At 48.0% G+C, this 142,955-nt stretch overlaps 3 protein-coding genes across 3 annotated transcripts; all 3 read right to left on the reverse strand.

Annotated features, from left to right (window-relative positions):
- Positions 1 to 4,291: 4,291 nt before the first annotated feature.
- ESPN (espin) lies at positions 4,292 to 104,894 on the reverse strand. The gene is made up of 14 exons (XM_048519181.1): positions 104,322 to 104,894; positions 98,509 to 98,702; positions 65,527 to 65,713; positions 63,748 to 63,930; positions 63,345 to 63,476; positions 58,863 to 59,070; positions 57,392 to 57,663; positions 36,767 to 36,931; positions 34,867 to 35,059; positions 24,052 to 24,197; positions 22,467 to 22,739; positions 9,154 to 9,233; positions 7,745 to 7,756; positions 4,292 to 5,205 (listed from the first exon to the last, which is right to left on the reverse strand). Exons 1-14 carry the CDS (start codon positions 104,622 to 104,624, stop codon positions 5,058 to 5,060), a joined length of 2,496 nt encoding a protein of 831 aa, XP_048375138.1. The 5' UTR covers positions 104,625 to 104,894; the 3' UTR covers positions 4,292 to 5,057.
- Positions 104,895 to 105,978: 1,084 nt separating this feature from the next.
- LOC125445471 (claudin-16-like) lies at positions 105,979 to 116,287 on the reverse strand. The gene is made up of 5 exons (XM_048518508.1): positions 115,978 to 116,287; positions 113,672 to 113,798; positions 110,012 to 110,173; positions 109,293 to 109,357; positions 105,979 to 106,499 (listed from the first exon to the last, which is right to left on the reverse strand). Exons 1-5 carry the CDS (start codon positions 116,065 to 116,067, stop codon positions 106,305 to 106,307), a joined length of 639 nt encoding a protein of 212 aa, XP_048374465.1. The 5' UTR covers positions 116,068 to 116,287; the 3' UTR covers positions 105,979 to 106,304.
- Positions 116,288 to 135,223: 18,936 nt separating this feature from the next.
- On the reverse strand, positions 135,224 to 140,430 carry HES2 (hes family bHLH transcription factor 2). The gene is made up of 4 exons (XM_048519229.1): positions 140,301 to 140,430; positions 140,078 to 140,173; positions 138,469 to 138,562; positions 135,224 to 136,125 (listed from the first exon to the last, which is right to left on the reverse strand). Exons 1-4 carry the CDS (start codon positions 140,394 to 140,396, stop codon positions 135,842 to 135,844), a joined length of 570 nt encoding a protein of 189 aa, XP_048375186.1. The 5' UTR covers positions 140,397 to 140,430; the 3' UTR covers positions 135,224 to 135,841.
- Positions 140,431 to 142,955: the final 2,525 nt, after the last annotated feature.

Raw genomic sequence — 142,955 nt, forward strand, 5'->3', positions numbered from 1 at the left:
CTCTGATAGGCCTCTGCAAGGCCCAAGAAGACGATTCCTCTTTTCTTTCTCAGATCCCTCACCCCATCGTTTGCTCCTGCAAGGCAGAAAGATGTACTCCATCATTGACACAGTGCCTGTCCGCCGTTGGAAAGAATTAATGCGGGGCTTGGGGCTGCGTGACGGCGAGATCGAGGCAGTGGAGGTGGAACACACGCAGCTCCGGGAGCAGCAGTACGAGATGCTGAAACGCTGGTGGCAGCAGCAGGGCGCCACCATGGACGCCATCTTTGCCGTGCTGGAAGACATGCACCTGGGAGGATGTGCCCAGGAACTGAGGGAGCAGCTGCAACCAAGCAATATGCTGCCCGGCCTCTGAGGTGGGATGCTAAGAAATACCAGCCTCAAGGTGATGCTTGGTGTTCTCCTGGAATTATAACTGATTTCCAGTCTGCAGAGATTCCTTCGGATGACATGCAACTTTGGAGTGCAGTCTCTATGGTATACCACGGAGTCCAGGAGGAATGGAAGTCCTAGCATGACATTATATTCCTGCTGGGCTCCCAGACTCTACTCTTTCCAGGCACCATGCCAATCTCCAGGAATGTTCCAAGCCAGACCTTACAAGAACTATCAGCCTGGCCTTGTCTCTATCCCTGTGCCTGCCTGGCCTGATGATGGACCAAGGCCATGGTCTAACTCCATGGAAGCAGAAGACTTAGTTGACTCTGCAATAAGGACCTGGCTTGGTTGCCTGGTCAGCCACGGTGAACTTAAAAAGGGACCAGAAAGATGCATCCAGTCTTACCTGTGAGAATCATCTCAGTCCGGTGCACATCTCCAAACTCTTGCCATAGCCACACATTACCATTTTGAGATGTGCACTTAATCCACTCTTCCCTCCAATTATTTATTGATTTGTTCAATGGACAAACCCAGTCTTGAGTTCAAATCCTTTCTATTTTGAAATACTAGGGGACGTTAGCCCTTCTAGACTAACTTGAAGCACAAGAACTGCCCCAAAACTGGACACTGGGGATGCTGCTCTGTAAGGTACTTGCCAGCTCACTCTGGATGTCACCCGCTTGCTTGGCCTCAGTTCTCATCTGTAAAATTGAATTGCAACCGGCCTACCTTGCAGGATTGGCATTGGGATGAGTGAATCCTATTTGCATCCTGGAAGTTGGCTTAGCAATGACACACAATGCATTTGGGTCAGGGGACCCTGTATCAGTTAAATACTGAGATCTTGTAGACATTTTATGTCAATTTAAAATATGTATTTAGGTTTTATCCTGCCCTCCAGTGTCAGCGACCAGATCCGGGTATTCTGGGACTGCGTGGGTGTTTTTCTTGGTTTAGATGTAGAGTGGTGTCGCTCAACAGACTGAATTGTGAGCAGGACAGGTTTAGTGTGATGAGTCATATGGTAGCCTTAGAGTGACCATCTGTCCGCAGTGAGAGGATAATAGAACTAGCTCACTTTACAAAGCAAACATAGAGGTTACAAATATAATCCCTTGAATCATCCATCGTACTACATAAATACTAAGTATTGTTGGTGGCTTAACTGGGCATTTTGCACATGTTGAAGATACAGAACACTGCTTTAGAGATTTGTTGCTTGAATCACCCTACCATGTCCACACGTCTGGTTGCCGAAGACCTTCCCCTATTATTACTTCTGTAGCTTCCACCAGCTAAAATTTCCATGCAGCTCCCAGAAAGATCGTCAACATTCTAAGATCGTCAACATTCTAAGACTGAGCCCTTCTCTTCAGCATCCAGCCTGTTCCAAAACATGCTATGATATCACAGTTGCTCGCCCAATGGTTTACCAGGATGCTAGGTAATGTTTTATTTTTATACATAGACCTCAGTGGGCATACATCTCTTAAAGCTACAGAGCCAGCTTCAATTATTTTGGGGGGTTTATAATCTGCCAGTCTGTTTTCAAAAAAGATTGCAGATTTTTGTGCACACCCGGAGCTTTCCTCAGGCTTACAGCAAAACTCCCCAATTTGACCTTGGTGCTGTTGTGTGGCTTTAAAAAAAAACCTACACTCTATGACCCTGTTCAGAATTAGACATAATGATTGTAGAAGATGGTGCCGTGCTGGTCTTCTAAACCTGATTTATCAGACTCAGGTTTCTGTGTAAGGCTGTACTTTTGACTATGAATGTAGCAAGTATGCATCATTATGCATTCCCATCTGCCAGCTGAATTTTTTCCCCTTGACCAAATGGGTCTCCCTGAATCTGTACTTTGTTAGCGGAAACCTTAAAGGGCCTTGGCATGAGAAAATATTACTATGTGATATTCAGTTCCCCTCCCACCTAAACTTTCAGTCCACTTTCACAACTGTTTGCAAGTGGATTTTGCTATTCTGCACAGTAAAATCCAGCTGCCAAGTGAATCAAAAGTGGGTTGAAAGTGCATTATTCTGCATGTGCGGAAGGGGCCTGAGAGATGGGGTTTTTCCATGAGCATGTAGACAAAGGTGGAACTGAGCATGTTTGGATAATGTTTCTGCCCCCAGAAGGCCAGCATGAAGAGGCACTAGGAAACAGGAAAGGTGGAAGAAAATCCATCTTGGGAAGTACAATTAGATTCCTTTTAAAGTTCTCAATGAGAAGCAACTGGAAGTTCTCCTGCCTGATGTCTCCAGGAATGACGTAACAAAACCGAACAGGAACAAAATAAATCCTGAAAAAACCAAAAGAAATGGGCTCTGCTCTCATGCTAAAAACAAACTGGGGCATCTCAATGAATGGGGCAGTTGAAGGGGTCCCTCATCTTGACCCATCAGAATTTTTTAATGATTTTTTAAAAATCCTTTTCTTTGCAATGCTCACTGTCAACCTCCCCCAATAAACACAGATATCTGGCAATTACCATTATTCTGGTAGGCTACATTATTAGGAAGGCGGCTGGGAGATGTGTTTAATGCAGGGGCATACCACCCAGGGGACATATAGGGTCAAATATCCCCAGGCTGCAGCCATTTAGTCACGTGTGGGGTGGAAAATTGCCCCCCCCCACACCCCTCCTCCTTCTCCCCGGGTTCTATAATGTAATGGTGACTTTGAGATGACCTGGTGCAAAAAAAGGTGTTTGGTCGTGGTGGGGGAGGGCAGCTGCCCATACCGGGGGGCAGAAAACTCAGATTTTGCACTGGGCTACATTTTTCCTAGATGTGCCTCTGGTTCAATGTACGTAAATAACATGCAGCATGCGCTTCAGCCATGCAACTGTTCTACCAACAGTTACTAAGCTCCTCTTGCAGGAAACAAATGAACTAACTGTGAAAAGTGGAAAGCCAGTGAACATACTGGAAGAAGCGCTGTTCTTTAGAGAGAGAAGGAAAGAGGCTGTGGCCCACCCTTGGCAGAAGTACCAATGCTTTGCAAAACCTGTTCCTTTGCCAGTTAAAACTCTTCAAATGTAATTTAAGAAAGACTGGAATTCTCCAGCTACACTGTCCAGTTTGAGTCTCAAGGCACACTGTTTTCTGGGGCATGCATAAATTATGCAAACTGAGAGCATCCCCCCCTCCCTTTCCTCTTTGCATAATTTATTTTGGCGTTTCTGCTGTTTTGCTTCTGCCAGTCACCAGCTCCGGCCCCCAGCCACTGCGCACGTTATTTGTGACCGGCTCCATCCCTGTTCCAGGAGAAACTGCTTATACCAGTGGTGGCGAACCTATGGCATGGGTGCCAGAGGTGGCACTCGGAGCCCTCTCTGTGGGCACGCGCACAGAGAGTTTGTCATGTGGGGGTGGAAAATCACCAACCAACCCCCCCCCCCCCCCACACACACACACATCTAGGCTGGCCTAGGCCACTGAGCATGACGTGCGCGCACCGCGGTGAGCAGGGAGGACTTGGCTGGCGGGCCTGGTGCCTGTGCTCTGAGTGGCTGCTGCCGGGGGGGGGGGGGGGCACAGAGGAGGCAGAGATGCTAGAGAGGCACAGAGTGGTGCGAGCGGAACTTCCTGGAGGCTAGAGCAGGCTGGCCCCTGCTCGAGCGGGTGGGGCGGAGGAGGAGGGAACCAACCTTTTTTTTCTAAACTAAAACCTCAGCATTCAGGTTAAATTGTCAGGTTGGCACTTTGCAATAAATAAGTGGAGTTTGAGTTGCAATTTGGGCACTCGGTCTCAAAAAGGTTCGCCATCACTGGCTTATACACTGTAAGCATTTTTTCCCCAAAGACTTAAACATTTAAAACGTTTTAAAAAAATAAAACAGAAACAAACGTCCGCAGAATCGGGGCGCCCTGGGAAAAGGCGAGCTAAGACAGCGGCAAAGATCAAACATGGAGAAATTATTTTATTGCATAGAGATGGACATTTGGACATTAAGCAGTTGAGACGGAGCCAGCCATGGGATTTTGAAATCAGTACGGCTGCAGTGGGGCTAGCTTTCTCTTACCATTCAGCCTCAGGGTGAAGACGGGCATGACGTTCCTTAATAGTGGATGACCTCACTCACAACCCAAACCCGGTTTCGTAGCCTGCTTTTGTCGGGTACCCATGTACACGCTCTGCTTTGAGTCATCCCCCTTGCAGTGATGGGCATACAGTCCTAACCCCCTCCACCCAATATTTTAAAGCATCCTGTATATGGCATGAACGTATTTAAAACATAATGCAAAACTGCTCTAGAGAGTGGGTGACGTCACAGACAGTAGCCATTCAGTGCCTACGCTACTGGACACTTCCAGAACTGCTTCGTTTCCCAGCTTTTCCAGAACAGAAAAATCCCTCATACGCAAACTTTCAAGGCGGTAAAGGTGACCTGCCAAATCTCCGCTGCCGCACTGAGAATGTAACGGCTGTCTTTAGCGCTGGTGGACGGGGGGAGATCGTAGTTATGTGCACGGATTTAACAAATAGGAATAATAGAAATGAGCGGTCGAGGACTGGTGGTGAAGGGGGTGTTCTAGGGGGCGAGTTCTTGCTGAAAGGACAGACGGGCCCAGAAACAAGGAAGGGGACAGAAGCAGCTGAGATCTAAAGGAAGGAGGGGCTCAATGCACAGGTGGAGACCAGCAGGCGGGAGGGCCAACACCCCAGCGCTAGTACTTTGATATGTCTCCTTTTTTGAGGATGATCTGCCGTTGCCAAGGGGCCAGCTTGGCCTCATCGTACCCAAGAGTCCTTAGCTTTTCCGACTGTTCTTTCTCCTTCTCTTCCTCTTCCCGTTTCAGCTTTTCTTCCTCTTTCCTGTTCAAAAAAAAGGAGGAGACGGGGACACCAGTTAGCAACCCACACGAAGCAAGGAAAGCAGAGAGAGGGTGTTGGGGATTGTGAAGAATTAAGCAGGGACGGGCCAGTAACAGATGCAGCGAGCAGACGCTGCCGGATTGCCATTCCAAAGCACGCGATCCCCTCCTGAATCGCACTGCTTCTTATTATAGGCAATGACTCAAGGAGCTGAAACGTTCTGTCGACGTAACTCCTGGGCCAATTACCATGGGGACTGATTGACGGCAGTTAAGAAGTGGTACATCTTTCAAGTTGACTGCTGCTGAAATTCCGATCTTCCCCTATCAGGTACACTGCTCCTGCTCAGAAAGAATGGCCCAAAAGAACCTGCTAGGTATCCAATTCCAATTCCAAAGCCTTTATTGGCATTATAAATTACAGAGTTAGTAAAAAGGGGCAGCTAGGTATCCTAAGTTCGGTTTCCTTCTCACAAGCAGTACTCAGTGACTCAGTATGCTTTACTGGGTCATCTGAAGGTCAAATTAGAAGCAGAAAGAATGCTCCCCTGCCTGGCCTGCTGCCCTCCCCAAGCCTCTGAACAAACTAGTATCTGGCATTTGAGCAACTATCCGAAAGGGATGCTTCTTTAAATCCGAAAGGGATGCTTCTTTACTATCCGAAAGGGATGCTTCTTTAAATGAAAAGATATGCAGTGACATCATTTAACGCTGGCTTAAGTCAACTGCAGCATAAGCTTTCGCAGCCTTGAGCCCACAAGAGCTTAAACTAAATAAGTGGGTTCATCGAAGGTGACCCAAGATCCTTCTTTCAACTTTTGCAGATTTCAGAAGCTGAGAAGGATTAGCCTTGGTTAGGACTTGGGTGGGAGACCGCCAAGGAAGTCCAGGGTTGCTTCACAAAGGAAGGCAATGGCAAACCACCTCTGTTCGTCATTTGCCTCGAAAACCCAATTGGGTTGCCAAAATTTGTGGCGACTTGGCGGCACTTTCTACCACCAATTGCCTAGTACAGTGTTTCCCAACCTTTTCAACGTCGTGGTACCCTTGACCTTGCTCTTCATCTCAAGGTACCCTTGAGGTTCATTTGATTTTTTTTTTTTGCATTTTTAAGGGTTTTTTTCCTTTTTTGGCCTGTAGGTGGGGGGAGTGGCAAGCAGGGGGAGGGGAGGGGAAGGAAAGCAGCATTGACAGCCGCGTTGTTTGTTTGCCTACATTCGGCATGGATTTGGGGGTATTTAAAGGGAAAGTTCCCTTTAAATCTACCCCCCTTCATCCACACCGCATTTAGGCAAATAAAACAATGCTGTTTTAAATGTTGTTTAAAGGAAGCCCATGAGGTTTCCAAACCCCCCTCTCCCCGCACCTTCAAAATCCATTTGATTCCGATGGAGGGGGGGAGGCGGTAGCATTGTCAGGGGACCCCTGGGACGTGCTCATGGTACCCCAGGGTACCACAGAACCCTGGTTGAGAATCACTGGTCTAGTACAAGAGTCCCCAGCCTTGCTGGACCTGTGGATGCTTTGGAACGTCGGAAGCCTATAGTGAAGGCCATCACAAAATGGCAGCCATCCAGGGCTGGGGTCAACCGCAAAAGACGGGGGAGCCAAGCCCGGTGTCTAGCGAAGGTTGCCATTTCTGAATAGGATGCTCCTTGGGGACTCTTCTGAGCCTCTTCTACTCCAACAAAGTGGAGGAAAGCCAGGGATGACTTTTTGCTTTGGGCAGGAGATGCTTTGGAGAACAAGGAAACGGGTACCCAGAGACACATCAGCAGACACCACCTGGGGGAATCCGTGATCTTTCGGGAGAAAGACATCCAGGTAACCCCATCTGCCTTGCCTCTCTTTTTAGAGCCAGTGCGGTATAGTGGTTAAGAGCAGGTAGATTCTAATCTGGAGAACAGGGTTTGATTCCTCACTCCACCTGAGTGGCAGAGGCTTATCTAGTGCACCAGATGTGTTTCTGCAATCCTACATTCCAGTTGGGTGACCTTGGGCTGGTCACAGTTCTCTCCAAACTCTCCCAGACCGACTTACCTCACAAGGTGTCTTTTGCAGGGAGAGGAAGGGAAAGAAGTTTGTAATAGTCTTGAGTCTCCTTACAGGAGAGAAAGGCAGGGAATAAATCCAAACTCCTCTTCTTCTTCGTTACTGCCCACTGACATTGAATGAGCTACTCAAAACACATGGAGCAGAATCTACATATTTGTACCTGTAGGATTTTTCTTGCTACATGCACAGAGAAACGGAGCTCAGAGGGAAAGCATGTGCTTTGCACGGGAAATCCCTTTGCTTCAATCCTAAAAAGCAGAACATGGGAAAGATCCCTGCCCGAGACCCTTGGCAACAATTTGCTGTCAGAGTAGACCATGTTGGTCTTGGTGGAGCAAGAATCAGACCACATACAAAGCAGCTTCATCTGTGCACATCAAAAGGACTCCACCAGAACCCGAAATGGTGCTTTTGGACAGTCTCTCCCCGACCAATTCCGACCAACATTGCAATTTATTAGAACGGTCACGAAAGCCCAGACTCACCGTTTGTGCTCTCTGTGGGGAAAAAAGGGGGTGGGGGAAGAGCCAGATAGTTTCAGATTATAATAAGTCACATTGCCCAAAAGTATAGAAAAAAGGGTTTCAGTAAAACACACAGAAATTAAAATTGAACATCAGTAAATTTACACAAGGAAAATCAAGTAAAAGATAACTAAAACCCAGCTGTTAAAAGTGGTCTGAAGTTACTCCTAGGCAGTCTGTGCTAGGGGATTTTTAGGCTGATTACTCACAAGATGTCTGGTGCACGATGGGGGTGAATATCCGTCATGGCAAGATTTCCTGTACAGACTTATTTTCTGGAGCCCTGCTTTCACTTTCTATTCTCTCTGCAGCAAGCGAGACTACTTCTAGCTTTGCTGCCAGTGAGTACAGTTTTGCCCCAGACAACTTCCCTCTGCCTATGGCCAGCCTTCCCAATCTCTTGGACTCCCTCGGAATTTCCCCCTCACCCCCCTTGCTCACACACTTCCATGTTCCTGGTTCTTTCCTGCTTCCCTAAATACTCTCCACCCCACCTCCTTCACTCTACTTTCACCCTCCGTGATGATTGGGAGGGCTTTTAAAAACTTTCTTTCCAACAAGCCTCTATTTTAGAACAAGCCTCTCTCTTCTCTTCTATTGCAGCAGTGGCAGCAATAGAAAGAGAGAGAGACAGAGAGTGTGTGTCTGGAGGGGAAGGGAGAAGGGGGAGAATATCAGCTCTAGTCTTGGGACTACTGAGTGTGATGAGATCTGTGCCTTTAAGTCTGTCGATGGGCAGAGCTGAGAACTGGGAGAAACAGAGGCCCAGCAGAGTTCAGCAGACAAGCTGCACTGCATGCTGTGGCATGCCTCCTTGCATGTAAACAAAGAAATGTGAAGAGACCCTACTGAAAGCCCACTGCGCATTGAAGAGCCCTGAGGTAAGTGTTCCATGAATAATGGGCCTTAGAGATGGAAACACTGCCTGAATAAAGCAGGTTGACCTGGAAATCATATTGAACAAGAGAAGCAATTTCATCAAGAAGAAGAAGAAGTTTGGACTTATACCCCACCTTTCTCTCCTGTAAGGAGACTCAAGGCGACTTACAAGCTCCTTTCCCTTCCTCTCCCCACAACAGACACCTTGTGAGGTAGATGGGGCTGAGAGAGTTCCGAAGAACTGTGACTGGCCCAAGGTTGCAAGCCACCTTGAGTCTGCTTACAGGACAGAAAAGTGGGGTATAAATCCAAATGGAAAATGCTGCATCAGATTTCAGCCCCTGCCAATATGAACTGCAGTCTTTGCCATCCAGTTCGCACCTGTGCTCAGGTCGCATGTGCACCTGGGGGAACTATTGCCTCACCTCTACACTAGAATTTTTGTTTTCAACCAAACAGCACAACCGTCGGCACCCCCTTTCCGTCCTCACCTTTCCTCTTCCATCTTCTTGCGAAAAATATCTCTCCGCCAGGCTGGCATGGTCGCCAAGCGAGCTTCCTCTTCTCTCTCCTGCAACACAACAAAGGGAAGTTGAGGCTTTTCTTCCACTAAAGCCCGACCAAGCAGAGAATTGGGAAAAGAGGTGTACGAGGAACAGCAGGGAGCTCCCATCCGGATGGCAAGTTTTGTGAGAAGAGTTAGCAGTTCATGAAAGGAAAGAGGGAGAAACGGATGTTCAGTTATGGACAGAGCGTGGAAAAGAGGAGGCCGAACCTGGGCAGTGTGAGCATCAGGGTTCTGTCTATGAAACTCTGTGGTTCCAGTCCAGGTGACTGTTTGGTCGCACCTGTTTTCTGATGCCTCTTAACCTTTTTGCAGGATAATACAGATGAGCCGGGAATTCTGGGTGGTCAGGTGATATCCGCATGGGCTCAGGGACTGGGGAAATTGACTACAACCTGAAAGTCAAACTGTCTACACCCAGGAGAGAAAATCTGTATACAATTTTCACTGATCAGCTGCTGGGGAGGTTTGCTCCTTGGGGACCTCTCCTGGTACCCTGAAATAGGTTCGAACATATCCTGCTCTCCAGGAATGATTCCATTTGGTTTTTATTGATCTGCCGACTAAAATCCTCAAAGCAATATAATCACTTTTCCTTGGGGCAAAGCAGATAAAGGTAAAGGTCATTACTGACCCATGGGGTGATGTCCCATTACAGTGTTTACTCGGTAGATTTTGTTTATGCCTTCCCCAGTCATCCACACTTTACCCCCAGCAAGTTGGGTACTCATTTTACCATCCTCAGAAGGATGGGAGGTTGAGACAACATTGAGCTGGCTACCTGAAACTGACTTCGGTCAGGATCGAACTCGTGTTGTGAGCAGGACTTGGACTGCAGTACTGCAGCTTACCTCTCTGTGCCAAGGGGTAAGACAGAGCATAGGATAAACTATGCACTTTGAAATCATCTCAAGCCAGAGAAAGAAACTCTATAGGTCAGGGGCAGCTCACAAGCACTCTTCTAGAGATGTTACTTAAGTTGGGAATTCTCAGGCCCCTTCCGCACATGCAGAATAATGCACATTCAATCCACTTTCACAATTGTTTGCAAGTGGATTTTGTATTTCGCACAGTCAAATCCAGCTGCAAAGTGCACTGAAAGTGGATTGAAAGTGCATTATTCTGCATGTGCGGAAGGGGCCTCAGTTCTGCATTAGAATAAACAGCTGACTTCTTGGAATACGCCAAGCTATGCTGTGGGTTTGGAAGGCTCCAGAAACACAGTGTGCAGTCTTGCACATGTCCAAGTGACCTGAGCATGGGTGCACAGTGCACCAATGCAGGATCTGCGGCTGTCACCACCATTCTCCAAACTCTGGTTTGTGGCTCGACCCAGAGCCCCTCAGAATCTGAAATGAACTGGAAAATCAAGGAATGTCTAAGTAGATCGCTGAAATGTGTCCACTTCTTTCAGCTTAGATCTACACAAGGTCCACTTTTACACCCCAAAGGCTAATTCACTTGTCCCAAGACAATGACGATTTTCAAATCTTTATAATGTAATGCACCTACAAAAATGCTTCTCTAATCAGTCACCAACATAAATCATTCAAACTTTCAAGTAACTACAACGTTTACAGTACAGAGAAATCTTAACGATTTACACTTTTGTCAGTTATCACCAACCATATTTTGGCTTGGGCAGTCTTTTTTATTATTATTATAATTTCAGCAATAAAACATAACAACATGCACATTGGTCAGCCATCAAACCATTAATCATATTTTAGCTTAGGTATATTTTGGCTTAGGCTAACCCAACTCAGGTAAGTTTGGTCTCGGAAATCCTTCGATTAGGCCCAATACTTGTAGCTCAATTTATAATGCTCTCAAAGAGGTTTGTACTAACAGTTTGTAACTTTTGCTCTTCCGAGACTACAGCTGACTGCTTTCTCTCATGTCTTCTGTACTGTCTTCAAGAGAATTGGCCTTTTGGGTGTAAAAGTGGATTGACTGTACCTATAAAGTGCACCCACCCAGTGGTGGGATCCAAAATTTTTAGTAACAGGTTCCCATGGTGGTGGGATTCAAACTGTGGCGTAGCGCCAATGGGGATGGGCGGGACACGATGGGGGCGTGGCCAGGCTTTCCTGGGCGGGGCATTCCTGGGCGGGGCATTCCTGGGCGGGGCTGTGGCAAGGATGCAGCCGCTGCACCAGTCCTTGGGCGGGAAACAAATGCACGCAGGCACAGGCTGCCACGCACGCCGGTGCACCTCCTGCTAGACTGCTTCAAGTTCTGCGCGCTACTGCTGAGAGGAGGGGCGTAACTAAGGCAAAAATCACTTGGCAAAATCACCAATTAGTAACCCCCTCTCGGCACACACAAATAATTAGTAACCTGCTCTCGGGAACCTGTGAGAACCTGCTGGATCCCACCTCTGCACCCACCCCATAATAGTATTTTGAATATGGTAGACCTAGACAATACCTACTTATCTCTGTACTCTTTTTGGCATGTTCTTCTTGCCCAAACATTGGGCTCAAAGCTTTTTAGAAAAGCTCTGGAGTTGAAGGAGATCCTAGAATTAAGGTTCCTATCAATCAAAATAGCACCTATAGTGGGCACTTCAGAGAGGCCCTTTTCAAGGGGGAACCCTACATTTATGGAACAACTTCCCCAGAGAGATGCATCTGGCCCCCGCTCTTTCAATCTTTAAGTTTTACTTAGGACTGCATTTGATTAAGTTTATTAGCAGTCCTGAATTGTGATGGACAATCTCGGATTTTAAGTTTGAATGTATTTTATATGTTTTATCAATGCTGTAAGCTGCCTTTCGCTTGGTAAGGCAGAAAGGTAGCTAATGAATATTTTAGATAAATTTAAATATAAACAAAAATAAATGTAAATGCCTTTAAATTCTGTGCGTCGTTGCCTGTGGATTGGATATAGATTTCTAGTTGTTATGCATCATGATTGTATGGACGTTCCAATATTCAAGGTTCTGCAAGGATAACCAAGAGATGATCCAGAATTTGGACCAGACTTGCAGCATTTTGCCCGCACCCTGTTTCAGCTGCTGTCTTGACAGAGATAAACAGGAAGCACTTGGGTTTTTTTCTCTGCCTGCTGCAAAGAAGTTACAGCCAGGTTAGAATCATAGAGTTGGAAGAGACCCCAAGGGCCACCTAGTCCAACCCCTTGCAATGCAGGAACACATAATCAAAGCACTCCTAACAGATAGCCATCCAGCCTCTGTTTAAAAACCTCCAAAGAAGGAGACTCCACCACACTCTGAGGTAGTGCATTCCACTGTCCAACAGCCCTTACTGTCAAGAAGTTTTTCCTGATATTTAGGTGGAATCTCCTTTCCTTCACCTTGAACCCATTACTCCTGGTCCTAGTCTCTGGAGCAGCAGAAAACAAGCTTGCTCCCTCACCAACATGACTTCCCTTCAGATATCTAAACATGGCTATCATGCCACCTCTTAACCTGCTCTTCATCAAACGAAACATCCCCAGCTCCCAAAGTCTCTCCTCGTAGGACAAGGATTCCAGATCTTTTACCATTTTGGTTGCCCTCCTCTGGACCCGTTCCAGCTTGTCAATGTCCTTCTTGAATTGCGGTGCCCAGAACTGCACGCAATGCAATCCCCAAGGCCAGCGTACTAGACAGCCCCCCTTGTGGCCTGTACACACAGATATATCCTCAGCTGACCCATCTCCTTGTCAAAGGAAGCGCGTGGGTTGGAGCGCCAGCCAAGAGCCTGGCAAACCCACCAGGGCAAGAAGCTTAGATGAAAAGACGAGTGAGCACGAGGTAAGCGGAGCTCAACTTTGGCGGAGTGTTGGGCTTTAAATTCTCAAGAGTATTAGCCCTGAGAGGATAATGAAAAGGCGGAATCTGAGGTCATGGGAGACTACCAGAGCAGGGGGGTGCTTCAGGCTAGAAGTGCTCTGGGATATGGATTTGGTCAGTCCCTGGTGGGATTTGAGTCACACAGGGGCAGTTTCCTGTTATATGCAGCTGGTTCAGAGAACGGCAGAAGATCAGCAAGAGGAAGTGTCAGAAGACTGCGATAGATGGGTTTCCTGTATCCACTGTGAAAATTACTGGGACAATCTGAAACTATCTAATCTATCTCACAGGATAAAATTAGGAATCATAGTCCCATGGTACAGTTAGGAATCATAGTCCCATGGTACAGCTTTATGTCCCAAGAGACCCTGATCCGATCCTCAGTATAAAGGATCTCAGAAGGCAGGTACTGGGAAACACCAGTCGTAGGCAAGCTGCTGGTGGTGGTCAGATCAGAAAATATTCAGCAAGATGGGCCAGAGGTGTGGCTCTGTCTCAAGCAGCGTGGTGTAGTGGTTAAGAACCAGTGGATTCTAATCTGGAGAAACGGGTTTGATTCCACATTCCTCCACCTGAGTGGCAGAGGCTTATCTGGTGAACCAGATGTGTTTCCGCACTCCTACGTTCCTGCTGGGTGGCCTTGGGCTAGTCACAGTTCTTCAGAACTCTCTCAGCCCCACCTGCCTCACAAGGTGTCTGTTGTGGGGAGAGGAAGGGAAAGGAGCTTGTAATCCACTTTGAGTCTCCTTACAGGAGAGAAAGGTGGAATATAAATCCAAACTCTTCTTCTTCTTTCTATAGCTGCTTGAGAAATATCTGACCCACCCAGTCCACTCTCTGCTACTTGTTTGGAAAGGAAAGAGACAGGCAAGCCACATCATTGGGACTGTAAGGAAAGAAAACACAGCAAATGGCATTGCCCAGCAAGGTCCCTTATATAAAGCCGTGGTGCGACCGCACTTGGAGTACTGTGTTCAGTTCTGGTCACCACATCTCAAAAAGGATATCGAAGAGATAGAAAAAGTGCAGAGAAGGGCAACAAGGATGATTGAGGGACTGGAGCACCTTCCTTATGAGGAGAGGCTGCAGCGTTTGGGACTCTTTAGTTTGGAGAGGAGACGTCTGAGGGGGGATATGATTGAAGTCTATAAAATGATGCATGGGGTAGAAAATGTTGACAGAGAGAAATTTTTCTCTCTTTCTCGCAATACTAGAACCAGGGGACATCCATTGAAAATGCTGGGGGGAAGAATTAGGACTAATAAAAGGAAACACTTCTTCACACAACGTGTGATTGGTGTTTGGAATATGCTGCCACAGGAGGTGGTGATGGCCACTAACCTGGATAGCTGTAAAAAGGGCTTGGACAGATTTATGGAGGAGAAGTCGATCTATGGCTACCAATCTTGATCCTCCTTGATCTCAGATTGCAAATGCCTTAGCAGACCAGGTGCTCAGGAGCAGCAGCAGCAGCAGCAGAAGGCCATTGCTTTCACATCCTGCACGTGAGCTCCCAAAGGCACCTGGTGGGCCACTGTGAGTAGCAGAATGCTGGACTAGATGGACTCTGGTCTGATCCAGCAGGCTAGTTCTTATGTTCTTATGTTCTCTCTGCATCAGGAAGAAAAGAAGGGCCAGCACCAGAAGACAGAGGTGTGGGAAAAGGGGAAGGCAACACCTCTCCTAACTCACACAGTTCGTGACAAATCAGGGAAAACTGAAATCTGTTTCACTTCCGCTGTTCACTTCCACCATCTTCATATATCTATGTCCAACTCTTGCAGGCATCACATTTGCAAGTCGGCAGAATTGCTTGAGCACCAAAAGGATGCTAGGAGTGGTACGGATTGGACAGTTATGTGGGTCTTAACCAGGAGGCTCACAAGCGCTGGACGTGGCAGGGATGAGCTCTGGAGGAGGAGGGTGAGAGAAGCTGAGCTCTGGAGGAGGAGGGTGGGAGCCAAAGCATGGATGAGACGAAGTTTGCGGCTTCCAGAAAAGAAAGGGAATGACTTATGGACAGATCTCTGGAAAGAAAACATGAGATCATAGAGTTGGAAGAGATCATAGAGTTGGAAGGGCCATCAAGTCCAACCCCCTGCCATGCAGGAACACACAACCAAAGCACATGTACCTTTGTTTTTATATATGATAGCACATATTTTATGTGCGGAGTTGGAAAATGCCAGCTATACCTACAACGGAAGAATGGTGGGCAAAAGTATCAGAGTTGGCAGAGACGGCCAAGCTGATTTTGTTACTCAGAGAAAAGAATTCAATAAAGCTTTTGGACGATCAGAAACCTTTGATAGAATATTGGGATGAAATAGCAAAAAAAAAAAGATGATTAGTGGTTTTGAAGATTAAAATGAGAACCAATGAAGACAAGTGAGACAAGTCTTATTAGTAACTCCAAAGATCCAATTTTACCCAGGTGGTTAATGACCAAGTGGTGAAAAATTACTTTTAGAATTAATATTTGGTGCAGAAGGAACTTGGAGTCCTTATGGAATATGTACCGTGCACTTTGGTGAATTTCTCTTTGCGTATTTTTGTTAATGTTAAGACTTTTAAGTATTAATTTATAAATTAATAGGAAAAGGGAACAGAAAAGAAAGGAAAAGGGCTTTTAAAGCACTGTTGCAAAGAAAGCCACAAAACTTACTAGTCCACATTGTTCTTTATTAACCCACCTCCCCTTGCTAAGATTTGCAGTATCGTCTTAAGTAGAGATACATCCTTCTAAGACCATCAGCATCCATGGACATAGAAGGATATAACTGTGTGTGTATTAAGGTCTAAGAGCCTGGGAATCAATTCTGAACACCTCCTATGTGCCTATTTCTCCTTCCCAACCCCACAACATAATATTCAGCATTTCATATTCAGTGCAAGAAACATACTGATGGACCCAAACCTCCCTCCTGCTAATAAAAAACACAGCCAAATCCTTCCACGCATCACACATCTTTATTTTACCATGGAAACAAGAGCCCCATGTGGACACACCCAACCCCCCCAACCCCATCTCTGCTTTTACAATCAGTTTGACGGTCTCCAGCTTTCAGTGACTCAAGTGAATAAAGGCAAACAAGAGGACTTGAAATGTGCAAGGAAGAAATAAACCACATCACAAAACAGACCAGCTCAAACAAGATCCCTCTGGCCACTCACTCAACTGGAAAAAGATCTATTGTCTAGATTGTCCAAATTTTCTGCACTGATCATTTGGATATCACAGTACACTCTGAGACAACAAATTGCAGCTCACATCCTGCGGGAGAAGCAGCATGCAATGACACAAGTTATAAACTCTTATGGGGCCCCAGAAGATGCTGCCTGTTGTGCCTCTGCATGATTTACTGTCCAGGTCTTACCTCTTTCCAAGCAGCATCCACTGGGGTGGGTAATTTTGCCTCTGATGTGATGCAAACATTCTCAATGCAGAGTTAGCTACTTATGAAGAGAGCTGCCTGTTGCATCTCTGAATGAGTGACTGATCTGAACTAGCCTTCCAACTATAGGACATACCCAACTACACAGAGGAGAGTGGGCTAGTCCGAAGCTAGTTGGTTCTTAGCCAAAAGGCTCTAAAAACTCACCCTTCAAACATGAAGAAGAAGAAGAGTTTGGATTTATATCCCCTCTTTCTCTCCTGCAGGAGACTCAAAGGGGCTTACAATCTCCTTGCCCTTCCCCCCTCACAACAAACACCCTGTGAGGTAGGTGGGGCTGAGAGAGCTCCGAGAAGCTGCGACTAGCCCAAGGTCACCCAGCTGGAGTGTGTGGGAGTGTACGGGCTAATCTGAATTCCCCAGATAAGCCTCCACAGTTCAGGCGGGAGAGCTGGGAATCAAACCCAGTTCCTTCAGATTAGATACACGAGCTCTTAACCTCCAATGCCACTGCTGAGAGAGAAGTATGTGTCTATTTTAATTCAGAAAAAAGTGTGCCTTAGCTGTCAAATATTTAAGAAACGTGGTTGTATATACACATAGCAAACAAACCAAATATGTACACTACCCAGAAGGCAGAATAACACATTCAAAGCAGCCCCCGCAAGTCACATAAGACAAACTCTTGTTTCATATAAATTTAGGTTACCTGGGGAGCTGGCACTACGTACATTGGCTGTCTGTCTTCTTTTTCCCACCTCAAAATACAACTGGAAAGACCATCTACACTCAGAGAATGTTCTCCACACTGACTTGTTTGCTGAAAAACTTCATGGACCATAGAGGATGGAATGGGGAGGGCACACACTACCAGATTGCTTTCAGTCTATGCAGGGATCTGGCCAAATTAGCGGGGTTTCACCACTGTCCTGCATGAACCAAGGCAGCAATCCTTAGAACATGCCCAACATTACGCGGTGGCTGCATGTTGCGGAGGAAGATTGCTGGTGGCAGGGAAACCATCTTTGGGGAAAGTTGTCTTCTAGGATTGACCTCCCCCTTGAAGATCTGCTGGGTTCTCTACTACTCAAGAGTAAAGCTGGAGGGGAGGAGCTTCCACTGCAACCATTCTACCCGTTTCCTCCACTCCAGATGCTCTGAGCTATTTTTAAACAAAGTTTTGGTGAAAACACAGGTCGTAATTATAACTGATGATAATTTCTCTCCCTTTCTCTTTTACCGTCTGCAAAGGCTGTATCTCGTTGGTTCCTGTTTTTAGCTTTACCCCAGAGCAAACGTTTGTTGCTTGGGTTTTGATCCGTGTACACAGACAGTTGGGAGATAATTCTCTTCCCATCTGATGACGCCTCCCCAACAGATCTTAAAATCAGTTTCGAATATTCTGGGGAAACTGTTCTCAAGTGTTTTTATAAAAGTGTTGCTGGTAATTGGAGAGAGTTTCACAAGCTAGGTTCAACCTCTGACATCAGCTAAAACAGGTCAAGGGTAGGAGGTGTTGGGAACCCCCCCCCCCCCTAAGCCCTTCGATAGCCACTGATAATGGATAGACCAAAAGTCTGACTCAGTATAAGAAGGTCAGAAGATGCCTCCCTGATCAGGCCATTGATCCATCCAACCCAGCAGTGAGCAGTTGGGCGGCTCCGTGATGATGACCAACCTCCCTCAAATACCTGGTTATAGCTATTTTGCTACTGTGGATGGACTGCACCTTCCTCCATGCATTTATCCAACATCTGAGACCAAGGCAGTTGCTATGCATGACGGCAGCATATCCCACAAGCTAAGACTACACCAGTGGAAAGGAGGGGTTTTCTTTAGTGTGCCTCGAATCTACCGCCAGCCAGTTCCACTGGGTGACCCTGAGTTTTAGAAGCGTTGGACATGCAAACAAGTGCAATTGCTTCCCCACCAGGGCTTAGCTCTGGCCTGCACAGAAGCACAGCCATCGTCTATTCACCTCCTTCCAAGAATGTAAGCAAAAGCTCTTGCTGAGGACAGTTGTGATGTCCACCCTGGTCTCACAACCAGCAACCAAGAACGCCTCCCAGGAAGGTGGGAGGGTTTGGGATTGGCCAACCCCAAGTTGGGAGGCTGAAACCGGGCCTGAGCTCAGCCTGCGTGAGACGGCAGCCCTCTCCACCCACCCGGGGAGCATCTTCAAATGTCAAACATCTCTGCCTCCTTCTCCTTCCAAAAGGAGAAGCTACGGTCTATGTATCTGCAAATGTCTTCGTTGCTGAATTCCTCAAGCTCCGAAACCAGCTGGACGGAGCTCTTCCTGCTTTTGGGGGTGGGAGTTGGGGCCAGTTCGTCTGCAGAAGGGCTGGGGTCTGGGATGCTGCTGATCAAGGTCTGAGATGACTCCTGGTGGCAGAGGACAGGCGGCGGACTCGGCTCTGCCGGCACCTCCACTTCCACGGCGACTGTGCTGTCGGGTAGCAAGTTGTCCCCAAAGAACTCCTGCTTGAGGTCCTCGAAGCCGTCAAGCCAGTCCCTCCTTCCAGCCTCGATCTCCTGCATCACGACTTTGTGGAACTGGCGGATAAGTTCCCAGCTGTGGCTCCCCAGCCGATCGAACATCTCGTAGCAGAGCAGGTGGCGGAACTTGCGCTCTTCCCGAGTCATGCTCATTTCCAGAAGCTGGAAGTAGCCCAGCATGAAGAGGTCCAGGGTGAGGCTGTCATACTCCACCGGCGTGCCGCTAACGTGAGGCAGGAAATGTTCGGGCCAGTAGAGCATGTTGCTGCGGCTGAGGCGTCGGATCTGCCTGGTGGGCACTTGGCTGATGATGGTCCTCCAGTGCGCGATCAGCTTCCCTACCACTTGCCGTTGCTTCATGAAATACAATAGCCGGTCATCGTCGCTGGGTTTCTTCCCCATCTCTGTTGACAGGGTGTCGTCCGTTCCGTTGTATGTCTTGTCCTCGTCGGCCTCGTCGGTGCTCAGCGTTGCGGCCATCTTCCTCTTGGGGGTCGCTTGCTTGTCCGATTCGGTGAAGGTCCACTTTTTCCAGTGCTCCAGGAAAAGGTAGACGATCCTCTCCTTCCTCATGTCAATGTACTCCTGGACGCAGCTCAGCTCCGTCTGCACCGGGAGACTCCTGGTATTATGGTCTGGACTGAACAGAGCTTCCCCAAAGGAATCTCCGTCGACACTTTCAGAGTTCCCCTGTGTGGATAAGAGAGGCCCCATTTCTCCATAGAGCAAAGGGGCGTGTGAGAGCTGAATGGGCAGCTCCAAGCCAATTGCAGCGATATCCTCACCCAGCCCACCAAATCCCTCGAGGGCGCTAATGTAGTCTTCTTCCAAGATGGGTTCTCGGCTATACGCCAACGGGGTGGTTCCCACGGGAAGAGATCTCTTCCGTTTGTACACCCGGCTGGACATGACATCGGGCAACTGGGACTGGATGTGGAGCTCATAGTTGGCCTTGAGGTTCTTCACCGACACTCCTGACTGCAGGATCTCCTTTTCCACTTCCTCTCGGGTGCAGCTGAAGGACTGGGAGCGGGCAATGTTGGCTGGGCCGTCTTTCGAGGGAGGCGCGGCCTGCTGAGAAGCCCCCGCAGCATTCTCCGCCTGCTCCAGCCCTTCCGGTGTCACCATGTCAGCCAGGCTGGTGGCCTTGCCCCCGAGCGTGGCCAGCAGGACGGCCATGCTCTTCAACAGAGTCGAGATCTTGCTGCACCAAGCCGGGAGGTCGTCGGCTCGGCCCTGCATCCGCCTGGGATTGATGGTGAAGTGTTCGTTGGCCAAGGCGGCGGAGACGGGCAGCAGCTGTTGCAGCTCCGTCTCCAGCTGCTCCAGCTCCGTCTCCACTTTCTGGACTTTGTGCATCACTTGCAGGTTCTCGATTTGCTTCTCGATGCGGAGGATGTCCTCCTCGGTCATGAGTTCCCCAAAGGGGCCGAGGATGGCATTGTGGGCATGGGAGTATCGCCAGCCTTCCTGAGGGTAGTAGCTACCGGAGTGAAGCTAAGGCAGGGCAAAAAAAGAACAGAGGGAAAACGTCTCCCTCAGGATCGGCCTGTACACAGTCCTTTGTTTTGCACACGCTAGGCTTTACATGTTCCTTCGTGGTGTAATGGTAACGGCCCAGGGTGGTTGAGAGCATTCGACTTTGGGGGGTAGGGGGATAACGTAGGCCAGGGGGGAGAGGGGGGATAGGTGGTGCGGGAGTAGGGGAGAGAGACACACTTACAGTTTTTCAGCTCACGTGGCGGGCATGCGAAAGAACCGCACAAGGAACATAATGGTGTTATTGATTCAACGGTAGACCCCGCCGGGAGGTGTTCACACATTACACCACTGAGTGAACATGTAAAGCATTTAATCCTGCAGTATTGTGATGGGGGATAATGGATTTTATTTGGGGGGGGGATGTCCTTTTTTTGCTAGCCAAATGGACTCAATTTAATCGCAGGAAAGATCAGAACTTGGAAGGCCTTGCCCTGAAGAGTTGACCCTTGGCGCATACTGCAGGTTAAATGCATTTTAGAGACAGTCACACCAAGGCACAGAGCTCAAAATCATGCGGAGGTCATAGGAGATGCATGCGGTTTCCTTCTAGCAGCCCAACCTCCCGGCACACAGAAAAATCTCACAAGATAAAAAACAAAAGAAGAATTAAGTTAGAAGGCCACTGTAAGTAGTTTGCAAAACTCTCTCTTGCCACTCAGCTAGCGACTGAGGTCCTGCGGCAACACACGGAATGTTCATGAGTGTTCCGAGATGGTGAAAGGGCAGCTGTGGAAAACCAGTGTAGGAAACAAGGCAAATAGGAGCTTAATTTGGCTGGCAGAGATATGTGTCTTTATGTGTGAGGGGAATCAAGCAGAAACTAAGAACAGGAAGATTTTTTTTTCAAAAGAAGGTATGATGTGATAGAGTGACCGGTCCATCATCTCTCTAACCTAAGTCTCTCCTAGTAGGGCATGGAATCCAGACCTTTTACCATTTTGGTCGCCCTCCTCTGTACCCGTTCCAGCTTGTCAATATCCTTGTTGAATTGTGGTGCCCAGAACCGGACACAGTATTCCAGGTGAGGTCTGACCAATGCAGATGGTGTATTTTGTGGAAACTGCCCCGAGCCCCCAATGGGAGGGGTGGTATAAAAATTTAATAAAATAAAATGAATAAAAACAGGTTTCGATCACTGCTCTCTAGAACGATTCATCAGACAGGAAGGCAAGGAATTAATGGAGTCATACAGTGTTTGAGAAAAGATCCATCATGTTCATAAGCAAAACATCTGAGGGAGTTCTTCAAAATTATCTAGTCATAGCAGCAGCTCAACTCTTAATAGAACCTTTGCTTTATTAATTGTTTTTTTTTCCGGGTTACATTCTGGAAAAAAGAAGAATAACATCTCCTTGTTTTAATGGACTGTTCTTGAGAAATATTATTCGTTCCAAAAGCACACTGAAGCTCCTCTGCCTTTTCTCACGGGCAAGCTCCAAACAAAATTGATCTGGTTTCTTATGGAGTGGGGAAGAGAGGAGATATAAGAAGAGAGTATGAAAAGAAGTATTATTTGATTAAAGCTACTTAGGGGAGGATGGGGAGCACAGAGTTAGATCGATATGGTCTGCAGTCGACTGAGCAGGAAATAAACAAGACACACACCCCCCCTCGCCAATTTCAGGTGTACCCACTCAATGGTTTCGCCAGAACCGAAGAGCCAGTTGGGTTTGGTTCTCAGGGACCCCTTCCGCACATGCAGAATAACACACTTTCAATCCACTTTGCAGATCTGCAGAATAGCAAAATCCACTTTTAAACAATTGTGAAAGTGGATTGAAAGTGCATTATTCTGCATGTGCGGAAAGGGGTCTCCCTGGACTCTTCTGGCCAACCAGGTGAAGATACTAGAACACCCGGTAGTCACCGCCCAGCTGCAAGAGAGTCCGATTTCCACTAGGCCTGCAGAAAGCGATTTCTTCACAGCAAACTCACTGCAACTTCCACCACGGCATGCTGGCTTCCTCTCACCCCTCCACCCCCCCCCCCCACCATTTCGCATACCTTGCGCCTCTGCTCCTCTTCTTCCTGAATTTTCATCTGCAGCTTGCGGACCATGACCTGGCGCTTCCATTCTGGGATGGGCCGCCCCTGTTCGTCGTGGGTGGGGATGAGGGCTTCAATATCTGCCTGGCTGGGTGGAGCTGGTGAGGCCAGCAACAGCAGAGAGCCATTGAGCACTGGCTCGGGCGAACCACTGGGCCTGGGAGCTCCATCTGGAGTAGACGGGGGAGTTGGTGTCCTGGAGGGAGACGGGGAGGAGTTGGGCATCTCAACCTGGACGGAGAAGGAAACAGAATGAGAGAATTTGGAGAGCGGGGGGGGGGGGGTCTCTCTGATGCCTGTCTGAAAACTGTTTGGCTCTTGTCTGAGTTTCTTTTGCGCTACTGCAGTCATCCGCAACTGGATTTTCCTGCTTGCAGAAACCGATTGCAAATGATTTTGATATGTACTAGTAGTGCAACATCTCAAAACAGGGATACTGCACAGGAGGAACACAGTTGGAACACAAATGATTTCGATGTGGACTACTAGTGCAATATCCCAAACCAGGAGGGCGCAGCCTTGGATTATTTTTTTCTGCTAAGTCACCACTAGTTTTTATCATGTTCACCTGCTATTTTACGTCTCTATGGGTATGGAGATGGACAGAGTTGGGACTGGAATTCCATCAAAAACTTGATTTTGCTCCTCCTGTGGTCAAGATCAATTCCAGCCACATGGGGGCATGCATTCACAACACAGAAAGAACACGATTGGAATTCATCAGTGTAAAGTGGTTAACTAATTTATACTTTGTTGCTTCTTGCAGTTATTACACTAACACGATTATTTGAAACGGGGATGACTCCTCTGCATAGAAAAACCCAGCTGAAGAAGAAGAAGATTTTGGATTTATGCCCCACCTTTCTCTCCTGTAAGGAAACTCAAGGTGGCTGACAAGCTCCTTTCCTTTCCTCTCCCCACAACAGACACCTGGTGAGGTAGGTGGGGCTGAGAGAGTTCTGAAGAACTGTGACTAGCCCAAGGTCACCCAGCAGGAAGGTAGGAGTGTGGAAACACATCTGGTTCACCAGATAAGCCTCAGCCACTCAGGTGGAGGAGTGGGGAATCAAACCCAGTTCTCCAGATTAGAATCCACCTGCTCTTAACCACTACAGCACGCAGAAGAGGAGGAGTTTGGATTTCTACCTCGCCTTTCTCTCCTGCAAGGAGTCTCAAAGTGGCTTACAAACTCCTTGCCTTCCTCTCCCCACAATAAACGCCTCCACTTAAAAAGGATCTCAGAGCTAGCAGGTGATACCCAAGACTTTAGACCCTGAGCGCAGCTGCCCGTCAAAGTAGACAGCACTGACCTTTGATGGGCCAAGGGCCTAACTCAGTACAAAGCAGCTTCCTGAGCTCATCAGTGTTTCCCTTTTCCTGTCCAGCAGAACCGATCCTGTTCAGTGATGCTTTGGGCACCCGGTTCTCCCTTGCCATTAAAGCAACCCCACACTGTTAATCCCATTCCCACGTTGCCTCTTCCCTCCCCTTTACAAGCAGGCTGAAGAGTTGGCCAAGCAACCAGCTTAGCCTGTCAACCTACATTGGAGCCCGCCTGGCCGCAGCCCGAGAAGACCGTGGTGAACCCCTTGCTCTGGGGGGTCGGCTTGAGGCTCTTCCCAGCTTTGATTTCTGCCAGCAACTCAGCGTTGTCACCCGTCGGGGACATCATGTTGAAAGACTTGGTGCCTGCAAGAGAAAGGGGGCGGGGCAGAAGGAAACAACCAATGAATTCTCCAGATTAGCACCCGCCCTGTAGAACCCTTGATTTGTGGAGACCTCAAGGCTTTCAGGGAGTTGACCAAGTCCTTGTAAGTCTGAGGTGGGGAGTAAGCTGATCCGTCTTCCCTTTCCTTCCATTTCCCCCCTTACTTCCTAGCTGCTGGTCTGTGCATGTGTATGTGTGCACCCCGTAGGGTTTTCAAGGAAAGAGACATTGAGAGGTGGTTTGCCACTGAGGTGGTTTACCTGCCTACACATGGGATGTGAGAGTTCTGAGGCAGCTGTAATCAGCAACAGGTCACCCAGCCAACTTCTTGTGGAAAAGTGGGAAATCGAACCCAGTTCTCCAGATTACAAGTATGGGGGAGAGAGGGCTCACCACGTAAGTAGAAAAACAGGACCGGCAAATTAACCGAAATAGCCTAAGAATGCACAAGGAGGTAAAAAATGTTGCAGAGAGCCCAGAACAACAACCAAAGGGAAGAAATGGGACAGAGAAATTGATCTGCCCAACTCCAGACTATTCATAGAGTCCTGAAAAAAGAAACTAGTAACAGGACTGGAATTTCCCAATGGTTTATTGCCCAACTCCTTTCCCCCCTCAAACTGTAATAATAATCTCTATAGCTAATAATCTCATTCCCATTAGTCCCCCACCCCACCCCAAGTAGATCAACAAATTCCCAGAAAGGATTATCCACAGCTACAGTACAGATTTCAGCAAACTGGGGCAAAACCCATGTTTGCTGCAAAACATGAGAACATGAGAAACTGGAATTTGCTAGAACAACTTCCAAAACAGAAGAAGAAGAAGAAGAAGAAGAAGAAGAAGAAGAAGAAGAAGAAGAAGAAGAAGAAGAAGAAGAAGAAGAAGAAGAAGAAGAAGAAGAAGAAGAAGAAGAAGAAGAAGAAGAAGAAAGGGAGGAGGAAGAGGAGGACAAGTTTGGATTCATATCCCACCTTTCTCTCCTGTACGAAGACTCAAGGTGGCCTACAAGCTCCTTTCCTTCCTCTCTTCACAAAAGACACCTTGTGAGGTAGGTGGAGCTGAGAGAGTACTGAATAAATTGTGACTAGCCCAAGGTCACCCAGCAGGAGTGCAAAAACACATCTGGTTCACCAGTTAAGCCTCTGCCACTCAGGTGGAGGAGTGGAGAATCAAACCCGGTTCTCCAGATTAGAATCCACCTGCTCTTAACTGCTACATCATGCTGGAACAGCGGTATTACTGGGAGGGGAATACACACAACATAGAACATCATGCAAGAACAGGAATGGGTGAGTTGTGGGTGGGAAAGGCAAGTGAGAAAGTGGGAAGGGGTGGTAGAAAGACCAGATGGGTGGATGAATGTGGGGAGGAGCAAGAACGTGATAGGAGAGGAAGAGAGAAAGGAGCCAGTGGGGAGGGAGAAATGAGATCAGGATGCTGACAATTTAACATTTTTGCAGTGACAGATCTCTCTCGCTGACTATTTTGGAGTCCATTTTTACACCCCGCACTGCACAGGTTTCAACAACAATCACCAATGGAATTAGTAAGACATTAAGGCGCCACAGAACTCTTTGCCTGTGCTTCTGCAACAGATTCACGTGACTGTTCTCCTGGAAAAAGACAAAGAGCTAATCCACATGGGCAGAAGAATGACAAGGAACAGCCCTCCTGGGACTGTGCCATGTTCGAAAGGAAGTAGGGGGGAAATGCTTCACTGCAACCGGAAAACTAGGATGTCAGGGAGTTGCATAGCCTAGTTTTCAGTTCCTGACATCCCAGCTTTCTACGTGGGGAGATTTCTCTTTAAATAGGAGGAAGTATTCAAGCATGTGATCCCCCACCTTCAGTCCGAAGTGGTACAGACCAGCAAGAGCAGCACCACATGCTTTTCCTGATCACATGATCCTCTTGGTCACGTATTTCAGGTCTATATCTCTGGCCATTCCGATAACACATAACGGTGAATCAGTTTGCTTTCTTAAAAAAACACAAAACAAAACAAAAAAGTCATTGGTATGGATTAATTCAGAATTATTATTTTTTGCATTTATCGGGCACTAGTTTCCTACTATGACCACCAGAAAACTGGAATTTAGGAGGGGGCTGCATCTTTAGACATTAACCAAGCAATATTTTCATAGCTAAATGTTTTAGATTTTGTGGCTAATGTGAGTGCTTCAAAGTCAAGCAAGGGCCGTGGGCAAATGCGCTCTCTCAGGCCCGCGCATGCAGAATAATGCACTTTCAATCCACTTTCAATGCACTTTGCAGCTGGATTTGACTGTGAGGAATAGCAAAATCCACTTGCAAACAATTGTGAAAGTGGATTGAAAGTGCATTATTCTGCGTGTGCGGAAGGGGCCTCGGCCACAACACCTCCTTTCCCAAAATCTGCACTGTGGAGATAATCACACACAGGACTACATTCCAGAGCCCCAGTAAGGAGTCCTTAGGTCTAACTACGTGTGGGAGATCCATGACTATCTCCCTCAACGTTTTCATTTAGCATTACAATGCAGCTCCTGGGCAGAGGTAGCACGGTGAAGTGATTAGAGTGCCAGACTAAGAACGTGGAGATCCGGGTTCAAATCCGCACTCAGCCATGAAGTTCACAGGGAGACCTCGGGCCAATAACTGTCCCTTGGCTTAACCTACTTGACAGGGGTGTTATGAAGAAACAGTGTATGTGTGTATTGTCGAAGGCTTTCACGGCTAGTATCACTGGGGTGTTGTGGGGTTTCCGGGTTGTATGGCCGGGCTCCAGTAGCATTTTCTCCTGATGAAGGTGAAATGTCAGGAGAAAATGCTACTGGATCACAGCCATACAGCCCAGAAACCTCACAACACCCCAGTGTATGTTTAAAGGCCCCTTTCGCACCTACAGAATAATGCGCTTTCAATTCACTTTCAGTTGTTTGCAAGTGGATTTTGCTATTCCGCACAGTCAAATCCAGCTGCAAAGTGCATTGAAAGTGGATTGAAAGTGCATTATTCCGCATGTGCAGAAAGGGCCTTTGTGTTGAGGTGATGGTGGCAAAGAACCACGTACACTGCCCTAAGCTGTTTGGGAGAAGGGCAGGATAAAAAATGAGAAATGAATGCAAAGACGTGGTGGTGGTTTTATTAGTCCCAGAAGAGGGAAGCAAAAACATGGACATTTATTATTTTCCCTCATTTTTTAAATCGTATTATTATCCTATTTAACAGCAGCACAGGGCAAAGGGGGATGTCTCTCAATGGGATTGAGAAAAGGGTCAGCCTCCAGCACCAAGTCTTTGACCCAAACTCTCTCCCCCTCCCCACACTTTTCAATATTAAAAAACCCTGAAAAACTGGTCCTGGCTGTCTCACATAAGCAAGCAGTCTGGCCCTTTACTAGTGTATGAACAGAACCTTGTGCACCATGCAAGCACCAAAGTGATGCTAACTAATAAAAACAAGAACCGTGTCTAAAGATTCGTGATTTCCCTCTGCAGTAATTCTCTCCTACCTTATCAGGTACAGAAGGAGAGTTCCTGGGATTCCTTCTGAAGCCCATTTCTCTCTACCCTTGTGGGAGATTGACACTCTACCTGAATTTACCTGAGCACTTAAGTACTAGGAAAAACTCGGCATCACCCCTGAAAGACTGCGCAAGAGGACGGCTACGGCCTCAGGTCAGCCGGCTAATGGGGTTAGATCAATTAAGGAGCTCGGAGATTCAGAGCTGGTGCCAGTATTTTGGTATAGAGTGGGGTTAAAGGGCAGACTGCTTGCTTATGCGAGAGAGCCTACTGACTTTCCTAAGCCCCAGAGCAAGGGAGAGCACACCCTGTGATCGTCAACAAAGGGCCAAAAGTCTCTAGAATTTACCTATCCATAAATACCACTGCTTTTTGCAAGGTGCATTTCCACTCCCCCATGCACGTAAGAAACCTTAGGCTAGATTGTCCGAGGGACCCGCGACCACTTAGAGCTGGTTACCGAGGGAACCAAACACACTGCCTTGCAAAGGACTCAAAGAAGCTAGGAAAAAGGCAGTTTTATCCGTATCGGCCTCTGCATCCCGCACCGTAATTCCGTCTCGGAAGAAGGCCGAGGGCACGAAGCCACAAGCAAGGGCGACCTAATCACTACACCAGAAAGGAGGAAGGCATGATTGAAGGCGGGTCTCTTCTCCCCAACCTCCGTTGGATCCCAGCAGCGGGATCACTCGGGTCTAGATTCTCCCGAGGGATTCGAAACATGCCGGGAGCGATCATCCGGAGGGACAAAATCAAAAGCGGTTTCACTCACATGGAAAGAGAAGTGGGGGGAAAGTCGCATTCGGGGTGGAGGTTTAAGCCTGGCCTTCCTTGCGGACATTTGGACAGTTCCACCACCTCCGACCCATGTAAAATCTCAGGACAGTGCCTGCCGTCTCCTTTTTCTAAGGCAGAATGTCCGGCACTCAGTTGTAAGACAGGTTTCAGGTTAAGAAGGGATAAAGCAGGCCGAGGGAAGGTCAGGAGTGGGTTGCTCTATCCTCCCCCCACCCCCCTTCCAGGGGGACCTGGAATAGAGCTGATCCAATATAACGAAAATCCTGATTCAAGGAGGCATTCAGACCCGGGCACAAGACCAGCGCTCTGCCTTCTCTTCTGCCTGCCCCACACCAGAAATGTAAGCCGAAGTAGCTCTCTGGCTTCTGCAGACGCTCCCACTGCCCTAGTTCAAGGGGTCTCCTGACTGTCGTAGACCAGCCCTCAAGAACCAACAGGCAGTCCAGACGCAGCGATGCAGTGGGTGCCGTCGTTTAAGGAATACACAAGGCTAGGAACAGAGACAGTGGCCTGCAAACTGAAACACAACGTTGCTGCCACAAGATAGCTCAGCCGCCACCTCTCTGTTATAGCCAGCCTCCCATTCCCTAGTGCAACAACCTCTTGCAGCTGGGTTTTTAGTTTGGCTCCAGTAAGGACTTCGCATCTAAGTCGGCTCGCCCCATGGCTGCTAACCTGCTACTGTGTCTCCTCCGCTGTAATCTAGCACGCAGTCTCCTCCTGCGTTGCTCCTGGGGCTCTGGGGGGGTGGGGGTGACGGGGCTGGCAGGGTCCCTTCTGGCTCATTGTGAAGAGGCTGAAGAGTCTCCGAGCTAAGCTCTTGCTGGGGAATCTCAGAGCTTGGACCTGGCTGTGGATCCCACCCTGAATGCTCTGCCTGAGCCCCCGGACTTGGTCCTGCAGGAACTGCTGACTCTTCGGGCTGTGCGTTTACAGGCAGTGCCTGGGGATCTGGAACCTCATCTCCATTTGAGTCTTCCTCCCAGGGATCCCCATCTAGACCAGGCTGAGCCATAACACTGACCCCCCCCCCCCCCCCCAGGAAGCAGGACACTGAACGGCAAACAGTGCATCAAATTACAGCTAGCATATTTCCAGAGGGGAGATACTTGCCCTGCTTGGCCTCTTGCAGCGTCGTCGCATGGAAGGCGCAATCCCAGCGTTCCTGGGCTGTGGGGCAGCAGCCGGCCTCTTCCTGACAGCATCCGTCCTGAGCCATGCAGGTCGGAGTGGCCAATTCCCTAGCGAGCCATTATGTCACCAGGGGGTGGGAAGCTTTCTCCCGCTGCCTGCTGCGTCTCAAAGAAGCCTTTTCCCTCGGGGGGCCCAAGGACAAAGGGTTGTTGGCATGAATGGCCCACTTTAGGGAAAGGACATGCTGTTAAGCACCGGCTGGAGACCCCAAATCTGCCGAGATTCGGGGCTAATAAGTGCAACGCATTGAACGCCTGCCAAATTGGAAACACTAATAAGCCACCGGAGGACCGAAGCTTGATGGACGTTCACGTGTCCGGCTAATGCTGAGCATATGAGTTTGGACAAAAGGAATATTGTGTGAGTGGGGGGGTGGCAGGGGGGGGGAGAAACATGCAGGGATGTGGTGAGGGCAGGTGGTGGGAATCATCAGGCTTCCAGGATGAACGAAGCTCCGATCTAGAGCAAGCTTCTGCTAAGTTCTCTGATGGAAGTGAAGAGGCAGGCATGTTCAGTGGGCAGAGCTGATTAATCACGTTTGTTTCTCCATAAAGAAGGTTGTTGCTGTTGTTTTGATACAGAAACCAAGGAATGAATCAAAGTTGAATTTCTGGACCATGTCAGAAAAGGAAAAGAAAACTCAGTCCAGGCAGCAGCAGAAACAGTATTTCGCACAAGCAGAAGAAAAACAGACTCCTGCCTTATTTCTACGGATCTCAAAAGACACTAAATGTTTAGGGGCCTAAAATTCAGCACCGTGAGATGATCGGCTTTCGTTTACCACACGCAAACAAGTTTCTAGTCCTTAATAAAGCTCGGAGGGAGACATGAAATGCCTGAACAAACTTTGGAAGCCAACAACTGTAGCTAAGATTTGAGCAAAATTCCCAGCAGTCAGAAGCACACGGCTTTGGTGGGCTGCCTCTTTGACTGACACTTGGAAGAAGCAGATGGTATTACCTACAAATTGCCCTTCAAAAATTCAAATATATACAAATATGCTTAAATTAGGCACAGAGGGTTAGATCAACTAGCTTTTCCTCTAGGAAATTAAGGTGGAGGAGGGTTCCTTTGGCCACCCAAAAAGACTATAGTGGAGATCACAGAATCTCCATGGACGGAATCTATGTGACAAGGTTCTGTCATAAGGAGAACTGGGCAAGGTTTGAGTGAAAAAGTTGGCTGGATCTAATCCAACATGAGGCAATGTGTAGAATACAATCCAGTTCCACAACAGCATGCCAGGGGCTTGAAAAATGCCCCCTTTCCCAGTTGTATTAGTCCAAAGCAGGCAGTAAAAAACACCAAAACCAAAATGGAATGGGATCGAGCCCGCAGCGCTCTGCGATTGCTTTGATGGGTCAACAGACCTGGCATAATTGATGTGGGTTGCAACTCTTTCTCAGGAATGTGTTCCAGAATCTAAACTGTCTTTCAATGCCAACAACACACCAGTGTTTCACCAGTAGGGACATGGAAAGATAGGGCAGTGAATGAATGAATGAATGAATGAATGAATGAATGAATGAATGAATGAATGAATGAATGAATGAATGAATGAATGAATGAATGAATGAATGAATGAATGAGAAAGACCTGTGCTAATTTAAAAGCAGAGTTTCTGGCTTGGGAAAAAACCGTTTCCCGTCCCTGCTGATGTTTATCCTTTGGACTGTTTGATTAAAAAAAATAAAAGTAGACATGCACATATTTTCTGTTCTGGCTGGAACAGTTACCCGGAAGTCCTAGTGCCACGGCGTAAACCCATCCACAAAAGGGTGTATTCTACTATCGTACCACTCACTGAACAAACTTTGAAGCCCGTCCCCAGCCTAAGGAGCTTTACTCAGGTGTCAAACTCATGGCCCTCCAGATGTTACGGACTACAGTTCTCATCATCCCCTGCCAGCATAATGCTGGCAGGGGATGATAGGAGCTGTAGTCCATAATATCTGGAGGGCCTGAAAGGGAAGAGCCACTTATATTGGAGGAAGATCCTTTAGGCTAGGAAAAGGCAACCTGGATGAAGGCTGGCTCCACCCCACTGCTGCTCTACCCAGCCCCACCTTGTCCTCTCCAGTCGAAACTAGCTCTAATTATGTGCAACTGAATCTGCCAGATCCATCCATCCTCAGGTTGTCTTCCTCTCTCCCTGCCTGTATACATGTAGATCACAAATTCTGTAGAGGAGGGGTCCCGTCTTTCGCCTCTCTGCTCAAAAAAAACAGCGGCTGGCCTGAATCAACCCACTTGGGTCAGACCTTGGGAGGCATTTTTGGACCTGCACAGTTTCCGGGCAGGGTAACGCACAGATCTGAAGCCCAGCAGAGAGAGACCATCCGTGAAAACCGAGGCTTTCCCTCCCTTCTCGCAAAGCCTAGCGGCAAAGTTTCAAGAGAGTCAATCCCTCGCACTAAATAATGCAGGCTCTGCCCAGAAGTGGTGAAAGACAGCTACAAAAGGCGGCGTATTAAACTGCCATCAATATTTCAGGAGCTGAAGTGTACAAATTCAAAGGGCAGGGGTGGGTGGTGCCAGGGACGCTTGCGAAATACAATAGCTGAGTCCCCCGCGCCCACATTACAAACATTACAGAGCCAGTGTGGTACAGTTTTTAGACTGACTAACCCAGGGGTCTGCAACCTGCGGCTCTCCAGATGTTCATGGACTACAATTCCCATCAGCATGCTGGCAGGGGCTGATGGGAATTGTAGTCCATGAACATCCGGAGAGCCGCAGGTTGCAGACCCCTGGACTAACCAAAAGCTGAGAGACCTGGGTTCAAATCCTCTCTTCTGCCACGAAGCCTGCTGGGTAACTTTGAGCCAATCACTCTCACACATCCTATCCTGCCCCACAGGGCTGATGTTGTTAGGTTAGCATGGAAGGAATGAGGGAATGAGGTCCGTGGTCCTAAACTCCTTGGATGGAAAGGGAGATAAATAATGTACTAAGAATAAACAGTGATAGGGTGCTGCCTGTTTAACTGACACAGCATCCCTCAAAAACTGCGGTTTTGTGAGAATGATGAAAAGTCCCTAAAACTCTCTTCCCCTGATCTTCCATTTCCTTAGGAGCAGAGAAGTGAACTTCCACGGGGAAAAAGATTAAAAACACTTCTGAATGTCTTTTGTCTTAGAAACCCTACGGCAGTGTTGGCAAACCTATGGCACGGGTGCCAGAGGTGGCACTTGGAGCCCTCTCTGTGGGCACGCGCACACAGAGTTCGTCATATGGGGGGCGGAAAATCACCTCCCCCCCCACACACACACAGCTAGGCTGGCCTGGGTCACTGAGCACGACGTGCGCACATCGCAGTGAGCAGGGAGGACTCGGCTGGTGGGCCTGGTGCCTGTGCTCCTGGTGGCTAAAGCTGGGGGGGGGGGGGGGGCGCAGAGGAGGCAGAGATGCTAGAGAGGCACAGAGCGGTGCGCGCAGGACTTGCTGGAGGCTAGAGCAGGCTGGCTCCTGCTCGAGTGGGTGGGAGAGAGGAAGAGGGAGCCAACTGTTTTTTTTCTAAACTAAAACCTCAGCATTCAGGTTAAATTGCCGGGTTGGCACTTTGCAATAAATAAGTGGGGTTTGGGTTGCAATTTGGGGACTCAGTCTCAAAAAGGTTCACCATCACTGCCCTACGGGGTCACCATTAGTCAGATGTGTGACTTGACGGCACATACACACACACAGGCACATTTTATTTTTGAAGTTTGCATGATACCTAGGACGTTTAGTTCTATTTTAGGTGTACAAGTAATAATAACCATTAATTAATAATTAATAATTAATAACTATTAGTAATAATAATAATAATAACAACAAAAATAAGTGCAGTAATATTAGTAGCAACCATAGTAAATTGTACCAACGATAGCGCTTTGCTTTTCTGTTACCCAGGAACATAATCTAAAACCTCTTCTCCCACTGACACATTCTAAATTTTGGTATGGGGAGAGGAAAGGAACGCCTTATCTGAGCAGATTTTATGAAATAAGGTATTAAACCCGTGCCACACCTGCATATCTCTCATCTCCCCTTTTCTCCTACATTTTCAGCCATTCTCAGTTCTCAAGTCCCCCCTCTCAACCTGCATGCATTCCCAGCCCCTGAATCCCACCGCTGAGGTTTTCTTCTGCTTATCCCACGGTAGAAACAACATCTAACAGTCTGTGAGTGACCTTTCCCCTTTCACAGTCAGAAACAACATAAACATTCCGTGACATCACATCTGTTCAGCCAATCAGAACTTCTTGAGGAGGTTTTCTTTAAAGCAGCTCAAGCATCCCTGCATCCTCCCATAGGCAGGGACATGTACTTCAGTCCCCAAGTTCTGAGTTGGGTACCCCGAGCCACAAATAAAAACATCAGAGACAGGTTCTTCAAGGTGCAGGATTTGGGCCCCTTCCGCACATACAGAATAATGCACTTTCAATGCACTTTCAGTGCACTTTGCATAGCAAACAATTGTGAAAGTGGATTGAAAGTGCATTATTCTGCCTGTGTGAAAGGGGCTTATGTAAAGATTTTGGAACCTGAAGCAGCAATTGTACTTTTGTTATGGTGAAAGCAGACACAGCTCAGATTCTGGATGAAAATGAACACCTGCTCTTTGTGTAACCCCAAACACAATCAGTTCTGCGATAAAAACAGGGCGGTGCTGGCCATTCTTGCAGGAACATCTCTGCTGAAGACACTCTGCCCTTCTGCTTTTTCCTCGTAACCATGACAAAGAAAAAGGTTATGCATACAGTGAAAGTCCAAGACTCGTGGAGAGTAACACTAAAGGTATATCCGCACCACCAACTTAATTTACAACAAGTTAACTGTCAAGGACTTCCCGTAAAGACTCCAGGATGGGAATGCTGAGAATGATCTTTTTGCTATCTGCAACTACAGCGGCTCAGAGTTCTATAGGGAAAGGAAACCAATAATCAAACCAGTTTAAGCACTTTCATATGCACTGAATAATGCACTTTCAGTGCATTCGTGACTGAATTTTACCTTGCGAACCAGCAAAATCCACTTGCAAACGATCACAAACGTGCATTGGAAGTGAACTGAAAGTGCATTATTCCGCATGTGTGTGAGAAGTGCCTTTAGGCTAGCAGCACGGATCTGTTCTTAAACTAAAGAACCACATATTCCAACCTACTTCCAGTGGAGGAGGATGACCGTCGCTGGCTGGTAGAGGGTGGCTGACTCTCCATTGGCAGCGGAGGGGGTGGCGGTGGGGAGCAGACACTCTCAGGGAGTGGTGGGGGTGGAGGAGGAGGAGGAACTTCTCCCGAGGTCTTGTTCTCAGCTGTACCTCCATTCTGCACGCTCTCATTGGACAGAAGGGAAGCCTAGGGAGAGATGAATGAAAACAGAAAGCTGGGGAGGCAGTGTGAGAGAAAGAACTATTGCACCTCCCAAACGCCAGTTGTGCCTCAGCACTGGCGGAGAAACCTCAAAACCTGGATTTCTATAGGATATCCTACAATTAGTGTAGCATTCTAATTAAGGGCAGGAGCAATTCACAGCTCATCTTCCACGATTGTCTTTGGGGAAGACGGGCTAAACTTTACAAGGTACAGAAGAGGTTTTGAACACTTCGTTCTTTGCCCTGAAAGTATGGGCACATTTTCCATCCAGGGTTGGAAAGGTGGGGCACAAAGCTATGGGCTTTGAGCAGCAAAAGGTATGCCTGTCTCCAGCCCAAGGCCAACTGCTTTCTTAGCACTTATGATGAAGATCATGCTTCTTGTTCATGCTGCCTCAATTTGCCTAGGGGACATGAAGGGACAGGAGAGATGTTTTCACCTCCACTCAGTTTTGCTTTGCCCCTGCTTTTTAAGTTAGCATTTTAAAGGAAGAAATCTGTCTTTTTATTCTTCAGCATTCTAATTGCAAAAGTGAGAGGAGGCTGAAGGGATAGATTCCCTCTCCCTTCGCTGCACAGCCCGAGGCAAACTGAGGCAGCATAAACCTGTCATTTGCCATATGATGGATGAAATGATGCTGTTTTTAACCCACAGACTCTGTTCCCCATTTGCAATCTGCGAGAATATCACCAGTTTGTTTGCTGTGGTTGACTGTACGGTCAGGCATCTGCACATAGGTGGCCATATATTTTATTTATTCGTTTTTTGTTTGGTTTGTATACCACCCCTCCCTACACAAGCTCAGGATGGTTTCCAAGCAAATTTCCATATAAGAACATAAGAACAAGCCAGCTGGATCAGACCAGAGTCCATCTAGTCCAGCTCTCTGCTACTCGCAGTGGCCCACCAGGTGCCTTTGGGAGCTCACAGGCAGGATGTGAAAGCAAGGGCCTTCTGCGGCTGTTGCTCCCGAGCACCTGGTCTGTTAAGGCATTTGCAATCTCAGATCAAAGAGGATCAAGATTGGTCGCCATAAATCGACTTCTCCTCCATAAATCTGTCCAAGCCCCTTTTAAAGCTATCCGGGTTAGTGGCCATCACCACCTCCTGTGGCAGCATATTCCAAACACCAATCACACGTTGCGTGAAGAAGTGTTTCCTTTTATTAGTCCTAATTCTTCCTCCCAGCATTTTCAATATAGCAGCTTAAAACTTACAATTTCAGCTTTACATTTAAGGCTCACAGCAATCACAAGTTGATTCAAACGCTGCATCTCCATAGATGACACTCAATTCTTTCACCCCACAGAGGGAAGGAGGAAGGGAAATGAAGAGGAAACGGAAAGGGAAGAAGGGGAGGCCTTGAGGGACAACTGTAAAGGACTCAACCATATGTCTGATGGAACAGTTCTGTATTACAGGCCTTGCCTCTACCATAACTGTAGCAGCCTCTACCATAACCCACAGAGCCCGGATCTCATTAGACAGAGTGTTCCACCAGGTTGGAGCCAGGGCTGAAAAAGTCCTGATTCTGGTTGAGGCTAGCTAGATATCTTTCGGGCCAAGGACCTCCAGTAGATTTCTACGGTCCTGAAGAACATCCATACCAGATGACCACAGAGAATGATCCCAATGGCTGGAGAGGAACAGCAGCCAATCAGCACGAAGCGCTGTTCCCCAAGGACTCACCTCCTCGCTGTGCGCCATCCTGCGGTTGTTGCCCGTTTGCTCTCCACTGCTACTGCTGCCCAGATGTTTATAGTAATCCCCGGTGCTGGGCTGCTTGTTGAAGTTCCTCGATTTCCTGGTAGAGTCGACCCGCCGCAGTTCTGGGCTGTTCTCAAGCGAGGTCAGCTACAAAGGCAAGTACGGTCTGATTACAGCAACACCAAGAAACCAGCGCACCACAGCGCACTGCCAAGAGAAGTCTCAGGCACCTCGACCTCTAGCTAGGCCAGGATTTGAAGAGGTAGAACTGCTGGGCCTAGGTAACAGACAGGCAAGCTGAGCTGCAGGGAAAACGGATGAGTTCCCAAACTGGTCCCCAAGTTTCCTGGAGGGAATCCACGAGCTTTGAAGACTTTTAAAGCCAGTTTCAATTCCAGATGCCAATGCAATCCCAATCACATCAGTCCTAGAAACATTTCCCCAACTGGGGCTGTCCTCCTGCTCCCTCTGTTTGCACATTGCTGACTTATCCTTACTTCCTCCATCGCAAAATATAAAACAGGCTCAAGTCCGTCCAACCATCATGGCTGTCACTCAAGGAGTTCTGCAAGTTGTGGGTGGACTCCGTGTGGGCCAAATATAATAATTGTAATTATTTATTAAATGTAATAGGCCACCCTACCCCCCAAAGGGCTCAGGGCGGTGTACAATAAAACCAACACAAACAATACAACATAAGGAACAATAAAAATCAAAACACGTTAAATCCATTAAAACCGTAGCAACATCATAACTCGCACAGGCCCCTTCTGCACATGCAAAATAATGCGTTTTCAAACCACTTTCACAACTGTTTGCAAGTGGATTTTGCCATTCCACACAGCTTCAAAGAGCACTGAAAGCAGTTTGAAAGTGCATTATTCCGCATGTGCGGAATGAGCCAAAGTCTCCGGGACATTATAAAAACCATTTTGGGGGCAACTTTGCACAAGTCCCGTTTCTGAAATGAGCGTAGTCCTTTTATTCCCCTCCAATTGGGATTTTCGAACATTGCTAAACCAGCAATCCTTTTGCACAATGTTGGTTTGGAGGCGCTTCCCACGCAAACACAACAAGCAGGAGATGCTGGATTTCCTTCCCTTCTACCTGTTCACTTCAGGTTCTGCGCTGTCCACTATGTCAAGGAGAATCCACCTGCCGTTCTGTGCAAGTCGCCCAGCACATTGTGGAAAGATTCTCTGAGTGCCAGACAGTGTACAAAGTCCCCCAAGCACATTTTCTCCCTATGGCAGTGAGTATGACTGCCATATAGGCCCCTTCCGCACATGCAGAATAATGCCCTTTCAATCCACTTTCACAATTGTTTGCAAGTGGATTTTGCTATTCCGCACACTAAAATCCAGCTGCAAAGTGGATTGAAAGTGCTAACCACCACACTGCCACCTTCCAAAACCCAGGATCATTTGATTCATTTGGATCAATGACTTCAGCGAATTGGAAGAATTAGACTCAGTACAGGGTATGGAGCTTAGGTTCAAATCCACACTCAGCCATCAGGCTCATGGGCCTTGGGCCAGTTATGCAGCCTCAGTCTCAGGTTAGTCTACCTCCTATGGTTGTTGTAAAGCTAACATAGGGAAGCAGGGTGTGGTGAAACGTTACAAAGGATGATATGGTTAAGAAAGAGTTAATGTTCAGAGGAGAGGCCATCTGCCTCCCAGTGGTGCACGGGAAGCAGCAGCTGTGTGGTGGGTGTTAAGATGGCGGCCGGAATTGTTGCCATTATGGTCTCTGGAATCAATCTGTATATATGTAAATAACACCTGTTGAGTCCTTCCAAAAAAGTTAGTCACCTGGATGATCTTCCTAAATTACCATTATAACAAGGAAGGGCACAAATGCGAAGGAGCAGCAGTGGCGTAGTGGCTAAGAGCAGGTGCACTCTGATCTGGAGGAACCGGGTTTGATTCCCAGCTCTGCCGGCTGAGCTGTGGAGGCTTATCTGGGGAATTCAGATTAGCCTGTACACTCCCACACACGCCAGCTGGGTGACCTTGGGCTAGTCACAGCTCTTCTGAGCTCTCTCAGCCCCACCACCTCACAGGGTGTTTGTTGTGAGGGGGGAAGGTCAAGGAGATTGTAAGCCCCTTTGAGTCTCCTATAGGAGAGAAAGGGGGGATATAAATCCAAACTCTTCTTCTTCTTCTCTTTGGAGAAGTATTGGGATAAAAATCAAACGCAAAAATATGGATCCTATGCTGATTTCTGATACCATCAAGGGCTGTAAACGCCAAGGCCAACATTGCAAGGGATGACCAGGGTCTGGAGAGCCAGCGTGATGTAGTGGTTAAGAGCAGGTGGATTCTAATCTGGAGAACCGGGGTTGATTCCCCACTGCTCTACATGAGTGGCAGAGGCTTCTCTGGTGAACCAGATGTGTTTCTGCACTCCTACATTCCTGCTGGGTGACCTTGGGCTAGCCACAGTTCTCTCAGGACTCTCTCAGCCCCACCTGCCTCACCAGGTGTTTGTTGTGGGGAGAGGAAGGGAAAGGAGCTTGTACGCCACCTTGAGTCTCCTTACAGGAGAGAAAGAAGGAGGTGTAAATCCAAACTCTTCTTCTTCTTCTGTTGGTTCCCAGCTCCTTATTTACACTTCCCAATTCCTTATTCTCCAATCCAATGACAAATACTAATGATACTGAAACAGGTCAGCACCCCAAAACAAACTTCTGCCCAATCCAAATCACGCATCTCCAGTTTTTGAAGTTGGAGTATGCTGTTTTCTGGTCCAAAGTCTCATTTTTAGCACTTAAATGTTTCAAAACAGGGTATTCCCAGTGGAATTCAAAAGATTAGGTAACTACCTAAGAGCAGAGTCTGGTTATATATGATTTGGGGTGGTCCAAACGCTACTGCCAGGTGCAAAGGTGCTTGAAAAGCATCAATATCTGTGGTTGGATTCAGGAACAAGGAACTAGGAACTGTAAATAAGGAAAAGACCGGCCCTGCGATTCCCTTCTGGCTGTGTGTGTGTTTAAAGTGCTGTCAAATTGCAGTTCACTTACAGCGACCCCAGCAAGGGGCTTTCCTATGGCAAAAGTGCTTGGAGCAGAGGTAATATACTTCTGTTTCAGGTCTCCCAATCAACAGAACCTCCTGTGTTTAAATTTCTATGATCTTCTTTCTACCACCTTCCCTCTCCCTTTCCAGTGACAAGGAGACAAAGTACAATTTGCAAATGACTGGTTTTTGTGGTCAAGAATTGCTTTTGTTTGTGTCCAGTGGACGCATTTGCTGCACAGATGAGCAGGTGAACTGGCTCCGACTCCTCTGTGAAAGGGAAATACTATCACTTCAGTCCTGCTCTGCCCCCAGTTGAAACCTGGCTTGGCACACCGGCCACTCAAACGGCAAGGATCCTGCAGAACGGCCCAGACACAGGAGAGACAACTTAGCCGTTCCGCTCTCTACCTTTAGAAAGTCAAAATGACCCCCATTCTTCCTCTCCCTCTCTCCTGGCTCAAAATACCCGCAAGAGAAGAGATTTACATTTGGAGACTGAGAAAAACGATCCAAGTTCCCGAGGATTAGCGGAGCCGGCTTATCCCTTTGTAAAAATCGACATCTTGGTTCACTTGCTTTCTAACAAAGAGCCCTTTGGTGATGGGGCCAGAAACAGCCAGGCTACGCTAGCAGGCGCCTTTTTTTAGATCCGGGGCCTAGATTCTGGGATGCAGAAAAGGACAGCTGATGTTGCCAATCCTTTCTACCGTTACTTCTGAGTCACACAAAAAAAATCCTCCTGGCTGACAGAAGGTTCTATAGAGCTCAAAAGCCAACCAACAGAAAAACACTTATACGGCACGTCGAGCACTCTAAAACACTTTGCGCACTTTACCTTAATGGTTCGTACTACAGCGCTGCAAGGGAAGCCAGTATTGTTGATCGGACCCACAAGTTAGCTCCCCTTCTGGTAATGGGGGTTCATGGTGCATTTTGAGTGTCCCTACCTCAGGCTAGTCCTCATTGTGAATCTTGTTCTTGCCCCTCTGCCTGTGAAGAACAGCAAACAATTTTTCCTAGTGGGTTTTTGGCCAATGCCGCTGGAAAAAATCCAACAGGTGCAGCTTCTCCAGGCACACGGAGTCAAAAGGAAATGCCTCATCTGATCAGCTTTGTTTTATATCAAAACCGAAGCATTTAAGAAAACTGTTTAAGGAGAGTCCTACAGAATCTACTTTAGGAGTGGCCAACCTATGGCGCTCCAGATGTTCATGGACTACAATTCCCATCAGCCCCTGCCAGCAGGGCCAACAGGTCGTGCTGGCAGGGGTTTATGTGAACTGTAGTCCATTAACATCTGGAGCACCATAGGTTGGCCATCCCTGATCTACTTAGATCAGCATCTGGTTACGAACAGTACCAGACAGTTGACCTTTGTAACATTCAAAGCCAGGGTGTAAAGCCAGCAGCTCTCCCGCTGTTGCTCATCCATAACATCGGATTTTCAGGGTAAACTGTCACTGGTCATGGAGGTTTCATTTAGCTGTTAACGGTCACTAGCAGCAGATGACTGCATTCCCCTCTCTCCCATTATATTTCCATTTTCGACAACCAGACAGAAGTGGGACAGGCTTAGTAAGTCTTCGTTTCCTCCTCCCTCGATTCCTTTGCACCCAAGACTAAATTCTACTTGTCATTACCTTGGAGCAAAGCTACAACTTTTCCATTACCTTTGGAGTTTGCCCCTTTGGAATAACACCTGGCTGACTTGCCAGAAGGCAATGCCCATATCTCCCTAAGGCAGATTCCGCATGGGCCAAATAAATTGGTTTCAGTTATCTTAATTTATTTATCCATTATTTATCCGTATTAATCTTTTATTCTTCTGAATCTTCTTTAAAATGTCAATATTTTGTGCTAAAGAATTTCCCTTGACTCTCTTTACAAGATTGCTATTCTTTACCAAAGAGTCCCCTTTGCCCCTACCTGCGGGAGTAGTCCCCTTCAAAATCATAGGCCCACCTGATCCCCTATCCCACCCCCACCCCATTGTCTGTCCTGTCCAATCTGAGCAGAATCTCTTCCCTTTGCTTCACAGCAAGCTATTCTGAAGCTCAAATGGGAGCGTGTTTATGAGAAAGGGGATTCTTTCTGAAGTTGTATTAAAAGCGAAGCAATAACTGAAAAGTCAGTGTCATGCTCCGTGTTTTATTTCCCTTCCAGTTCTTCAATCCCAACCCCACTGCACTGTGATGTTCTACTAGGTCTCTTTGCTGGGATCATATTTTGTCATGTGCTTGCTGAATAGCCTTGTTTTACTAGGAATGCCCACGGTTAGATTCAAGTATTGTTGCCATTCAATTGTTGCCAGATTTTGATCGATTGAATGGGTCTACCATACTTGTAATCTATCCTGAGTACCAGTGAAAAAGGTGGACTATAAATAAAAAATAAAAACAAAAAAATAAAAAAATAAAAACAAATAAATAAAAAATAAAAACAAATAAAAACAAACAAATAAAAAATAAAAACAAATAAATAAAAAATAAAAAAAAATAAATAAAAAAAAATAAAAAGTAGCAGCTAACAGCCCAAACTGGGAACTGGGAGGTACTGAGTTCAGATCTTCCCTGCACTTCACTTTTCACATCTGGCAAACCCCCCAATCCGTCAACCTCCATATCTGCAATATGCAAACAGTAGCACTGGCCCTGTGAGGTAGGGAAAGTGACTGTCCTGAGGTAACCCCAGTGGACTCCACAGCTGAGTGGTTTCAACGTGGATTTCCACGGCTCATGGCAAGAGTCTTGTTTGTTGAGGTGTTGTGTGGTTTCTGGGCTGTATGGCCGTATTCTAGTAGTATTTTCTCCTGACGTTTCACCTGCATCTGTGGCTGGCAACTTCAGAGGATCTCATCTTCAGAGATGCCAGCCACAGATGCAGGTGAAATGTCAGGAGAAAATGCTACTAGAACTCGGCCATAAAACCTGGAAACCACACAGCACCCCACCCCCACCCCGGCCCCAGTGATTCCGGCCGCGAAAGCCTTTGACAGTCTTGTTTGTTCATTGGGTGAATGTGGGTCTAGTGATGGTCATGAGCATTGATGGCTTTTAAAAATGCAAACTCATAGAAGAGAAGCCTATCAGTGGTTTACTAGCCATGGTGCCTAAAAGGAACTCCTGAATACCCATGCCAGGATGCAGGGGAAACCCCTGGCTGCTGTTTTGTTTCTGGTGGCCTTCCAAGGCAACTAGTTGCCCACTGTGCCAGGAAGAGAGCAAGACACGATGGACCACTGGCCTGATCCACCAGTGCTTTTAAAAATCCCATACCCCAATCCAAGACCCTAGCAACTACACTGGGTTTCTCCTTCCAGGATCATGCCTGAAATGCGTTCAAACCTCTAATCGCTAAAGCAAACAGTCCTAAGCGGTGCCCTTCAATCTACGACAGCCTCTCATTCAGTGGGGACGGTTAATATTTAACTGGGGACTGACTGCCAGAGACAGGGCATCTGCTCATTATCTGATCCATTTCAAGGGGGCCAAGAAAACACGCTGCTAGAAGAGATGGCGAGTGAGGTTTCCCAGGAAGGAGTGGAACCAGAGTCGACTGGGTGCCCCCTTCCTCCAGATTCCTTCTCCAATCGCACCTCTGTCAAGGAGTCTTTGGCTTAAGCCCTTGATCCTCATCTTAAAGGAGCCCTTGCCCTACTTCCAAACTTTGTTAAATAATTGGCAACTGGCTCGTATCCAGTCAACCCAGCTCCAAAGACTTAAGGCACTTCCGTTTTGGAAGAAGGGGGCAGCGATTCCGACCACTTTTTCTCTTCCCGTCGCAGACCTCTGAATCCACGCAACGCTGTACGTGAGGATCGGTTGACCTTCCCTTCCCACTTGAAAAATAATTTGGGTGAGGGGCCGACGGTGGGTGGTTCCAGGATTGGGAAGCAGGAACGTTCTGCTTCAAGAGATCTACGTTGCAAGCGGATTTCGGCGAACACAAGCTACGGTTTTAAATGCATTTGGAATTTTATTGTTCTCTGTCTGCTCCATCTTGAGCAGGGTGGTCCCCCCCCCCCGCCCCCCCGCTTTCCCAAAGTGAGAAAAGCAACCCATAACTGGCCTAAATAAATGAATGGGTTTATTCACTTCCCGGCGAACAGGCCGTTCGCTCAGCCCGCAGCTCCCGAGATGCTTTGCAATATTATCCTAAACGATAATGCAAGATAAGCATATAATAAATCCAGCAATAACATCAATAAGAGGCAGCCAAGGATTTAAAGTCCTTTGGGGAGGAAAAAACCCTTTAAAACCAGTAGGCTGGGGAGTCACTCTAAATTAGTATAAATTCATGTTAATTGGCCAGATGCAAAAAAAAAAAATTAAAAGGAGGTGGAAGTGGAGGAAAGAAAATGCAACGAAAATGCCATATTAGACGGCTATCAGTTTTGGCTCAGCAGGTGGGCGGAAGAGAGTGAATAATGTAAACTGCTTTAGGGAGAAAATCAGGATATAAATAACGAGACATAAAAAATAGAAGGAAAGAAGGGAAATACTGCTTTTCTGTAAGCTGCTTTTTTCCCATTGAAGAGAAAAGTGGGGAATAAATATTGTAATCATTGCCATCTCCATACTGGCTACCTGACTTTATGGAGCAGGGCCCCTGTTGGTCAATCTTAACCAGGGGTCTGCAACCCGCAGCTCCGGAGCAGCATGCGGCTCTTTCAGCCTTATACTGTGGCTCCGTGTGGCCTGGAAGTCAGAGGGTAGCATGGGCGTGTCCCTCCAGGAAAGGTGAATGGAGGGGCCAAACTGGAGGCAGCTCTGTGCAGAGTCGCCTCTCCGGCTCGGTAGATCTTCAGGGCCATGGAAAACGGGTCCAAATGGCTCTTTGGGTGGTAAAGGTTGCTGACCCCTGATCTTAACTGATAAGCAAGTTTGGATGGACAAATGGCAGCACGTAGCAGCAGCCAATTAGACTCGGTCAATTTGGACTGGAGTACCTCCGCTAAGACTGCGCTGTGGATACGTTTTCCCCTCTGCATCCTGGCCTGCTCCTTTGCACGTCTCCCTCAACCCCTCCATCATAACCGGGACTGCAAGCTGCCTTATTTTTATGCTCCATCGTAGATTGAGGCTGATATACGAGGGCGAAATCTGAACAGCACTTCTGGGAAGAACCGTACGGCACTGCCTGTTCACAGGTTCACCCCCAGCCTCGCCAGTTAAATGGATCAAGACCCGGGAGGGCTGCTACTGACTAACATAGTGAGGACAGACCTTACAGTCCAAGAGCCTGATTAATGATAAGCCATCTTCATGTATTCATTCAAAACTGTGCCACTACATATAAGAGGCAGTGCCTTCTTCCAACTACAATTCCCAAGAACCTTTAGAAGAAGAAGTGACTATCAAATAATTATACGTCCAAGGAATACTTTTATTTGGTACAGATATAGGCAAAACAGCAACTTTTTGTAAACATCCGTGGGCTCTGTTGGAGCTCCAACTAAGACAGGGATTCCTCTCTTGTCCCTCTTCTAAACCATTTTCTGGCCTAGGCTAGGACTCCTAGATGATAAGTACCCAATTGTCTTGAAGACGAGAGATGTGAGAAAGAAAAAAACTGGATGGGACCAAAGGCCCACCTAACCCAGGGACCTCTGGAGAAATCACATGCGGCAGAACGGATTGGCATAACAAGAAGGAAAATAATTTGTATTTATACTCTGCTTTTCTCCATCGTAAGGAATCTCAAAGTGGCTTATAAACCCTTTCCTTCCCCCGCAACAGACATCTTGTGAGGTAGGTGGGACTGAGAGAGTTCTGAGAGAACTGAGACTAGCCCAAGGCCGCCCAGCTTCATGTGTAGAAGTGGGGAATCGAACCCAGTTGTCCAGATTAGAGTCCACCATTCTTAACCACTTCACCAACGGGTCCTAAATATAGATCGGCTAGGTCTCCATCTTCCAATCCCCAGGCAGGATGGAAAACAGGAAGTCACGTGGATCCACTACAGCAGTGATGGCGAACCTATGGCACGGGTGCCAGAGGTGGCACTCAGAGCCCTCTTTGTGGGCACGTGCAAACAGAGTCCCCCCCCCACACACATCTAGGCTGGCCTGGGCTGCTGGGCTCGATTATTAGCATTAAACCTAAGACCTAGTTTTGGGGAAGTGGTGTAGGTAACCCTGTTAAGCGCTGTCAAACTAAAGCGCGATCCTTTACCTGGGAGTAAGCTCTGTTGCTGGCAATGGGGCTTGCTTCTGAGTAAACCCTCCTAGGGTCGTGATTCACCCGTTGGAAGAGTTGCACGGTTGCTTCAAAGCAAAGCCATCGACTACCACCAAGCTTACTCCTGAGTAATGCACGCCTCGGAGCCAACCGTTTTTTCCTAAACGAAAACCTCAGTATTCTAAACGAAAACCTCAGGTTAAATTACCGTATTGGCACTTGGCGATAAATAAGTGGGTTTTGGGTTGCAATTTGGGCACTTGGTCTCGAAAAGGTTCGCCATCGCTGCACTACAGGAACAAAACCTGACATATCGGGACTCTTTTGAATAAGACAGATGGCGTCTAGTCAAGTTTCTGAGTGTGAGATGACATCTCTCTAGTCCTCAAGCAAGGTTGCTGCCAAACACTCTCTGTAAAACCCTGCTCTACACATATCTACAATTGCTAAGTCCCTTTGAGCACAGGCACTGCGACGCTGGAGCCAGAGTCTGGCAGACAAGGGGAGGTACCCACAGGTCAGAGTGTGACAGCTGGTAAGATGGAGCAGAGACTTGTGGTTCAGCGGGGCAAAGTCTGGTACTGCTTGGAAGCCGAGGGTGGAGTCAGATGAACACGGGACGAAGGCAAGCTAGTTGCAAAAGCTCTGAAACTAAACAGAAAATGCCGCCCGCCCCCCCCACCCCCCCGCTAACACCATTGGTATGGCCTTCTCACTTTAAGACCTTAAGACTTCTGAAGGCAGTCTGGCCTTCAGGAGGCAGCAAAAATCCTGACCCTTCAAGATAGACCCTATGTTCCAAAAGCTATCTTTGCATATTTGCTAACTGTTTGTTCTCTCTCTGACATTTGACTCGGGTTCCCTGTTTGACAGGTGCCGTGCAATAAGATTCACGTTTGACAGACGGCTACTTCAATCCAGAGTGCCCCTGAGGAAGGGAAGGAACTCAGCAAGATATAATGTCAGAGCCCACCTTCCAAAGTGGTTGTTTTCTCAGGGAACTAAACTTTGTTGTCTGAAGATCAGATGCAATTCTTGCCCTCCCTGGAGACCAGCAATCCTATGTATCCCCAATCTACACTGGCTGTGTCTGTTCCATGAAGGGAACATCCATACAGATCTGTTTAGTGTTGGTTCATGTGAGAAAAAAGGATTGGGAAAACAGAAGCAGAAGCAATGACAAAAAAACCTCTTTCTTTCTGCTCTGCTTCCTTGTCCGGGGGCAGGTGGGTGAGGAATGAAGCCATAACAGTTTCCGCCGCCCAGAAGGGACACTAGACTTGCTCTTTCTGTAAAACTGCAGAATTGTTGACTTAGGTGAAGAAGTTTCTGCATTCGAGATCAGCCACCTAAGTGAACTGTCCAAGGAATCAGAAGTTTTCAGAGGAATGCAGATCAAGGAACCTGGAGAAACAGAGTATTCGGCCTCTCCAGAGAGAGATTCCAACCTTCCTGTCATAAAGATCTGAAGAAGGCCGTTTTCATAGCAAGCTGATTTTCTTTGGGTCACTCTCCCATTTCACTGCCATCCTGAAACAGTCTTGGTAAAACTGGGGCTCTGAAATCTTCCTTTGAGACATTCTGGGCCATTCCTGCTTGAAAACAAGCAATGCTATATCTTCCCACTTGAAAACAAGCAGGCAGATATAGAATTTAAAGAGACCGCACACAGCATATTTAGACTCGTGTTTAGACTCTAGGTGGGGCCTGGAGATTCCCTGGAATTACAGCTGATTTCCAGACAACAGAGATCAGTTCCTCCCTAAACTCTGCTCTCTCCAAAAGGGCCCCTTCCGCACATGCAGAATAATGCACATTCAATCCACTTTCACAATTGTTTGTAAAATCCAGCTTCAAAGTGCACTGAAAGTGGATTGAAAGTGCATCATTTTGCACGTGCGGAAGGGGCATAAGCTCCACCTTCAAACCTCCAAGAATTTCCCAGCCCAGAGCTGGTACCCATAACCCTCACCCATCTGTGGGGAATCATACTCTAGCATGCAAAATTTCCATTAGTAAAACTACTAACAGAGAGAGCAAACCTTATGATCTGCACAGCATATTATTGTTATTGTTGTTGTTGTTATACATTTGATTTAATAGACCGCTCTATCCCCAAACAGCTCAGTATCCCAAGCATTCGTGCCACTTCACACACAAAATGGGTGCAATCCTTACAACACCCCTGTAAAGTGGGCCAGTAATACCAGAAAAGGTTTTTTATTTCCATACGAAACAGGAAGTATTGTTATCCAGAAAGCCTGTCCCTTTGTACTCATTTGAGCTGTTCTACTTGAATGTTCTCATTGGATATTTCGTTGCTGTTCCAGTTGGATTACTAACTGTTTCCATTGTAAGTAGTTGTTTTTTATTGCTGTTCTGTAAACAGTTGCTGTACACAGTTGCTGTTTTCTAGTATTGTATCTCGTGCTTAGGGCCCCTGTTGGGTTGCACCTTCCTATTGTATTAAATTCTCACGTTGTGTCAGATTGTTGCTGCAGAATATATAGATATATATTGCGGCACACATATATTTTGCTTATTTTAATGTGATATTATCATCTCCACAATACAGATGGGAAAAACTGAGCCTGAAAGGGCAGCCACATGGTGGGAAACGCAGAATAAATGTTCGGTCAAAGTAAAACATCAATTTCCACGCTCACATTCATAGCCATGACAGTACGACAGCTGACAAATGCATTGATTCCATTCTCTGGTCTCCCAGAAGTTCCATACATCAGACCAATCCTACTACAGTGCATAGCCCCCCACAACCGACCTGAAGATACATGCACCTTCTCATCCCTTCCCTGTACTAGACAGCACTCATGCCTGTTTTGTAGGGAAGGGATCGAGACACTGTAGGAAAGAGCACGTAACGGAGCAGGTATGCCAAATGCCACTCTCTCAGCCATTCAGATGCAACGAAGAAATATATAGATATTATTTCCTCTTACCTGTGCGGAGAACCACAAAGCCCCCACTAAACCTGCCAGGCTGCTTGAGACATCAGCGTCACCCGACACCTACCCTCTGCACACCTGGGACACCAAAGCCGACCTCTCCAGTTACACGGGCCCGCTAATGAATTAGCTACACCTATCGGCTCACCCTCCAGTGACATCACTCCAGCAAAGCGGCCAATCGCAGGCCAGCGGGATCTCTCCCGGCAGAGCCATAAGTAAAGATCAGCCTGGATGTCCGGCTGGCTCCAGAGGTGCGTGGAGACAGGTGGCCAGTCTGAAGGATCTGGTCCTCCTAGTTACAGTTGCCAACTAATTTAAACTCATTTAAAACTGGGGGATGGGGGAGGGAGCTCGCAAAATGCTCCAGTCATTCCAAGTGTGAGGCTTGCTCAAGGCGTCTAGGGGACTTGGCACACAGATGGGTTCACATATTATCTCCGTCTCCCCCCTTCCTTGCCATCTGTGAGACAAAAGCTTGGGATATGGACAATGGCTGACTCCGTGGCCAGGAAGAGACTTCTGTCTTAGCAGGAGCTGGAGAAGTCTCAGAAGAGTAACCCTATTCCAAAATGGGGTGGGGGCACAGATGAGGGTGGGTCTTGGAATCAGACCTTATTGTCTGCCCCACTGGTAGGATTTGGTGCACGCGTACCACCAGTCCGAAGGCGCCCTTCGAAAGGACTTAGAACGGTGTCAGGGAACCAGACACCAGCCGCCTGTGTCCCAGGGCAGTAACCTCATCCACCGTGCAATCTCCTAATGAGAAATTAAGCAGGTGGGAATGTATACATGTTCGCACCTTTGCTTGGCCTTCCTCGCTACCAGTCGTGATCCTCTGCAATGTCCATGCAAATGCGCTTTGCATAAACACAGCCAGGCTAGGCGGAAAAGAGCGGACCGCAGCCCTGGGTTTAAATGGAACGGGGAATGGGTGGTTGATTTGGGGGCAGGGCTCAGTTCCCAAACCCGCTTGTCTGCTAGGAGCCAGAACTACCAACAAGGTTTTCCAGTCCAACAGGCCCTCTGAAGAGGTGCGAAGTGGGTTTTCTAACTACACTGAGCATGGGGCGTTAGAGCACAGGGCTAGGTTCCCCGCTCAGCCGTGAAAAAAGCATTGTCATAATCAGGCTTTTATGAAAAGATTACAATGTGCATTTTGAATTAATGTTTAAAGTGAAAGACACAAAATGCATTAATTTAGTAGACCAAATGCGAGAAATTAAGTAGGTAGGCTGGGCAGAGGGATTGTCCCACCTCGCAAGGCTGTTGTTGAGGGCTTTTTTCAGCTGGAACTCAAGCCCCCACGCCGCCACCCCTGCCACTGGTTCCCAGGGCCATGTAAAGCTGAGAAACACAGATCAGGAAAGAAGACCTTCAACAGAATACTACACTGGAGATCTTCAACTGAATGCTGCCGTCAGCTGAATACTGGACTCCCCTGACATTTCTCAGGTCCATGTGAATCTTGGAAACGGGGAGAATAATTTTAACAGGTAAATTTTGGGTTAGAGTTTTGAAAACCCAGAAAAAATTGGCAAAAAGTCGAATAAAGCCAATAACAAATTTCCAGTTTTACCGATGAAAAAAATTGTGCTCACCCCTAATTATATTTCCATAATGTGTGTGTGGAGGATGGGTGGTGGGTGGGGTAGCATTTATTATCAATCATTGTCAGTATAAACAGATTCCCATTTTGTTTACCTAGAAGAAGAGTTTGGATTTATATCCCCGCTTTTTCTCCTGTAAGGAGACTCAAAGGGGCATACAATCTCCTTTCCCTTCCCACCCACCCACCCCCACCACAACAAACACCCTGTGAGGTGGGTGGGGCTGAGAGAGTGCCAAAGAACTGTGACTAGCCCAAAGTCACCCAGCTGGCACGTGTCGGGGTGCACAAGCTAATCTGATTCACCAGATAAGCCTCTGCAGCTCAAGTGACAGAGTGGGGAATCAAACCCGGTTCTCCAGATTAGAGTGCACCTGCTCTTAACCACTACACCACGCTGGCTCCTAGTGCCCATTACTGCCATCTGCCAATCTTCACTGACAGTAAAAGAGTAAATTCATACAGACAACAGTTTATTACCAGATTTCCGAAAGGTTTCCTAATGTTGACAGGATATGGGAGACTGGGGTTGAAATCCCTCCTCTGCCATGAATGCTTATTGGGTGACCTTTGGACAGTCATTCCCTCTCAGCCTAACTAACTTACAGGGTTGTTGTGAGGATAAAGAGCAGTAGGAGAGACTGATGGTGTAAGATGATGTATGCCACTTTGCATCTCCCTTGGTGAAGAAAAGCAAGGTATAAATACCTAAATAAACAGATTCGTAATCTTTGTGTACACAACACGCCTTATGTAACTTCCCTGTTCTGATGTCAACAGTTTCAGTCCCGTCTCTGTTTCACGCCACTTCCTCTTAGAGGGGGTCCTTGTTAAGCCACCCTGAAAATGCTCTAGCACATCATGAACACCCCTCTTCTTCTATTATTTGGGTTAATACAAAAAAAGCCCCATAGAGTAATTATACAGGGAAATGGTTACCCTGCAACAGCCAAGAAAGCCAATGCAATTCTGGGATGCAACAATAAGAGAATAGTGTCTAGATCGAGGGAAGTAATTGTACCACTCTACTCTGCATTGGTCAGACCTCACCTAGAGTACTGTGTTCATTTCTGAGCACTGCAATTCAAGAAGGATGTTGACAAGCTGGAACGTGTCCAGAGGAGGGCAACCAAAATGGCAAAAGGTCTGGAATCCATGCCAAGAGAGACTTAGGAGCTGGGGATGTTTAGTCTGGAGAAGGCTGAGGGGGGACATGATAGCTATGTCTAAATATTTGAAGGGATGCTATGTCAAAGAGAGAGCAAGCTTGTTTTCTGCTGCCTCAGAGTCTAGGATGTGGAGTAATGGATTCAAGGTGCAGGAAAAGAGATTCCACCTAAACTTCAGGAAGAACTTTCTGACTATCAGGGCTGTTTGACAGTGGAATTCACTGCCTCGGAAAGTGGTAGAGTCTCCTTCTTTGGAGGCTTACAAACAGAGGCTGGATGGCCATCTGTCAGGAGTGCTTTGATTGTGTGCTCTTGCATGGCAGGGGGTTGGACTTGATGGCCCTTGGGGTCTCTTCCAAATCTATGATTCTATGATTCTATGAACATCTGTCTGGTGAGGCCACAATCAAAAGCAATTAAGTTCTGGATTCAAACATAATGATACTACAAGGAGGGGAGTTTCTTTTTCCAAAATTCACTTTTTTACATATAGCCATTGATTCCCCTTATTCTGCCTTTTTCTGTTTGAAAAGAGGGATGTTTATTTCTCTGTGCAGAGAAATTAATATACCCTTTTGTAATTTCAGCCCTTGCAGCTGTTTTATGTGTAAGAAACCACAGGATGGCACTCTAGCAGGAGGATAGGAATGTTTGGGAAGACTGTTCCCTCTGGCCCCTTCCGCACATGCAGAATAATGCACTTTCAATCCACTTTCACAATTGTTTGCAAGTGGATTTTGCTCTTCCGCACAGTAAAATCCAGCTGCAAAGTGCACTGAAAGTGGATTGAGAGTGCATTATTCTGCATGTGTGGAAGGGGCTTCTGAGCATACAGAGTGAAATTCTGAAATGTTACCGAACCTCCATTTCTCCCCCCGCCCCAATCTTTGAATTTCTCTTTAATAATAATTTTAAAAGATTACAGACTCGAAATTCTTTTTTAAAAAAGGGGAAAGAAACAAATTTTGGGATCGCAGGGAGAGAAGAGGAAGTAAAATTTTTATTGTTATTGTTTTGACCGCTGTTTACATGGTTTTAATGAATTTTAGTATATATGGTCACTATTGCGACCCTTGTTATATATTGTACATAGATTATGTTGTGCACCGCCCAGAGCCCCTTGGGGATTGGGCGGTCTATAAATTTAAATAATAAATTAATAAATAAATAATAAAAGAATTTCTCTTTAAAATGCTATTCAGATATCTGCCATGAGTATATTAAGTGACCTGGGGCAAATCTTTTCTTCTCAGCTTCAACTCAAGTCCCCCAAATCTGCAATGAACAAACAAACAAATGACATCAATTGAGTTTTCAAAATTAATCCACCTTTTTGATCATGAAACAACATGCATTTTCTCTTGTCTGTCCTCTGGGTTTGCATGAGGTCTTAAAGCACTGGAAGCCACAGACTAGAATTACTTTTTGCAAGAATTCAAAACCTGAGGAAAATGTGTCAATATTCAAATTCCAATTTTCGAATGTTGCTTTTTTCAAAATTCCACTTTGTAAAATGCTTTTTAAAAAAACGCACACATTTCAAGTTCCTTTGTTGCCTTATCAGAGGCGCAGTGAATTCGGAAAGGGAGAAACCATGGGCGTATCTGAGAATCCAACCCGAAGGGAATGAGCACTCAATGCAGAGGAGACCACAAGTGTATAAATGGTCAAAGTGTCTTGAGTCACAGAATTGACAAGGGTGCTAATGATAAATCACACCCACATCTTATTGCCGCTAGACAGCATGTAAACTTTCATTGGGTGACACTGTCTTCCATGGAAAAGTACTGTGTTTGGTGCAGGGCTAGATAAAGATTCTCTAATGTTGATATTTGCTTTGAAAGTAATGTATCCATATTATGAGAGCCGGCATGGTGTAGTGGAAAACCAGGTTCAAACCCCACTCTGCTATGGAAACTTGCTGGGTGACCTTGGGCCAGTCACACACTCATAAGAACATAAGAACAAGCCAGCTGGATCAGACCAGAGTCCATCTAGTCCAGCTCTCTGCTACTCGCAGTGGCCCACCAGGTGCCATTGGGAGCTCACATGCAGGATGTGAAAGCAATGGCCTTCTGCGGCTGTTGCTCCCGAGCACCTGGACTGTTAAGGCATTTGCAATCTCAGATCAAAGAGAATCAAGATTGGTAGCCATAAATCGACTTCTCCTCCATAAATCTGTCCAAGCCCCTTTTAAAGCTATCCAGGTTAGTGGCCATCGCCACCTCCTGTGGCATGCACTTTCAATCCACTTTCAGTGCACTTTGAAGCTGGATTTTACTATGTGGAATAGCAAAATCCACTTACAAACAATTGTGAAAGTGGATTGAAAGGGCATTATTCTGCATGTGCGGAAGGGGCCTCAGTCTTGACCCCGGCAAGCATTTAGATGGGACTCCTCCAAAGACTACCACGGGCATGATGCAGAGGCAGGCAATGGCAAACCACTCCTGAACCTCTCTTGCCTTGAAAACTCTATGGACTCATATACGTCAACTGTGACTTGGCAGCAACCCCTCCCCCCCCCCCAGACACATATTATAGGGGGCAAAAACATTCTTCACCAGAGTTCACATACTTTGGCATCCAGCTCCATTCTTTGCCCTCACTAGTCAACCTCATTTGCCCTCACTGCCACTTAATGTCATTGGCTGTGGCAACCTGCATCATCCATGACATCATCATGTTAGATGCACCACTGTGGCAGTGATACAAAAATTAATATCCCACGGCTTGTCACGGCCAATCAGATGAAAGCTTTAACCTGTGATCCTAAGGACTGCACACTGTTCTGGGACGCTGGGAATCCACAGTCACAAGCTGGTGATTTAGGAATTTCAGTCTAAGTGTGTTGCTGGTTTAAGGTTCTGGCACTGCTGGGGGGAGGGGGCAAAGTGAGAGGGAGGGGGTCACATTGCAAGGAAACTAGACACTTGTGTATTTGTTTTCCGGCAATGGTATCAATGCCACTCAATCCATGCGCCGACAATAGACCCTCCACAGTGGTAGCTGTTCCTCAAGCTTAATCCAACCTGTTATCCTGGAAGGCTTGGCCCCCCCCCCCCCCCCCACCTTCAAGGGTGCCAGTCGAAGACATGCTTCATTACAGGATCTTCAAGATCTCTAGCTAGGCCCCTTCCCCTGACCACCTTCACAGTGCCAACCTACGCAGAGAGAATCCCTTCAAAGTCCATTGAAGTCAAAGGATGTAGAAGGGGAACACGCCACTAAGCACTACACTATTAGTTACCATTTCCTACAGAGCGGACTCGGAACATATGCTTTTCAAGGCGTTGAAAATCTGTATGATAGATACAGGTAACCTTTAGTGGCATAAGTTACAACAATTTAAAATAAAATACAAAAATGAAAAGATAAAGTGCAAAGCAAAATTAAGATCGTTCGTTTATGTCCGTGCATAAAAACCTGGCCGTTTGCTGTAGAGCATCCCTGGATTCGTTGTTTAACAAATAAATTGTCTTCTGCTGGCCCATCCAGAACTCTAAGCCCATAAGGTTGAGAGAAACTTTGTTCTGGCCCCGTTATGAAGGAAGCAATAATACAGAACACGGTGTACAGTTTCTGCGGTTTTCAGTGTACAGCTGCAAAAACATTCACTATGAGGAGTTCTGGAGCCTCTTCCATCCCTCAAAGCAGAAGGAAGCACATTGCATCCGGCCAAAGTGATGGCACATCGATGCTCCGGGTCAGAAAGAGAGGGCAAATATCTGGCCACGCCTAGGCGGGAAAACCTGTATGGGAGCTGGGAGCTGAAGAATGAAAATTTTAAGAATCTGGGCTAAAAGTGGAAAATAAACAAACAAAATGATCATGCACACCCCCAGTGTGGTGTAGCGATCGGGGAGACCCAGGTTCGAATCCCCACCCTGCCATGGTAGCTCATTGGGTGACCTTGGAGGAGTCATGATCAGCTTAGCCTACCTCAGAAGGTTGTTGTGAGAATAAAATGGAGGAGAGGAGAATGACATTTGGGTCCCCAGTGGGGAAAGACATGGTATAAATGAAATAAAAATCAAATCAAATAAGCACTGTTGTGGAAGCCTTAAGTTGTCAGGGATTTTTATTGAAGTTTTCGACTGGGTCATTCCTTCACTAAGCTTTTCAAAATGCAGATCCCCACCCCCCCCACCCCCCGCCCCGGTCATTTCCAACATTACAATTTTGGGTGTAAACCTTCAAAACTAAGGTTGCCAATTGGCAGGGGGAGGGAGGAAGAGGTTTAATGTGGAGAAGCAGGCAGATGAAACTTTTCATGCCAAGAGGTAAATAACATCGCCTTATAATCGCCCCAGATCAAACTGATATTAAAACAACAACTAAAAGGACCCGTTTAAAAGTTGGCCACCCAGATCCAAGTTGGCCACCCAGATCCAACCCACAACAGACACCTGGTGAGATAGGTGAGGCTGAGAGAGCTCTGAGAGAACTGTGACTAGCCCAAGGACACCCAGTGGGAATGTAAGAGTGGGGAAACAAATCTTGTTTCCCAGATAAGAGTGCACCGCTGACGTGGAGGAGTGGGGAATCGAACCTGGTTCTCCAGATCAGAGTCCACCTACTCTTTGCCACTACACTGTATGGGAACCCACAGCTGGTGAGCAGCCCAGAACTTTTAGATTGGCATTGAACTGGCAGCTGTTGCCTGGGTCAACGGAGCACTTCTGGCTTCAACTCTGCCAGCCGGTTTCTGGGGTCCTGGATGGCAGGACATAAATCCCACACCAGGAGTCCAAACTCAGCTTGACTCACCTGCAGCGTCATGCCCACCCCCACCCCACATTGCTTGCAGTCTGGGAGCTGTCAGGACGGGATAATTACGACCGCAAGGCACCGGCTGTTTACAAAAGGTCTCCTGGCCCGTTGAGCAGGGATCTGGCACAGGGCCGAGAGGAAGAGTCCGGGTGCTGAGCCTGCACATTCAGTGGCATTCTTGAGCCATCACTAATGCTGCTGTCAAAGCGGTGAGCAATTAAACAAATTACAAACCGAGCCGTCTCTTCCCGAACGGCAGTCATGGGGAGGCAAGGTGCACGGAGAAGCGAAGCCCAACAAGCTGCCCATTGTTCCTTCCCACCCTTCCCGCACCAGCCCAGGGAGGCCAGACTTCATCACCACCCTACGGCAACAGCAGAGATGAACAGCGGAAGAGCCGATCAGGCTTGGAAAATGCAAAGCCAAAAGAGTTTGGATTTATACCCCATTTTTCTCTCCTGAAGGAGACTCAAAGGGGCTTGTAAGCTCCTTTCCCTTCCTCTCCCCACAACAGTCACCTTGTGAGGTAGGTGGGACTGAGAGAGTTCTGAGAGAACTGTGACTTGCCCAAGTGTCACCCAGCAGGAGTGTAGGAGTGCGGAAACACATCTGGTTCACCAGATAAGCCTCCGCCACTCAGGTGGAGGAGTGGGGAATCAAACCCAGTTCTCCAGGTTAGAATCCACCAGCTCTTAACCACTACACCACACAGGCTTTCTAGAGGAACCCCAAGGCAGACTAAGTCAGCTTCTTCTAGAGTTCCCACTGCATTGCCCCTTGCAGCAAAATCTGAAGCAAATTCAAAAAGCTCTGCTTGGGCAAAACACAGCAGAGGGCTTCCGAGGGAAGCTCAGACGGTGAATGTCTTGAGGGCCGGAGCCTTACCTCTTTCTTGAGCGCTTCGCTCTCCACGTGGCGGAGGTTGTTCTTTGCCTGCACGTAGATCTCTGCCGTGTGCTGCACCTCTGGCGGGTTCGGTGCCGGGTAGCCAGGAGGAGGAGGGAGCACCTTGGAGTTGGGGGGCGGGGGAGGTGCCGGGAAGTTTGGAGGTGGTGGGGGAGATGCTTCATCGCCTGTCTTGCTGTGCTCTGGCGCTATGTCCGGATTGAGCATGTCCATATAAGTCTGCATGTCCGTGATTGTCGTCTCAGGAACCCCTGCAGCGAGCAAGAGACAGAACAGGGCTGGCTGACACAAGTGCGGAAATCTCCGGGTCACTGAGGCCATGATGGCTTGCTACGGCATATCTGTGCATTGCTGGATATTGCACTTACGTAGCGCTATAGAGAGCCAGTGTGGTGTAATGGTTGAAGTGCCTATGATCCATGAGATCCTGGTTCAAATCCCCACTCCACCATAGAAGCTTGCTTGGTAGCTGTCAGCCAGTTACACATTGTCAGTTTGACCTACCGCAGAGGGTTGTTGTGAGGTTAAACCAGGGGTAGGGAACCTGCGGCTCTCCAGATGTTCAGGAACTACAATTCCCATCAGCCTCTGTCAGCATGGCCAATTGGCCATGCTGGTAGGGGCTGATGGGAATTGTAGTTCCTGAACATCTGGAGAGCTGCAGGTTCCCTACCCCTGGGTTAAACTGATGTAGGAGATTGATATGTGCTGCTTTCACTTCCCATTTGGGGGAAAGGCAGAGTGTCAACGAAGTAAACAAAACACAGCAGTCTCTTGCAACTTATTACCCTGTATGTATAAGCCAGTCTAGTTGCTAATAGTTTCTACAGCGTGCAGGTCTTCAGTCTATAGCTTTAGAGCTAAATGTGGTGAAATACAGAACCAAATACAGCTCCCAAACAGAAAACGAAACATTTGGTAAAGTACACTGGGGAAGTAGGTAGGTTTCCTGGAATAACCGGAATGTGAAGGGAATGGCAGGCAAAGATTTTTGTGGCACGAAAGAGCTTCCTATTAGACCAATAAAGGCTTCCAAGAACACGATTTATTTTACTTGTGAGTCTGGGGGTGTCTGTGGGTATCCCCTTTTTGGAGAGACCCTGATGCTATATTTTCAAGCATTATGTAAAAAAAAAAACACCTTATTTTAATTTACAAAGGCTTTTCTGGGTTTAATCAGTTGTGGGGGTTTTTTGGCTATTTTTAAATCCCATGCTTCTGTTTTTGTGCTATTACACTATTAATCCTGTGCAAAAACCTTGCCTGCAGGTAAGTACACAGAGAAAAATCATACAATGTCAAAAATAAATTAATGTCACCACAAGGTGGTGCTGTTCCCTTGTGCTCACTATCTTGGCCTCAGCGTCCTTCTCTCTGGTTTGGACCAAAGAGACAAGGAGAGAATGAGAAAACGACTGACCCCACTCCCTGCTGCCCCAGAGCTGCTTACGGGTGCCTTGGCTGTTCCTTTTCTCCCCAGTACTTGATTGGCTGGAGTTGCAGGAGTCATAGTTGGAAAGGGTGCTGCTCGGGGACCCAATGTCGAAGTGAGGCTGTGGAGCAGACATAGTTGTGTTGGGAGATGACATGCCGGAGTCGGGCTGCTTGAATTCCAGGTCGGCGGAAGGGTCTCGGGAAAGGACCCGATGCTCCACGCTCTGCAAGATACAGTTAGAAATAGGCAATCACAACTGCAGAATCAGTGAATGCTTGTGAACCTTTGGCTAGATGCAGTAAATGCTATTGCAGGGATCCTCAATGCGGTGCCCAAGGGGGGAAGGGCAATAGTACCCACCAGCACCTTTTCTAGCATCCGCCAAGTTCATTTTGTTCAGCAATGCCTGGAGTAGGATCATAAACATGGTCCTGAAATGCTTTACTATTGCTCTCCCTTCACTCAGCCTATCCACGCCCACTGATCTAACACCAAAGAAAACATTTATGAAGAAAAGAACATTTCTTATCAAAGGGGAGTACAAATTCTGATTGGCCAGTGTAGGAAATAAGCTGCTGAACTAGATGGACCTTTGGCCTGATTTGGCAGGAGTCTTTTCATAGGATCGAATCCTAAATATATTGAAGAGTTGGTGTTGAAACCATATTCTTCCAATGTGGAAATTGCCTCCCCCCTCACTTCTGAAAAGGCTCCTCTGACTGAACTATTGGGAGAAACTCAGATCTGAAAAGAAGACAAAGACTCATTCCGCATATGCAGAATAATGCACTTTCAAACTGCTTTCAGTGCTCTTTGAAGCTGTGCGGAATAGCAAAATCCACTTGCAAACAGTTGTGAAAGTGGTTTGAAAACGCATTATTTTGCGTGTGCGGAAGGGGCCAAAGTTTCTAGACTCTAAGAAAATAACTCCAGGTGATTCAACTAACAGAGCCAAGTCACACACTAGGAAGGAAAACAAACCCACCCCAAGATTACCAGCCAATCTGAGCTTCATATATTTATTTGGGATATTTTTATGCCACCTCTCTAGAGTCCTGCTATGCCTTAGATACTGAGCTTAGTAACATATGTGTAAAAAAGATAAACAGCTGGCCCCAGAAGGACCAATGTGAGGCTGTGTACTAGGAAGAAAATTTAATACTACTACTGCACAATGTTATCAATGAAATGAGCAAAGAGAAACTATTGCCCTCATCATGGCAAGAAGCTTGCATAACATTGATACATAAAGAAGGCAATAATGATCCATCACCATTACAATCTTACAGATCCCTTGCACTGTTGAATAAGGACTGTACACTTTTTGCTCCAATAATGTTAGAGCAATAAGGAAATGTGTAACAATTAATTCATATGGAGCTGAGTGGCTTTTACTCAAGAGATTAATGAAAGACAATGTATGCTGCCTAATTAATACAATAGAATGCATGAAAAAAGAAAGAAAGCAGTATTTATATTCCTAGACGCTGAAAAAGCATTTGACAACATAGCTTGGCCTTTTTATTGAAAATGATTGGAAGTTTAAATCATAGCTCAAGATGCATGAATTGGATACAGAGAATCTATGCAAAACAGCATGCAAAGATTTTAATAAATGAAGCGTTAACTGATGGATTTCAAATTGAAAAAGGAACATGTTAAGGAAGTCCATTATCATCACTTTTATTTATTCTTCCACTAGAAGTACTGAGTATTAAAACCAGAAAAGACCCTAAAATTAAAGGCACAAAAGTACCGTATATACTCATGTATAAGTCAAATTTTTTAGCACATTTTTAATGCTGAAAAAGCTCCCCTCGACTTATATGCGGGTCATTAAAAAAATTTTGCGTTTTTACTTTGCCGGCCAGCAGGGGGCGCAGTTTTTATGCTAGCTCCTGATGATACCAGCCAAGTTTGGTGAAGTTTGGGTCAGGGGATCCAAAGTTATTGACCCCCAAAGGGGATGCCCCATCCCCCATTGTTTACAATGGAAGCTAATAGTAGATTTTCCATTTCTGATAATATCCCTCTTAAAATCTAAGTTGGGTTACATTTGGACATACAGATGATGATGAGGAATCCAGTTTTGGAAGATTTTAACTCTTGTGTTTTAGCTTGGTTGCTTGTTGAGCTAAGTTTTTTGTACTTTTAAAGTTATTGTTGATACCATATTGTTCTTGTTGACCCCCTCTTTTCCACTTACAGAGCCAGTTTACTGTTTTTCTTTGAAATAAATATTCAAAAACATTTAACCTAGTGATGCCTCAATTGATGTAATTTTATTGGCATCTATTTTTATTTTTGAAATTTACCAGCAGCTGCTGCATTTCCCACCCTTGACTTATACACGAGTCAATAAGTTTTCCCAGTTTTTTGTGGTAAAATTAGGTGCCTCGACTTATATGCGGGTCGACTTATACGCGAGTATATACGGGGTAGATGGGTAGAGTAACATGAAAAATTCTGCAGATGATTTGGTGCTGACAGATCACAACCCTCCACTTATTGATGAAACACCTAATAGAACAAATGGAAAAATTTGGATTCTTTTTAGGTAATAAAATCAATAGGAAAAAGTCAAAAACAATTATAAAGCTTTTGACAAAGCAGGAAGCTGGAGATATCAGAAGGGCTACAGGTCATGCAGTTATGACAAACCCTGTTAAATATTTGGGAATATAACTGACCAGACAAAACACCACACTATTTAAAGATAATTACAACACACAGCACACAATGTGGGTGAAAATACAAGAGGACCGTCAGAGACGGTCTAAACGAAATGCTTCTTGACTAGGAAGAATTTCTACAATAAAAACGAATGTATTGCCAAAACTAAACTGTCTGTTTTAGATGTTACCAATTTGTGTACAAGGAAAAAACCCTGAAGAAGTGGAAGAAATAGATAAACAAATATGAAATGGCAAAAAGCCGAGAATCAGATTTAAAGTTTGACAAGATGAGAAAAAGAGAGAAGGACTAGCAGTACCTAATATTAACTTATATTATCAACCAGCTGGTCTGACTTGGATTGTGGACCGGATTAAAAATCCAGGTGAAAGACTAATAAACTTAGAAACGGCAGATTTGGAAGAAGGTTTACATAATGACCCATGGATTAAAAATCAGTCAAAAAATACAACACAAAACAGAAGCTGTGTAACTAGAGATGGACTAGTCAGAATTTGGGAATCTACCCGAAGAAGAGTAAGGCCTCCGGTATTCCAAAGTCACTGTGGAAAGCAGTAGTTTAGAATTCAGAATATATAGGCAAGATTGAAGTCTATTGCTAAGGAAGTGCAATAATTTTGCTACGAAACAGGCAACTCTAGCCAGCTTGTCCCACGTTTGATTTTTTTGCACAATTGTGGACTATATTATTATCCCAGACATTCATGCTGATGAATAGATGAACCAGGGACTCATCCACCCTCCAAGCACCTTTTTCTACACATTTCCTCTCCATCTTCTCCAAGGCGTGCCTGTCATTCAGCATGACCGAACGTTGGTCGCTTGTAACACCCCAAGCCCCACCGCAGCTAACATGAAGGCAGAGACCTCCACAGCCAGTCCCCTCCCCACTTCCAGCCCTCCCACCATAGGAAAACCTGACTTACATTGCCCATGATCCCAAAAAACCCGGCAGGCTCATGCCCTCCTCCTTCCCCAGCGTGGCAAAAGCCGGAGGATCAACCTTCTCTGCACCAGAGGCCAGCATAACACAACTGTGCTCGATGGGTCCTTGGGGAATGAGCAAGAGCTGAAACTTGCCCTTCTGTGAGCCCCACCTGGAATCCCTCACCTGGCTACCCCGGTAACACACCAGCTGCCAAGCTCCTCCGGGCCTCCAGGGGCCGCCTAAGTAATACTTGTGCCTCTAAATTGGGAGCTGAGGGACCTGGAATTTATTAGGCGGAAAGTAAAGGAAGGCAAGAAATTGAGGTGAGGAAGGGACAATGCAGCATAGCCCCTGAGCTCTTCCCTGTCCTACATACCCAAAGGCAAGGAGAGGAACTTTGTACCCACTGGTAGCGCATACACACATGCAAGGTTCTCCAACAATGGGCAGCAGAACAAATAACCCAGGCAAACTGGGTTTTGCAGAACTGGTGACAGCTAGTTCCCAGTGGCTTCCTGCCTCGTGTAAGAATAAATCCGGACTGAAGGTTGGTTCACACTGGCATGTATGCCCCTTTGCTGCAACAACAGCAAGGACCGGCTTGCATGTGTGAATGCAGAGTCCTGGATCACTTGTCACATTTCTCCCTCCCTTTAAACACACTCTGTTCCCAAGAAGCCACGTTGACAGACTCCACTGTAAGGAATCCAGTAGTTCACCGCTTGGTCATGACACACTTCAGGCCCGGATTCAGCAATGGCTCCAATCACAACCTCAGCCTGACCTGACATTTCTCTCCTTCAGGACACCCAAAATTGCCCTCTGCCTCTTCCACTGCAACAGTCACACACCCCTCTGTCCCTCTGTCCCCGCACCATGTTCTCCACCGTGCGCAGGTACTTGGCACACTGGGAGTGCCCGTTGTAGTCGGCAAGGTCAGCAGCGGTGTAGCCATCTTGGTCCCGGATGCCCAGGTTCACACCGTTCACTACGAGGATTTGACAGCACTGCAGGGAAGACAAGAAAGACAACACACGGCAATGGGGAGCCAGGGCAGTCCCCGGGTGTTCAGTTGAGATGAACCTTACAGGAGAAAAAATTGGGTTACAACCTCCTCCTCCTCCTCCTCCTCCTCCTCCTCCTCCTCCTCCTCCTCCTCCTCCTCCTCCTCCTTCTTGTCCCATAATCTGCCCCTGAAGACATCCCCCACCAACCCACCTCTCATATCGCAATGGCTTTCCGGTGGAAACTCACCAAGCCAAAGACTTTCAGACTCACCTCCAGCTCGCCGTTTTCAGCCGCGTCGTGCAAAGGGGTCCCACCCCAGTTGTCGGTGGAGATCTCCCCTCCGTGCAGGAGCAGCCAGCTGAGCACTTTGGCGTGTCCTCGGCTGGCGGCAAAATGCATGGCGGTGGCTCCGTCGTCATCCTGCTCCAAGAGGCTGATATCGGTGAAGCTCATCTGCGCATGAAGGAGAGCAGAGCGTGGGTTCAAGGCGCACAAGGCAACAGATGCTGCCGAACACAGAAAGGCTGCCCCTGTCCCTCTCCCCCCCCCCCCACTGCCCCGAAACAGTCTGGTGGGAAGACCAGCTGGGATCCATCTCCCAGATCCATTTCTCAGCTTGGTCCAAAGCAAAATGAATGGCTTAACAGCAAAATTAATTTTTGAAGAAGAAGAGGTTGGATTTATACCCCACCTTTGCCTCCTGTAAGGAGACTCAGGGTGGCTTACAAGCTCCTTTCCCTTCCTCTCCCCACAACAGACACCTTGTGAGGCAGGTGGGGCTGAGAGAGTTCCGAAGAACTGTGACTGGCCCAAGGCCACCCAGCAGGAATGTAGGAGTGCGGCAACACATCTGGTTCACCAGATAAGCCTCTGCTGCTCAGGTGGAGGAGTGGGGAATCAAACCCGGTTCTCCCGATCAGAATCCATCTGCTCTTAACCACTACACCACACTGGCTCCCTTTAATTGCCACCCAAGGTGCAGTGCATTGCTTTGTGTGATTTTGGCTGGTCTTTGCTATTAGACCTCTTGCATAAATGCTATGCCCTTGCCTTTGCTATTAGACCTTTCTGAATAAGTTTGACCAAATGTGAGAAATGGACTCTAATCTGGAAAGCTGGGTTTGATTCCCCACTCTTCCACATGTGCAGCAGATCCTTATTTGATGAACAGCATTTGTTTCCGCACTCCTACATTCCTGCTGGGTGACCTTGGGCTAGTCACAGCTCTCTCCGCCCCCTCCCCCCTCACATGGTGCCTGTTGTGGGGAGAGGAAGGGAAAGGAGCTTGTAAGCCACCTTGAATCTCCTTACAGGAGAGAAAGGTGGGATATAAATCCAAACTCTTCTTCCAGAAATTACAACAGGTCTCCAGGTTACAGGTATTAGTTTCCCTGGACTCTTGACTCTCACTCAGTGAAAGAACTCGATTGCTGGGGACAGGGTCTGCACAAAGGAACGATGGCCCCTCCTAGGGTTGCCAGATCCAGGTCACCATGAATTTGATGTGTCTGCATCAGGGTTGGCATCTCTGGCTTGGGAAATCCCTGGAGGTTTGGACAGTGGTGCTTGGGGAGGGTGAAGTTCTGAGAGGGACTTCAGTGCCAGGGAGTGTGGTGGAGTCTCCTTCTTTGGAGGTTTTTAAAGAGAGGCTGAATGGCCATCTGACAGGAGTGCTTTAATTGGGTGTTCCTCCATGGCTTTGGTTTGTAAACCCCTTTGAGTCTCTTTACAGGAGAGAAAGGTGGGGTATAAATCTAAACTCGTCTGCTGCTGCTTCTTCAAAAGGGCAGCAAACCAAAGCCAGGAAAGATGCACCAGATCCACATGGCCAACCTTGCAGCACCCCTGGCAGTTGACCAAGTGTCATGGCTTGCTAGGAGCTGCCGGCAGCCTGCCAAGAAAGCGACTGCCTACAGGTTCGACCCTCCCTTCTCCTGGACACAGGATATGCCAGTGGAGACAAACTCTTCACACAAACGCCATTCTGAAGCTGCTGACCGCAGGGGAGTCAATTTCCTCCAGCCTAACCGTGAACGTCCGTGTGCTCACCAGCCAGACGATGACAGTGTTGTGGCCCATCTGGGCAGCTGCATGGAGTGGGGTCATCCCATCGTTGGCGCGTAGGTGGGGATCTGCTCCGCAGTCTTTTACCAGGTATTGGACGATTTCCAGGTGGCCTTCCTGGCAGGCTAGGTAGAGGGGCGTGGCACCGTTCTTCGTTTGGGCGCTGATCGAACTGCAAAAATAAAAGCAAAGGGGCGTTCAGGCCCAAGACTTGATTTCTGGCACATACTAGTGCAGACTGACCCTCGGGATGCCCTGAGCAGTTCCCAGCCAAATCGCTTAGTTTTCTTAGGGCCTTTCCCCACTTACCTTAAGCCCCGCGCCACTTGAGGAGAGTAGCGTGGGGTCAGAGAGGGGCGGCGACAGCGCAGCCGCCCCAACGCTGCCGCTGTCGCACCCCCTCAGCGCGCAGCATCCCTGGTGCTCTTGCAAAGGGCGCCTTTTGATGACCCCGCCCGGGCGCGCGGCATAGGGGGGATCCACGAGAGCGGGGAAACGCCCTTAGTTATTTCCGCCTGCCTCCACCGAGCTCAAGAAGAATTACTCCAAAATTTGCATCCTGAAACATTTGCATTTCACAACTCCACATCGTTTATCTGATTTTGAAAAAATTATTTTTTAAACTGCGTTGCCCACGGGCTCTGACCTCCATCTTGGGTTCTGACGGCCCCCCGCCCCATCTTAGCAGGTCATTAAGTTAATCAGCATTGCTTAGGCTAAGCTCCTTCCACCGGCTGTTTTTGGACACTGCAATTGAGCGGTATTTTTAAATAAGCAGATTAGGGAAGTAGTAAACTCACGGGGGGGGGGGGGGGGGCCGCCAGTCTGGTTGCCAACTTCCAGGCAGGGTTTGGGCGGACTATCGGAATCACAACTGATCTCGGGGCTACAGAGATCATTGCCTTTGGAGAAAATGGCTGCTTCGGAGAGTATCCCGTCGATTCTACGCGAAACCCCTCCCCTGATCTCCCGTCCCGTGGGCACTGCCCCAAATGCCGGGGATTTCCCAAGCAGCTCTAGCGACTGGAGACGGTGATGAAGTTCCGGGAACAAAACAAAAACAAAACAGCTCTCGTCCACTTGTGAAAGACGAGGCTTCCAATATTACCACGTGGGTGATGGGGTGGGGAAAACTGAGGGCAGGAACAGGAATCGAGATTATTTAGGGCTTGGGGAAAAAATTGGTCCTTGTACAAAGCTGACAAACTGACTCCGTTAACTGAAGGAGGAAAGGAAGGGAAAATTAAGAAGATATGGACCCCTTTCCTGGACTATATGTTAAAGTAATTGTAAACGTAATTTAAGAATAGTAGAATAGATGGGAACTAATGATAGCAATAGTTTAGAGCAGGGGTCTGCAACCTGCGGCTCTCCAGATGTTCATGGACTACAATTGGCCATGCTGGCAGGGGCTGATGGGATTTGTAGTCCATGAACATCTGGAGAGCCACAGGTTGCAGACCCCTGGTTTAGAGAGATAAGATTTGATTAATTTCCCTGTTTGCTTTCACACGCCTCCAATTATTTGTTATTCTCGTACTGTTAGAAGTTTAGTTACATAGAATAATTATATATATATATTTTCTACTGGAACGCCGCCTCAAATTAGAGGACGAAGAAATGTTTTGCGGCTGATGGAGAGGGAAGTCACACGATCTCGATTGAGCTTCAGAAATGTGTTTGGTGTTTGTCTTTGTTTTTAACACAATGACAAATGTTGATTTTGTAATTTTCATCGTTTTGATTTGATTGGTTGAAACTTAATTTGAAAATCTGTTTTATCGAGATTATTCAGGGCTGATTGGCCCATGCAAAGAAAACTGTGTGGTCGGAGCCCTTCCAGCCGGCCAGTGACCCAGCCTGCAGTGTGAGAGAGGTGATTCTTGGACACTGAATTGAAAGTAGTCCAATTCTCAGAAGAAATCCAAAAACAAGGGCGAGACTCAATGAGGTGTGTTCTTAACCTGGATGCAAAGGACACGGGGCGGGGCTTCCGTGGCGCAGTGGCTCAGAGCAGTGGACTCTAATCTGGAGGATCAGGTTTGATTCATTGCTCCTCCACATGAACTGTGGGTTCTTATCTGGTGAGCGGGGAAACAAAACGGGTTCTTCAGAACAGAGCCTGCCACTCACGTTGAGCAGCAGGGAATCAAACCCAGTTCTCCATTACTCTTAACCACTATACCACGCTGGTTATTTCATTGAAAAAGTTCAAGACAGAAGCCACTGAAAGCATAACTGAAGTTGTCCTGATGATATCATTTGGCGAGCCACTAGCAATACATTATGGTGCCCCATCTATTTGAGAAGTTAATTGTATGGCTGTGGGCAGTGGTGGGATGCAAAAATTTTAGTAACAGGTTCCCATGGTGATGGGATTCAAACTGTGGCGTAGCGCCAATGGGGCTGGGCGGGGCACGACGGGGGCGTGGCCGGGCATTCCGGGGGCGGGGCATTCCGGGGGTGGAGCTGTGGCAAGGACTCAGCTGCTGCACCGGTCCTTGGACGGGAAATGAATGCACGCAGGCGCAGGCTGCCACGCACGCCGGTGCACCTCCTGCTAGACTGCTTCAAGTTCTGCATGTTACTGCTGAGAGGAGGGCGTAGCGAAGGCAAAAATCACGTGGCAAAATCACCAATTAGTAACCCCCTCTCGGCACACACAAATAATGAGTAACCTACTCTTGGGAACCTGTGAGAACCTCCTGGATCCCACCTCTGGCTGTGGGGCAGGGGGTGGTGGTGGTGGTTAGGGGTAGTAGTTAGAGGTAGGGGTTAGAGTTGGTGGTGGTAAAAAAAAAACACAGGCTGGCTTTCAGAGGCATGTTCTCTTTTCCCATTTTTTTTTGGGGGGGGGCTCCTTACTGAATGCGACTGCCAGATTTGAACTCGGCCGTGAACCTTCGGGGTCAGCCCCAATTGCCTCACACAAGTCGGCGATTCAGGCTTCGGCATCACAGCAGTTGCTTTATTAAGCAATCAATAAATGCCTGTTTAATATTTCAAAGAGGAGCAGCAACACATGCTCAGCTCGGCTGTCAGAGGAGATCCCGGGGCCCTTCAATAATTCAGCGCTGTAACTCCAAGAAGGGTGGTAGGAGGCCAGGCACTCCAGGTGGAGCGGCAGCAACCGTGCCCCCTCCCCCACTTCAGGCAACTCCAAGAAGAAGTCCTCTCTTTTATGTTTCCTGCTGTTCATCCCCTAAGACATGGATGCTTCTGGCACGTACGGCACAAATGCCACATGCAGGGGTGTATCTGTGCCAAACGTCATCCAGGGCAAACACTACTGGCTCACTCTCACAGGAGTTTGGAGCCAGCCGGCCATTCAACGCTAGGTTCGGCTTGGCTGGGACCAGTTTGAAACTGCAGGCTTTGAGCCAGTGGTGGGATCCAAAAATTTTAGTAACAGGTTCCCTCGCCAGCCCCACCCCCCCTCAGCAAAAGGGGCAGAGGCATACCTAGGCAAACCTGAGACCTGGGCAAAACCTGAGTTGGATGCCCTCCCCATGGGCAGCCACCCCACCAGGACCCCCCCAATTTTTTTTGCACCAGGTCATTTCAAAATCATCATCACATTATAGAAAATGCCCCAACTCACAAATCTGAACACAGCAATGGTGAAACACACCGGTTCTTTGATAGAGACTGGTGAGATAAAAGGTACGAAAGGCTGAGGATCAATGAATTGCAGGACCTGAAAGGGATTAACCCAGTTCAGGGAGTTACATTATTAGTCGCAATTGCTATATGGAACCTTCGCGTTCAAAGGCAGGATGCCTCTCGGGGAGGCGAGGGCGTGGAGATGGAAAGGCGGACCCAATTAGTAACCCCCTCTCGGCACACACAAATAATTAGTAACCCACTCTCGGGAACTGGTGAGAACCTGCTGGATCCCACCGCTGCTTTGAGCTTGCAGTTTAAAGCTTGATGCCGGACTAAGCAGTCACTCTGCCCGGCTCCAGCTTTATACTGCTGGCTTCACCCCCAAAGTCCACCTCAATAGGTCAGCAGTATAGAGCAGGAGCCAGGCACAGGAACTTCTCAGTTCAACACTGAGCTCAGCCTAGCTGGGTCGAGCTTTAAACTGCAGGATCAGCATTGAACAAGTGTGCCTGGCCCATGAACACCATCTGGAGTTCAGGGGCGGGGCAAACCCAATTGGATACTGAGCTCGGGCTGGCCAGGTTCATAATTCATAGTGTGTCCTGCCCCCAAAGTCAATGTGGAGTTTGGAGTGGGTGCAGTTCCACAGTGGCTGCTCAGAGGCTGTGGGGTGCAAACAGGGGAACATATGTCCCTGGGCTGCAGCCATTTAGTCGTGGGGGGGGGGGGCTGGAAAATAATCCACCACACCCTCCTCCCCCGCCCCCGGGTCCATACACTGACTTCAAAAAAACATTGTTTGGTCGTGGTGGTTAGGGCAGCTGCCCATATTTGGGGGGGGGGGGCAGGAAAAACTCAGATTTTGCACTGGGCTACATTTTCCCTAGATATGCTTCTGGGGTGCAGGCTGGCACCCCCCTTCAAGAGGTGGCGTTCAGAGCATGTGCCTTGCTTTGCCCTACCCTAGATACGCCTCAGGGTACATGTCATGTGACACTAGCATTTTAGCTGCTGAAATCTATTTCCCCCAATATGGTTTGCTCGTTTTTAGCTGAAGTGCTGCCATCTAGACCAGGGGTAGGAACCTGCGGCTCTCCAGATGTTCAGGAACTACAATTCCCATCAGCCTCTGTCAGCATGGCCAATTGACCATGCTGGTAGGGGCTGATGGGAATTGTAGTTCCTGAACATCTGGAGAGCCGCAGGTTCCCTACCCCTGATTTCTAGACAGTATCAGGCTCTTGAAAAATGCTATGAAAACAACTGAATGCTGTTTGCACAGTCCTGAGGGTCAGGAGCACATTGGCTGGGGTTGCCAACCTCCAGGCAGGGTCTGGCGAGCTCCTGGAATTCCAACAGATCTCCAGATTACAGAGAATTGTCCCCCTGGATAAAACGGCTGGTTAGGGGTGGCATTATACTCTGATGAGGTCACTCTCCTCCTCTAAACTCCGCCCTCAGATCACCAGAATTTCTCATCCTGGATTTGGCAACCCTAGAACTGGTAGAACAGATGCTTCATGCTAGCAGACCTAGAGATTTCCCCAGTATGCCTATTAAGCTGTCCTTTAGACCAACATCCTAGGAACAAATTTCTTGCTAGTCTTGCTAAAAGGTCAACTCTTGAGCAAACCAGGGGATGATTTATTTATGACATTGAGGGCTGCAAAAATTGCTCCAGCAGCTAAGAAAATTTGAGCTCAGCCTTCAACAGATAATGGGGCATCTTGTGTTTCTGATCCCCTTTTTGATATGTAATAGTCTAGCTAGAGGTACATCTAAGAACTTTGACCTTCTTGCTATAATTGACTTTTGACTTTTTACATATGTAGGAGCAGGACTATAGTAGATCTGTCCATTTAATCTCTGTTTATGCATATATTCAGAGACTGTATTTGATGGTGAGCTATCGATCACTTTGGTTAACAGCAGTCAAGTTCTACAGTTGTAAATGCATGGAAATGTAATTAAAACTCATACAGCTAATCAAGCAACAGCCTTAATCTGTGCATACATAAATGAGTTCATTTAAAAAAAAAAAGAGTCAGTTATTCCTGATTTTTCACACTGAGGTGTCAGTACTAGCAACCTGCACGGGATAAGAACAATGGAGGAGCATTCAAGTCGCTCCCTAGAGCGCCCACACTATGAGATCAGCCATTTTGGATGCTTCTGTGGCTATAAATCGGATTATCTTTAGATACAAAAAGATTGCAGCCACAGGACGGCCTCTTCAGGTAGCAACTTCGAACATGCCAAACAGTTCGAGAAGGGTGCAAAAAAACTCCCTGAGATATTTTTTTCAATCTCTGAAAAAAGGAGTGGACGTTTTTTTAAATTGCCTCAGCTCAGTCTTTGCCATTAATTCTGATGTGGCAATAGATAGCCCAGTGGTGACAGATAATGGGTCCCCTTGACCTTTCCAGTACGAAATCAATCAAGTCATTAACCCCCAGCCTTGTTCCCAGAGTTGCAGTCGCGTAAATTCCGGAGCACATCAACCGGACATGGAATTGGCATTTTTGAAAAACTTGACTTGCTGCACCAGGGCAGGTCAAGAGACGGAAGAAATTTGGTGTCAATCTCAGGGTTCTCTCCAGATAGTTATGGATTTTCAGTTCCCATCATCCCCTGCCAGCATCATGCTGGTAGGGGATGATGGGAACTGTAGTCCATAACATCTGGAGGGCTGCGAGTTTGACACCCGTGGGTTAGGGCATTCCAGCCCATTAATCTGTGATGACAATTCACTGCAGTCAGACACTCTGAGATACTCCAGAGTTTGATTTCTGGAAAGCTCTGGCACATTACAAGCTGGTAATCACAAACTAATTTGTCATGCTGTTTATTCTAGAAAACATTATTTCGTCATCCTGTTTGTCGGCTAATTTCCTGTCTTAAACATCAGCGGTCTAAAACAATACATCACACTGTGTAACACACTTCTCTCTGTGATACACCTCTGAAGATGCCAGCCACAGGTGCAGGCGAAACATTAGGAACAAGAACTACCAGACCACGGCCACACAGCCTAGAAAGCCCACAACAACCAGTACGTAACACAGTTTCAAGGGATAGCCACATCACTCTGTGTTCGAAAAGCAAAATTCAAATCCAGTAGCATCTTAGGCCCCTTCCGCACATGCAGAATAATGCACTTTCAATCCACTTCCACAATTGTTCGCAAGTGGATTTTGCTATTCCGCACAGTAAAATCCAGCTGCAAAGTCCATTGGAAGTGGATTGAAAGTGCATTATTCTGCATGTGCGGAAGGGGCCCTAATGATGGAAGAAGGAGCCACACTTGTTATCTCATGAAGTCTGGGGGCTATGGGCAGAGGTGGGATCCAGCAGGTTCTCACCAGTTCCCGAGAGTGGGTTACTAATTATTTGTGTGTGCCGAGAGGGGGTTACTAATTGGGTCCGCTTTTCCATCTCCACACCCTCGCCTCCCCCCTCTCGAGGCATCCTGCCTTTGGAACGTGGAAGGTTCCATATAGCACTTGGCGACACAATAATGTAACTCCCTGAACTGGGTTAATCCCTTTCAGGTCCTGCACCATTGGATTCTCAGCCTTTCGCACTCTTTTATCCTTCACCCAGTTTCTATCAAAGAACCTGTGTGCTTCACCATTGCTGTGTTCAGGATTTGTAGGGAGTTGGGGCATTTTCTATAATGTGGGGATGATGATTTAGGGAAAATGACCTGGTGCAAAAAAAAATTGGTCATAACAGTGGGTGGCTGCTCCATGGAGGGCAATCCAACCTCAGGTTTCTTTGCTCAGGTCTCAGGTTTGCCTAAGTACGCCTCTGCCCCCCTTTGCTGAGGGGGGGCTGGCGAGGGAACCTGTTACTAAAATGTTTGGATCCCACCACTGGCTATGAGCCTCCCCAGAGCAACGTTAATTGCTCCTTGCTGGTGGCCCCCACCATTGCTTGGTGGGCCACGGAAATCAGAGCAAACGGCCCCCAGTTGCCGGCCACTCGGCCAACAGGGCACAGACGACGGAGCTGTTGCGAAAACAGGCTGAGGCTTCCGTGTTTGCCCACCAGCTGCTGAAGGTGGCCTTTCAAATGACTCAGCCATGTTCAGAAGAAAAGAACTCCATTTCAGCAAGACAAAGACAGAGAAATACAGCAAGCAGCATCGATTGTTGCTTTATTTATTGAAGCCAGCTCCTCCCTTAAGGTACATATGCTGTGGCGGGTGTGTGTTTGGGTGTGCAGTATTCACAGCATCGAAGAGACAATGACCTGTTATGCGCTTGTGGTCTGATCCGCAGTAAGTGAAAATTCCCTTTGGCCAGGTTTTCAGTGGTGAACACATTTTCCTTGCTCCCACAGGGTATAAATGAAGTAAATAAATATCTATCGATGTGCGAACGCATCCCTAGTTAGTGCTGGGGCCCATTACGCATGGAGCGCTTTCTGCAGTGTGGTCCCTTCGCAGCGGAGTCTCCTCACATTCCCCTGTGTAAACGTGAGGAGGAGCCTCCCTGTTGGCCGCGCAGCCGCCTGCTCCCACTCAAAAGGCAGAATATTACCCTTTGAAGTATGTATGTATGTATGTATGTATGTATGTATGTATGTATGTATGTATGTATGTATGTATGTATTTATTTATTTATTTATTGCTTAAACTTTTATACCGCCCCATCCCCGAGGGGCTCTGGGCGGTGTACAACACAAAATATAAATATAAATATGATTAATTAAATTACTAAAACCATTAAAACAGCGGTAACAATAAAAGAGGCGTCCGCCAACCCCAATTTTAAAATCCCCCCCGGGAAAAGAGCGGGGGAGGCGGCGAGTCACGTTAGATGATAGGCCCAGGTATAAGAGCCAACTGGGGGGCACCATTTCAGCGGTAAACATCAATATTGTCATATCGATATATCAATATTGTTGAGGCTGCTTTTGCATTTTAGGGAAAAGCCAGCTGTATAGCCCTAAAAACGCAAAGGCAACAAAAAGAAGCCTTAACAATATCGACATATACAAAAATAAATATTAACTTTACAGAAACAAAACAGGCAACTGGTTGTTGTGGGTTTTCCAGGCTGTGTGGCCGTGGTCTGGTAAACAGTCTGGTAAACAGGCAACCTTCATCTTGCCCTTTGACTGCAGCGACCCAGAAGGAGGGAAACCCCACAGAGACACAGATACCTTGAGGTTTCCCCACTCTCACAAACTGTGGGGTGCCCAGGATCTCCGGCAACACAGCTTTAATGGCGTCAGTACAAGAATCTCTGCCCCGCGGAAACAGTATGCTCACTGCGGGGCAGAACGCTAGTGCATAATCAGCCCCAGGCTGACAGAATCTCAGCAGGGTTTCAAGCAGAGATCTCTGCCAAGCCTCCGACCTGAGATCTTTTAAGCCAGTGGTTCTCAACCTGGGGGTTGGAACTCCTTTGGGGATCAAACGACCCTTTCACAGGGGTCGCCTAAGACTCTCTGCATCAGTGTTCTCCATCTGTAAAATGGATAAATGTTAGGGTTGGGGGTCACCACAACATGAGGAGCTGTATTAAAGGGTTGCGGCATTAGGAAGGTTGAGAACCACTGTTTTAAGCAGAGGTGCTAAGGATTGGAAGCGGGGCCTTCTTTACCACTTAGCAACGGTCCGTTTCTAAAAGCCTCCACAGATGGAAGGGAAGAGCTCGGCCAGCTGCGTTTCTTCGTTTTAATATATTTTTAAAATCTCTTTAATTGAAGGCAATCTGATTGAGCCCTATTATCTACTAATCAGGGCAATGGACCCCACGGTAAACCCATCATGGGCAATTTCGGCATCTTTGACCAGATAATCTACCCACATGGATTTCAATCCCCCATAATGGAGCGGGAGGTTTGGGGGGCTTCCAACACACTGAGCACTGGTTAAAGACCTTCGCCATCTGGTCCCTGTAAACCACTGAGGAGCAGATGCTGAAGTTGGGACAGGTGGGAAGAGACGTTCCTGGGCTGCAAAAAACCTCATCCCATCTGGGCAAATCCCTTACTAGTCAAAAGCACCATCAAATGTTACACACTGAACTACGTAACACATTTACTACGCCAATTATCTACGTGCTCAACTGCTCTGTACTCTGTTCCACATAAAGATGTGAGTTGAGGTGCAGCAGTTGAGAAAACCGTATGCTTCCGCGTTAGAATCTACTCCCGGAAGAATATGAGAATGATCATTCATTTTTATGTACCGCCTTTGTCAAAACCATAATTTTGTGCATTGCTGAACGTGGCACTTTTGGGGCAAGAGCGTTTATGCCAAATTCAGACAAGCACAGACCTTAGCAATTGGGAGTATAGGAAACATTGCCTTGGGAAGCTGGCAAACCTCAGTGTTGGTGCAATTACAGAAGAGGCGCAGATCCATGTCCGGGAAAAATTTGCTTCAAGGATTAAAGGAACATGGAAGAAAGCCAGATCTTCTGCCAGGAACGACCAAAGGAGTCCGATTTGCAAGCATCCCTCCGCATTTCAGAGCACACTCCAAGAGAAACAGCCGAGCCCCTCCCAAGAGCTGCTGCTCTGATAACCTGTATCTCTGCAATTCACAAAGGCACCGATAGACCAAAACATCCACGAGATTGACAGCTGGGTGTCTGTGGTCCGACACAGGCAGCGCCGTAAATCATGTGCTCAAGAACCTGCTCCATTGTTCCAAAGTACAGATAACTTCGCAAGGGGCCATAAAGACATGGCAAGCTTGGTAAGGACAGACCGTGATAAGGTCAGGCATTGAACTCAAGGCACACAATGTTGATGGCTGGACTTTTCCCTCCCCCACGCCCCCATGCACAAAGGCTTCTGCTGGCAGAGGGGACAAATGCATTGGCACAGCCTTCATTGCTCCCAAAGCCCGTCCAAACCCTCCCCCACCTGGCCCGGGCTGCCCGATCAACCGAACCCAGGGTGATTAACTTTGAAGTAAACATTCTTCAGATCTAGCCACATCACTCAGGGGGAGGGGAAGAGATGGATTCATCCGGGCATTGATTTTTTCTCTCTTTCTCACAATACTAGAACCAGGGGGCATTCATTGAAAATGCTGGGGGGGAAGAATTACGACTAATAAAAGGAAACACTTCTCTTCACGCAACGTATGATTGGTGTTTGGAATATGCTGCCACACGAGGTGGTGATGGCCACTAACCTGGATAGCTTTAAAGGGGGCTTGGACAGATTTATGGAGGAGAAGTCGATTTATGGCTACCAATCTTGATCCTCTTTGATCTGAGATTGCAAATGCCTTAACAGACCAGGTGCTCGGGAGCAACAGCCGCAGAAGGCCATTGCATTCACCTCCTGCATGTGAGCTCCCAAAGACACCTGGTGGGCCACTGCGAGTAGCAGAGAGCTGGACTAGATGGACTCTGGTCTGATCCAGCTGGCTTGTTCTTATGTTCTTATGTTCTTATGGGCACTGATTTTGAGCATGCATAAGCCCACACTTGGACACTGAATATCAACAGAGCATGGCTTCTACTACACACACCCCAATGCTCTACATAGCCGTTGCTTGGGTTGTAGCTTCTCTGCAGCAGGCACACCCAGATCCAGATGTGATTGACCATTCTCTTACACTTCCCAAGTTCTCCAAAAGGAAACTTGAAGCCGGCTTTACCAACATGTGCTGCTTTAGAAGCTGACAATTAGGCAAAAATGATCCTCAGGAGATCTACAACATTTGGAGGCAGGAAAAGTTTGGATTTATACCCCACCTTTCTCTCCTGTAAGAAGACTCAAGGTGGCTTACAAGCTCCTGTCCCTTCCTCTCCCCACAACAGACACCTGGTGAGGCAGGAGCTGAGAGAGTTCAGAGAGAACTGTGACTAGCCCAGGGGTCTGCAACCTGCGGCTCTCCAGATGTTCATGGACTACAATTCCCATCAGCCCCTGCCACCAGACCCCTGGACTAGCCCAAGGTCACCCAGCAGGAATGTAGGAGTGTGGAAACACATCTGGTTCACCAGATAAGCCGCCACCACTCAGGTGGGGGAGTGGGGAATCAAACCCAGTTCTTCAGATTAGAATCCACCTGCTCTTAACCACTACACCACACCTGCTCTCTAGGGATGAGACAGTATGGTGTAGTGGTTAAGGTGTCAGACTAGAATCTGGGAAACCCCAGTTCGAATCCGCAGTCCATCATGGAATCTTGCTGAGTGATCTTGGGCCAGCTGCACGCTCTTAATCTTGGCCCTGGCTAGTATTTGGATGGGAGACCTCCCAGGAACACCAGGCTGACGGGGAGCCAGGCAATGGCAAACCACCTCTGAACATCTCTTGCTTTGAAAACCCGGGTCCCCCATATGTTAGCTGTGACTTAATGGTACTTTTCACACCTGAGAGTTCATGGCTCTGATCAGTCAGATCTGACAAGCAAAGCAGGGTCAATCTTGGCAAAAATTTGGATGGGACCCGTCCAAGGTGTACCAGGGCCACGATGCAGAGGCAAGCAATGGCAAACCACCTCTGGATGACTCTAGCCATGAAAACCCGATGGGATCTCCATAACTCATCTGTGACTTGATGGCAATATACAAACAGACAGACAAACCCAGGGACGAGGGGGAAGGCATTAAAAGTACATAAAAGCGCTCCGTCTTTCATGTGTGAAATGTTGGGGGGGCGGGAGGAAATGAGAAGACCACAGATGCAGGCCAGACCCCCCACCCCACCCCTCCGCTCACAGCTCTTCTTCCGGCAGAAGGATTAGCCATCTGCAGGTTACCACGGTGACCACAGCAAGCAAGCCCCTTCCCTCCTTTCCCCATTAATCGCCACCCGCCAAGCTGATTAAGAATTAGCCAGGCAAAGCCTGCAGTCTGAAGGCCCGGCTCTGATAGGGTTTAGAAGACTGACGATTAGGGACATGCTTATCCGGCTGCAAACCAAAGAGCCTCTTCCAAAACGTCCTTCAACTCCCGTGGTAACAAAAACCTACCAGCAGCTGGACTGCCAGGCCGACTAGCCACGTCTTCCTCATCGGTTTCAGCTTCAGTATAAGCATGTGGGTCTCTTTTTCTATTCGGCTTCCCCGCAGGGCAGGAAGGGATCAAAACGCCCAGGACTGACAGGGGCTGTGAACTCTCTTCTGCCAGTGTCCTGACTGGCTACATTTCTTAACTACATGTTTATCCCACTTTTCCCCCAGTGAGGAAGAGGCCCATCGCCTCTATTTTATCCGCACAACCACCCCATGAGGTAGGTTAGGGTGAGCGTGTGGGTCCAGGGTCACCTGGCAAGGCTCCATGGCAGAGTAAGGATGGAGCGTTGCCAAACTCCAGGCCGTAGCTGGAGAGCTCCTGGGATTACAATTGATCTCATGGTGCAAAGATCAGTTCAAATGGAGAAAAGGCTGCTTTGGAGGGCAGACTCTATGACCGTGGTGGCTAACCTATGGCACTCCAGATGTTCATGGACTACAATTCCCATCAGCCCCTGCTAGCATGGCCAATTGGCCATGCTGGCAGGGGCTGATGGGAATTGTAGTCCGTGAACATCTGGAGTGCCATAGGTTCGCCACCACTGCTCTATGGCATTATATTCCATGAAGCCCCTCCCCTCTCCAAACCCTCCCCTCCTCCTCAGGCTCCGCCCCTAAAATCTCCAAGTATTTCCCAACCCGGAGCTGCCAACCCTACCCAGATCCTTGTCTGATACTCCAATCACTACACCAGAGGTGTCCAACTCTGGCGCTTCAGATGTTTATGGACAATGTGGGGAGATGTGTGGGGACATTGGCCATGTGGGGACATTGTGGGGACATTGGCCATGCCAGCAGGGGCTAATGGGAATTGTAGTCCATGAACATCTGAAGCGCCAGAGTTGGACACCCCTGCGCTACACCAAGTGAGTTCTTCAGCCCACGGCTTCGCTACATTCTCAGGGTCAAGTTTCTGCTTTCAATATCCCTGCCGTCTTCCATAGACGGCAAGGATAGACCAATTCCATAGACCAATTCCTGGGTTATGTGTTTGCTTTATTTTTTTTTAGCAAAGCAAACAATGACAACATTTTTTAAAAAATCATTATCTTTGTGCAATGTGTGTTCCCTAGGAGCTGTATTCAAGTTGGGGGAGCAGGGATTTACTATCCCAGTGATGGCGAACCTTTTTGAGACCGAGTGCCCAAACTACAACCCAAAACCCACTTATTTATTGCAAAGTGCCAACACGGCAATTTAACCTGAATACTGAGGTTTCAGTTAAGAAAAAATGGTTGGCTCTGAGGCATGTGTTACTCGGGAGTAAGCTTGGTGGTAGTTATTGGCTTTGCTTTGAAGCAACCATGCAATTCTTCGAACGGGTGAATTATTACCCTAGGAGGGTTTACTCAGAAGTAAGCCACATTGCCAGCACATTGTCAGCTTACTCCCAGGTTAAGGATCATGCTTTAGTTCTTTGCATGAAAATCAGTGTGGTTTAACAGCGCTTAACAGGGTTACCTACACTGCTTCCCCAAAACTAGATCTTAGGTTTAATGGTAATAATCGAGCCCAGCAGCCCAGGCCAGCCTAGATGTGTGTGTGTGTGTGGGGGGGCGATTTCCCACCACATGATGAACTCTGTGTGTGCCCACAGAGAGGGCTCTGAGTGCCACCTCTGGCACCCGTGCCATAGGTTCACCATCACTGTACTATCCCAAGGACCTTTCTTGGGTTTTCAGGGCTTTCTTCAAAGGATAGAGGAAATACCAGATGTCGCCACTTGAGGGCAAACTCTCAAGTAATGTTCCCCACATTGACAGAGATACTCCAAAACACTGACTTGATAACTTTACGACAGTCTTGTTTGGAGCCCTTGGCCCGGTGCACTCCACTAAAACTGCTTTCCAACAGGAGCCAGAAGGAAGTGAGTAGAAATGGAACCACATGATCCACCTCAAGTTAATTCTGGATAAAATGGTGGAAACCCTTCTGTTTTGCAGCCAAAGAGATTGGAATTCTTTTGAAATTTCCCCTCTTGATCAGCTCCCAGAACAGCATGCAGTGTGGTGTAGTGGTTAAGGACAGGTGGACTCTAATCTGGAAAAATGGGTTTGATTCTCCACTTCTGCACATGAAGCCTGCTAGGTAACCTTGGGCTAGTCTCAGAACTCTCAGTCCTAATTAACTCACAACCTAACTCACAACCTAGCCTCAGAACTCTCAGTCCTAACTAACTCACAACCTAACTCACAAGGTGTCTGTTGTGGGAAAAGGAAGAGAAAGGAGCTTGCAAGCTACCTTGAGTCTCCTTACAGGAGAGAAAGTGGGGTATAAATTATGGTGACCAGCCGTCCCGCTTTTGGCGGGACATTCCTGCCTTTAACGAACTTGTCCTGCGTCCCGTGGGTTTTCCCCAAGGTCCCATCTGGTCACCTTAGTATAAATCTAAACTTCTCTTCTCGCTATGGTCTAATCTCGCTCAAACTGACTTCTGGCCCCCAGCTTTTGCCCAGGTAGTCCCACAAACATGGTGTAGTGGTGATGAGCAGGTGGGTTCTTATCTGGAGAACCAGATTTGATTCCCCACTCCTCCACCTGAGTGGGGGAGGCTTATCTGATGAACCAGATGTGTTTCTGCACTCCAACGTTCCTGCTGGGTGACTTTGGGCTAGTCACAGTTCTCTCAGGACTCTCTCAGCCCCACCTGCCTCACAAGGTGTCTGTTGTGGGGAAAGGAAGGGAAATGAGCTTGTAGGCCACCTTGAGTCTTCCTACAGGAGAGAAAGGTGGGCTATAAATCCAAACTCTTCTTGCAGTAAGGACGTTCTTGGAATTTTTCTGAAGCACTTTTAGTTTGAACGTGAGAATCCCTGCCAATCCTTCACTTGTTGGGGCTGTTCTGCCAATTCTTTGCCCGGGGGGGGGGGGGAGTACTGACACACCACAAGCCCCCTCTCCTTTGAGGAGCACAGAAGAGTCGACAAGCCGACTTAATTTTTCCAGGGCACATTAGTCCTTGTACACAGTCTGGGAATCACTGCTGTTCTGCGGGTGCTTCCAGTTGAAATAAGCAATTTTTAAAAACCTACAAGCCTAAAGCTTACCCTGTTCTGTGGAGCTGGCATACCATTCCCACGAAACTGCATATTATTTAATCCCTGTAGCAAACGGGGCAGGCCCCAGAAGCAGCCACCCTTAATTAAGAACGAAGACAAAAGAGAAGAACAGTTCAAGTTGCCCTCCAGTTGAGCAGTCAGCCTGGAGGAGCCTATGAGATGAATTATGGCTTTCTCAAATGTGATTTTAATTCTTAGCCTCCTATGTATTTCACAGAGAGTCAGTGTGCTGCACTGGTTAGCAGCAGGGGACTTTGTTCCGGAGAGCCATGTTCGATTCCCTACTGCTCCACATAAAACCTGCTGCTCGAGCCAATCACAGCTCTCTAAACTCTTTCAGCCCACATGGAGGCAGGGGATGGCAAACTACCTCTGAATACCTCTTGCCTTGAAAACATTATGGAGTTACCATCAGTCAGCCGTGACAGTGTTTTCCACCAACTGGTATTTTACATTATTTAATCCCTGTGGCAAATGACATAAAAAGACCTGGATGAGCCAAGATAGCCTGATCTTGCCAGATCTCAGAAACTTAGCAGGGTTCGCCGTGGTTGATATTTGGATGGGAGACAACCAAGGAATACCAGGGTCACCATGCAGAGGAAAGCAATAGTAATCCACCTGTTAGTCTCTTGCCTTGCAAAACCTAACGGCTTGCCAAAAGTCAACTGCATCTTGACAGTACGTTACACATGTTACACGTCTATTATGTTACTTTTACATAGGAAATGGTTAATACCCAATGTCACCCCTTGGGGGCGCCTCACTAAAAATGCCCCCTTAAACTGGAGTGCTTTAAAAAATATTCAGTGACTTTACCACATTACAAAGCAACACACAATTTAGGGCCTTTCCCCACTTACCTTAAGCCCCACGCTACTCTCCTCAAGTAGCACGGAGTCCCTCGACACTCCCCACGACAGGGGCGGCGACAGCGCAGCCGCCCCAACGCTGCCGCTGTCGCGCCCCCTCAGCGCGTGGTATCCCTGGTGCTCTTGGGCGTTTCCCCACTCACCACCATCCCCCCTATGCCACATGCGTGCGGCATCCCTGGTGCGCGCCCGGGCATCCCCACGACCCCGCGCTCTGCGTGAGCTCATCAAAAGGCGCCGTTTACAAGAGCGCCAGAGATGCCGCGCACTGAGGGGGCGCGACAGCGGCAGCGTCGGGGCGGCTGCACTGTCGCCGCCCCTGTAATGGGGAGTGCCGGCAGACCCTGCACTACTTGAGGAGAGTAGCGCGGGGCTTAAGGTAAGTGGGGAAAGGCCCCTTGTAAACTGTGCCTTTTGATGACCCCGCGCAGAGCAGGGATCGTGGGGATGCCCAGGCGCGCGCTAGGGATGCCGTGTGCTGAGAGCAGCACGCAGCATAGGGGGGATCCTCGAGAGTGCGGAAACGCCCTTAGACTCCCATCCCACAAAATGGGGAGGGCAGTTTCCGCATGAACCGGTCTACAAGTGTGACTCACTTGAAATATAGGCCTGAAACAACATAACTGGAAGTATGTCCCATCTGGTACAACTGAACATTCGATCCCACATCTTCCCTTAAAGAAAACGGGTCGGTGTCTCTGCATGCTCTAAGATCTAAGAGACAGTGCAGTGGTTAAGAGCAGATGGATTCTAACCTGGAGAACCAGGTTTGATTCCCCCCACTCCTCCACCTGAGTGGCTGAGGCTTATCTGTTGTGTGTTCCCGCACTCCTACATTCCTGCTGGGTGACCTTGGGCTAGTCACAGTTCTCTCTGGACTCTCTCAGCCCCATCTACCTCAAAAGGTGCCTCTTGTGGGGAGGGGAAGGGAAAGGAGCTTTAAGCCACCTTGAGTCTCCTTACAGGAGACAAAGGTGAGGTATAAATCCAAATTATTATTCTTCCTCCTCCTCCTACTCAGAACAGTGACTCGTGTTCAAATGTGGGATGGAGGGCATTCGGTTACAGCATCCTTCCTGTTTTAATTCAGACACAACACAGCCCAGCTAGGGGTGGTGGAAATCTGAAAAGCACTGAAAGATCTTTAACTCTTATTTCGAAACTGAATGTTTCTGCCAGATTAACGTCTGGCAATCCAGAGTTACTTCAGTCTAACTGCAATGAAATGAATGGGTTTAGGATTGCAGCGTAAATGGCATAACGCAGGACTTTTCCCCATTATCACTGGACTAAGAATTACTCTATAGAGGCCACTGTTTGGTTAAACATCATAAAATTTTGGCTGCATATTCATTATCAAAGCTCCAACAACTCACTGACGCAACTCACCTTGAGAGAACTCCCTCACTCTAAATGGTGCACATCAGTTATGCACACAAGGGTAAGAATTGGGGAATTTTATGATGAGAGTGACTCTCTGAACAGGCTAACCCTTACTGAGACATTTGCCCTCATCAAAGAGCGGCTACTAGCAATGGATTATCAACAACTGCAGAGCTTGGCCAACAAATCCTGCTCGCCAATGAACGTGGCAATTCCATTTGTGCAGGGAAACCCAGCCTGCTATATTGCAGCGCTTACCAACCCTATATATAGGAGAGCCTACATGCTGGCTAGATTTAACATTATGCCATCCCCGCTCCATAGAGGAAGACTCAAGAAGGGTCCTACTCAAACGATAAGAGGCTTTGCCCCTGCAGTCCAGGGCAGTTGGATTCCATTGCGCACATTCTCCTCCACTGCCCACTTTACCAGAATCCAAGATCCAGCTTATTACAAATCATTGACTCTATGAAAACCCTGACAGAGCTTGATAAAGTAAATATGCTCTGAAGCTGCAATGACCTTGACTGTTGTCTCGCAGTGGCAAAGTTTCTGGCTGAGGTTTGCGAGCTGCACTTATGATCCAGTGTGAAGTTTTATCTAGTAATTTTAATTGTATTTATATTGTATGTTCTACTGTATGCCAATAAAGGCTTTAAAAAATAAATAAATAAATAAAAATAACTGGACTAAGAAATATGATCAGCATGCTCGTTCCAGCCAGTGGCAAAAATCTTTTTAATATTCCCCTGTGCAGGCAGCTGACCCCTGCAGGCAAACATGTTCTAATCTGAAAAGAAAAACTAGGTAGGGTGGCCTTCTTGCCTGACTCACGAGAGCATCATAAGTTTCATTTCAGAAATTGTGTTATCCAGATGGGAACTGTCGGCACCTGCGGATCGGGTTGCAAGGTAACAGAGCCCAGCGCCACGCCGTTTGCAGGAGCTGCTGCGGACACAGAGTTCTTCCTCGGCAGTGAATAATTCATGTTGTTTCTTAACTAAGGAGAGCAGGCGATCGCGGCAAAAGCCGGCATAAAGAGAACCACGTTAAAACAAGGAAGGCCTATCGGGGCTAATCCGTGGCTAATGAAAAACCTATTTAAAGCTAGGCGCTCTCGAAGAGTTACTGAAGCAAGCCTTCCGCATGAGTCACCGGACAGTAGAGCGCTTCGGGCTTGAAAAGAATCAGAATTCGGCGCTAACCTACATTTGCAGAAATTATGCCCAATGCAACCGTACACGCGTAGCAGTTAAGAGTGTGGACCAGGGCCCGGGAGACTTGCGTTCAAATCCTCCATCAGTCATAAAGGTTCCCAGCTTACCCTGAGACAGTCACAGCCTCACCTATTTTCACAGAGTTGCTGTGAGGATAAAATGGAGGGGGAGGAGAGAAGAATTATGAATGCTGTGCTGAAGGGATGCCATGTCGAAGAGGGAGCAAACTTGTTTTCTTTTTTCAGAGACTAGGATATGGAGTAATGGATTCAAGATGCAAGAAAAGAGATTCCACCTAAACATTAGGAAGAACTTTCTGACTGTCAGGGCTGTTGGACAGTGGAATTCGCTGCCTCGGAGAGTGGTGGAGTCTCCTTCTTTGGAGGTTTTTTTAGCAGAGGCTGGATGAACATATGTCGAGAGTGCTTTGATTGTGTGTTCCTGCATGGCAGGGGGTTGGACTTGATGGCCCTTATGGTCTCTTCTAACCCTATAATTCTATGAACCTCTTGAAGGAATGGTGGGTAAAAATATCTTCAATTGGGTACATATTTTGCTGAAATATTAACTTATTCACTGACATCGTCTTGTGCACTTTCTCTAGGGCCCCTTCTGCACATGCAGAATAATGCACTTTCAATCCACTTTGCAGCTATGCAGAATAGCAAAATCCACTTGCAAATAATTGTGGAAGTGGATTGAAAGTGCATTATTCTGCATATGCGGAAGGGGCCTAACTCTTGGCAGATATCATCACATGGCCACATCTGATTGGCTGAGTAGCTGTATGACATCAACCCCTTTGCTGCATGATCCCTGATTGGGTAGCTTCATTCATGCCACTAATCCAGCTAGGAAGAAGCAGCGTTGGGCATTGAGGGAAAAACAGTACTCAACAGGAATGGGAAAACACAGGAAAAATAGTCCACCCTTAAGTGTTCCCAGGGAAGTAATATATATGTCCACACCTCACAATTTGTGTGTAATAAGTTTAATTATATACCACTAATCACTAGCACAGACCACACTAATTGCCCAGGTTGGCTAGAGGCACATTTCAGCAACTCTCTGAGAGATTCTCGCACTACGTGCTTCAGAGTATCTCCCTCCATGTGCCAGAGCATCTGCTGTTCCGAATGACCACATGGCCTTAAGATACCTGCCTGCTAGGTCATAATCCACTTTGTTCACTTGTATTTACCTGTATGGATAATCTGCCATGAAGGCTTCTTGCCCTCCACAAATGTTTACTTGCAGCATGGGCATTTGAGACAGCAGCATGTAACACCGTAGCGGCTTCTACGTGGCAGTGATACTTCCTGTAGCGGTAATTTGCAGGGACAACAGAGCATCCATTCAGCAATTTCCTCTGTGCTGTCCTTGCTTCAACCCTTCCTTTACCAGTCACCACCCTTGTGTTACCACAATGTTTCTGGGGGGCTTTAAAAATAGCTGGATTGCTACAGTGCAATAACGTTTTAATGATCTATAGCAGTGATGGTGAACCTTTTCGAGACCGAGTGCCCAAATTGCAACCAAAAACCCACTTATTTATCGCAAAGTGCCAACACGGCAATTTCACCTGAATGCTGAGGTTTTAGTTTAGAATAAACGGTTGGCTCTGAGGTGTGTATTACTCAGGAGTAAGCTTGGTGGTAGTTGGTGGCTTTGCTTTGAACGGTGAATCACGACCCTAGGAGGGTTTACTCAGAAGCAAGCCCCATTGACAGCAACCGCGCTTACTCCCAGGTAAAGGATTATCTTTTGTTCTTCGCATGAAAATCAGTGTGGTTTAACAGCGCTTAACAGGGTTACCTACACTGCTTCCCCCAAAATAGGTCTTAGGTTTAATGCTAATAATCGAGCCCAGCAGCCCAGGCCAGCCTAGATGTGTGTGGGGGGGAGGGGCGACTCTGTTTGTGCGTGCCCACAGAGAGGGCTCCTAGTGCCACCTCTGGCACCTGTGCCATAGGTTCACCACCACTGATCTATAGCCTCAATCTACTAGTTCTTCTGAATGCCTGACTTTTGTTTCTGTTTTTTTAAGTTAGATGGTAGCCCTTTTCTTTGCAGAGCTATAAGGGGAAATGTGCAATTCTTCTCTCTCTGCAACAATTAGGCCTACAGACTAAAAAATTTTAAAAGAACATTGGGCATTCTGAGAAACTAATAGATAGTGACAATAGCCTGTTATAATATTATCATACTACAGTAATCTAGCAATTACCAGCTTTCATCTGGTGGCAGGGAAGAATGATGGCGACAAAGAATTAGATCAGGAAAACTGTATATCAATGTGATTAGGTTAAAAATGTGTATGAAGAAGAACAGTTTGGATTTATACCCCATCTTTCTGTCCTGTAAGGAGACTCAAGGTGACTTACAAACTCCTTTCCCTTCCTCTCCCTACAACAACCTGGTGAGGTAGGTGGGGCTGAGAGAGCTCAGAAGAACTGTGTCTAGCCCAAGGTTGGAGTGCACAGGCTAATCTGAATTCCCCAGATGGGCCTCCACAGCTCAAGCAGCACAGCGGAGAATCAAACCCAGTTCCTCCAGATTAGAGTACACCTGCTCTTAACCACTACGCCACTGGTAGAGGGAAAACAATGGGAACATTCCTCCCGATCCAGTTCTCTTCCTGCACAACTCTACAAGCTCCCTAGGACAAGAGAAAGTTACCTCTTTAGAACATGCTCAGTACTCATCAGTACATTTTGGATTTTTCTCCTCCTGGCCAATTACGAAGTCATTTTTTTACAAGAAGAAGAAGAAGAAGAAGAAGAAGAAGAAGAAGAAGAAGAAGAAGAAGAAGAAGAAGAAGAAGAAGAAGAAGAAGAAGAAGAGTTTGGATTTATATCCCCCCTTTCTCTCCTGCAGGAGACTCAAAGGGGCTTACAATCTCCTTGCCCTTCCCCCCTCACAACAAACACCCTGTGAGGTAGGTGGGGCTGAGAGAGCTCCGAGAAGCTGTGACTAGCCCAAGGTCACCCAGCTGGTGTGTGTGGGAGTGTACAGGCTAATCTGAATTCCCCAGATAAGCCTCCACAGCTCAGGCGGCAGAGCTGGGAAACAAACCCGGTTCCTCCAGATTAGATACACGAGCTCTTAACCTCCTACGCCACTGCTGCTCCCAAGGACCCCCCTAGCAGCCCTGATCTTGTCTTTGGGTGGGCCCCGTTTTCCTGTTTTCAAGCCACCCTCTGAGGTCCACCCGAAAAAGACTCTTGCCATTCTGAAACCTGTCTCGATGAGGAAACTAAGCCAGATGGGTCAAAAGGTCCTCAGCAATTTGCACAAAGGCAGCCATAGCCTCGTGCAGTGACATAAAAGAGTTCTGGGCTTCTGATTTGTTCAGCAACATGCAGAACTTATGCAGGCCTCAACTTGCCGGGAACACAGGAGAGGATTAAAGTGTAGGCGACTGTGGAAGGCAATGAGAAACCACCCCATAAACGTGGCCTGCTTAGTAAACGTCACAATGTGACATCACCAGATGTGTCAGGAATGACCCGGCGCTTGCACAGGGGACTCCCTTCACCTTTGCCAACAACCCGCACCTCGGTCCTCGTTTTGCCCAACAGATTGCAAAACGTCTCCCTTGCGAAGGAGTTCAACCACAAGCTGGTGGTTAATTATACGCCGCCTCCCTTCTTCCCAGGGTATTTATAGGTCAATCTTGCACCCTCATCATGGAAAATGAGATTAAAAGCTCTTTAATCTGCAAAGTAGAACTCCCCAGCCTCCAGCCGGCCTGTTTTCATGATCGGTGGCAATTCTGCATCAGCTGCTCGGCCAAACGGGAGTCCCTAAACGAACAGCTAGCTGCACAGTTGGCACCTAACAATGGCCTCCCGATACAGATCCAGATGGCCAGCTCCGAAGGAATACCAGCCCATCTGGAGAAGAGCAGGCTAAGTGATTTGCCCCCACTCAGCGATGGTTTAACCCGCAGCTGGGTTCGCGAGTAGAGGGCAAAACAGCACGTCTCAAGGGCGAGGCTTACTGCATGTCTCAAGAGGTAGTTCTAAAGGGGTAGCTACCCTGTTTCCCCTAATATAAGACATCCCCGAAAAATAAGAGATAGTAGAGGTTTTGCTGAAGTGCGAAATATAAGGCATCCCCCGAAAGTAAGACACAGCAAAGTTTTTGTTTGGAAGCATGCCCGACGAACAGAACACAGAAAAATAAGACATCCCCTGAAAATAAGACATAGCACATCTTTGGGAGCAAAAATTAATATAAGACACTGTCTTATATTCGGAGAAACACGGTATGCTAGTGTTTCACAGTGGAGGAGGAGGAGTTTTGGATTTATTTTCCCACCTCTCTCCTGCAAGGAGACTCAAGGTGGCTTACAAACTCCGTTCCCTTCCTCTCCCCACATCTTGGGAGGCAGGTGGGGCTGAGAGAGTTCCGAACGAACTGTGACTAGCCCAAGGTCACCCTGCAGGCTTCATGTGCAGGAGCGTGGAAACAAATCCAGTTCACCAGATAAGAGTCCTCCGGTCTTCTGGAGGAGTGAAGAATGAAACCCGGTTCTCTAGATTAGAGGCCACCACGCTTAACCACTACACCGTGCTGAAGGGGTGTTCAGAAGGATGCCGGCTTAGTAAACGTCACAATGTGGCCTGCTTAGTAAACTAATGTCACCAATACACTTCTTCCCTTTCCACCACAGAGATCTCCACAGCAATCACCCATGAAGAAGAAGAGGAGTTTGGATTTATACCTTGCCGTTCTCTCTTGTAAGGAGACTCGAGGTGGCGTACAAACTCCTTTCCCTTCCTCTCCCCACAACACACACCTTGTGAGGTAGGTGGGGTTGAGAGAGTACTGAGAGGACTGTGACTAGCCTAAGGTCACCCAGCAGGCTTCATGTGGAGGAGGGAAACAAATCCAGTTCACCAGATAAGAGTCCACTGCTCATATGGAGGAGTGGGAAATGAAACCTGGTTCTCCAGATTAGAATCCACTCGCTTTTAACCACTACGCCAAGCTGAAAATACACAGGAGTTTGGGGGCACCTTAGAGACTATCGAAGTTTTATTCCTGCATCAGCTTTCATGGACTACTGTGCAACTTCCTCCATGGGCCCCTTTCGCACATGCAGAATAATGCGCTTTCAGTCCACTTTCACAATTGTTTGCAAGTGGATTTTGTTATTCCTCACTGTAAAACCCAGCTGCAATATGCATTGAAAGTGGATTGAAAGTGCATTATTCTGCATGTGCGGAAGGGGCCCAAGTGAGTTCTCATCTACAAAAGCTTCTGCTAGGAGAAAGTTTGGTTAGGCTTTTTAAGGTGTCACTGGACATCTCCTCCTTTCTTGGGAGTGTAGCGCATTCTAAGACTGTACAGCCACACTGAAGTTGTTCGTCTCCTTTGATTCTTAAAGGGGCATCACCTTGGCCGTATTGACCTTGTATGGAACAAGAAAATGTACTTTGAGGGCTCGGGAAATCTAAAATGCTCAAGGCCGAGCATCAGGAAAGGGTTCAAATGCCTCCTTGCTGACACTTGACTGCTCCCGAACAGTTTGGGGCAATGCTTGGCAATGGACCGCCCACATCTTGGCCTGATTCATTTTCATGATCAGCTCAACTATAACTGCAACACCGCCAAAATATCACTGCTGTAATTCCAAGTGAGTAAATAAAAAGCCAAGTTGAACGTGCAAAATAAATGCAATTAGACCAACACTTATTTTTATTAATTCAATTTAGTATGCCACCCCCCCCCCCTCCACTTTTGGCCTCGGGTTAGCTCACCCCCTTTCCAATACAACAATACAAATATAAACAATAAAAACATTCCTATATAATCAATTACTAATACAATAAATGACTAATACAAGATGGCAGTAGCAGCATACACCTTGCTTGAGGGGTTCGTGGGGGGCTTGATGGAACCAGGGGGGGACCAGATGGTATCGTAGCTGCCGCAAACATACACCTGGTGGAACAGCTCTGTCTTACAGGCCCAATGGCATTGCATAAGACCCTGAAGGACCTGGTCACATTGAACAGAGTATTCCACCAGACTGCAGCCAGAGGTGTATCTAGGGAAAATGTAGCCTGGTACAAAATCTGAGCCCCCACCCCACCCCCGTATGGGCAGCCGCCCTCCCCCACCATGACCAAACAAAGTTTTTTGCACCAGGTCATCTCAAAGTCACCATCACATTATAAAACATGCCCCATCTCCAGGCTGACCAGACGTCCCGCTTTTGATGGGACAGTCCCGGCGCCAAACAATACGAGTTTCGGAAGGGTTATTTCAATTGTCTCGATGTAGAGGCTGCTCGCACTGCCTTCTGGTGTCCAAGGCAGTGCGGCAGCCTCCCAAAAATCGGGACGATTGAAAATGAACTCCATCGGATGCGCGGCACAAAATTGTCCAAGGTGGCCCAGGAGCTGAAGGCTTTCTGAAGTCCATTGGCTTCATTCGCTGCATCAAAGATATGATAAGATTTCAGCTTAAGCTTTGTTACCTGCTCACAGGCTGGAAACGGTAACGCAAGCCCAGAAGGCAGTGTGCGCGCCCTGTAGCCAAGGCCAAGACATGAGCATCGTGGCTCGCCACTCTCCCCCCTGTCTTAGCCTTGCCTCAAAGGTGACCATCTGGTCAAATTACCCACCTCATACCTACAATTTGAAACATAATGGTCCATGCCACGGGCGGTAAGCACTTTTGTAGGATACATTTTCTGCCCACCCCCCCCATTACGACTAAATGGCCGCCGTGAGTCTGGGACATTTGACCCCATATGTTCCCCTGGGCGGCATGCCCCTGACTGCAGCCAAGGCCTAAAAAGTTAAGCGAACTTCCCTCGGGCCAGGGACCACCTATCCTACCCCTTTACTTGACTACTTCATTTACCTTTCATTGCCTTTTCCACTGAGACTCCAGGCAGATCACGCAATTAAAAGCAATGCAAATCCAAAGGGTACGATACAACTAAAAACCACGCAAACAAGGTCGATGGGATATAACCAAACATAGCACTCAAACCAGAGTGCCAGGTCGAGAAAGCCACGCTCCCAGCAGTCTGGAATGTTCAACGAACCAGATCACAAATGACTTACAACTGCACAGCCCTTATCCTACACATCACAAAATCAGAAAAGATGGATGCGGTCCCCCTCAAAGCAGGCCCTGTGAGATACCCCAAAGAAAAGGTGTTAGCCAAGTTTCAGGGGTGTGGCTAGAGTTTTCTATCTAGAATAATCAGGCGGCGCGGAGCCTGACCCCAAGCAAGAATGGCACTTTCCATCCAGAGAAGAATTTGCCAGCTAGCATTCCAGTAATCAACAGCCGCAAGACACCAGACTTTTAACACACCTTAGGGGCTTCAGGGCATCTCCTGTGGTAATCCTGCTCGTCGGGTAGCCTTGATCAAGCCAGCCTCACACAAATTTACAGCTTGGAGACAGCCCCATCACACAGAGGTTGTCAAGAGGACACACACACTGAAAACTGACTCCCAGAGCGGGGACTCAGGCAGAGACCCAACAAGCCTCCTCCTCCAAGGGCAGAAGAAGCGCATACATCTCTGTTTCTTAAAGCTGCTGGAATGATCCGACAACTTTTCATTCAGAGATGCAACAGACTTACCCGCCCTTGGCAGAGGCTCAGTGGAAATGTGTACTGGAGAAGGGCATAACACCAAGACGGAGGGCGTGGCTTGTGGGCAGAGCATCTGCTTTGCATGATGAGGCTGCAGGTTCAATCCCTGGCATTACCAGTTGACAGGCAGCAGATGATATGAAACCCTAGACAGCAGCTGCCAGTCAGAGTAAACAGTGCTGTCCTTGATAGACAAATGGTCTGAGTCAATATAAAGGCACCTTCATGTGTCTCAAGGGCTAGGTTCAGCAGGTGAAGCTAGGAAAAAATTAAGCATCAGACACCCAAATGAGCATCAGGGGCCCTGGCCAAAAATTTCACCACTTCTCTTCTCTCTGTATACCAATGACTGCATCTCAAACGATCCATCTGTTAAAATACTGAAATTTGCAGGATGATACAACAGTGATTGGTCTCATCTGAGACAACGCATGAAACCGCATACAGACGGGAGGTGGTTGAACAACTGAAATTCGTGGTGCCATCAATTGAACAATCTAGAAGTGAACACACTTAAAACCGTAGAAATGGTGGTAGATTTCAGGAGAAACCCTCCCATCCCACCTCCTCCTCACAATACTCAGGATTTCAACACAGTATCATGTAGAGACCTTCAAATTTCTAGTCTCCATCATATCTCATGACCTAAAAATGGTCACCTAATATCAAAAATGTCATCAAAAAAGCAATAACAAAGAATGTTCTTTCTACGCCTAACTCAGGGAAGCCTGCAAACTGCCCAAGGAGCTGCTGATACAGTTCTACAGAGAATTCATTAGAGTCTGTCATCTGCACCTCTATAACTGTGTGGTTTGGTTCTAAACCCAACAAGATCGACACAGACTTCAGAGAATACCAGAACTGCAGTAAACCCAGTTTCTGCTAACCCGCCTTCCATTGGAGGGGACCCAGGCACCGTAATCGGCCGTGCTGGCTGTGAAAATATTTACTGACCCCTCGCATCCTGGACATAAACTGTTCTTAACTCTTACCCTTCTAAACGTTGCTACAGAGCACTGTACACCAAGACAACTAGACATAAGAACAGTTTTTTTCCCGAATGCCATCACTCTGTTAAACAAATAATTCCCTCGACAATGTTGGAACCATTTATTATATAATTTATTATATAATTACTGCACTCACTTTTTTTCATCATTCCTATTACCCATCTCCTCCCACTTAAGGACTGTATGACTATAGCCTGTTAGACATTTTTTATTTTCATTTTATTTTATTTTATTTTATGATTTTAAGCATTTTATGTTTTCATTACTACTGGATTGTTTCCCTTGATTGCTTACTAGACCTATATGACACCATTAAGTGCTGTACCCATGACAAGTGTTGCACCTTATGACTCTTGACAAATGTATTTTTCTTTTATGTACACTGAGAGCATATGCACCGGAGACAAATTCCTTGTGTGTCCAATCACACTTGGCCAATAAAGATTCTATTCTATTCTATTCTATTCTATTCTATTCTATGAGAGCTATAAGCATTTTGGAGCTATGGGGGGTGGTGATGGATGGTTTTTGGAAATGTTGGGGGGAACACAAATATACCTGAAACTTCCTGTGCTATATTATTATGCCAATTGAGTTTTTAAAATGCAGAGTGGTTAAGAGCAGGTGAATTCTAATCTGGAGAACCAGGTTTGATTCCCCACTCCTCCACCTGAGTGGCAGAGGCTTATCTGGCGAACCAGATGTGTTTCCGCACTCCTACATTCCTGCTGGGTGACCTTGGGCTAGTCACAGTTCTCCAAGAACTCTCTCAGCAATCACAAGGTGTCTGTTATGGGGACAGGAAGGGAAAGAAGCTTGAAAGCCACCTTGAGTCTCCTTACAGGAGAGAAAGGTGGGACATAAATCCAAACTACTACTACTCTTCTTCTTCTAAGTCACCTTTCAAAAGGTCAGTCTACGCCACTGGTTGTGAGGATAAAACAGAGGAGAGGAGACAGCTGTAAGCTGTTCTGGGGTCCCAACTGTGGAGGAAGGTGAGAATAAAGGTAACAAATACATAAAGCTGATAACTCCGGAGGCAAATAAAAGAAAGCTTGGTTTGGCAGGTACGAAAGAGAGAAGGAAGCAAGCAAAGAGGAGAGTATAAGAGGAGAGAACCAGCGTGGCGTAGTGGTTAAGAGCAGGTGCACTCTAATCTGGAGAACAGGGTTTGATTCCCTGCTCTGCCACTGGAGCTGTGGAGGCTTATCTGGGGAACCAGATTAGCCTGTGCACTCCAACACACGCCAGCTTGGGCTAGTCACACTTCTTCGGAGCTCTCTCAGCTCCACCCACCTCACAGGGTGTTTGTTGTGAGGGGGGAAGTGAAAGGGGATTGTAAGCCACTTTGAGTCTTCTTACAGGAGAGAAAGTGGGGATATAAATCCAAACTCTTCTTCTTCTATAAGAGGACAGTCAGGAGGAAAGAGGAAATAGTGTGGGAAGGGAATGCATCATGCAGGGGGAAATGAAATCACCCTGACAAGTTCCCACAGATTCCCTGCTTGCAAATATTGATTCCTTGCATACAGGTCGGGGATAATGGCCCAAGCTCCTTACAAGCAGGTTCCAAAACATTCAGAGTGGAACCCTAGAGATGCTGCAACATTTAGGAAAGGAGGAGGACAGCATGCAGGTGCACTCTTCAAAATATGACCCCCCCAGCCCCCCCCCCCCCCCCGGTCACCAAGAGACATAATCCAAATCACACTGAAGTCACGCTTTGCAGGGCGCACATTCCCCTTCCTCCTGCGCTTCCTGACCACGAAAAGGTGCCCATTCCACACATCTGAACCCCCCCACCCCCACGCTTCCTTGCAGACAAGCTTAATCCATTTGCATAACCTCCGGCTGAAACAAAGGCCCCTGTGTTATCGCCCCTTTGCAAAAGCGCGGCGCGCAAATCCCCAACAGCACCCTGTGTAACGGCAAGCTATATTTCCATCAAATTTTAAAACGCGCTTTGTTAGCCGAGCGTTTAGAGGAGGCACTTGACTTCCCGCCACGATAAAGCTGTCACACTGGGTGAAAGGCTGGGCCTTTTGACAAAACGAGGACAAATCATGACAGCGGCCGCGCCAGTCGGCTTCCTGCCTGGCCATCTATCGGACCAGGGTTTTGTTGTCTGGCCAAGGAAGGAAGGGACTGCACCGTGCAAACACCTGTGGAGGATAAGGATCACATGGGCTAAGGCACTGCATGAGCTTGTCATAAAGGTAGCCCAGGAAGAAGAAAGTTCCGCAAGGCTGAACCAGTTGCTGCAAGCGGAGTTCCTTTAGCGCAAAATATTTCATTTATCGATTTCGATTTGTGTGCCGCCCTCCCCACAAGGACTCAGAGCGGCTTACAATAGTGAACGACACATAAATCGGATCAAATAAACCATAAAACACTTAGAACAATTAAAACAGTTTAAAACAGTTATAGTAGTTTAAAAAGAACAAAAACCCAATCTAATCGAGTTAAAACAATATAAAATAGTTATACCATCGTCGTTCAAATCCAATCCACTCTGGTTTAAATACTTTTAAATTAAAATCAATCCAAAGCTCCATTTCAAATCAAAGCATAAGGTTGGCGACAGATGCCATTTAAAGCAATGGGGATTCAGGATTGGGACCAGCACAAGTGCAATTGAGTGCAATTCAGTTTAATTGCTGTTTTTGGGCCTCCGAAAGCCTGTTTTTGGGCCTCCAAAAGCCTGTTTTTGGGCCTCTGAAAGCCTGGCGGAACAACTCCGCCTCACAGGCCCTCTGATATCCATGATGAATAGCTCAGTTTGTACACAAACCAAACAAAGGGTCATAAGGCACCTTTGTATTGTAGTGTTTAATAGCTATTAAAGTCAAGCTATTAAAACTGGGCTTGAAGGCGGGGAGTTCCTTTATAGCAAAGTAGACCATCGGGCCATGAAGTTCAACGCCATTTCCCAAATTGGACAAGGACTCCCTAGAACAGGGGCCAGCCACCTTTCAGATTTAAAGAGCCAAACGGCATCAAAATTCAAAGCAAGAGGTCAACAAAGGGCAAGTATAAGGAAGTCAGTTTCCACAAATGAAATAAACAACACCGCTGCACCAATGACATACCAGTTAACACTCTATTAAGATTCTGCAGCTCAAACACTGGCCGCTGCGAGTCCTCTGTTAGGAAGTGGCTCACACGAGGTCCCACAATAAGCCATCAAAATATACAGGAGCACCCCAAACAATGGTGCTACTGCATTGTCACAAATCTGTGTATGGATTACTTGCAGCTGTTCCCCTCCGTCCACATGGTGCAGGGGTTAAGAGTGGTAGACTCTAATCTGAAGAACTAGGTTTGATTCCCCACTCCTCCACAGGAGTGGTAGACTCTAATCTGGCGGGCTAAATTTGTTTCCCCGCTCCTCTACAGGAAGCCTGCTGGGTGACCTTGAGCTAGTGACAGTTCTCTCAGTACTCTCTCAGCCTCACCTACCTCACAAGGTGTCTGTTATGGGGAGGGGAAGGGAAGGAGCTGTAACCGCTTTGAGAGTCCTTGTAGTAGAGAAAAGTGGGGGTATAAATTCAACTCGTCTTCTCTTCTTCCCTTTCTGTACAGCATCTCTAAGACTCCTTCCGCACATGCAGAATAATGCATTTTCAATCCACTTTCACAATTGTTTGCAAGTGGATTTTGCTATTCCACATGATTGCAAAGTGCATTGAAAGTGGATTGAAAGTGCATTATTTTGCATTTGCAGAAGGGCTCTAAGGAGCACTGTAGTCTCACCCGAATCTTTGCTTGCCATTCCCTTCACGTTCTGGTTTTTCCAGCATCCCTCCTATCCCATGAATAGACCTTAAAGATTTCATGCTTGTTCTTTCTTTTAAAGACACACTTGGTTCCCTGCTGAGAAAAATTGGCAGCAGATTCCTCCTCTAGAGTCTCAGACACCGAAAGGCCTTCCTCGACATCAGCTACCTGAGAACCTAACAGCAGAGATGTCAGGAGTGAAAAGCATGCAAAGCTGATGCAAAGCTGATAACTTAACCCTGAGCCACTGTCCTGCACCTTAAACTGCATCAGAATTGAGGAAGGGGAGGTGGCTGAAGGGTAAGCTTTTCCAACCTGAACAATGCAGGCAGCGATATCTAATATTTTCTCTGCAGGGTGATACTAATTTAACACGCAGTGTGATCTGAAACAGAGCTTGGGATGTGTTGTCATGTCACTTCCGACTCACGGTAACCCTATGAATCAGCGCCCTCCAAAACGTTCTGCCGTTAACAGCCCCTGCAATGCCCCTTAGAGCTACGCCCTCTAAATCCGCTGAAGCCAATGTGTTTAAAAGGATGTGATTCCAGTCAGAATTGCATTGATGTGTTATTAAGATCACATTGCCACAGGCAGTACACATGAAGCAACCTTATACTGTATCCTATCATCAATCAATCAAAGTGAGTCTTTTCTATTCAGAATAACAGTAGTTTTTCCAGGGATTCAGGTGGAGGTCTTTCACATCGTCTACCACCTGGTCCTTTCAACTGGCAGTGCTGGGAATTGAACCTGGAGCCTTCGGCATGCCAAACAGATGCTCCAGCACTAAACCACAGCCCTTCCCTTCTAGCAGAATGAGTTGTTATTTTCAAGACTCCAGTCTGTTTGCTATCCCTGAGCGCAATCCCAAATCTAAGGGGGCCGCCACAGATGTGTATGGGTCAGAAGGAATCGATTTCAGGAACCTCAGAGACACCAGCTGCAGATAACCCAGAGGAAGAGAATGGACTCAAAGGCGAGCAGTTCACCTGTCCAGTAAGTTTTATAGAGAAAGATGGACCCATCTCTCAGAAAGCAAAGACACAAAAAAAAGAGAAAGGATCCAGGCAAGGATGCAACAGTGGGTCTCTGGTGTGAAAATTTGGGACCTCCCTTGCATCTATCTGGAACACTTCCTTTTTCTCACCGTGCAAAGAAGAAGAGACCAATTCATTTTCAACACCACCTGCACACTCTGCAGCCAAACATCAAAATGTCTTACTATCCATTTCAAACACGCACTGACATATCAAAAGGGGTTTTGGCAGGGCAGATGCAGGCATTTCAGGCACACGGACACCCTGAACGTCCATCACTTTGTGGCCAAGCAGCCAAGTCAGTGGCCATAACCACAGGGCAATCTCTCCCAGTCAGCTTGCCAATGGCCACCTTGGGCCAAACTTCCTTTCCCTCCCTTACCTGGGGCAGTGTCCGATGAGGAGTCGCAAGGAAGGGAAGTCTCCTTTGGCTGCAGCGTAGTGGACAGGCAACGCGCCCGTGTCTGTGGCTGCCAGTGGGTCGCTGCCCCCAAAGCGTAGGAGCCAGTCAATCACTTCGTGGTGGCCAAAGCGAGCCGCCAGGTGCAAGACCATGGCCCCAGAATTGTCCGTGTCCTGTGGGTGGCAAAATAGATGGTCAGACTTTACCAAGCAGCGTGAGTCTTTTTGGAACGCTGTAAAATCAGTGGGAAAGAAAACTTCCCAATATGTCATCAGCATGGAAACAATGCTTACTTCAAAATGCCTGCAAGCGTCCCTTCATGAAGGGCCCTCTTTCTAGTCCAGTGTTTAATGGTTGTTTTTATGGTTCTTTCTGCATTTTAGCATTGGATTTAAATAGTTTTAATGATGGCTTTTTGTTGGCGTTCATTATTCTATTATTTAAATTTCCATTTGTCATCCACCTTGGTTGTCCTTCTGAAGGCAAAAAGGCAGGATATAAATATGGCCAAACAAGCAAATAAAAATGAAAATGCCACGCAGGTGACTGGAAGGGCTGGTTCTTCCATTTTGGTCTGACAGCAATTCCGACTGGCAACATCTTATGCCCTTTTGTAGAAAACAGCCTAGAACCGTGGTGACGAACCTTTGGCACTCCAGATGTTATGGGCTACAATTCCCATCAGCCCCTTCCAATTGGCCATGCTGGAAGGGGCTGATGGGAATTGTAGTCCATAACATCTGGAGTGCCAAAGGTTCGCCACCACTGGCCTAGAACCATGACCACTTCAAGCACTGGGGCCAACAGAAACCACCAAACCCACATCCATGTATTCTCAGCACCTTATAACATAGCTATGTTTATTTTAGATTTCTGCCCTGCTTTTCTCCCCAAAGCTGTTTATAACGTCATGCTCCTCTCCTCTGTTTTACCCTAATTACATCAACCCTGCAAGGCCGGTCAGGCTGAGAGTGCTACTGGTCCAAAGTCACCTAGCAAGCTCCCATGGGAGAGTAGGGATTTAAAGCTGGGTCTCCCGTATCCCTAGCACAACACTGTAACCACTATGCCACAAAGAAAGATGGCTTTTAATCACAGTGAGCTACTTTGGAAGGACACTGAAAATCAGAATACTAAACATCTGTTTTGATGGCATATGTAGAACTGGGGTACCTGAAAGAAAAGTCTCTCCCAGCAGTGGCGTAGGAGGTTAAGAGCTCGTGTATCTAATCTGGAGGAACCGGGTTTGATTCCCAGCTCTGCCGCCTGAGCTGTGGAGGCTTATCTGGGGAATTCAGATTAGCCCGTACACTCCCACACACGCCATCTGGGTGACCTTGGGCTAGTCACAGCTTCTCGGAGCTCTCTCAGCCCCACCCACCTCACAGGGTGTTTGTTGTGAGGGGGGAAGGGCAAGGAGATTGTAAGCCCCTTTGAGTCTCCTGCAGGAGAGAAAGGGGGGATATAAATCCAAACTCTTCTTCTATGTGTTGTCAAATGCTTTCACGGCTGTTGTGGGTTTTCCGGGCTGTGAGGATGCAGTTTTTGGTAGGGTTTTTTTTGGTAGAGTCTGGTAGTTTTTGCTCCTCAGGTTTCTTCAGAGGCCTGTCATGGCAAGATGCCAACCACAGATGTAGGCAAAACACGAGGAGCAGAAACTATCAGCCCATGACCACACAGCCCAGAAAACCCACCTGGGTCCTGGCACTTACCTAGCCCTGCTTCCCCCCCCCCCCTCCATTTGAAAGTTTGATGATAGTCGTTCAATGAACTATAAATGCTCTTGTATTAAAGTATCATGTTCAATAATGCACAAAATAATCGTTTTGACAGAGGCCGCGTGGAAAAACGAATGATAATTCTCATATTCATTCAAGACTATATTCTAACATGGAAGCAAACAGTTTTTTCAGCCTCTGCACCTCAACTGACCATACTAACATCTTTATCTGAGATGGTGTATAGTGTTGACAGAAACTGATGCCAAGACATTGGTGGGAAGAAATCACAGGCGCCCAAAACCTGAAGAGAACATATAAAGTGGCTTTATGCAGAGTGAGACCTCCTAGACAACTGCCTAGGCCAGAAGTTCCCAAAACTGGGTACCACAGAGACTGGCTCCCAGCACTGCAAGCTTGTGTAGTTATTTGCATCTGTGTCTTACAACAAATCATTCCAACCAGAAAACACCAAACTTGCAGACTGGAGGAAAAACACCAAAATCAACCATCCGAAAAAGCACCTCCAACCTCAACATCAGAAAGCTAAAATTACCCACTCAAATAAAATGTCAGGAAATTTCAGCTGGAAAAACTAGTCCGGCTCCTTTCTTGAGCCCAAAGGCCCTCTTTGAAACAGCTGTTTTCAACACTAGGAAAGGAGCTGTGCAAATCTTCCTGGGAACTCTACTTCCTAGCCAAGGGGCTGCTACCAAAAAGGGCCCCCTCTCTTACTGCCACCTTCTACCCTCCCCCCCAAAAGAGAGGGGGACCTCTAAAAATGACCTCCATGTTCTGATTCAACAGTGTAGTCAAGTCTTAAGGAACTTTGATCCCAAACCACAATGGCAAACCATCTCTGAAGTTCTCTTGCCTTGAAAACCCCACCAGAGGTCCCCATAAGTCAGATTTGACTTGATGGCAAAAAAATACAACAACCGTGCAGGCCAGTGGTTTGGGAGACCAAAACCATAAGCCTATTATCGTGATATGATCTACTTATGCAATTTTATAAACATCGATATCCTGCCCCATAAATGGGATCAGCTTACTATGAATTCCTTGAAAACAGAACAAAACAAATGCAACAGAAAACTGCATTTGAAACTCTGGTAAATAAAACCGGCCAGCGTCACTTCCTAAACATCTGAAGAGGAAGGGTTCTCTCATTGCCACCAGCAGCCCTGACCTGTCAACAGGTTTCTGGTGGAGGAAGTTTGGGCAGAAGGATAGCCCAAGGGATCTGACTGGGACTTAGGCCCCTTCTGCACATGCAAAATAATGCACTTTCAATCCACTTTCGGTGCACGTGGCAGCTGTGCGGAATAGCAAAACCCACTTGCAAACAATTGTGAAAGTGGATTGAAAGTGCATTTACTCTGCATGTGCGGAAGGGGCCTTAGGGTCGCAGGAGAGAGATGGTTCTTCACATATGTGATTCCCAGGTCATGAAGAGTTTTAAGACAAGCCTCATCTTGAACTTGGGCTTGTGAACAAACAGGAAATCATTGTAACTGATTTGAGACAGGTGAAATACATCCATGCTAGGCCAACTTTAATAGAAAATTGGCCGCTGAGTTTGGCATTCATCTGAGTTTTCCGAGTGTCTTCAAGCGCACTCCCACATAAAATATATTACAGTACTCCAACCATAAAGTTACAAAAGCGTGCAGGTCAGCTGAATCTATCACAGGAGTGGCTTGATGAACCAGATGTACCTGGGAAAAGCCACCTGTGGCTCACAGAACAGGGTCTTCAAAAGCACCTCAAAAATTTTTACCTGATCTGCAAATGATAGCCTCGCTCCCTCCATAATAAGCAAATCCTTATCCTTGTGAGCATCGTCTGTCCCAAACAGCGTTATGACTCATGGGATTGTGTGTTCAGGACAAAATCAAATACTGGGAGGGCGTGGGGATCTTGTAAATTTGAATCAGGTCCCCAAAAAATGATGCTTGGGCCCTGACAGCAGCTCCCCCTAAGAACTTTTATGGGGCCCCAAATAAAGATCCCCCCCCCCGCCCCGCCGGGGTGACCAGATCCAACCCAATCATTGAAATAATGCAAGTCACCTAACTTGCCCGGTTACATGGGTCCTATGCTATGATGGGGAACAGCAGGATAAAAGCCAAATAAATGCATTACCAGGGCCCTTGCTCCTTCTCAGTGGTCCTGCTCCCCACTCCAACCAAGGGAACCAACCAAGGGAACCAATTGGCCATGCTGGCAGGGGCTGATGGGAATTGTAGTTCATGAACATCTGGAGTGCCATAGGTTCGCCACCACTGGGTGCATCTATACTTGAAAGGGCTGGGGGGCTGGGATTGACTGCAGCTGAGGTTCACAAGGCCAGGGCAGTGTTTTATAGTGGTTAGAGTGCTGAACTAGAATCTGGGAAACCCAGTTGAAATCCACATTGTGCCACAGACCTTTGCTGGGTGGCCTAGGACCAGTTGCACACACTCACCCAGGCCCCTTCCGCACATGCAGAATAACGCACTTTCAATCCACTTTCAATGCACTTTGCAGCTGTGCAGAATAGCAAAACCCACTTGCAAACAATTGTGAAAGTGGGCTGAAAGGGCATTATTCTGCATGTGCGGAAGGGGCCCTAGCCTAGCTCGCAGGGTTGTTGTGAGGGTAAAATGGAGGACAGACGAATGAATGTAAGTCGCTTTGGATCCTTGCTGAAGAAAAAGTCAAGGTATTACTGGAATAAATTTAAATAAACTTAAAACAAAGACTCAGCCCCAGAACCTCTTTCCAACATACAGCCACAAAGCAGGCCCTGTTGTGAGAAAGATGAGCCAGCCTCTACGTTCACGTGTGCTCCCAAAGCTACTGAGTAGCCCAGGGAAGACCTGCTTCGGGGCATTAAAATGTTATGCAGGAAGGACATTTGTAAGCACGTGCCTTGCGCCGAGACATTCCATGGAGAGCCCGGATTGGTTGCAGGCTCCTGCCAAGGGTGCACTGGGAGTCAAATCCCAATTTGCTGCCCTCTTGTGCATGGGTTCGGTTTCTCAAATGAGACGGGAGCAAGAGACAGGCTCCCCGATCTTTCACAAAATGGGCTACCAAGTCTCCCCAATATGTCAGACAATGTGCAGTTCAGAACTGAAGGATGCCTCTAGGTCCAGCCTGCACACCCATCCCATACGCTGAAAACACCTCGTGTTTCCTTGAAGCCCCACGGATTTACCCTGGCAGATACTTTCTTTGCCTGGTGCATCTGATGACAGAGATCCAGTCCATGGAAATGTAGGCATTCAACTGCAAGAGGACACATGATTGTTGTTTGTTGTTGCAGCAAGTGGCTGAAATGGCTACCCCTGTGGAACCTGCTAACTGAATGTGGCGCTTCCCGCCACCCCTCCCAAAAGAAGACACTGAAAAAATCAGCACCCATGGTAAGGGACAAGTCGCGCTCTGATGCTGATCCCAGCCACAGCCCCTTATCCAAGCCTACAGCGCAACAAAAATCCCCATTCACGTGGCACGTTCAGCAGGAAAAAAATGGGCACTCTGTGCATGCCTCTAGGAACTCCGCTTATTATGATCAACCACCGTCCCCCTGGTTTTGCTTTTTTCAGCGTCTGACAGCCAGCAAAGTGCTGGACAGCTTCAGTCTCATAGCCGAAAAGGCACCCCGTTTAACTGCGCTTGCTGGAGAGAAAAGGACTAAAGGGGGAAAGAACTCCACTCGCGCTCAGAGGCGCTCTCCCCTTCCCGTCGCGCCCCTTCCAAGCAAGCCTTCCCCCATCACCCCTGCGTATTATCGGAAGTGATCTCCATTTGGCCCCTTCCGCACATCCAGAGTACTGTACTTTCAATCCACTTTCAATCCACTTTGAAACTGGATTTTCCTGGGCAAACTCCACTGGCAAACAATGGTGAAGGTGGATTGACCGTGAGTCCTTCTGCGTGCGCGGAGGGGGCCTCTGACTTTCCGACGGTCGGCTGGACGAGTCCGACGGGCGTTGGAGAGCTCCGCGCCCCGGGCGCTTTGGAGCGCTTGAGCTTTGCGCTCCCAGGAGCGCGCCAGGCTCAGCCCGGCCGGCCGGTGGCGCCTACCTGAACTCGGCAGCCTCCCTGGGTGAGCAGCCACTGCAGACACGCCAGGTTGCCCGTGGCCGCGGCGTCGTGGCCCGGCGTGGCCCCGTTGCGAGCGCGGCCGTTGCCGTCCAGCCCGGCTTCCTCCACCAAGTAGCGCAGGCAGTTGAGCTTGCCGGCGCGGGCGGCGTGGTGAGCGGGCGAGGCGCCCAGCGGGTCCCGCAGCGAGGCCGGCTCCAGCAGCCCGTCGCCCTGCAGCGCCTTGAGCGTGTCCACGTCCCCCTGGCGGGCGGCCAAAAGAGCCCGCTCCAGGGTCAGGGCCATGGCCGCCGCCGCCTCGGCCTCCCCCTCCGACGGCAGCCTTCACCGCAGGGGGCGCGCCATGCCCGCCTGGCTCCCGGCGATCCCTTCTGCACTTCAGCCGCTGAGTCCGTGGGAAGAAGGCGGGCGGTCCCGGCAGCACCTTCTGGCTCCTCCAAGGCTTGGCACCAAGAAGTCCCTCCGGGCCGGTCCCTCTCCGCGTCTCCCAAGCCCGCCCTGCTCTGCCGGCTCCAGCTTCTCCAGCCTTCTGCCTCCTTCGGTCCCCGACTGGCAACAGCCGCCGAGGCACCCTTTTGCCCCGCCCCCAGCTTGCCAGCTCCGCCCCCTCCTCCCCTGACCTGATGCTGCAGGGAGGAAGGGATGAAATACGCCCGCCGTCGGGTTTCCAGCTCGCAGGTTGGAGGCACAGGCAGAATAATGCACTTTCAATCCACTTTGTAACTGTGCGGAACAGCAACATCCGCTTGCAAACAATTGTGAAAGTGGATTGAAAGTGCATGATTCTGCATGTGTGGAAGGGGCCGGAGTCCCAACCCAGCTCTGTTGTCTTCAGTGCCACGAGAGTTTATTTCCGATGTCATAAGAACATAAGAAAGAGCCTGCTGGATCACACCAGAGTCCATCTAGTCCAGCACTCTGATACTTGCAGTGGCCCACCAGATGCCTTTGGGAGCTCTCATGCAGGATGTGAAAGCAATGGCCTTCTGCTGCTGCTGCTCCTGAGCACCTGGTCTGCTAAGGCATTTGCAACCTCAGATCAAGGAGGATCAAGATTGGTAGCCAAAGATCGACATCTCCTCCATAAATCTGTCCAAGCCCCTTTTAAAGCTATCCAGGTTACTGGCCTTCACCACCTCCTGTGGCAGCATATTCCAAACACTAATCTAGTATTTTTCCTTTTATTTTTTCATTTTATTAGACATACTTCTTCCCCCCAGCATTTTCAGTGTATGCCCCCTGGTTTTAGTATTGTGAGAAAGAAAGAAAAATTTCTCTCTGTCAACATTTTCTACCCCATGCATAATTTTATAGACTTCAATCATATCCCCACTCAGACGTCTCCTCTCCAAACTAAAGAGTCCCAAACGCTGCAGCCTCTCCTCATAAGGAAGGTGCTCCAGCTACTAGCCTTCTTCTCCGAACTGTAGGGGATATTGACAACACTGAGAAACTGATTTGTCTATTGTCCAATGGAGATCCATACATTTCCAACCGAGTAACACTTTTTGCTCATGCCACAAGAAGAATTAGGCTACATATGGTGCAATGTTGACATGTTTTATTATTTGACTAATTAATATTATATTGTTTTGTTTTGTTTGGTCCTGTCCTTTTAACAGAGATTTACAGTGCAGTCCTAAGGAGAGTTGCTCCACTCTAAGCCTATTTATTTCAGTGGGCTTGGACTGGGGTAACTCTGCACTGGATTGGCGTGCTATTTACCAGGTGATGCTATTCATCTCCAGGCCCAAAAAGTTTCCACTGTGCATTTACACGCAGTAAGCCCCTCTTAAAAGGACAGTACACTTTCCACCAGGCCAGCTGGTGATCCTAAAAGTATCTGTCTCGTTTTACCACAGACTCTGAAAAAAATTAGCCTGTGGGATTTGTCATGTGAAACTTCTAAACTGTTCTCTGTGATCACCCTGCCTTCGTCCTGATGCTTCAAGAAGGTGGCTAAGCTTAAACATAGGTGCGCATCATTCCGAGGCCATTCCCAGCATGCTCATTGGCTGGGTTGGTGCTGGGGGTCTTCATGCGCCGGACTTCATAGCACACCGTGAAAGCGGCAGCCAGGGCTGCAAGGTTGCCTGCTACAGCCATCCACAAGGAGTAGCCATATTCAAAGCTCGGAAATCCAGGGATGCGCAGAGACACCTAGGAGATAAGCAGAAGAGAGTCAGTCAAACAAGGAGAAAACTCATAGAGCTACAAACTTTCAGGAGTTGGGGGGGAGCAAACAATAGAAGAAGAAGAAGAAGAAGAAGAAGAAGAAGAAGAAGAAGAAGAAGAAGAAGAAGAAGAAGAAGAAGAAGAAGAAGAAGAAGAAGAAGAAGAAGAAGAAGGAGGAGGAGGAGGAGGAGGAGGAGGAGGAGGAGGAGGAGGAGGAGAAGGAGGAGGAGGAGGAGAAGGAGAAGGAGAAGGAGAAGGAGAAGGAGAAGGAGAAGGAGAAGGAGAAGGAGAAGGAGGAGAAGGAGAAGGAGAAGGAGAAGGAGAAGGAGGAGAAGGAGGAGAAGGAGGAGAAGAAGGAGAAGAAGGAGAAGGAAAAGGAAAAGGAAAAGGAAAAGGAAAAGGAAAAGGAAGAGGAAGAGGAAGAGGAAGAAGAGGAGGAGTAGGAGGAGGAGTTTGGATTTATGCCCCCCTTTCTCTCCTGTAAAGAGACTCAAGGTGGCTTACAAGCTCCTTTCCGTTCCTCTCCCCACAACAGACACCTTGTGAAGTAGGTGGGACTGAGAGAGTTCTGAGAGAACTGTGACTAGCCCAAGGTCACCCAGCAGGAATGTAGAAGTGCGGAAACACATCTGGTTCACCAAATAAGCATGAGCCACTCAAGTGGAGGAGTGGGGAATCAAACCCAGTTCTTCAGATTAGAATCCACCTGCTCTTAACCACTGCACCACATAGGAGAACCCTCAAGCAAAGATGGGCAACCCAAAGTGGCTCAGTCTGTATTGGAACCACACATTGCAGGGAAAGAGGGAGCCACGCCAAAGAGATTAGCTTTACAGATAACTCCCCCCCCCACACACACACACACTCCAATTTATTTTTCTGCACAGGAATTCTTGCCATTAATATGTTGCAGGAAAGGAATCTCAAAGCTCAGATACCTCCTGTTCCTCCCTTTATCCTTGCAGTCTTTACATTATATGAAAACTGCAGGGTTGTGAAGCCTCAGTTTGCCTCGGAGGCAGTGCAAATAAGGGAGAAATGGTTTTAACCCCTCAGCTTCCACTTAGTTTCACTTCTTGAAACTGTGCTCCCTGCTTTGATATTAGCACTTTACAGGAGAAGAGATGTGTCCTTCAAGCACACATTGTTTTCTGCTTGAATACTAACGGAACAGAGAGCCAGATTTCATATTGTGAAACTAAGTAGAAGTTGAAGGGTTAAATCCTTCCTTCCATTCTCCCATACATGGCCTGAGGCAAACTGAGGCTGCAGGAACATGCAGTCTGCATTGTATAGCCAAAATCTGTGATATCTTCTGTCTGAACACTCAAATAGACAACTGGTGTGGTCGCAACATTTTTCCTAGACTAAAATTCACAGGTAGCCTAAGAGTTCCTCCTGAGGTGAAAAATCTGAAGGGTGTGAAAGAATATTTGTTGCATTCGTGAAATTACTGGGACAGGGGAAGGAGGAGAGATACCAACATCAGTGAGTGATACATAATAGACCATGGAGTGTATATTGGTTTTCCCATCCAACCATCCTCTCTGGTCATACAGGGCATGCAGGCTTTTTTGTGCTTCGGAAACCTGCAAAACTGGTTTAATGGGAGCAAGGACAAAAGATAAAGCTTGCCATATAGCCTGGGCAACAATGATACTAGGGCACCGCCTTCTCCTCGCTGCAAAAAGTGATTGTATCTCACTCAGCAGTGCAGGGTGTGAAGACAGAAAAAATGAAGGAAGGCCAGGTGGCAGGCGGGCACCTCTTGACTCTCCCATTCCCAGGGGTAGTAGAGGCACGGCATACCGGCCTGATCCAATTTCAGCTGGCTCCTGTCTTCCACCCCAGTAAAACTGTAATCAAGGTATAGGGCTGCCTTTGAAGATCATTCAAGAAGAAGAAGAGTTTGGATTTATACCCCACCTTTCTGTCCTGTAAGGAGACTCAAGGTGGATTCCAAGCTCCTTTCCCTTCCTCTCCCCACAACAGACACCCTGTGAGGGAGGTTGGGCTGAGAGACTTCAAGAGAACTGTGACTAGCCCCAGGTCACCCAGCAGGAATGTAGGAGTGCAAAAACACATCTGGTTCACCAGATAAGCCTCTGGTGGAAGAGTGGGGAATCAATCCCGGTTCTCCAGATTAGAATCCACCTGCTGTTAACCACTACACCATGCTGGCTCTAAAGGTACGGCTAGTTCGAAATCTGTTAGCTAGGCTGCTAACACATGTGACCTACAAGGATCCCCGTATTCCCAGTTTTAAAAGCTCTGCACCTACTGGTCGTTCACTTTGGGGCATAATTCTCAGTGCTGCTTCCTGTGACTCATGGTTGGTAGACATCAGAGACGAGGCCTTTTTTGTCATGGCCCCCAAAGTTTTCAATGCCCTCCCCCACAGAGGTTTTCCGAGCACCAATCTTTTTGAGGAGAGTCAAACATGTTTTTTATGCTTCCATTGGGAACCCCAAGTGGCTTGCATATCATTCTCCCATTTTCATCCTCCCAACAACCGGGTGAGGTAGATTTGGCTGAGGGTGTGTGACTGGCCCGGGGTCAACCCCATGGCAGTGTCCACGGCAGAGTGGGGACTTGGATCTCTGACATCCTAGTCCACGGCACTACGCAGACTCTCTTCCTGAGAAACCGCTGACTGCCGTTTGGTCCTCCGCTCCGAAGTCTTTGCCTGCTTCCCCAACTTGTTTTTGTGAAGTGCAAAATGGTTAAGACACAAAAGGGGCTGAAAGAATGACCCAGAGTTGTAAGCGGAGAAAATACCTCATACTGGTGCTGGAAGAACACGTATACACAGTATCGGATGACTCCAATGCTTGACATAAAGCCTAAAACAGAAGAAAGGGTGCTGTGAATTCCTACAGGTGGTGAACAAACCCCTCCCCCTCCCCTGACTCTCCCTCTGTGAAGTTTAGCTGAGGCTGAGATGCTAGAGAGAGACAAGAAACAAAGACATTCCCCAATGAAAGGTCCTTGTGAGTACAAAGCCCCAAGCCCACAGAGGAGGCTGCCTAAAGTATGTCTGTATGATGGACTGCTCTAGTCTGAACATCCTCCGTTCAGACTCCACTAGCTTTTTTCATCTGGTGTGACTGCATTCCAAGCCTGCGATGCAGCAGAAGTGTTCATCAGCACTGGAAGCTGCCTGTTGCCTCTCTGAAGTAGTCTCTGTTCTGGGATTATTTCCTTTCCATCAGAAAGCTAGCTACACAGTGTGCAGGCTCTGTTGAGGGAGGCCTTTTGGTCATTGTCAGTGGTTCATTTGGAATGTTGTCAGTAAAACTTCTTGCATATTGGTAATCAAGCACGGCAGATGCACAACAAATATATTAATAGCTGATTCCTTCTCGGGGTTGCAGGGAATTAAGGGGAGGGCCCAGCAAAGCTCTCCGAGCGCTTTGCAATCGAATGCAATTAAAGTACCATCTATTGCCATGGGAAAGCAAGCCTTAAGGGCCAGTCGTGTTTTAAAAATGCCAAACCTGCAAAAAAGTAGAACCCCACAGATAAACAGAGGCAGCGGTATTTGGCTGTCAGATCCCAGCAGCAGCTGAAGTACCGGCATCCCAAGAGGAGGCAGAGAAAGGCCCCGATTCCGGCTACTGCCGACGTGATGAGGGAGGCTCTCGTGAGGATAATGGCAGCTGAGAAAATACAGAAAGGCCAAAGCCTGGTGAATCACCAAAGGGCAGATAAGAAAGATCAGCAAAGAGCTCCCAGACCTGCCTGGCATGAGCAGATCTGAGAAGAACTGTTTGACCCAGTATCCTGTCTCTGACAATGGCACGGACATGTTAGGGGAGCAGCAGTTATAGGCTAAATGTTTCCTTGTTTGAGTCAACACTGACATACACACTGTGAAAGAAGAAGAAGAAGAAGAAGAAGAAGAGAAGAGTTTGGATTTATATCCCCCCTTTCTCTCCTGCAGGAGACTCAAAGGGGCTACAATTTCCTTGCCCTTCCCCCCTCACAACAAACACCCTGTGAGAGCTCCGAGAAGCTGTGACTAGCCCAAGGTCACCCAGCTGGCGTGTGTGGGAGTGTACAGGCTAATCTGAATTCCCCAGATAAGCCTCCACAGCTCAGGCGGCAGAGCGGAGAATCCAACCCGGTTCCTCCAGATTAGATACACGAGCTCTTAACCTCCTACGCCACTGCTGGTGAATCGATATGTACAGGTTGGTATTCCCTGACGCTACTTAAAATGTGAACTCCTAAATGAGTGGAGACTGCTATTTGCAATAATTATAAGACCTCCATTTGGTTGGGCACTTCTTTACAACCCTTCCTACCGGTCTTTTGCACTACTGTAATATATGGTGCGTAATTTTGTGTGTATATATATAAATTCTGACCTCTGAAGAAGACCTTTGGATTAAAACACGTCAGGTCAGTCTTGGCAACAGCTATCAGATCAATCTTTGTAACAGTTTTTATGTGCTGTTATTGTATATTTTTGGCATTATTGGAGATTCAATTCCTGGGTTTATGTTTTCACTGAAGTTCCACAATGTACATGGTTGTAAATGATTTTGTAATTCTTGCAAGTACAGTGCAGTAACAATATTTGTAATATACTCTCAGCTTCTTTCAACCCTTTGGTTCCTGGCTTATTTTATAGGTTGGGGTTGCATTTCCCTTTGTATGTGCATCTTATTCTCTTACTAGCCATTTCCAGCACGCCAACCCTCCCAATAGTCAATATTAAAACTGATTTACTACCACAGCTCCAAGGCCACCTTCAGTCTAGCATCTTCCAATCTGATCCCACTGGGTGCATGCAAGTGACGCATGAAGGCATCTAAAGCTTAAACTGCTCTGAACATGGAGGTTCCATTACTCACTGGAGGGGCTATGGATAGATCTATTCACCGTAAAGTTTTTGAAATCAATGGCTGCATTGCCACATCCTGTGCCAAATAATCTCATAATTATACACTGTATAAGGAAGTGCTTGGTTTTCTTTGTCCTGAACTGACTGCAAGGAACTTTTCCTCGAATACGCCAACCTTCTGGGAGTGAATTAATTCTCCTCCTGCAGCTTTCCACATCATAGCAGCAGATGACCATATCATACAGCTGCGTCACCATTTTTGATTAATAGTTACGGACACACTGCAGACTTGGTCAGTCTAAACCTCAGAGCATCTTTTGGAACAAGTTAAGTCTATTCCACTTGGGGTAGTTTTCTACCCTAAAGCAAATTTTCCATGTTATCTAGGGAGTAACCATGTTTGCAGGTGACATGAAGGCCAATTATGTTCACTGGTTATTTGTTTTCTTAATAAACTCATAGGGTGTATCAGTACCCCATGGGATAAAACAAAATCCCAGTGTCAAATGTAGTTTATTTTCTACCCATCTAGTTTTTTGTTGCTTTTTTAGAGAAAGTAAAGTAAACTGTAAATATATTGTTGAAGGCTTTCGTGGCCGGAATCACTTGGGTGTTGCGTGGTTTCCGGGCTGTATGGCCGTGTTCTAGCAGCATTCTCTCCTGACATTTCGTGGCCATACAGCCCGGAAACCACACAGCACCCAAACCGTAAATAACTGGCTGTACTTTGGGGGGCACTGTTTACTCCTATATAAATGACAGATTTTCTAAGAGGAAAAGGTTCTCAGTTCTTTGTATTCGACCAAAAAATGTAGCAGCTGAATAGCTAATTTGTCCATATCACGTTTTCATTTTTTTAAAGGATTCTCTGGACTTTACAGCATGTTGTGATGGTGAGTTCCACAGGATGTGCACACGGTGGATTTGCAGTGACTGAGTCCTCTTATAGAAAACAGGATGGAAAAATAAACTAGGGAAAACAAGAAAACTTCTCGTGCAATGAACCTAACTATATGCAAAGAAGGAAGGGATTGATTTCCAGATCTACCGCCCCTTCCACACATGCAGAATAATGCATTTTCAATCCACTTTCATTGCACTTTGCAGCTGTATTTTACTGTGCGGAATAGCAAAATCCACAACTGTGAAAGTGGATTGAAAGTGCATTATTCTGCATGTGCGGAAGGGGCCTACAACAAACGAAGTTTTATTTTCTATGGCTGGGGTGGGGGCACATTACAAACTGAGAGGAGAAGGGACAGGAAGTTTTCACTTTAATGACCCACAATGGTTTTGTCAGAAGCAATAATGCTGCACCTGTTTTCACACAGACTTAGGGTCCTCCCCCTGGAATGATTTGGTACTGCATTGGAATGATTTGGTACTGCAACCATTGCAGAAGAGCGAATGCAAAGAGAAGAGGCGTTTCTGGAGTGATTCTGCAAGTTTACAACAAAAGCAGACTGCAGACAGCACAGATTGGCTAGTGCCAGTATCACCCCCCCCCCAAGACCCTCTTCAAAGATCCCTCAAGCCATTTTGGAACTGTTTCAATAGCAGAGATTCGCTCAGAATTCCCCTTCATCATAATTTCTCCCTGGGTTTTGGAGTTGTGAGTTAATGGGATGCATTTCCAAAGAGGAACCGGTGCCTTTGGGATTGTCTTTGTGGGTTTGCTTTTGTTTTCTAATTGTGCGTAAAGCGCACAGCATAGGCTTCAAAACACAGTTACACTCATGGACTTGAATAGATTTAAAAGGGTACAATTCTACTTAGGATCACAGAGTCAATTTATTTGAGTTTACCCTTATAATGTGCATGTCCACAATGATGAAATAGAGCCCCCCCCCACAAAAAAGTCATTATACAATTGTACTGACAATTGTATTTCACATCTTTTTTATCATACTCCAATTTAACCACAAATTTCAGAATTATTCTTTTTTGTTAAAATGGAAGTCAAGGGAGCTGGAATGCAGGACAAAGCAAACCTATGGAACAATATAGAAATGAAATGGGGGGGGGATTTACTCAACCATAATTTAAAATATTTCTACTTAAAATAAGGGGAAAGTTGAAGTCATAAATGAATATATAAGCAAGTTCCTGATGGTGGTGAATAATTCACCTAGAATAAGAAGATTTTACTTTTCTTCCTGAACCTCACTTCGCTAGTGCAGTCTATCTGGACTGAAACAAGATATTATTTATGAACCGGCCTATTCATGAGGTAGCCAGGCTGAAGGCTTTGCATTTGAGGGCACATGTTTTAAAAACAGCAAGTCTGTCTCCTGGCTGCAGAATTTACCAGGGTGTGGATTCAGGTAAGAACTGAAGACATCACAGGTCCAGATCTTGACAAATTTGTCCCAAACGCATTCTCCCCAAAGGCCTCGGCAACGCATGCTGAGCACCACTGAGCCTTTGCTGTTGATCTGAAAGAGAAAAGGGGAAACATTTGACCCACCCTCACCCACAATAGCCAGCCTGCCTAGAGAGCATCTATGCTGCACCCACGAAGCAGTCTGACACCTCTTTCATCGGTTCATCCTGGTAGTTAAGAGTGTGAGCGCTGAGCTGGGCTCCCTGACCAAATTCTCAGTTCAGCTCTGAACACTCTGACAGCTGAGATCACAAAATGGTTCAGCCTCAGTCTTTACTAGCTGTAAAATGGGAATATCATGCCAATTTACTTCATGCCTCATTCTGCAGAATAGTGTTTCAGATAAGGGACTATCAAGCTTCATAAATATGGATGAGAATCTCCTGCCCCAGCCTGACTTACATTATACCAAGGTCAGTATTGTCGACTTTCTAGGATAGCAAGGCAGAGTTTCACGTGAAGAAGAAGAAGAGGAGGAGGAGGAAGAGGAGTTTGGATTTATACCCCACCTTTCTCTCCTGTAAGGAGATTCAAGGTGGCTTACGAGCTCCTTTCCCTTCCTCTCCCCACAACAGACACCTTGCGAGGTCTTGGAGAACTGTGACTAGCCCAAGGTCACCCCGCAGGAATGTAGGAGTGCGCAAACACATCTGGTTCACCAGATAAGCCTCTGCCACTCAGGTGGAGGAGTGAAGAATCAAACCCGGTTCTCCAGATTAGAATCCACATGCTCCTAACCACGCTGGCTCGCTGTAAAGGATTCAATGGTGTTGATGAGAGGGGCAGCCGCCTGGCCTTGACTACATTCCACAGCCCGGGCGATGGGCCAACTTCTCCGGCGGAGACCTTATCTCTGCGAGGGAGATGAGACCTCCGTTCCCATGGGAATCCGGGAGGGGGGATGGGATGGACAGAGTTATAACCTGTGTTTCTGGCGGGAGATCTTATTCCTGCCACTGCGTGTACTTGAGCTTTCTAAGATGTCTGAATAAACGGTCTTTTACACCAAAGAGCCTTTTATTTCTGCTTCTATGGAATTCCTTACACTCGCAACTAAAAATGCTGGTGACTGAATCTAGAATTTTCTTCATACAAGGCAGATGCTCTGCTACCGAGGCACAGCCTCTCCTCTCCATACCCAGAAGAACTGAGACCCTTCTATATAGCCCCTATTTGTTAGCAATCCCTAGCGATCCAGAGAAGTTCCCTTCCAATCCCCGTTTCACAGCCTGGCTCCCCTTTTTATTACTATTATTATTTATTCAACGCTCTCCAGCCCTTTTACCAGCCTAAGCCAGGCTCAAGGCGGCTAACACACGTACAAACACACACACACAAAATACAACTTTTCATAAAATATAGCAAGTATCCATAAAACATTACAACTACCGTATCAATGAAATGGATTCTAAAGAGGGGGACAGCAAATCCCTCAGGCATCATTTCCAGGTCCCAATTAGCCTCAGCAATTATCTTCTCTCATCCGCCCCAGAATAAATTGGTGAAGTCACAGAAGGGAGAAAAGGGCAGAGCGGGACACCGCCAAGATGGAAAAGAACCATCACTGCCTCAACCAGAGGTGGGATCCAGCAGGTTCTCACAGGTTCCTGAGAGTAGGTTACTAATTATTTTTGTGTGCCGAGAGGGGGTTACTAATGGGTGATTTTGCCACATGATTTTTGCCTTAGTTACGCCCCTCCTCTCAGCAGTAGCACGCAGAACTTGAAGCAGTCTAGCAGGAGGTGCACCGGCGTGCGTGGCAGCCTGCGCCTGCGTGCATTCGTTTCCCGCCCAAGGACCGGCACAGCGGCTGCGTCCTTGCCACAACCCCGCCCAGGAATGCCCGGCCATGCCCCCATCGTGCCCCGCCCAGCCCCATTGGCACTACACCACAGTTTGAATCCCACCACCATGGGAACCTGTTACTAAAATTTTTTGATCCCACCACTGGTTCAACCCTCTCTGTCATTCAAGCCCTGCAAAACTAAGACCTCTCAAGGCCAGGTGTCAGCTGTTGGGTAGTTCCCCAGCCCGGAGCCAGGGGTGAAAAAGACCAGGCTCTGCTTGAGGCTAGCTGGATGTCTTTGGGGCCAGGGATTACCAAGAGGTTAGCACCAAAGTGTCCTCCAGGGGCAATATAGGGAGACGCGATCCCACAGATATGAAGGCACCTGACAGTTCTAGGCCGTAAAGGTTGGCTCTTTTCCAAGAAGAGGCTGTCTTCTCCTTACCTGCCAGCAGTCTGTGCAGAGCGAGCTAACCGTGCAGACGAAGGAAAGGGACCCAGAGAAAATGGAGAGCAAACTTGCCACACCACCCATGAGAGAGACCTTCCAGGGGAACAAAGGCCCCTCCTGAGTAGGTAGCCAGCTCCGCCAGTCCTTCTCAGACCTTGCCCAAATCAGGAAGCACCCAGGAACGGGGTCACCATGACTGGCTCAGTCCCCCAGGCTCTCCTGTGTTGCGTGGATCTCCTATTGTAGAGAGTGGTGGGTGGGTTTGTATGTGTGTGTGCGTGCGTGCGTGCGTGCGTGCGTGAGGGTGGGAGCAATGGCTTTTAATGAGGTGAGCGGGTTTGACTGCAAATATAAGGGAGGCAGAGATTAAGTGGGGCTGGGCAGAGTCCACTCCAGCCTAAATGTCAAGCAGAACAGAAGAGGCAGCCGGGAAATTCCAGTCCTGCTGGGTTCGCTGCATGTTCCAGAGGCCCTGCTTGCTGAGGCTTGTTCCAAGAAGCTAGGAAGGGCAGCAAAGAGCTCAGGGACCGAGCCCATCTGCTTTGTGGGCAGGCAGCCCCAGTAGAGGAGCTGTGGCTTAGTGGTAAAGCACCCACTTTGCACCCAGAACGTCCTGGGTTTGATTCCCGGCCTCGCCAGTTCAACAGATCTGGTGGAAGGTAATGTGGAGAGCTGCTGCCAGCCCGAGCAGACGATACTACCCTTGGCAAGCGGAAGGTCTGACTCAGTACGAGGCAGTTTTGAGTAGCATATGTAGCAATATTGGATCATTAGAGAGCTGATGTGGATTCATATCGTGCCATAAACCAGCCATACTTTGTACAGCGATCCAATTCAGATGACTTCTTTGTACATATTGATGTGAAGTAGTCAAAAGTGGTTCAGCGCTGTTCATGATCTGAGATACACAAGAGACAGGCAGCCAAAGAATCCAGCTGTTTATTCCAAATCCATCAGTCAGTTTCAGACTTCGACCCAACCATGGACACAGGGCTCTCTCTCTCTCTTTAGAGAGCCAGTATGGCATAGTGGTTAAGAGCAGGTGCACTCTAATCTGAAGAACCGGGTTTGATTCCCCGCTCTGCCCCTTGAGCTGAGGAGGCTGACCTGGTGAACCAGATCAGCTTGTGCACTCTAACACATGCCAGCTGGGTGACCTTGGGCTAGTCACAGTTTTTTTGGAGTGCTCTCAGTCCGGATGGGGCCAAGTACTCATGGCTGGGAAGCAGAAGGTCTGATCCAATCCTGGGGAAGAAAATCTTCTTGGACTTCTTGCATCTTATGCTCGCATGCTTCTGCAACTGTGCAGCTTTTGAGGAGTCAAGAAAAGCGTTTGGCCCGGGTAGTTCCCCCTCCCCTTGACTTGGGGTGGAGAAAACCCTCCTTTCTGTTTTTTGTTTGCCATTGGGGGTTGCAGCTGACTAATTTTCAAGGCAAGACACATTCAGCAATGGCGTGCCATTGCCTGCCCCTGCTTAACCCTAACCCTAATCCTAACCCAACCCCAGATTTCCTTGAGAGTCTCCCCCACAAACCTGACCAGGGCTGACCCCACTTCGCTTCTGAGATCAAATCAGACTGAGCTTGTGTAGAGAGAGCCAGTGTGGTGTGGTGTAGTGGTTAAGAGCGGTGGACTCCAATCTGGAGAACCAAGTTTGATTCCGCACTCCTCCACCTGAGCGGCAGAGTCTTATCTGGTGAACCACATTTGTTTCCCCATTCCTACACACGAAGCCTGCTGGGCGGCCTTGGGCTAGTCTCAGTTCTCTCAGAGCTCTCTCAGCCCCACCTACTTCACAAGGTGTCCGTGGTGGGGAGGGGAAGGGAAGGTGATCGTAAACCGCTTTGAGACTTGTTAAAGGTAGAGAAAAGCAGGGTATAGAAACCAACTCTTCTTCCTCTTCTTGCTTGGGCCATCCAGGGTAGGACAGCCCAGGAAATACTTTCCACTCAGGGATGTATGTCTTGCTCTGGTTAACTACGTACCAAGGAAATTCAAATTGTATATATTCATGCACATGTGTTTCCAATATTTTTTTGCTTCTGTAACCTGGGTAGGAGAAAGAGAGAGAGACCACCAGGCCACTAAAGACCCCCGACTATGATCTTAGCAAGTCCTACTCCCCCACCCCCACCCAGTGTTATGTGACTTCATTCACAGCTTACTGAGTGTTGCACGTATCAAGTCTGCTTTGCTTGTATGCCTTTCTAATGGCTGCCCCAAATATCAGGACTGAGCCCCTAAACTTACTTGCCGGGAATTTTGCCCTGTTAGCTACACACTTGATCTTAGCCAAAAGGTCGAGAAGCAATGCCCGGTTAGCTGTTCGGGAAAGGCGAGTGAGCAGGTCTTGAATCGTTCCAGTGTTTGTAGACAGCCAACTAGTCAAAAAAGGTGAAAACAAACACCCTCCCCCATTAAATAATTAAGCTGCCAAGGTCTAAAAATAGCACCTGTCGAATTGGAGATAGGCAGCCAAGATATGTTTTCCTCGTCAAACCGTTTCCATACAATGAATGACGCACGCAAACACACAAACGAGGCATATAGTCTAAATGTAAATCGGTTTCCTTCGTTGTTAACTGTGCAAGCCAAGTAGCCCAAGTCTGATGAGAGGCGTGGGAAACCCCCTTTAAAAAAAAAACCCTTATATTTGTCCCAGTTCTTCTTTTCAGATTGCAACTTGAATTTATATTGAAAAGCACCTGTGCCGGAAGAAAGGCAATGCAAAGTTGACCGGAAGGGGGCAGTATTGTAGAACTCTACCAGTATGGGTTTCCTTGGAAGAAGTCTTTCAACTTTCCCAGATAGCTTTCCTTCCCTCCCTTTGCCTTTACAGTATAGCATTCAAGTGTTGGGCCATGATTTGGGAGACCCAGATTCAAATCTCCACAGTGCCATGAAGCTTATTTGGTTATTGTTGTGGGCTTTCCGGTCTGCGTGGCCATGGTCTGGTAAATCTTGTTCCTAACGTTTTGTCTGCATCTGTGGCTAGTATCTTCAGTGGTGTGTCACACTTCTCTCCATGATGCAACTCTGAAGATGCCAGCCACAGATGCAGGAGAAACGTTAGGAACAAGATCTACCAGACCACGGCCACGCAGCCCGGAAAGCCCACAACAATCAGTTGAGTCCGGCTGTGAAAGTGTAACCTCAGCTTGTGGGTTCTGTGGGGCAGTACTTGGAATGAGTTGCAACAACAATTTTTAAACAACAAAATGGTTTACTTTTCTTTACAATTAACACTTTTAAAACATCAACATTTAACGTTACAATTCAAGGTCCTGTTCAGGTTGCATTTCAAGTCCTTCTATTTACAGTCTACTGATATTGCCAAGTCCAAATCTTCTTTGCAAGTTGGCTGGCTCCTGAAGACTCCAAGGGCTTGATGAACAGGTTGCAACATGATGAAGGTTTCCAGGAGAACTCTCACCCATTACAACCACAAAAGAAACCCTTAACAAGGTGTTAAGGGCTTATAGAAATCAAGGTCCGAGTCTGGTAGCCTTGCTTCTTCTGCAAAAGAGCTCTTGCAGCCTCTCTGCTGCTCCGAGTCTCCACCCCCTTACTGGGTCAACCCATTCTGGGCCAACCCATTCTGGGCATGGGGGGTTACAAAAGCCTTCGACAAAGTTATTTGGTGACTTTGGCCCAGTCACACTCGGTCAGTCTAACCTACCTTACAGAGATGCTGTGATTGTAAAACGGAAGGGAGTCCCATGTGTACTGCTCTGAGCTCCTTGGGTTCTCGCAACTGACTTATGCTCAGAGTAAAGAGCAGTAAGGAGGCTGAGGAATGTTTTCTTTTTAGAGCAATTCACTTTTACCTAATTAAATTAATTAACATCGTTTCATAAAAATTAAAACGTTAAAAGAATAGTTGATAGGAAGACCGAGCTTGCAGATCTCTGCTTGCACCTGTGGGTGGCAACAGCTGGAAATTTCAGACATCTCAGGGCCGGGGAAGTCAAGTTGGGAAAGAACTCCTCACTGAGGTGCGGTCGCTTGAAGTTTTGGCATTTTTCTTGTTGGAGTAAAGTCTGTAATACACATCTTACTCAGCTCAGCTGTAAAAAAAAAAAATCACCTCCAATGTCCCTCTGTTGATTTATACCCTGTTATCAAACTATACTTTTCAGGTCACTGAAGCAACGACATTAATTGGCTGATTGCCTGATTCATACCCCTAATGACCAAGATCTTCTTTACATCACTGGGTAGGTTTCCAGCCATGGACGTAGGTGAGGGGGGGGGGGTTCTCGGGTTTGAACCCCCACATTCATGTCCGAAGCTCCGCCCACCCGTTTGTGGGTTTTAAAAACATTTTAGTGCTTTTTTTGGTTTTCGGCCTTCAGGGGGCGTATTGTTTGGGCTAGCAGCACCAAACCTTCAGGGATTGTTTGGGGGACTCTCCTGATGATACTACCCAGGTTTGGTGTGGTTTGGTTCAGGGGGTCCAAAGTTATGGACTCCCAAAGGGGGTGCCCCCATCCTCCATTGTTTCCAATGGGAGCATCTGGCTCCATTTTCCCTCTATGGCTCTGCCCAGAGGGGAGGGGCAGGGGAGTCTGCCATTCCTGACCTCGGAGAGCTGCTTTTATAAGCGCTAGGCCAGGGGCGGGGCTTGGGGAGGCGTGGCCATGCCCTAGGGGTGGGGTGGGTGTGGCCCCACCCCCGAACCCCCCCATAAAAAAATCTATACCTACGTCCCTGTTTCCAGCAGAAAAGCTCTGCACCTCCTAGAAGAGAGGAAAAGTTTGTATTTATACCCCGCTTTTCTCAACTGGAAGGAGTCTCAAAGCAACTTGCACATTCCACCCCTTTGTCTTCCCACAGCACACACCTGGTGAGGTAGCTGGGGCTGATAGAGTTCCGAGAAAACTGTAACTAGCCCAAGGTCGCCGAGCAGACTTCTTGTGGAGGAGCAGGGAAACAAAGAGTGCGCTGCTCATGTGGCGGAGTGGGGAATCAAACCCACCTCTCCAGACTAGCATCCACCTGCTCTTAACATGATGCTGGCTCTTAGCAATATTCCTTTCCCAGGGTGAGTCACCCTCAGTTCCAGAGCCTCAGCAAATTTGGTAGGCATTTCCATCCAAATAGCATCCCTGGGTTGAGGATGCAGCATAGAGGTGGGAACACACTATTGGCAGAGTACTAATTATGCAGAAAAGTGGCAGACTTGCTGATTAAAGATAAATGTTTATTAGGGCACTTCATTTCAGGTAGGAAAGCCAAGAGACAAGAGTTAGCCTGCAGTTACTTTGCTAACTAGGGAATGAGGGAGACTTCTGAGAAAGAGGGGGAAATTAGACCTGGGAATATCAGTCTGAGGACAGACAAGAGGTGACACAAAAGGATGGATATACTCATGTCCAGACTGAAAAAGTTTGGATGCTTATGCGCTGATCTACACCCCGATTTGCCCAGGGCACTTTCGGCTTATGGGCCTGCTCTGGCTTGTCCTCTCTGATACAAAAGGTAATTCTTACAAGGAATTGTTGGAGTTTACTGCACAGAGAAGCAGCTAACACTCTGATTAAAAGGGCAAAAAAGTAAATGTTTATTAGGAAGTACATTTAGGATAGGAAAGAGGGAAAGGTGGCATGCCGCTATCTTGCTAGCTAGGAAGAGTCTCTGTTACTAACTTCCAAGAAGAAGCAGGATATTAGACCTGAGAGTCTCAGTCTAAGGACAGACAAGAAACTAGGACCAGGAGTAATGGGTTCAAGGTGAAAGAAAACAGGTTCCACCTAAACATCAGAAGAGTAAGAAGAGTTGGATTTATATCCCCCCTTTCTCTCCTGTAAGGAGACTCAAAGGGACTTTATAAACTCTTTGCCCTTCCCCCCTCACAACAAACACCCTGTGAGGTAGGTGGGGCTGAGAGAGCTCCAAAGGACTGACGAATCCAAGGTCACCCAGCTGGCATGTGTTGGAGTTCACAAGCTAATCTGGTTCACCAGATAAACCTCCACAGCTCAAGTGGCAGGGTGGGGAATCAAACCTGACTCCCCAGATTAGAGTGCACCTGCTCTTAACCACTACACCTCACTTGCTCTCAGAAAGACTTCCTGACAGTAAGGGCTGTTCGACAGTGGAATGCACTACCGCAGAGTGTAGTAGAGTCTCCTTCTTCAGATGTTTTAAAAGAGAGGCTGGATGGCCATCTGACAGGAGTACTTTGATTGTGTGTTCCTGCATTGCACGGGGTTGGACTTGATGGCCCTTGGGGTCTTTTCCAACTCTATGATTCTAAGAGGTCGCTAATGATGGAGGGGTCACTAACTTTACAGCCCTCTCTAGCTGACTACTTGCCTGCCCCTTGCTGAGTCCCTTTGCACTTTAGATATTGCTGCATCCAACAGGAAGACCGGTCACCAGTCCAGCTCAAAGTTCCAAAGCTGCTTCTCTTGGAAGGGAAACCCAAGAGCTTTGCTCGGGATTCACGACTGAGGTGAGAAGAGCGCACCTCCTTGCCCAGAGGCTCCTCTGATTTCCCACGAAAGCAACTCTGCTGTCAGAGCTATGGTTGACAGTCTATGTCAGGGGTCTGCAACCTGTGGCTCTGGAGCCGCATGTGGCTCTTTCAGCCTTACACTGTGGCTCCACATGGCCTCGAGGTTGGATGGTAGTGTGGGTGTGTCCCTCCAGAGTAGCCGCCATCCCCACTCTGCCCCACGGAGCAGGCAGAGGGGGTTTCCCTGCCCAGCACTTTTGCCTCCCAGCGCTGGAAGAAAAGATGAACGAAGGGCCCGAACTAGAGGCAGCTCCACACCGGCTCGGTAGATCCTCAGAACTGTGGAAAATGGGTCCAAATGGCTCTTTGGGTGGTAAAGGTTGCCGACCCCTGGTCTATGTGATGTAGTGGTTAGTATACTGGACTAAGATCTGGACGTCCCAGGTTTGAATCTCCACTCAGGCTATGGAAGCTCATTGGGTGACCTTGAGCCAGTTTCAGTCTCTCAGCCTGACCCACCTCACAGGGTTGTTGTAAGAATACAACAGAGGAGGGGAGAATGACATAAGTTGTGCTGGGTCAACATTGGAGAGAGTGGTGGGGAATAGTGTAAATAAATAAATTTTAAAAAAGAACAATCCCAGCTATCTATGAGCCAGTGTGGTGTAATGATTAAGAGCAGGTTGATTCTAATCTGGGGAACCGGGTTTGATTCCCCACTCCTCCACCTGAGTGGCAGAGGCTTATCTGGTGAACCAGATGTGCTTCTGCACTTCTACATTCCTGCTGGGTGACCTTGGGCTAGTCCAGGGGTAGGGAACCTGCGGCTCTCCAGATGTTCAGGAACTACAATTCACAGTTCTCTCAGAACTCTCTCAGCCCCACCTACCTCACCAGGTGTCTGTTGTGGGGAGAGGAAGGGAAAGGAGCTTGTCAGCCACCTTGAGCCTCCTTACTAGAGAGAAAGGTGGGATAGACATCCAAACTCCTCTCCACCTTGTACAACTCTAACCCATTTGGGTTTACACTGAAGTAACTCTGCATCAGATTGCACGGTCTTATAGAATGTGGAGAACACACTGGGTCGCCAGCTTCCGCCTTGAGAATTCCTGGAGATTTGGAAGGGGTGCTTAGACAGGGCAGAGTTTGAAGAGAGGAGGGAACATATTGCCATAGACACCACCACCCAAAGCATCTCTTTTCTCCAGGGGAACTGATCTCCAGCATCAGTGGTTCATTCCAAATCACCTGGGCACACCTGGAACCTGGTGCTACCGACAAAGCATGAGCCCCCACTCCAGGTGTTTTACAGCAGCACCTCAATGCCTTGAAATTTCCACCCCACACCTCTGTGCAGTTTCACACATTGCCCCTTGAGTCAGCCAAGCACCTCCGTTCCAGGTGGTGTGCCCAACCTCCAGGGAACACCTGGAGATTTCCCCACCATTACAATAGATCTCCCGGCTACACTGTCCAGTCCCCTGGGGGCATCATTATACCCTGCTGAGGAGGATCCTCCCCTCCCTGAGAACAGGTGGGGTACAGTGGTTAAGAACAGGTGGACTCTAATCTGGAGAACCGGGTTGGATTCCCCACCCTGCCACTTGAGCGGTGGAGGCTTATCTGGTGAACCAGATTAGCTTGGGCACTCCAACACATGCCAGCTGGGTGACCTTGGGCTAGTCACAGTTCTTCAGAGCTCTCTCAGACCCACCCACTTCACAGGGTGTTTGTTGTGGGGTCGGGGAGAAGGGAAAGGAGATTGTCAGCCCCGAAGAAGAAGAAGAAGAAGAAGAAGAAGAAGAAGAAGAAGAAGAAGAAGAAGAAGAAGAAGAAGAAGAAGAAGAAGAAGAAGAAGACGACGCCGACGCCGACGCCGACGCCGACGCCGCCGCCGCCGCCGCCGCCGCCGCCGCCGCCGCCGCCGCCGACGACGACGACGACGACGACGACGACGACGACGACATTTACAGGAGAGAAAGGTGGGAGGTATAAGTCCAAACTCTTCTTCTTCTCCGCTCCCCAAATCTCCCGGTATTTCCCAACCCACAGCAGGGACCCTGGCTGCAGAGCGAGCGCTGTCTGGATACCAGCCTAAGAGCTGGCATTTCCCAGGCAGGCAACCCTGGCGTTGCGCCCCTAGCTGTGATTTTCCCAAGTCAGGACTCGCCCTCGGAAGCTAGGCCAGGCATAATTGCGCATCTCCTGGCACAGCTGCTGACAGATCTCTCCTGCTGCAGCCGTGGGCGCACTGAAGGCTCGCAGAAGCGTAGTCACCCAGGCATGCTCCTGCCTCGCTGGCCCCAGCCTTTTTCCTGGCTCCCGCAGCGCAGGGCAGGCAGGCAGGCAGACCGAAACTGGGAGCTCGCTTCTGCCTGCAGGCGCAGGAAGGCACTCTCAGGCTGCCGAGGTCAGGCCCGGTGCTTTCCCTGGGAGGAGGGAGCTTTCCCGCACTTCAGGTGACATGGAAGGCAGAACGTGGGAAAAGGCTCACCTGCTGGGAAGAAAACGTGTTGCGCTGAGCAGAAACGGAGCTGGCTTGCCCAGCCTGTCTTTAAGGGGACCTATAGTAGTAGTAGTAGTAGTAGTAGTAGTAGTAGTAGTAGTAGTAGTAGTAGTAGTAGTAGTAGTAGTAGTAGTAGTAGTAATAGGAGAAAAAGAAGAAGAAGAAGAAGAAGAGGAGGAGGAGGAGGAGGAGGAGGAGGAGGAGGAGGAGGAGGAGGAGGAGGAGAAGAAGAAGAAGAAGAAGAAGAAGAAGAAGAAGAGGAGGAGGAGGAGGAGGAGGAGGAGGAGGAGGAGGAGGAGGAGGAGGAGGAGTTTGGATTTATATCCCCCCTTTCTCTCCTATAGGAGACTCAAAGAGGCTTACAATCTCCTTGCCCTTCCTCCCTCACAACAAACACCCTGTGAGGTAGGTGGGGCTGAGAGAGCTCTGAGAAGCTGTGACTAGCCCAAGGTCACCCAGCTGGCGTGTGTGGGAGTGCACAGGCTAATCTGAATTCCCCAGATAAGCCTCCACAGCTCAGGCGGCAGAGCTGGGAATCAAACCCGGTTCCTCCAGATTAGATACACAAGCTCTTAGCCTCCTACGCCACTGCTGCTCTCTAGAGGCAGGTGGTCAATGCTAATGATAACGCAGTGAGAGCCAGCGTGGTATACTTGTTAAGAGCAGGTGGATTCTAATCTGGAGAACCGGGTTTGATTCCCCACTCCTCCACCTGACTGGCAGGGGCTTATCTGGTGAACCAGGTGTGTTTCCGCACCGCTACATTCCTGCTGGGTGACCTTGGGCCAGTCACAGTTTGTTCAGAACTCTCTCAGCCCCACCTGCCAAACCAGGTGTCTGTTGCGGGGAGAGGAAGGGAAAGGAGCTTGTAGGCCACCTTGAGTCTCCTTACAGGGGAGAAAGGTGAGGTACAAATCCAAACTCTGAACTCCTCCTCCATAGGATCTGAAGATGCCAGTCACAGATTCAGGCGAAACGTCTGGAGAAAATGCTGCTAAAACATGGCTATACAACCCAGAAAACCCACAACACTCTAGGATTTTCATTGTCATACTCTGTAAGTGCTCTGTATTAAACAGCTCAAATCATTCCAGGAATTGGCTGGATGATTATCCAGAGTCTGGAGCAACCCTTTAGTCTCTAACCACCTCCATATAAAACCAAGCAGAAGCTTCTATGTCTGAAACTGGCGAAGATTCCCTCCCCCCTTTTCTCCCCTCCTCCCTTATGTCTGACTTTAAATTGTAAGCTCCTTGGGGGCAAAGACTTATCTTGCTTATGCTGTGCAAGGCACCACATGAGTCTTTTTCATGAAAGGGGGCGCCTTTAAAAACGAGTTAAATTATTATCGCTGCCGTTACTGCTGCTACAGTATCCCATCTGGGTTCCTACTCCATTTCCCGCTTGATGAATTGATGAAACGAATTGCCCACATCTTGCCTGGCCCAAAGATGGCCGCTTGACAGGCCAGAGCTGTTTGTAGGTGCTCAGGGTGTTTCTGATAGCGGAGCCAGAAGTAAATCCGTTCCACTTCTGGATTTTTGTTTGACTAAGCATTAAACTATGTTTTATTTTTGTGTTAGTTAGGTAGAAGCCAACTGTATTAGATAGGAAATAGGATTTATAATTTTCTCTGTATCGGTGACTGCGCGGAACCTCCTTGGCTCAAGGCAGGAGTCCACCTCGGCCCCACCTGAGCCCGCCCTTTCACGTGCAAAGATCCCTGATGGACGCACACAAAAGAGGATCTTGGGGAAAGCGCCTCGCCCTGCCAAATCCCGTCAGCAGGCAGATAAGGGGCCATCGTCATCAAGCTCCATTTCCTGACCCTGAACACCTGAAGGACCCTTTGTGATTCTCCCGCCAGGGCATATGTCATCGCCTCGCCCTACTCTGGCACGAAACCCAAGAAGGAGATGCCTATCGAACTCTGATTGGTTCCTGCATGTTGCAAATGCATGATTGGTTGTTTTGAATTTTGTTAATGAATGGTGGTGGGCTGTCTTGGGTGCTCCCGGGCTCCCGACGGGAGAAAGTGTATTTAAGATGTTGTAAGGCTGCTAGGCAGTGCAGTGGCTGTGTGGAACGGAGGTGCTGACACTTAGGTCAGCATCTCAATAAACCTTCTTTGTTTATTATACTTGCCGTGTCGGGTCTTGCTTGGGTTCCTGGGCGCTGCCGAGAGCTGGGCACTTGGGAGTTAGTAAAAGTTACCAAGGGCAGCGCGGTAACATTTCTGTGTGACGCAGCCGGCCCCTTCCTTGTGGGAGCTGGAGGCTGGAGGTGCCAGATCAGCACGAGGAGGCTCCATTCCGGAGATACGGTGCAGCGGTTGCCTACGGCAGTGAGACAGACGGGCATGTATCCAGCTCACGCCGGGTCTAGTAGAGGCAAGGCGGCATGTGCCTTTTCCCACACTGCTTTGTCCAGAAGTCACACTGGAAGATTGATCCCTCAGGGCTTGGAGGCCTCACCCGGTTCTCAGGAACTGCCAACTGAAACTGCTTACTCACCCACCACAAACCAGGTGGGTGGCTGAGCTGCTTGTCTCCACGAAACATGCCCAGGCGTCGCTCCGGAGTGTCGGAGCTCTGACCAATATGTAAGAGAGATTGCAGAGCTCAAGAGGAGGATTCTAAGGGAATGGAGAGAGTCTGGACAGGCCTGGTCCTAGAGGCGGTGCTGATGTCTAGCCACTTGACCAAAATCCAGACCAACCAGAATTGTTGTGGCCTACTCTGGGTTGGGAAATTCCCGGAAATTCGGGGGTGGTGCCTTGGGAGACAGCTCAGTGGGAATGCGATGCCACAGAGTTTGCCATCCAAAACTTCCTGGGGAACTGAACGATGTTGCCTGAAGATCATTTGCAATTCTGAAAAGAAAAAAAACCTCCAGGCCCCACCTGGAGGCTGGTAACCCTATCCACCACCAATTTCCTGATTGCAACCTGTTTGCTGTCTTTCCAGAAAACTGTACACAGGGAATCCTTCCATCCTCTCACTATGAAGAAGAAGAAGAGTCTGTATTTATATCCCACCTTCCTCTCCTGTAAGGAGTCTCAAGGGGGCTTACAAGCTCCTTTCCCTTCCTCTCCCCATAACAGACACCTGGTGGGTAGATGGGGTTGAGAGAGTTCTGAAAGAACGGTGACTAGCCCAAGGTCCCCAAGCAGGAATATAGGAGTGCGGGAACACACCTGGTTCACCAGATAAGCCTTTGCCACTCAGGTGGAGGAGTGGGGAATCTAACCCGGTTCTCCATATTAGAATCCACCTGCTGTTAACCACTACGCCATGCAAAGGAGGAGAGTGTCGGCTTGATGGCAGAGCATCTGGGTCCCAGGTTCAAACGCCGGCATGGCCTGCCGAACATACGGGGTGAAGTGATGTGAAAGATGTTTTCATGTTCAGATGTTTTCATGTTAGCTGCCTTAAGGGTTCTTTTTGGTAGAAAGGCGACATTAAAATGTTCATTATTGTTGTTGTTGTTGTTGTTGTTGTTAATAATAATAATAATAATATGAATGAATGAATGAATGAATGAATGAATGAATGAATGAATGAATGAATGAATGAATGAATGAATGAAGGAATGAAGGAATGGATGGATGGATGGATGGATGGATGGATGGATGGATGGATGGATGGATGGATGGATGGATGGATGGATGGATGGATGGATGGATGGATGGATGGATGAATGGATGAATGAATGAATGAATGAAGGTTCTCTTCCACTTGCTTTGGCACAAGGATCATGAAGAGGGAGAAATCTCAGAGTTCCGAGGCCGGGGACCAAGGCAGGATTATGGCAGAACGTTTCTTTCAAACATAAGCTACTAATATAGATATCATTATCTAACCTCCAGAAGCATAGGAGGCGGCTGGGAAAGAAGGCAGGTCTGACTTTCCCCCCTGAGGGCCTCTTCCTCTCTCCCCGCCCCCTCTTGTTCTGCTTAAGAAATCGCTTTGCAATATAGCCTTGGGTTGCCAGGAAAGGCTGGAAGTGAGACAAGGCAAACCACCTGCAATTAAGCAATCGCTTGCAAAGTTCACTGCACTGTGCACCTGTTTAGGAGGCAGGGCTGAGAAGGAGGATCTCTGTAGCATTCCAGTGTCTCTGGGCCTCTGTTTCGCATCTCACATTGCTGCTGAACCCTTCAGCACTGCTGGCCTATGGGGTGGACTCTGGTGTCTGACTAATAATTTGGAGTCTAGAAAATAAAGGATCCCCCCACCCCCGAAAAAGAGAAGAAGAAGCGTTTGGATTCATATCCCACCTTTCTCTCCTGTAAGGAGACTCAACGGGGCTGACAATCTCCTTTTCCCTTTCCCCCTCCCACAATAAACACCCTGTGAGGTAGGTGGAGCTGAGAGAGCTCCGAAGAACTGTGACTAGCCCAAGGTCACCCAGATGGCATGTGTTGGAGTGCACAGTTTAATCTAGTTCACCAGATAAGCCTCCACAGCTCAAGTGGCAGAGCAGGGAATCAAACCCGGTTCTCCAGATTAGAATCCACCTGCTTTTTATTACTACACCATGCTGGCTCTTTGGGGAGCTGACAGGGGAGAAAGACAGGGTATAAATATCGTCCTCCATGCCTAGAACAATATTGCACAGTCTGGAGCTTGGTAGCCCTGCCCCAAGGACTTTGGGCCACTTAGATGAGTGGTAAACACACAAGGTGATGCGGGGTCCGAAATGTTATCCTGCAATTGTAAACTGATTGACACCCTTCTAAGCCTGTTGACTTCAGTGACGCAGCTGTAAATATGCACTGTTGAGTGCCTTTGTAGCAAGCATTTCTCAGGCTTGGCTGAAGACACAGACCTACTGGTGGCTACTCCAAAGAGGCTGGAGCCAGACCAATCATTTCTGCCCTGTCCCACTTGGAGTATATTGCAGACAGCCATAGGTGGGGTGACTCAAACCCATTCGAGAGGCTAGCAGAGGCGGTTTGCATTTGCCTTCCTCTTCATAGCGACCCTGCCATTCCTTGATGGTCTCCCATCCAAGCACTAGCCAATGCTGACCCTAGAATCATAGAGTTGGAAGAGACCACAAGGGCCATCAAGTCCAACCCCCTGCCATGCAGGAACACACAATCAAAGCACTTCTGACATATGTTCATCCAGCCTCCGTTTAAAAACCTCCAAAGAAGGAGACTCCACCACCCTGCTTAGCTTCTGAGATCTGATGAGATCTGCCTAGCTTGGATCACCAAACATATACAATGGGGCCTGTCTCCTGTTTTCTATGAAGCGGAGCCCTAGTTTACCAGCCAAAGGCAGCGGCTAAGTCCTGTATGGTTCATCCTGTAGGCATGAAACTGATCCTGGCATTTCTTACTGTTTTTGCTTTAAGTAATAAAGACACTTTTGCTGTGAGGGAGTGTGTGGCGGCGGCGGCGGCAGTAGCTCCCCAGAGGACAGAGAAGTGTCAGACGTTAAGGCAGCTGCATCTCCCTGCTGATCCCACACTTTCACAGTGCCAGTGGGTGAACGGACTTTTATGGCATCTCGACTTGGGCTTCCCTCCAGAAAGGGGATGGGAATATTCTGTTCCTTGCCAGGGCTTGTGCAACCCGACAGAAAGGTCTGGGGCTAACGCCTGCCATATATTTGTAATTCACCTGAAATCACCTGCAGCAAGATTGGATCCAGGCGTAAAACTTTTGTGGGCTGCAGCTCGCTTCATCAGGTGTATAGAACAGAATCCTTGCTGGGCAGGTATGTATATGTGAGGCTAGGAAAATCCGTCAGGAGAATGTTGGAAGAGGGACTAACGCCCCAGCTTAGAAAACTGGGGAAATAAAATGAGAGGGTGTGTGACCAATAGCAAAATGAACAAGCTTGGTCAGTAAAAAAAACCTAATCAGGAATTTGAAGATGAATGGAAAATGTGCTTCTCATATTATTTATAAATGTTTCAAAAATGGAGGGGCTGTGTTTGTTTGTTTTTCCTGGGTTACAATTGAAGCACTTTTCAGTCTTGCTTTTGGAAGATATGAGAGGAATGGATGGCCCAGGCTGGCCCGATCTTATCAGATCTCAAAAGCTAAGCGGGGTTGCCCCTGGTAAGTACTTGGATGGGAGACCCTCCAAGGAATGAATGCCAGGGTAGCTATACAGAGGAAGGCAATGGCAAACCTAGAGGTGGTTTGCCATTGCATCCTCTGTTGCCTTCCTCTGTATAGCAGCCCTGGCATCCATTCCTTGGGGGTTCATTCCTTGAAAATCCTATGAGGTCCCCATAAGTCACTTTATACACACAAGAGGAACACATATGCTTATGAGCCTCTGTAAGTTGCTATCCCCAACTGAACTCATGAGGACTCATAGGAACTTCTTGACCTAGTTGTTTCACAACTTGCAGAGAACTCCATCTAACTTGAAATAGGATCAGGCTATCTTTTTGGTACGTTTATATTCCACCTTTCTCCAAGGAACTTAGGGCAGTGTCTGTAAGTCTCCTTGCTGCCCTTTTACCTTCACAACAACCTGGTGAGGTAGGTCAGGCTGATAGAGACAGTGTGATTGGCCCCAGCTCACCCAGGGATTGGAACCTGGGTCTCCCAGATCCTAACCTGACCTTTTAACCATGATCAAAATTGAAATGCCAGGCCGACCTGCCCTTCCCAGCCCCCACACTCCCTTCCCATATAGCAGTGGTGGCGAACCTATGGCACGGGTGCCAGAGATGGCACTCAGAGCCCTCTCTGTGGGCACGCTCAAACAGAGTGCCCCCCCCCCCATCTAGGCTGGCCTGGGCTGCTGGTCTCGATTATTAACATTAAACCTGAAACCTAGTTTTGGGGAATCAGTGTAGGTAACCCTGTTAAGCGCTGTTAAACTCCACTGATTTTCATGTGAAGAACTAAAGAGCAGGCTCGGTTGCTGGCAGTGGGGCTTGCTTCTGAGTAAACTCCTAGGGTCATGATTCACCCGTTGGAAGAGTTGCACAGTTGCTTCAAAGCAAAGCCACTGACTACCACCAAGTTTATTCCAGAGTAATGCATGCCTTGGAGCCAACTGTTTTTTCTAAACTAAAACCTCAGTATTCAGGTTAAATTGTCATGTTGGCACTTTGCGATAAATAAGCGGGTTTGGGGTTGCAATTTGGGCACTCAGTCTCAAAGAGGTTCGCCATCACTGCCATATAGGTACGTGAACAGCGATCCGTCTCATATTCACACGAGGCTACAAGTCTGAAGACAAGACCAGGCAAAGCTCTGGGACTGAGCAACTGAAGAGGTAGAAAGTACTCTTGCCGGGGCACGTTGGAGCTTGTTGGCATTTTACTGCTCCGAGAAGCAGCTGAATAAAAGGATGAAAGATTTATGTTTGTTAGCAAACTACAGTCAGGATAGGAATGAAGGGAAAGAGAGCGTGCTGTTATCTTGCTAGCTAGGAAGAGTCTGGGTACTCTGACTTCCAAGAAGAAGCAGGATAATAGACTTGAGAGTATCAGTCTATCATTCACTGTGCAGCTGACTACTTGTCTGCTCCCTGCTGGGTCTTTCTCTCAGTTCCTTTGCGTGCTAGACATGGCTACTTCCAACAGGGTCAACATGCACAAAGTCTGGGTTGGGTTCCAGCTTCCAAACACAAAGGCCCCAGATGTGAATTGCAAACTTCTCTGCCCTTCCAGTCTTTCTCCATCGGGGTGAGGGCAGGGGTGACACTTAAATCCTGAGGAAGACCCTTATGCTGAGAAAGGCATCTATTTGGGTGCTGTGTGGTTTCCGTGCTGTTTCCAGGTCTCCCATCCAAAAGGCATCTATTGCTGATGGAAAGAGTCAGGCCAAAGAGGCACGTGTCATCCCTATAAGGAAAGGGAGTGCCTCAGCAGGAAGAGGTCTTGCTCTGCCTTCCTCTGCCTCTTCCACTGCTGCCCTGCTTCTTGAGGTTACTGTAAATTACTGCAGCTAGAGGAGTGGCCTACCTTGCAGTATTGTCATCAGAATGACTAAGTGAAACCCTAAGTGAAACCTTTAAGGCCATTAGCGGCATTGGGCCTACATATCTGAGGGATCGCATCTCCCCTCGGGCATCGCCTGCCCTACCAGGGCCCTCCGGCCCCACGTGAGGAGCGGTTGCTGGAAATCCCTGGCCCAAAAAAGATCCGGCTGGCCACAACAAGGGCCAGGGCTTTTACTGCCCTGGCCCCTACCTGGTGGAACAGGCTCCCTAAGGGGAGACCAGGGACCCCTGCGTGACCTTTCAGAGTTTCCGCAAGAGGGCCTGTGTGTAAACGGACCAGCCGGGATGACCATCTGACCCCCATACCATCTTGGTCTCCCGTGGGCGGGAATGGGGTTGGGATAAGTCGCCATCTGTAAATTGTAAATTTTAAACTGTTTAAATTCTATTAATTTAAAGTTGTTATAGATTGTTTTATATTTGTATTATTATGTTGATGTACACCGCCCTGAGCCCTTCGGGGGAGGGCGGTTTAAAAATGAAATAAATAAATAAAATAAAATAAAATAACAGATGTGACTACGTCATCCATCCCCGGTCCCTACCAGAAGATTTCAGTGACGGATGCTGGCCAGGGCAACGGATTGACGAGCGTGTGGATAATTGCCCAGCTGATAACAAATGGAACTTGCCTGTTCAAAGGCAGTCTATCTGTAAGTACTAGACACTGGGCATAAAAAAGAGTCAGAGGCTCTCATGCTCCTGCTTCGTATCAGAAGGTGCTTGAGGCATCTTCAGTTTGACACCAGTATAATTGTGATGTTCTTTCTTTCAATGCCAGATATTGTTCCTTGAGTCCGATTTTCCTTTCCTCTTTCCCTTCTCTTTGCAGAGTAGCAGCAAGTTTCCCACTGACTCTCTTCTTCCAAGTGGGAGCCGGATTCATTTGGCAGTTTGTTAAAACATAGACAGTGGGGTTAACTGTTAAGAAGGCAAATATTTTTGGTTCCCATTTCCCTGAAATGCACCTCCTCAGGTCTGGAAGACCATCCCTGTAGTCTTAAAATATAGTCATGGCTGCTAAGCAATGAAGAAAAGCACTCTGCCTATGCTCAGAGGCATTCTCTATTCAGACTGCTCCAGGCCCAAGGCTGAGCCTTGAATTATCTGGATCCTGGATAGAGTTCATTGGTGACCTAGGAGGAAAGAATGACCTTTCCCATAATGACAGTTACTTACCATGACAATATCTCTTTGCTGGACTTTAGGTGAAGCTATTGGGGAAATTCCTCTTTATGCCCCAAACAACATTTGTCTGCACTGCAAACCGTGAAAGGTGACATGTTGTTTCTAAACCCTGTGTGTGCATAAAATGCTGTCCAGTTGCAACTGACTAATGGTAACCCCAGCAATGGACTTTCTAGGAAGGTGAGAAGGAGAGGTGGTTTGCCAGCGCCTTCCTCTACAGAGCCTTCCTTGGCGGTCTCTCTTCCAAGTATTGATCATGTTTAGCTTCCGAGATTTGACCAGACTGGGCTATACCATGCCACTGCCCCCCCCCCCAAGCCCCGTCGGAACAGGTTATGGACAGTTTCCTATGGAAGAACAAGCAGTTTTTTTACAGACCATAAATGTGGGTGTCTCTAAGTACTGGGGGCAGTGTGGTGTATCGGTTAGAGTAACAGACTAGGATTTGAAAGCTCCCCATTCTGCCATGAAAACTCCCTGGATGACCTTGAACCAATCCCTCTCTTTTGGCCTACCTCTAGGGGATGTTGTGAGGATAAAAGGAGGAAGGGAGAATGGAGTTTGCCACTCTGAGCTCTTCAGAGGAAGGTTAGGATGAAAATATGACAGAAGGAGGGCATGTAAAATAACTACGTAAATAAACAGTACTCAGAACTAAAATTGCCATTTTTTTTTAAAAAAAGGAAGACCTTAAGTTATCCCCACAATACACAAGTTTCAAAACGTTGATAGAAATGACAATGTTTTAACAAATCGTAACATTTTTATTATGCAGTAAATCTTCCAGTATATATATGTACAGGATTAAAGTGCTTTCCAGCCTTCGGCTCAATTTGTGCTGGATTTGTGCAAGTCACAGACCAGAGAAAAAAAGACACTTCACAACCCTTGGGGTTTACTGGCCACCAATTCCTAGACCCCTGTAGCCAAAAACACACAGGGAAAAGCTATGGAGTGGGGCTCTGGCTAAACAAACGGGCCAGAAATGTATTGTCGAAGGCTTTCATGGCTGGATTCAACTGGTTGTTGTGGGTTTTCCAGGTTGTGCGGCCGTGGTCTGGTTGATCTTGTTCCTAACATTTTGCCTGTATCTGTCGCCGGTGTCTTCACTTCTCTCTGTGATACACCTCTGAAGATGCTGGCCACAGATGCAGGCAAAACATTAGGAACAAGATCTACCAAACCACAGCCACACAGCCCGGAAAACCCACCACAACCAGGGACCAGAAAGTCTCCCTGGTTCTGGAGGCTGCCAAATAGAAAGCACCCTTTTTTCCTTCTTAACTAAAACTCGAGGTCTCTTACATCTCAATGACTTCCCGTAGTGTATTACGACAGCAAGGATTTCCCTCCCTCGGAGGAGCCTACTCCCTGTATTTTCCCATGAATCACTGACCTGGGCATGCCTCCTGGTTAGAAGGAGGCAGCCGCAGAACAGCGTTCACGCAGGGAGACATCTGTCTGCCTCCTTTCCTAATACTGCATGTCTCTGCCTCAGGAATGACTCAAAACAATCTGTCACACGCAACCAAGAGGAGGCAGGATGTCCTATCTTCCACAGAAGCAAGGAAAGCAAGAGCAATGACTCATTCAGGCACCTTCTTCTGTGTTGGGGACTCGTATTCCCACGAACATGTTTCCCAAAGAACTAGCAGCATGGTGTGGCCCATCGGAAGGAGGAACAAGCTGGGCCTTAGAATTAGCTATGAGGCACCACGGGCCTACCAGGGCCTCCAAAGGGCAGGCTGGACCACAGCAGGCAAGTGTGCAGAAAAGGTTTCTTGGGCCCTTCTGGCTGGGCAGAGAGGTGCAGCCGAGGGTTGTGCTTGGGGCAAGTTCGTTGGGCTGCTGCAGTCCCGAATCCAGCGGTGTTCCTCGCCGGCCTGTTGGAGATGCCTCAGCAGGCTGTTGCAGGCATCTGGGTTCAGCAGACTGAACTTGGGCAAGAGACTGGTGAGGCGGGACACGCAGGCTTGGTAGCCTTCGCAGTAACCTTCGGCAGAGGCTGCGGAAGAAAGATCTGGGTCAACAACAGAATGTTGAGGCAAGGAAGCTCTCTTGGGCTGAGGGTCTCAGCCTTCCCTGGGCAGCAGCAAATATTGTGGAGTAGAGGCAGGAAAATGACAACCTAAGAACACTGGAACATGGGCTAGGACGGTGGTATACATTGTAGATGAGGAGGGGGAAACTCCATACAGAGGCTGCCATTTGTCGCAACAGATCCACAGCACTTGTAGTAACATTCTGCTGCCAGTCTTTCTGCCGTGCAATTTTGTGATGCAAACACAATCCCAATGTTAGCTAGATTTTGGAATGCTTTTTAGACTTTCTGCCTCTTACCGTACAACACACCCTAGACTAAAACTGCTCCTGCGGAGCTAGAAATCCCCACACGTCACATATTTTCCACTGGTGAATCACTTGCCAATTTGGGCCAAGGTATAGGTTACACGGAGTTTGCCAAAATCCATTTTAGTGAAAATACAAATTTTGCAAGAGAAGAAGAAGAAGAGTTTGGATTTATACCCCTCTTTCTCTCCTGTAAGGAGACTCAAAGGGGCTGACAATCTCCTTTCCCCTCCCTTCTCACAACAAACACCCTGTGAGGTGGGTGGGGCTGAGAGAGCTCTGAAGTACTGTGACTAGCCCAAGGTCACCCAGCTGGCATGTGCTGGAGTGCACAAATTAATCTAGTTCACCAGATAAACCTCCACAGCTCAAGTGGCAGAGCAGGGAATCAAACCCGGTTCTCCAGATTAGAGTGCACCTGCTCTTAACCACTACACCACGCTGGCTCTCCAGGAGAACCTCAGGATCCAGGAGAATCTCTCCAGGATCCAGGAGAATCTCAAACCATGTGGCTCACTTGCCGTTTTATCTCTCCTTCCTTTTCCTCCATTGTCTTGGAATTTAAAAATAAATAAATAAAATGTCTGCAAAGCTTCCAAGGACAGGAATATCACCATAGTAATCAAAGAGGTTTCCAACAAGTAGGGATGACATCAGAGAAGCCATCAAACTGCGTTTTTGCCAATGGCCCTAGTTCTGCTGAGTGAAAGGCACACATAAAGTTGCCTTCCACTGAATCAGACCTTTGGTTGTTACAATCAATATTGTTTATTCAGATCAGCAATGGCTCTCACGTAAAGTATTTTCACACTATCCAAACTTATTAACTGGACATGATGGGGATTGAACCTGGGATATTCTGCATGTAAGGCTGGTGCTCTAGCACTGAGCCACAGCCCTTCCCTGGGATCATGCTCTAGAACATAGCTACCTTTGACTGCAACTTTGTCAATCTAGCACAGTACTGCCCTGACCTAGATGGCCCAGGCTAGCCTGATCTTGTCAGATCTCAGGAGGCCTCCTGGCAAGTATTTGGATCGGAGGCCTCCAATGAATACTGGGGTTGTGACCTGGAGACAGGCAACGGCCAATCAACTCTGTTCCTCTCTTGCCTTGAAAACACCCTGGGGGTCTCTGCAAGTCAGATGTGAGCAGCAGTGGCGTAGCTCGTGTATCTAATCTGGAGGAACCAGGTTTGATTCCCAGCTCTGCCGCCTGAGCTGTGGAGGCTTATCTGGGGAATTCAGATTAGCCTGTACACTCCCACACACGCCAGCTGGGTGACCTTGGGCTAGTCACAGCTTCTCGGAGCTCTCTCAGCCCCACCTACCTCACAGGGTGTTTGTTGTGAGGGGGGAAGGGCAAGGAGATTGTAAGCCCCTTTGAGTCTCCTGCAGGAGAGAAAGGGGGGATATAAATCCAAACTCTTCTTCTTCTTCTTAAAAAAGGAATGGGACTCTCTTCTGTTCTTACTAGAAGCAGCTCTTCGTGGTCTCAAGAGGAGGCATTTCCTAGACTGGTTGGCAAGGATGGAAACTTCATGTGTGCACCCCTGTTGAGCTATGGCTTCCCCAAGGAGAGCTCCATTCCTGGAGGACTTTATTTTTATTTATTTATTTTTAATTTTTTTTATTTGTATCCCACCCTCCCGCACAGGGCTCAGGACAGTGAACAACAACAGCATAACAACTTTAAACTGCCCCTCCAACTTCCCTTCTGAAACTTCTTTGCATGTGTGTGTCTGTCACAGGACCATTGTGGGTTCTTTGTATGTGTGAACCAGCTAGTCCTGGGAAAGAGGAGGGAGTGCAGACAGGATTTGCCAGTCACTGCAAACATTGTGTTGTTCACTGAGGTCCATTCACACATGCAGCTCCACGCTGGTCAAAAGACCACATAAAGAATCTGTCTGTCACATTCGGCTGGCCAGGGTCGACTAACCAAGTGCTGTCCCAAAAGCAAACCAAGTACAGGAGTGTCTGAGTGACATTTCACTCACCAGAAACAGAGGCACACGGGTCTGGAAGTTCTTTGAGGAACTGCACAGTCATCTCTAATATATCCGCTTTCTCTAGCTTGGAATAGCGAGAACTCTGGAAAAGGAGAAAGAGGTCGCTTGGTCAGTTTTGCAAAGCAAAGATACGTACACGTAACATCCAGGTACAATTCAGCAAGCGAAAAATTAGACTTGCATGCATTTGGTCATAACTTTCCCAAACATTCCAGGTAATGAGCAAGCTTTTGATTTTCTCAGAACTATTCACCAAGTGCTGTGCACAATGAAGAAGAAGAAGAAGAGGAAGAATCTGGATTTATACCCTACCTTTCTCTCCTGTAAGGAGACTCAAGGTGGCTTACAAGCTCCTTTCCCTGCCTCTCTCCATAACATACACCTTGTGAGATAAGTGGGGCTGAGTTCCGAAGAACTGTGACTAGCCCAAGGTCACCCAGCAGGAAGGTAGGAGTGTGGAAAAACTTATGGTTCACCAGATAAGCTTCTGCCACTCAGGTGGAGGAGTGGGGAATCAAACCCGGTTCTCTGGATTAGAATCCACCTGCTCTTTATTATATCACACGGGCTCTTCATGCAAATTGGGGGTGGGAATAAGATGGTTCAGGGCATGCTGGGAGTTTGGGGTTTGCAGCAAGGGTTGAGCAATTGTTGTTGTGGACAGAATTAGATTAGATCAGAGGTGTCCAATATGTGACCTGTGGGGATTTCAAGCTCCACAGGAGCCAGAGGACAGACGCTGAGAAAAAGAGAGAAGCCACCTGAAAGTCAAAAAGCAGGCTGGGGAAATGGGGGAGGAGTGGAGCAGTGCAGGGAGCCCACCTGGCCAGATGTGGGGAGAGGGCCTTGGGAGGGGCCATCTGCATTACTAGCAGGAGGATTGAAAAGCTCAGGAGTAGCAGGGAAGAAGAAGAACTGGATTTATATCCTTCTTTCTCTCCTGTAAGGAGACTCAAAGGGGCTTACAAACTACTTTCCCTTCCCCCAAAACACAACAAACACCCTGTGAGGTGGGTGGGGCTGAGAGAGCTCTGAAGAACTGTGATCAGCCCAAGGTCACACAGCTGGCATGGATTGGAGTGCACAAGCTAATTGGATTCACCAGATAAGTCTCCACAGCTCAAGTAGCAGAGTGGGGAGTCAAACCCGGTTCTCTAGATTAGAGTGCACCTGCTCTTAACCACTATATCACGCTGAAGGCGTCTGAAGCTGCGCACATGTGAAGGCAGCGAACGGGGGCTCTGGAAGAGTTGGGGGGCAGAGAGCTGTGGGGCTGGCTCTCTTGGGGAAGGGTCTCCAGTGCCAGAGCATCTGGCTGGGGCACAAAACACCAACGAAGAGCTTCGAGGGCGATGGCTGCAGTAAACGGCCCATGCACGGAGGGACCCGACAGGGAGGGAAAGAAACCTCCCTGGAAGCAGCAGTGTACCTGAAAGCCCGGGGAGTTTTCAGAAAAAAGCCCGACGGAGCAGGACCCTGGGCTGGCTCCTCCGCCCCCTCCTGCCAGACCTTCTCCAGACCAGCCCCCAAGCCCCCTTCAAGCTGCGGGGTTATTCCAGGTCCCTGCGGGGGGGGGGAGCCCCTTCCTCGGACTTACGTCTTTGCCGATGAGCGGCAGGATGAGGGTCTTGAGCTGGTTCAAGCTGTCGTTAATGCGCGCCCGACGGCGCTTCTCCATCAGCGGTTTGAGGCTCTGCGGGGACAAAGCGGCCGGGGATCAGTGGGGGGGACTAGGAGGAGAAGGGAAGAGGAAGGAGAGGCGGCCTGGGAGGAAGAGGAGAGGGCAACGGGGAGGGAGGAGGCGGGTGGGGGGCTCTCACCTTGCGCAGCGCCGTCGCTTCCCCGGGACTCTTGGTTGCTCCCATTTTGGGCCGGTAACTCTGCGCAGGGTCCAAGAGGGCGCTGTGGGGCGACATGGAGCGCAAGCAAGGCAACCAGCGCCCGGAACCCGAGAGGAGGCGACTGGGCTCTCCCCGCCCGCCGGGGCTGGCTTTATACATCCGCAGGTCCGCCCCGTCTAGCCCCACCTCCCCCGGCGCGGGCTGCAGACACGGCGTCGCGGAGGGACGCCCCCGCCCATCTGTTCCGGCTTGGCTGGCTCAGCTGCTCCCCCCCCCGCCTTGGATTTCCCCCTCCCCCAAAGCCGGTCCCCAGGGGGGTTAAGAGGTCGCCCCCTCGGAATCTGGGCCAGCCCAAGGCGCCACGCGCCCTCAGCCCATCAGGGGCTCGATCCCAGCGCGGGGAGACACGTGAGCATGAAGCCAGTGCAGACCTGAACTGCGGGTTTGGCCCTCCCATCCTCAGGCCCCATTTTGAACTTTTCCCCATAGGAGGGTATGGCACTGGTTCTCTTATGGCGAGGTCTCTCTCTCGCCCCCTGCCAGCACGAAGCCAGCCTTCTGGACGGGATTTTCTTCCAGGCCAGATTGGCCAGGGATGCTGGGTTTAGCCGTGTCCAATCTGCAAAGAAACTGAGAAGAAGGGGGGGGGGGGGAGGGTCAACTAAAGAGGTATGTAAAGTTAGTGACCCCTCCAACCTTTTGTGGCACCTCTTGACTGTCCTTATACCAGACTCTCAGGTCTAATATCCTGCTTCTTCTTGCAGAGACTTCCTAGTTAGCAAGGTAGCAGCAGGCCATCTTTCCCAGTGGCGTAGTGGTTAAGGAGCAGGTGCACTCTAATCTGAGAGAACCGGGTTTGATTCCCTGCTCTGCCACTTGAGCTGTGGAGGCTTATCTGGGGAACTAGATTAGCCTGTGCACTCCAACACACGCCAGCTGGGTGACCTTCTTCTTCCTTGCCATTTCTTTGGATCTGGAAGGGGACCTGAGACCCCCAATTCCTTCTCAGGTCTGGATTTTATATCATGACTCACAGAGAGTCGATTCGAAATGCCCTCTGCGGCCACGCTTCGGAAGGCCTCGCTCGGGAATGCTGTTCCCAAAAAACCGAAGGACAACCCCCTTCCCTCCCCTTGGTCGACTCGCGTGTAAAACCAACTGGAGGAGAGCCGTCATGGAAAGAACGCGAGTCACAAAAAAACCCCCAGCCTAGTGTTGGCCCCGGGGCAGGCAGGCAGTCAGCTTTTAGGTGTGCTTACTCAGAAATAAACCACGCGGGCTGCGATGACGCTTACTCTCAAGTAAACCGTGCCGTTCAAACCCCAGGCACGCTGGCTGGAAATGGAGTATCTACTGCTGTATGGGACGGGCCTTGCTTACAAGGAAGCGCGCCCAGGATCGCAGCCGTGACACCATGTGGAAAAGCTCGGGGATTGTGTAAGACTCCCGGGGTGTTCTTTCCCCCCAGGGTAGAGATCAGGGGAAAGATAAAGCGTCTTTCAAAACGAGAGCGACGGTTTGGCAGGGTGAGAAGGTGCGGCGCGTTCCTATTAAACCCCCACGCAGCCCCTCGGCTTGGGAAGCAGCGACTGGCAGGGGCTCGGAGCCACATAACCCACCCACCCCAAACCCAGTAGTTTGGGGGTGAGGGTCTGTGCTCCTCTCTCGGATCGGGCCCTGCCTGACCCCACCCCACCCCCACCCCCCGCAGAAAACAGCAAGTCTCAGAAGAGTGTTTTTGAACGGAGGAAGGAAGAACAATATTGCAAACCGCTTTGGGGAGATAAGCATGGTATAAATGTATTCCAAACAAAATAAAATCAGTGCCCAAAACTTGCATTTGAATTAAAACTTCCGCTTTGAGTCTCGGCGAGGAATATAATGGAGTAAATAGCAACACTAATACTGCCCCCTCCAATCCACCCCTCCCCCCCGAGAATTGACCCCCCCTTCACCGAAGATGCCTGCCAAAGACTCGCTTCTATTCAGCCTCCGGGCGCTCTCCAGGGTGCTGAAGAGGCGCGTGTTCCCAACCAGACCGTTACAACCACCCCCCGCCCCCAGCTTCTGCCCCCTTCAAAAGTGCATCTCTGACGCGTGGGGGGGGGGGTTGTCATTTCCTTCTGCCTCTCTTGGGCCCATCCCCAAAGGATTATGGCATTTAAGATGGAGCGGCGTCCTTGACCCACCTGGGAATAAATCGGACCCCCTCCATCTGCAGTTTCCTCCCCCACCCCCATTATCCTCTGAGCGCCAGTTTATTCTTGGAACCCCCACAACTACGTCCATTCCTATGATGCAGAGAATTAGGATCTCACTCCCGCCTTTTATTTTTGCAGATGAGCTGTACAGAGCCCCCCCCCCCCCAAGCTATTGGGTTGGGGGGATTATGTGTGGCTTTGAGCCCCTGAGACCTCGCTGCTTCCCAAGCCGAGGGGGTGCGTGGGGGTTTCATAGGAACGCTTCTCCCCCCCCAACATTGCCCCCCCCCCCCGAGGATCCAGGCTTGCGGGCCATTATTAGTTGGGAAGGTCTAAGTGGCGTCTGTGACTCTTAGGAAAGGGGGGTCCTTTCAATCTATAGCTTCTCTCCCCCCCCCCCCCAGTTTGGGATTTGAAAGAACCGCAGCCATTG

The sequence above is a fragment of the Sphaerodactylus townsendi genome, linkage group LG16 (assembly GCF_021028975.2).
Source record: "Sphaerodactylus townsendi isolate TG3544 linkage group LG16, MPM_Stown_v2.3, whole genome shotgun sequence".
Classification (NCBI taxonomy): Eukaryota; Metazoa; Chordata; class Lepidosauria; order Squamata; family Sphaerodactylidae; genus Sphaerodactylus; species Sphaerodactylus townsendi.

Bases quoted from the DNA above. Each gene is read 5' to 3' on its own strand.
- ESPN (XM_048519181.1), bottom strand. From the start codon at position 104,624: ATGGCCCTGACCCTGGAGCGGGCTCTTTTGGCCGCCCGCCAGGGGGAC. The intron at 63,477-63,747 runs GTGAGTCTGAAA...TCTTCCCTGCAG, and splicing joins CTGAAAACGGCGAGCTGGAG to TGCTGTCAAATCCTCGTAGT. The intron at 22,740-24,051 runs GTAGGTTGACAG...TTCTCCGTCCAG, and splicing joins GCGGCCAGGCGGGCTCCAAT to GTTGAGATGCCCAACTCCTC.
- LOC125445471 (XM_048518508.1), bottom strand. From the start codon at position 116,067: ATGGGTGGTGTGGCAAGTTTGCTCTCCATTTTCTCTGGGTCCCTTTCC. The intron at 110,174-113,671 runs GTAAATTCTGCA...GTATTTTCTCAG, and splicing joins TTACCTGAATCCACACCCTG to CTGCCATTATCCTCACGAGA. The intron at 106,500-109,292 runs GTATTTTCTCCG...CTTATCTCCTAG, and splicing joins TCTTCCAGCACCAGTATGAG to GTGTCTCTGCGCATCCCTGG.
- HES2 (XM_048519229.1), bottom strand. From the start codon at position 140,396: ATGTCGCCCCACAGCGCCCTCTTGGACCCTGCGCAGAGTTACCGGCCC. The intron at 140,174-140,300 runs GTGAGAGCCCCC...TTGTCCCCGCAG, and splicing joins AAGCGACGGCGCTGCGCAAG to AGCCTCAAACCGCTGATGGA. The intron at 136,126-138,468 runs GTGAGTGAAATG...TTTCTTCCGCAG, and splicing joins CCCGTGTGCCTCTGTTTCTG to CCTCTGCCGAAGGTTACTGC.